The sequence below is a fragment of the Heptranchias perlo genome, unplaced genomic scaffold, assembly GCF_035084215.1.
Source record: "Heptranchias perlo isolate sHepPer1 unplaced genomic scaffold, sHepPer1.hap1 HAP1_SCAFFOLD_269, whole genome shotgun sequence".
In the NCBI taxonomy this organism is placed as follows: Eukaryota; Metazoa; Chordata; class Chondrichthyes; order Hexanchiformes; family Hexanchidae; genus Heptranchias; species Heptranchias perlo.
The window spans coordinates 256,566-400,744 of NW_027139281.1; the positions used below are offsets into that span (position 1 = coordinate 256,566).

Below are 144,179 nucleotides of genomic sequence, written 5' to 3' on the forward strand. Positions count from 1 at the left end.
GAATTAATCCATTTTATCCCTACACTGTGTTATTCCCTCCAATATTCCCTGCTGTCTGTCCTGAATTAATCCATTTTATCCCTACACTGTGTTATTCCCTCCAATAATCCCTGCTGTCTGTCCTGAATTAATCCATTTTATCCCTACACTGTGTTATTCCCTCCAATAATCCCTGCTGTCTGTCCTGAATTAATCCATTTTATCCCTACACTGTGTTATTCCCTCCAATATTCCCTGCTGTCTGTCCTGAATTAATCCATTTTATCCCTACACTGTGTTATTCCCTCCAATAATCCCTGCTGTCTGTCCTGAATTAATCCATTTTATCCCTACACTGTGTTATTCCCTCCAATATTCCCTGCTGTCTGTCCTGAATTAATCCATTTTATCCCTACACTGTGTTATTCCCTCCAATAATCCCTGCTGTCTGTCCTGAATTAATCCATTTTATCCCTACACTGTGTTATTCCCTCCAATATTCCCTGCTGTCTGTCCTGAATTAATCCATTTTATCCCTGCACTGTGTTATTCCCTCCAATATTCCCTGCTGTCTGTCCTGAATTAATCCATTTTATCCCTACACTGTGTTATTCCCTCCAATATTCCCTGCTGTCTGTCCTGAATTAATCCATTTTATCCCTACACTGTGTTATTCCCTCCAATATTCCCTGCTGTCTGTCCTGAATTAATCCATTTTATCCCTGCACTGTGTTATTCCCTCCAATATTCCCTGCTGTCTGTCCTGAATTAATCCATTTTATCCCTGCACTGTGTTATTCCCTCCAATATTCCCTGCTGTCTGTCCTGAATTAATCCATTTTATCCCTACACTGTGTTATTCCCTCCAATATTCCCTGCTGTCTGTCCTGAATTAATCCATTTTATCCCTGCACTGTGTTATTCCCTCCAATATTCCCTGCTGTCTGTCCTGAATTAATCCATTTTATCCCTACACTGTGTTATTCCCTCCAATATTCCCTGCTGTCTGTCCTGAATTAATCCATTTTATCCCTACACTGTGTTATTCCCTCCAATATTCCCTGCTGTCTGTCCTGAATTAATCCATTTTATCCCTACACTGTGTTATTCCCTCCAATATTCCCTCCTCTTTGTCCTTTATTAAAGTCCAGTTTTTTCCCTCGAGTTTGACATCAATCAGGTTTAAAATTGATGCAGAGTTTCAGCCAATGAGGGAGATCCGGGCTCAGCCCCGCCCACTCGGTGCCGCAAGTCCCGCCCCTCACCCACTCCCATTGGTTGGAGGACCAACCGCCCGCTCGGTCCTCCAGCCCCTCTCCGCTCTTCCTATTGGTCCGGAGCTCCCGTCAATCACCCGGGCAGTGTGAGCTGAGCATGCGCGGCGGGCGGGGAGTGAGGCCGAGATCGTGTCGGCAACAGGTGAGAGATGGGCGGGGGGAGCGGGTTAATAAACCCCGGGGGAGGGGGCGGGGGCTTCACAAACCCCGAGTGCGGCCCCGGGCCCGAATATCAAACAGTGAACATTCTCCTCTCTCTCTCTACACTCCGGGGGCTCCGGTTTAGATCAGACCCGAAACTCAACACACGGCCCGCGGCCTCCGAGCATGCGCAGTGTCAGCGTCAAACCTCGTGACTCATCGAATCAGGGAGCGTCTGTAAATGAAGGAGAAATGGTGATCGGTCAGGGAGCGTCTGTAAATGAAGGAGAAATGGTGATCGGTCAGGGAGCGTCTATAAATGAATGAGAACTAGTGATCGGTCAGGGAGCGTCTGTAAATGAAGGAGAAATGGTGATCTCCACATCTTCAGTCATCCAGGGAGCTCCAGCTTTGGATGCCATGTCTTTCCTCCTCGTGGGAATCTGTCTACTCTGTTCCCAAACCAACTTCTCCTTGAAGGCCTCCCATTGTTCAATTATTGTTCTGCCTGCCAATTCTTGATGCCAATTAACCTGGACAAGATCCCTTTTTAACTCATGAAATTCGCCCTCCTCCAGTTAAGAATTTTCATATTTGACTGTCCCCAGTCCTTTTCCAAAACTGTTCTAAACCGAATGAAATTATGATCACTGCTGCCCCACTGAAACATGCTCCACCTGCCCCACTTCATTCTCCACACCGAGCCCACTGCTGTACTCACACTCTCTCACACTCACTCTCTCACACTCACTCTCTCACACTCACTCTCTCACATTCATTCTCTCACATTCACTCTCTCACATTCACTCTCTCACACTCACTCTCTCACCCTTTCACTCATGGTTTCGGGCCACTGAAAGATGATGTGATGGGTTTGGATTTCAGCACAGGGAGGAGGGAGAGTGTGTGGGACGGGGATTTACAGCTTTGAGGAATGAGAGAGGAAATAATGTTCCATAGAAAGTAGAGCTATCTGATCTGAATTTCTATCCTGTACTTACATTGATAACTTTTATAAACTCCTTTAACAGGGGAGGATTTGCAGAGGGAAACTCAAACCAAAGATCACGTCAAGATCTGACAGAGTCACTTGATTCATCAGGACCTGAATATCATCGGCCTTTGAATGTGGAAGGAGAAATGTTTGTCTGTTCTGTCTGTGGGAGAAGATTTCAAACATCAGTGTGAGTGGAAAAGCACCGAGACACGCACACCCGAGTGAGAGTGTTCCAGTGCACTGACTGTGGAAAGAGCTTTAACCAGTTACACAGCCAGAAAAAACACCGCACCATTCACAGTGGGGAGAAACCGTACACGTGTTCTGTGTGTGGACGAGGCTTCAACTGATCGTCCAACCTGGAGAGACACAAGGACACCCGGACCATGGAGAAACCGTGGAAATGTGGGGACTGTGGGAAGGGATTCAATTACCCTTCAGAGCTGGAAACTCATCGACGCCGTCACACTGGGGAGAGGCCGTTCACCTGCTCCGTGTGTGGGAAGGGATTCATTCGGTCATCTCACCTCCTGACACACCAGCGAGTTCACTCTGATGAGAGACCTTTTAAATGTTCTGACTGTGAGAAGAGGTTTAAATGCAAAAGGAATCTGCTGACACACGAACGGACCCACACTGGGGAGAGGCCGTTCACCTGCTCCGTGTGTGGGAAGGGATTCACTCAGTCATCCGCCCTGCTGACACACCAGCGAGTTCACACTGGGGAGAGGCCGTTCACCTGCTCCGTGTGTGGGAAGGGATTCACTCAATCATCCACCCTGCTGACACACCAGCGACTTCACACTGATGAGAGACCTTTTAAATGTTCTGACTGTGAGAAGAGGTTTAAAAGCAAAATTGAACTGCTGAGACACCATCGTGCTCGCACTGGGGAGAGGCCGTTCACCTGCTCCGTGTGTGGGAAGGGATTCGCTCTGTCATCACACTTTCTGTCACACCAGCGAGTTCACACTGGGGAGAGGCCGTTCACCTGCTCAGTGTGTGGGAAGGGATTCACTCAGTCATCGACCCTGCTGACACACCAGCGAGTTCACACTGGGGAGAGGCCGTTCACCTGCTCAGTGTGTGGGAAGGGATTCGCTCAGTCATCGACCCTGCTGACACACCAGCGAGTTCACAATGGGGAGAGGCCGTTCACCTGCTCAGTGTGTGGGAAGAGATTCACTCAGTCATCGACCCTGCTGACACACCAGCGAGTTCACACTGAGTGACCTTTAAATGTTCTGACTGTGGGAAGAGATTTAAAATCAGAAACGAACTGCTGAGACATTGACGCACTCACACTGGGGAGAGACTTTTCACCTGCTCCGTGTGTGGGAAGAGATTCACTCGATCATCCCACCTTCTGAAACATTAACTTGTTGACACTATTGAGTGACCTTTTAATGCAGTGACTGTGAGAAGAGCTTTAAAAGCAGAAATGAACTGCTGACACATCAACGCATGCCCATTGGTTGAGAGACTGTTCACCTGCTCCGTGTGTGGGAAGGGATTCACTCAGTGCTGAGACACCAGCGAGTTCATGAAATGAGCAGGTCCAACGAGCCGGTCTGTAACACAGGCCAATGACTCAGTGCAGCTCGTTACCCAGTCACTGGGCTCCGTTATAGCCTCTCCTGTCAGTAACACACAAAGAGAAATTGTAAATCTGAAACAGAAAGAGATAATGTATAACACTTCATGTCAACCACCAGTTTTCCCCTCTTTCCGGCTTTTAAAACAATCTGTTTCACAGTTTGTCAAACCCGAAACAGCCTCTGGGATTTGCTGATTGAGAATTTCAGTGGAAATTGGGACCGTCATTAATTATCGGAACAAATATCCCCGCTGAGGTTTCAGGATTGTTACTGGTTTATTTATATCAGTGAGTGACCGATTTTAAACTAGTTGAGGGTCTAAACCTCAGGTCAGAGCCTGGGATAGACAAGAGATTCTTCAATGTATCAAGTTAAATTACACTGATTCCACCAACACTGGACATCACATCCCTCAAACATTGTTACCTGTTACTGTATAAAACTGGTGAGGGTGGAAATGGGAAATAACTGAAAAAAACTTCATTGTTTCAATGTTACTTCTGATCATTATTATTATACAAACATTCTACAGCCGGTCCCTTAAAAAGGACCCAATATCAAACCAGTCCCCAGTCCTTGGGCCTGTGCCTATGTTGTGATTTGCACCCGCTTCTGACTGACTTGGTATCAGACGCACTCCCGTCAACAGTAAACGGATGGAGCCGGATCCATAAGAGAAAAATGAGGACCGACCTCCGCGGTTCTCCCAGAGTGCGGGAGGCGGAGTAACAGCAGCAGACAGAGAGATCTCTCTAAACCAGCCGCTGCCGCCGGAGAGAAGCGAGTCCCGTTCCGAGCCGTGTCTGTCAGGCGCCCGCTGACCCTCTCTTCACTGAAGGGGACCGATTCAGCACCAACTCACACACCCACCATTGGATCATTGAATCACCTTCAACACCTGAATTACATCACCACTTAATCCTCTCTTCACGAGGAAATACAAACCTTGTCCACGCAACCTGTCCTCATAATGTAACCATTTTAGCCCCGGTATCATTCTGGTCTTTCTGCGCTGCACCTCCTGCAAGGCCAATATATCCTTCCTGAGGTCTGGTGCCCAGGACTGAATGCCGTACTCTGAATGTGGCCTCAACAGAGTTTATAGAATTGTAACATAAATTCCACCCTTTTGAATTCCAGTTCCCTTGAGATAAAGGCCGACATTCCATTAGCCATTTTAATTATTTTTTGCACCTGTCTGCCAACTCTTCCTGATTTCCCGAAGTATCTCTGCTCACCCACAGTTCCTGGCTTCTCACCATTTTGAAAATACTCTGATTTATCTTGCTTAGGGCCAAAGTGGATGGCCTCACACTTCCCCAGATTGAAACTTTGAACACTCTGGGGCTCTTTTGTTTCGAAAAGAGAAGGCTGAGGGTGACCTGATACAGGACTTTAAGATTATGCAAGGGTTTGATAGGTCAGATGTCGATAAGGTGTTTGTACTTTTGGGAGTGGGGACGTCAAAACTTGGGGCCATGAATATAATAGTCATCAATAAATCCAATCTGGCATTCAAGAGAAACATATTTATCCAGAGAGGCGTTAGAATGTGCAGCTCGCTCCCACAAGGAGTAGTTAAGGCGAATCGCATGGATGCATTTACAGGGAAGCGAGATAAACACATGGAGGAGAAAGGAATATTCGGGTTTGCTCATAGGGTTAGATGAAGAGGGGTTGGAGGAGGCTCGTCTGCAGCATAAACACCGGTATAGTCCAGTTGGGCCGAATTGCCTGTTTCTGTGATGTACATTCGATGTAATTCTCTGTAAGCTCCATCTGACACAGTTTTACCAACTCACTGAATCTATCAATTTCCTTTTATAACTTTATGCTCCCATCTACACTACTCACTGCGCCAAACTTGGTGTCGTCGACAAACCTGGATATACCGCTCTCTATTCCTTTATCTGCCTCATTTATGCAGATCCCTGGGGGACACCACTAATCAAATCCTGTCAATTTGAGTACATACCTATTAACCCTACTCTCTGTCCCCAACTCCAAATCAACTCCCTCCCCATGTCAATGGGTTGCTTTGAATTCCACATGTTCTCATATCTGTTAACAGTCTCTGATGTTAAACCTTATCGAATGCCTCTGGAAGTCAATATACACATAACCCCCATAGACACTCCATTATTTACCACATTAGTTACATCTTCAAAAAGGTCAACTAGTTTCGTTAGACTTGACTAACACTTTACAAATCCATGCTGGCTCTCTCTGATCAATTCAGGATTATCCAAGTGCTCAGTCATTCTTTCCCTAATAACGGATACTGGTAACTTCCCCACAACAGACGTCAGACTAATAGGTCTATAATTTCCTGCTTTATCTCTCCTACCCTTCCTATATAATGGAATGACATTTGAAATTTTTCAATCCATGGAACAATTCCTGAATCAAGAGAGTTTTGAACGATCATGACTGAAGCATGTACAATTTCCTCACCTGTTCCCCTTAGTCCCCTGGGATGGTCACCATCAGGTCCTGGAGATTTGTTTATCTTTAGTCTAATTGTTTTCTCCAATACCATTATTTTACTTACACTGAATCCCCTTGATTTATTTTCAGTTTTCCTCGTGTCTCTGGTACATTATGCTCATGCTTTTCTGTGAGTGTCAAAAAAGGCTGCTATTTCCTGATTTTTCAATTACAATATCACCTCCATTTGTCTTTAAGGGGCCCACATTACTCTTAGTCACCCTTCTTTCTCTTAATGTACATATAAAAACCTTGAAAGTTGTCCTTAATTTCACTCACTAGTTTTTCTCGTTTCCCTCTTTGCACCTTTTACGATTTTTTTTTTAGTTTCAGCACCACAATAAACAACTCTTCACTGTGAAATTTGCTCAATTAGTTCTTCAGTGTCAGAGCGAGAATTGTCCATCCCAAATTTATTTCAAGTAACAAACACAAGCACAAATATTCATTCGTGTATCAAAGCACTGATGGACACAGAAAGATAAACACAGCTTGAAACGCAGTCACTATCGGGATTCACAGGGAAACGGGCAAGCGAAATAGACAAAGATCAAACAGTCTGAACCCACAACAGAATGTGACGTGTAGCTGATAGATATTAATGAGAGGAGGTGGGAAACAGTGCCATGACTTGGCTCCGTGGCTTAGTTGGTTAAAGCGCTTGTTCAGTAAACAAGAGATCCTGGGTTCAACTCCCTTTGTTTAATTCGTGGTGTTTAGTGAATTTTAGACGGAAAAACGCACAGTGCGGTGTTTGTGTTTTGTTCAGGAGCCAACACAGAACTGATCAGGAAGTCTCTTCAAAAATGCCTTTTCATTATACAGACAGCCCTCTCACAGAATGTGTCCGTGACACGTTCTTGTTTCTGGGCTCGTTGAGGTTGGGGGATAATTCTCGATTCGAGGGTCATACCCTGGAGAAGCCCTAATTTAACCCTAGACTTTTGATCTCGATGTGCGGTTCAAACTTTTGCAAAGAGGAAAAATAAATCCCCAAATCACTCCACCTGAATCTCAAGCGCTTTCGGAAGAAGTTCAGTTCAAACAATCAGGACTTTAAAGGCACCTCAATGACCTGCACTTTCATTGAACGAGCTTTGCTTACAATCGCATTCGACCTTGAAACCGCTCTGGGCTTTCATCTCACTGTAGCAGAGTTTGGCCGCTCTGTGTCTGTGAGCATGTCGGTGACGAGGTTAGCTCTGATATTGGTCGCTTTCAATTTTTAAGATCTCGTCAAGTTCAGGGAAAAGAAACCAAGAATCGAATTGTCCCTGTAAGTGATGAATTGAAGGGATTGGTGCTCCAAGCAGATCTGGAAAATGCGCAGTGCGGTCGCTCAGGAATTCCAAATCCACCCTCTCGCCACTCGGCGATCATATTAACTGAGCTTTACTCTGGCCCAGTGTCACCGCGCTGAAATTGAGTATTTCTCCGGCACGTTTCTCTTAACTTCACAGTTGCTGGTTTAAGAGTGAAGACCGGCTCGTAGGATTTTCACTCCTGCAAGTTTCAACCATTCATTTTGTAAAAGTAAACTGACAGTGGACAGCTGTTATATTGGTCACTGCAGCCTCAAGGTTTAGCTCAGTGAATTACTGGTTTCGCAGGTGACCTCTTCACTTGTCTCGATGGTGCTATTGGTTAGATTGATTCGAGCCCTTATTTTATTTTTCCTCAGGATTCATCGCCTCAAAGTTCCAGGGTTTCAATGTGTGTTTTGTCTGCAAGAAAATGTACCGTGATCATTGCCGGCTGAGCAGGGCTGATATTCCACCATTTACCCTGTGGACTAAAAAAAACCTTGTGATCGGAGAGCAGGCACATGAAACTTATAAAGGAATGGAACATTGGCTTCACGGAAATCACAATTCATCTTGACAGACAAGATCCTGAAAGGCGAATTCGCTGTGACATGGAGATTTCTGTAGTGAGCGAGACCAGACTGTTTCTATGTTCAGAGAATAAATGGCGCACGCTTTATGTTGGAAAAGCAAAATGGTGGGGATTTTTGTCATAGCCCGATGCCTTTCGTGTTGTATCAATTGTCCCTCGTTGCGTTACTTTCATCTTGATCGCATAACCAGTTAGGGCGTTCTTGTGATAAATGGCGACAATTGCCTGCTTTGATAAATTTAACAACGGCTGCACCAGATTCCTGGCGTCAAAAACACTGAACTTTTAACCCCACTCTTAAGATACAGTCTGTAAAATAATGAAATTTCATCACATGAAATGCACAAAAATCAAAGATTCCAACCACTCGCTGTGTAAAGAAGTTTTTACTCATGTCACCTTTGCTTCTTTTGCCAATCACCTTAAATCTATGCCCTTTGGTTCATGTCCCTTCCGCCAATGGGAACAGTTTCACTCTATCTACTCTGTCAAGGCCCTTCATGATTTTGAATATGTCTGTCAAATCTCCTCTCAGCCTTCTCAGTTCCAAGGAGAACAATCCCAGCTTCTTCAGTCTATCCACGTAATTTAAGTCCCTCATCCCTGGAATCATTCCAGTAAATCTCCTCTGAACCCTCTCAAGGCCTTCACATCCTTCCAAAAGTGCACTGCCCAGAACGGGACACAATACTTCATTTGTGGCCGAAATAGTGTTTTATGAAGGTTCATCATGACTTCCTTGTTTTCTAATGTATGCCCTCTTCATAAAGCCCAGGACCCCGTCTGCTTTTTAAACCGCTTTCTCAACCTGCCCTGCTACTTTCAAGGATTTCTGCACATATACCCCAAGATCCCTCTGTTCCTCTGACCCTTTCAGAATTGTGCCCTCTAGTTTATATTGCCTCTCCTCGTTTTTCCTACCGAAATGCATCACCTCGCATTTTTCCGTGTTAAACTTCATCTGCCACGTGTCTGTCCATGCCACCGGCGTGTCCATATCCTCTTCAAGTCTATCATATAGAACCATAGAATCATAGAAGTTACAACATGGAAACAGGCCCTTTGGCCCAACATGTCCATGTCGCCCAGTTTATACCACCAAGCCAGTCCCAATTTCCTGCACTTGGCCCATATCCCTCTATACCCATCTTACCCATGTAACTGTCCAAATGCTTTTTAAAAGACAAAATTGTACCCGCCTCGACTACTGCCTCTGGCAGCTCGTTCCAGACACTCACCACCCTTTGAGTGAAAAAATTGCCCCTCTGGACCCTTTTGTATCTCTCCCCTCTCACCTTAAATCTATGCCCCCTCGTTATAGACTCCCCTACCTTTGGGAAAAGATTTTGACTATCGACCTTATCTATGCCCCTCATTATTTTATAGACTTCTATAAGATCACCCCTTAACCTCCTACTCTCCAGGGAAAAAAGTCCCAGTCTGTCTAACCTCTCCCTGTAAGTCAAACCATCAAGTCCCGGTAGCATCCGAGTAAATATTTTCTGCACTCTTTCTAGTTTAATAATATCCTTTCTATAATAGGGTGACCAGAACTGTACACAGTACTCCAAGTGTGGCCTCACCAATGCCCTGTACAACTTCAACAAGACATCCCAACTCCTGCATTCAATGTTCTGACCAATGAAACCAAGCATGCCGAATGCCTTCTTCACCACCCTATCCACCTGTGACTCCACTTTCAAGGAGCTATGAACCTGTACTCCTAGATCTCTTTGTTCTATAACTTTCCCCAACGCCCTACCATTAACGGAGTAGGTCCTGGCCCGATTCGATCTGCCAAAATGCATCACCTCACATTTATCTAAATTAAACTCCATCTGCCATTCATCGGCCCACTGACCCAATTTATCAAGATCCCGTTGCAATCCTAGATAACCTTCTTCACTGTCCACAATGCCACCAATCTTGGTGTCATCTGCAAACTTACTAACCATGCCTCCTAAATTCTCATCCAAATCATTAATATAAATAACAAATAACAGCGGACCCAGCACCGATCCCTGAGGCACACCGCTGGACACAGGCATCCAGTTTGAAAAACAACCCTCTACAACCACCCTCTGTCTTCTGTCGTCAAGCCAATTTTGTATCCAATTCGCTACCTCACCTTGGATCCCATGAGATTTAACCTTATGTCACAACCTACCATGCGGTACCTTGTCAAAGGCTTTGCTGAAGTCCATGTAGACCACGTCCACTGCACAGCCCTCATCTATCTTCTTGGTTACCCCTTCAAAAAACTCAATCAAATTCGTGAGACATGATTTTCCTCTCACAAAACCATGCTGACTGTTCCTGATTAGTCCCTGCCTCTCCAAATGCCTGTAGATCCTGTCCCTCAGAATACCCTCTAACAACTTACCCACTACAGATGTCAGGCTCACCGGTCTGTCGTTCCCAGGCTTTTCCCTGCCGCCCTTCTTAAACAAAGGCACAACATTTGCTACCCTCCAATCTTCAGGCACCTCACCTGTAGTGGTGGATGATTCAAATATCTCTGCTAGGGGACCCGCAATTTCCTCCCTAACCTCCCATAACGTCCTGGGATACATTTCATCAGGTCCCGGAGATTTATCTACCTTGATGCGCGTTAAGACTTCCAGCACCTCCCTCTCTGTAATATGTACACTCCTCAAGACATCACTATTTATTTCCCCAAGTTCCCTAACATCCATGCCTTTCTCAACCGTAAATACCGATGTGAAATATTCATTCAGGATCTCACCCATCTCTTGTGGTTCCGCACATAGATGACCTTGTTGATCCTTAAGAGGCCCTACTCTCTCCCTAGTTACTCTTTTGCCCTTTATGTATTTGTAGAAGCTCTTTGGATTCTCCTTTGCCTTATCTGCCAAAGCAATCTCATGTCCCCTTTTTGCCCTCCTGATTTCTCTCTTAACTCTGCTCCGGCAATCTCTATACTCTTCAAGGGATCCACTTGATCCCAGCTGCCTATGCATGCAATATGCCTCCTTCTTCTTTTTGACAAGGGCCTCAATCTCCCGAGTCATCCAAGGTTCCCTACTTCTACCAGCCTTGCCCTTCACTTTATAAGGAATGTGCTTACCCTGAACCCTGGTTAACACACTTTTGAAAGCCTCCCACTTACCAGACGTCCCTTTGCCTGCCAACAGACTCTCCCAATCAACTTCTGAAGGTTCCAGTCTAATACCATCAAAATTGGCCTTTCCCCAATTTAGAATTTTAACTTTTGGGCCAGACCTATCCTTCTCCATAGCTATCTTAAAACTAATGGAATTATGATCACTGGTCCCAAAGTGATCCCTCACTAACACTTCTGTCACATGCCCTTCCTTATTTCCCAAGAGGAGGTCAAGTTTTGCCCCCTCTCTCGTCGGGCCATCCACATACTGAATGAGAAATTCCTCCTGAATACACTCAACAAATTTCTCTCCATCCAAGCCCCTAATGCTATGGCTGTCCCAGTCAATGTTGGGAAAGTTAAAGTCCCCTACTATTACCACCCTATTTTTCTTGCAGCTGTCTGTAATCTCCTTACATATTTGCTCCTCAATTTCCCGTTGACTATTTGGGGGTCTGTAGTACAATCCTATCAAAGTGATCTCTCCCTTCTTATTTTTCAGTTCTACCCATATAGACTCAATGGGCGAACCCTCGGATATATCCCCTCTCACGACTGCCGTGATGTTCTCCCTAATCAAGAACGCAACTCCCCCTCCTCTCTTACCTCCTGCTCTATCTTTCCTATAGCATCTGTACCCTGGAACATTGAGCTGCCAGTCCTGCCCCACCTCACTGTTCTCTACCCTTCCAAGTTTTGTGTCATCTGCAAATTTTGATATTGTACCCTTTATTCCCAAGTCCAAGTCATTAATATATATCAAGAAAAGTAGTGGTCCCAGCACCGACCCCTATGGAACACCATTGCCCACCTCCCTCCTGTCCGAAAAACAACCATTCACCACAACTCTCTGTTTCCTGTCATTTAGCCAGTGCTGCATCCATATTGCTATTGCACCCTTTATTCCATGGGCTGCAATCTTGATAGCAAGCCTACCACGTGGCACTTTATCAAACGCTTTTTGAAAGTCCATATACACCACGTCAACTGCATTGACCTCATCTACCCTCTCTGTTACCTCATCAAACTACTCTATCAAGTTGGTTAAACACGATTTGCCTTTAACAAATCCGTGCTGGAATTCCCTGAGCAATCCACACTCGTCCAAGTGACTGTTAATTCTGTCCCGGATTATCATTTCCAAAACTTTCCCCATCACCGAGGTTAAACTGACTGGCCTATAGTTGCTGGGTTTATCTTTACACCCTTTTTTTGAACAAGGTTGTAACATTTGCAATTCTCCAGTCTTCCGGCACCATCCCCATATCGAAGGATGTCTGGAAGATTATGGCCAGTACCTGTGCAATTTCCCCCTTTACTTCCCTCAGCATCCTCGGGTGCATCCCATCTGGATCAGGTGACTTATCTATTTTAAGTACAGCAAGCCTTTCTAGTACCTCTTCTTTCTCATTTTTTAGCCCATCCAGTATCTTAACTATATCTTCCTTTATCGAGAATCTGGCAGCATCTTCTTCCTTGGTAAAGAACAATGCGAAGTACTCATTTAGTACCTCAGGCCATGCCCACTGCCTCCATGAGTAGATCTCCTTTATGGTCCCGAATCGTCCCCGCCCCTCCTCTTACTACCCGTTTACTGTTAACATGTCTGTAGAAGACTTTTTGATTCCCTTTTATGTTTTCCGCGATTCTTATACTCTCTCTTTGCCCCTCTTATTTCCTTTTTCACTTCCCCTCTGAACTTTCTATATTCTCTCTGGTTGGCACTTGTGTTATCAACCTGACACCTGTCATAGGCCACTTTTCCCCGCTTCATCTTACTCTCTATCTCTCTTATTATCCAGGGAGCTCTGGCTTTAGTTGCCCTACCTTTCTACCTCGTTGGAATGTACCTTGTCTGTACCCAAATCATCTTTTTAAAAGCCGCCCACTGCTCAATTATAATTTTGCCTGACAATCTTTAATTCCAATTTACCGGGGCCAGATCTGTTCTCATCCCACTGAAATTGACCCTCCTCCAATTGAGTACTTTTACTTTAGAGTGGACAGTGTCCATTTCCATAGCTATTCCATTCCTTATGATACTGATCGCTGCTCCCTAAATGCTCCCCCACTGACACTTGCTCCACTTGGCCCGCCTCATTCCCTTGCACCAAGTCCAGCAATGCCTCCTTCCTCAGTGGGCCAGAAACGTACTGGTCGAGAAAGTTATCCTGAACACATTTCAAAAATTCCTCACGTTCTTTGTGCCTTATATTATTGTTATCCCAGTCTATATTAGGATAGTTGAAATTCCCGGTTATTACTATTTTATGGCTTTTGCACCTCTCTGTAATTTCCCTGCAAATTTGCTCCTCTATATCCGTCCCACTGGCTGTTGGCCCATAGAATACACCAAGTAGTGTAATCGCATCTCTATTGTTCCTTAACTCGAACTCAGTACCCAGGAGAAATTGCCTAGTTCCTGGGAACTTTGTATCAAGCAGAAGTTAGCAGCAAAAAGTGTTCGTGGTGGGACTGAGAAATGCTTTAACAGCCGGCACCCTGTGAAACAGAGCTCCAAGTATCGGTTTAAATAAAGTCCTGAACTGACAGAGCGGTGGGCAGATGAGGATTGAATTAAATCCCAATTCACTGAATCTAAACAAGGTTTAAATAAGTGAACCTGTCAGGAGTGGGATTCCTGAGCTTGTGTGTGAGCTGAAACTGGATCGGTCCCGTTCTGTAAAGACTGAATGGCAGGCGGCTCCCAGACAGGGCTCAGGCCGGGACTGGCAGCTCTCCGCTGGGAACGGCTGGATTGGAGAGCGGGGCTCCTGCGGTGCTGCTGCTGCTTCCGCCTCTTCGAGTCCCTGTGGCGGTCGGTACCGATCTCCCTCCTATGGATCCGGCTCCAGGTGGGCGCTGTGGACCTCGTGGCGCAACGGTAGCGCGTCTGACTCCAGATCAGAAGGATGCGTGTTCGAATCACGTCGGGGTCATTGCATTTTCGCAACGTTTCAGTGTCACTCTGTTTTATCGCGGGGCAGTCTTTCAGGGATGGTCTGTTCACTGTGTGTAAAATAATATTTATCATAGAATGAACACACCACAGAAGGAGGCCATTCAACCCATCAATCCCTTACCTGCCTTTTGTAAGACCAATCCCATTGGTCCCATTCCCCGTCCCTTTCCCCGGGGCCCTGCATTTTCCCCTTCAAGTATTTATCAAATTTCTTTTTGAAAGCCACGATTGAATCTGCTTCCACCGCCCTTTCAGGCAGCACATTCCAGATCATAACCATTCGCTGCGTAAAAAAGATTTTCCTCATGTCGCCTTTGGTTCTTTTGCCAATCACCTCAAATCTGTGTCCTCTGGTTCTCGACACTTCCGCCAATGAGAACAGCTTCTCTTTATTAACTTTATCTGAACCCTTCATGACTTTGAACACTTCTATCAAATCTCCTCTGAACCTTCTCTGCTCTGAGGAGAACAACCCCAGCACGGGGTAAATGCGGTCAATTAGCTCCAATTTATTTATTTGGGCATTAAACAAAATGTGAAAGACTGGCAAGGCGTTGTGTGAACAGAGCTCACTGCTTTAAGACAATAAATCCAATCACTGCGTGGGCGCTGGGTTCAAATCTCACTATTGAGAGAATTTCTGACAATGTTCATTTTGATCTGTTCGCAGAAAACCCGATTGTCGTGCGATGGAGCAGAGGATGTGAAAGAAGCTGAAAGTGGAAGTGCAGATATTAGTTTCATCACAGTGACTGGACACGTTTCCACAGGTTCGGGCCTCTCACCTTAAGATTCTTTCCAGCAGAGTGGGACAGGTGATCAGAGTGACCGGGCTCCAGCGGCGCAATCGGTCAGTGCGCGGTCCTTATCTGACAGAACAGGGTCGGGAAATACCGAGGTTGTTAATTCGAGTCTCACCGAGATCAAACCATCCTTTTGCTTGTGAACATTTCGACCGGAGTTGAAGGTACAAATGGTTTGTTCCAAAATGCATCTTATTTGAATTGCCATGTGGTTCCTCCGGTCTACGCTGTTGCAATAGCAGATGAGATGTTCAGTATTACTTGTTTACAGGAGGGAGGCTGCAGTTTTGGAGACACAAACTATGATTTTGATCCATCGACAAATCGTGGGATTTAACTGGAGCTTTAAACCAGCGCCTTAGACCGCTCAGCCAGGATACTTTCCATCCTACACTTCAGGAGCTAGTTTTACAGGAATAGAATTACTACAAGCAAGAATTCTACCCCTCCAGCACCAATGCTCACACGGCAGCAGGATGCATGTGTCCAGTTAGAAACCTGTCTGAAGGAACATTCAGTCTGACAGAGCCGGAAGTCCAGCAGATTGACTTTCGGTCTGAGCAGATGATGAGTCTCCTCCTTGAGAGTGTTTCGCCAATCCAGCTCAGAGTGGATTAAGAATCATGAATCCGGGTGTGACTGGAGCCACTTGTGTAAGATGAAGTGTCGGGGGCAGTTTCCCGTCCTTGACGGACATTAATGATCCTGTTGCGGATTTGCTGCAAAATTTCACTTCCCAGCTCCCGAAACTAAAATCCAACTCTGGTGGGACTCGAACCCACAACCTTTGAATGTCCCCTCCAACCATTTAAGTAGAAGTCCAACACGCTACCCATTGCGCCACAGAGTCAGTTATGTTATGAAAGGGGGAGCGGGGATCCTGTGCTGTGGTTGAGGCGGTCAGGCTGCTCCTGCTTCCGCCTCTCACATTCCGAGAGCCGGGGCGGCAGTCTGCACCGATCGCCCTCCAATGGATCCGGCTCCAGCCGCTTGTTGTGGGCCTGGTGCAAGAACAGTCGCGTCTGACTCCACATCAGAAGGCTGCGTGTTTTGAACCAGGGAGAAATCACAACATTTTCACTGTGGCTCAGGGCCCTGCCGACTGATTTTAGATCGGGACAGTGTTTTAGTGATGGGATGTTCAGTATTTGTGCAACAATATCAAAAATAATTTTGATACATTAATGAGCTTTTTCCTGTTACTTTCGATTCACACCCTCTCCAGTTTTATGTAGAAACAGTTAACAATGTTTAAGGGATGTGGTGTGCAGTGTTTGTGGAATCAGTGTAATTAAATTTGATACTTTCATCTGTTCCTTCTCCAACCCAGACCCTTATCATTAGATTTGTACCTTCACCCTGTTTAAAATAGGTTACTCAGTGATAGAAATAAATCAGTAACAACCCCGAAACCTCAGCGGGTATATTTGTTCCAATACCTTGTGATGGTCTCGATTTCCATTCAAATTTTCAATCAGCAATTCCCAACGGGTGTTTTGGGTTTGACAAACTAATTTAAGTACTTGACTGGTTCCTGGAAATGATCCAGTGGAGATTTCCTTACCGGTACAGATATAGAAATAAATACATTCCATCATTTCACAAATGACAGTTGTGTAAATAAATATATCGCGATCTGTAAGATGGAAAAGCAGCTCTTCATGTTCATAAACAAACTTCCACATTTTATTTTATTAATCCACTTACGTTTCAATGTAGAACATATATTCAGAGCATCCCTCTAAACTTGAAGAATGGTAAAACAATTGCAGATTTTACAAACCCGTAACACGCTATCGTATAATTAAGATTAAGGCCTACTTTGTGAAAGTTGTATTCTAATTGTCTTTATGATGTTATGAAAAATATTTCTAGATGTACATCCCCAAATTAACGGAGAAACTAAGATGAAAACCAAAAGGATTTTTCAAAAACAATTTGATCGGTTCCCCTTCTCCTTTCTTTAATTGTTACCTTTTGCTAATTGTTCATCTTGATCCGTTTGCTTCATTTTTCCTCAGTCATTTATGGTGAATTTTCTATCTGTTAACGTTCTTAAATATTTGATTTGTTTCCTCTCTCCATATTGACTTGTGATTTGTTGATCTCCATGTAAAAGTCTGAAACAGAAATGTGTTTATATTCAGGCGTGACTCTGAAGTGTGAGACCGAGAGGTGATGCCGGATGTGTGACCGAGAGAACAACTGCTGGAGGCGGAACTGTCCGTAACCTAACATACCCCCTGTGACATTGCTCATGGTGGGTCGGATGACAATGTTTTATATTGACTGAACGGCTATGTATACAACACACAACGGATTTTAATGCTGCTTTAACTCCACAAAGTATAATCACCATAAATGACCAAAGTCTCAGATCAGTTCGAATTGAATTACTGTTGGTGAGGGGAGTTTGTACATTGGAAGGAGTTTATATATTTACAGCTCCAGGTAAACCTGCAAACCTCCCTCACCTGTAGGTGACGTCACCATGAGGTGTCGACCTTTCTTTGCGCTTCTGGTCTTCTGAAGTGTGATTGAACCTGACCAAAAGTTTCCTATAATTAGTGAGGAAGGAAGGTATCAGTGTAAATGGGAGATATAAACGTGGATATTTCACTGGGTACCATGGGAACCAGATACACTGCTCATTCCAGTTATTGGTCCAGCAGGAAACAGAAATCATTCTCTTCAACTGTACTCGCCCGAAGGAAAAGGAAACAGTTCTTTGTTTTAGCTTCTTCTGTTGGTTTACGTTCACTCACCGAGAAAGTGAGAGAGAGCGAGAGACTGAGAGACTGAATTGGCTTTTTCACTTTATAATCAATTATATTTTGTTGCTTAATTCACAAATTGGGTAAATATCACCAAAGGCCCCGACCAAACGGGCACTTTGAGCAGCTCAGCCACGGAGCCAAATCAAACTGCAAATTCACCACCTCCTCTCACTGATACCTGTCAGATACCCGCCACTGTCTGGTGGAGTTTGAGGCCGTTTGGTACATTTCTATATCTCTTGTCTATTTCGCTGTGTTCACCGACACTGTCTGTATCTCTCGCTGTGTTTATCTCTCTGTGTCAATCTGTGGGTTGATTCTGAATGAAAAATGAAATAAAACAAATGAGTCATCGGCTGGGCCAGTGGCGCAATGGATAACGCGTCTGACTACGGATCAGAAGATTGTAGGTTCAACTCCGACCTGGCTCGGATTTATGCAACTTTCCCTCTGACACTGGGGAACTGAGAATCAAATTTCATAATAAAATATTGTTTATGGTGAATCAGCGAAGAATAATTTTCAATCAGTTATGTATAGAATGAAACTGTGACCACAACGTGTTTGCAACAAGCCGCCTTTTAAGTTGATGTCCGGCTCGCTAACATTGCAGCACGAGGTGTGGGCACCGCACTGATAACCTTCAGGTGTATCCGGGCCTTTCAGACACTTCGTGTGACACAAGAGCTTTCCAATCCCCGCCAGCTCCTGGACACCGAGACTTCCGTTCGAAGCAGCATTCACCGCCAGGACCGCTATTCCGCTCCCTTTGCCGGTCTGCATAAAATCCGATGCTAAAATTACAAAGTAGGACGGACAGTATCTGGAAAACAGTTCAACTTTCAGTGTTCAGACTTTGGTGAGAGCTGTGAACAGGACTTTGGGTAAATATAAATTGGGTGTGGATTAGGAGTGCGCTGTTCTGTTATAAACTGTGTGTGTGTATATATGAGTGTGATGTTTATATATGAACTGTGGGTGTGTATATATGAGTGTGATGTTTATATATGAACTGTGGGTGTGTATATATGAGTGTGATGTTTATATATGAACTGTGGGTGTGTATATATGAGTGCGATGTTTATATATGAACTGTGGGTGTGTATATATGAGTGTGATGTTTATATATGAACTGTGGGTGTGTATATATGAGTGTGATGTTTATATATGAACTGTGGGTGTGTATATATCAGTGTGATGTTTATATATGAACTGTGGGTGTGTATATATGAGTGTGATGTTTATATATGAACTGTGGGTGTGTATATATGAGTGCGATGTTTATATATGAACTGTGGGTGTGTATATATCAGTGTGATGTTTATATATGAACTGTGGGTGTGTATATATGAGTGTGAGGTTTATATATGAACTGTGGGTGTGTATATATGAGTGTGATGTTTATATATGAACTGTGGGTGTGTATATATGAGTGTGATGTTTATATATGAACTGTGGGTGTGTATATATGAGTGCGATGTTTATATATGAACTGTGGGTGTGTATATATGAGTGCGATGTTTATATATGAACTGTGGGGTGTATATATGAGTGTGATGTTTATTCATGAAGTGCGGATTGACCGGGAGGGGTAATTCCTCCTGGGGTTTTATTTTCTTCCAACATAATGACACAAAGTTCAATTTGCAGTGGGGCGGTAATCGCTCAGTTGGGAGGGCGTTAGAATAAAGATCTAAAGATCTCGGGTTTCACAAGTTTGAGTTATTTAGTTTCTGCCTCTTTGAATCCCAGAATCATTGAATGGTGACAGCACGGAGGGAGACCGTTCGGCACGTCGAGTCCGTGCTGGCACTCTGCAAGAGCAATCCAGCTTGTCACAACCCCCCGCCCCACTTCCCCAGTTTACCCGTAGCCCTGCATTTTTTCCCTTCAAGTACTTATCCAATTCTCTTTTGAAAGCCACGATTGAATCTGCCTACAGCACTCACTTAGGCAGTGAATTCCAGATCTTAACCACTCGCTGTGCAAAAGCGTTTTTCCTCATGTTGACTTTGATTCTTTTGCAATCTCCATAAATCTTTGTCCTCTGGTTCTTGACCCTTCCGTCCATGGGAGCAGTTTCTCTCGATCCACTCTGTCCAGAATCTTCATGTTTTTAAAAACATCGACGAAATATCCTCTCAACATTCTCTGCTCAGGAGAACAACCCCAGCTTCTCCAGTCTATCCACGTAACTGAAGTCCTTCATTCCTGGAACCTTTCCAATAAATCTGTTCTGCACCTTCTCAAAGGCCAAGAACTGGACACAATACTGCAGTTGTGGCCGAACCAGTGTTTTATAAAGGTTCATCATAACTTCCTTCCTGATGTACTCTATGCCTCTATTTGTAAAGCCCGCGATCCTGTATGCTTCTTTAACCGCTTTCTCAATCTGCCCGGCCATCTTTAAAGATTTGTTCACATGAACCCCCAGATTTCTCGGTTCCTGCAGCTCCTTTCGAATTGTGCCCTTCAGTTTATTTCTCCTCTCCTCGTTCTTCCACCAAAATGTATCGCTTCGCACTTCTTTGCGTTAAATTTCATCTGCCATGTTTCTGCCCATTCCACCAACCTGTCTTTGTCCTGTCACTCTCCTCCTCACTGTTGTTGGACTGGAAAAATACGCTTGTGAACACAGATCCAAAACCTCCAGCCTCCCCTCACCTAACCTGATATATATATAATAAAGAATGATTAGCCACTCCTATCCTCACAAAAATTCGATCGTTAAATCGCACATGTCGCATTTAGGTAGCAGCAAAGCATGATGGGATACTTGACCATTATGGGAGCAGTTCGTAACCCACACTGTAAGAGCTGACAAAGGCAGGTTTGTTGGATTTATGGCCACCCCCTCGCTTATCTCCAGAACACACTAAGGAATGTTTACTCAAGGACATTGTTTATCCTAACTAACTCACTTGGGATGATTAAGGGAGAAGCGGTGGATATCTCCAAGGTCACCCCAGCACAAAAGGGAGCGAGGGATGAGCTGGTCAGGACTTGTGAAGACCCCCGCCCAGTCTCAATGTTTGGGACTTATGTGTTTACTGATAAGGGTCCTCCTCAGGAATGTGAGATGTTTAATGTCATGGGACGACCCAAGGTCGCACCTGACAAGTGAGTGGCAGACTATACCACCCAATGAAACCCACTGTAGTTACATAAACATGTACCCTCACCTTTCACAGCAGGTGGGTGTTGCTTATTGAAAGGTGTAAACATGCTTGTAGTGCTGATGTTCCTTTGAGAGTTAGTCACGAGCTTGAGGAAGCTGCCACTCTCCCTTTGTGCGCAAAGTTTTCTAATAAACTTTAACTTTGTCAGCAGTTCTGTCTCCGTCTGGTTTTGCTCCAAAAATTCGAGTCTAACAGTTGGTGTCAGAAGTGGGATACTGCGCTGCAGGTCGGCTAACGGATCCTGTATTGGAGGGTACGTGGTATAGTGAAACAGGATAGCCCTGTACTCCAGATGGGGGGTGCCCCTGCATAAAGCCCTCGAGGGTGAGGCCGGTAGCCTATGGTAGGGGCTCGGCTCATTATTGGAGACAGGATTGGCAGTGGCACTTGCCGCAGTATTAAAATTATCCACGTAGTAAAATTCCTCACGGAGACCAGGGATTGACGGAATTGACTAGACCTGTAGATATATAAGATATAGTGTAAGTGTTTGTTTGCTTAGAGTATAAGTTTATGCCGCTATTCCGATACAGTATAAGGTTGGATTTTGAGAGTCACGTGGTGATGGACACGGACAAGGGTGGTGGTTTATCTCAAACACCGAGCCTGAGCCTGAATTAAGAGGACCAAGTCCCACGTGACGGCCAGGATCAAGTAGGCGAAGGGAACGACAACCACCACAGGATCGTGATCCGGGGACCAGTGAGTGTGTATAAATTAGACTATAAGGTGATACGTTTGTGCCGATTAAAGTATAAGATTAGAGTAAAATAAATTAAAGTATAAGATAGAGCATAAGGATATCCGTAATGATTGACATGAGTAACGAGGGGAAACCCCTTCCTCCGGACGTCCCGGCTCTGCCCACCAGTGTCTCTGTTGTAAAACGAGTCCAAGAGGCTAATTTAAAATATCAAAGTGCAATGATCAGGAACGGATGGAAGGAAACGAGTCCAGTAGTCGATCAAATAGAGTGGTGGGCGGGACACAAGGCTGCTAAACAAATTAATTATGGTACCGTTCTGCTCGCTAGTTGGGCAGATCAGACAGGATATTTAATCGTGGACAAATGGGGGAGACCGTCTCCTCCACAGGACTTTTTGAGACCTGTACAAGAGGCTAAAGTTCGAGTTTGCAGCCTTTTGGATCTGGAAGTGCCAGCAACGGAGGAGTTAGACGATTTACAGGAATGTGGGGGGAATGGTTAAGGCAATGGAGGCTCTGCAGCACAAAACGCCGCAGCCTGAGTGCCTCCCGAATACAACCGTATCTGCCCTTCGGCACCGGTACAACCTGGAAATGGGGAGCCGAAGTCCATGGCCCCTGTCCGAGTAAATCCAAACCCAGCCGGAGGGGCAGCAAATGGGGAAATGGGAGGCAGGGGCACATTGGGGGGAATCTCAGCCTTTAACACCACAGGAGAGATCCAGCCTGATCCTTCTCATTCCCGACCTGAAGTGATATAATCCCATTGTCGACGTATGGGCAAAGATACAAAGCGCCGCCCGACATTTTAATCTGTCCATAAAGGACATAAAAGATATCATTGAGGTTAAGTGCCTCTCTGCTGTCTTTGGGGCGTTGCCCCCTTGGGATTTGCAAGTCCCAGCCACTATGGTCGAGTATGACACCCAATTTGAAGCTCTAAAGACCTGGGTTCAAGATGGATTGGGTAACGGCACTGCCACCTGGACAGAACTCACGGCCCCACGACAAAACCCTGGGGAAGACCCCAGTGCGGATATTGACCAGGTAATTGAACGGTATGAACATTGGGGACAGACCAACGGCATCCCCGCCAAACACAACGATCCAAGATTTATAGATAGCTTAATTCGGGGACTGGATAAACCAGACCAAACAGCGCTTAGGATGGGGGCCAGTCCACAGGCCACTGAGGCAGGGCTTCGGGAATGGACTAGTCGGCTTTTCGGGTTCTATCTGACAGACACCCACACTCACCGCCAGGGCCACACCCTATCCGTCCTGCCGTGGATCCTGCACCACACTAGCCCAAAAATTAAAACAGAACCGGTAGCAGTAGCCCGAGAGGATCGTGCCTGCTCTAATTGCCAGGAAGCAGGCCATTTATATCGAGACTGCCCCGTGTAAAGGAAACCATGAACCAATTGTGGGCGCCCGGGGCATAGCCAAGCCACGTGTTACGGAAAGGGTGGGGGGAAGGACAGGGGCCCCGGGGGACCACTCAGGGGTCACAAAGACCAACAAAGGGTGGGTTATCCGACCGTGAATTGGAGGGACTGCGAGCTCTCCTCCTCCCATCTTCCCCTCATCAAGAATTGGACACCACGGCCTCCTCCGTCGGAGGACCGGGGGCCACCCGCCCGTGTCTAAACGTACAGTTAGGAGGCCGGCAGTATTGTGCTCTTTTATACACGGGAGCCTCGGTGTCGATAACCGACTCAGATTTTCCTACCGTAAAAAAAATACATATCAGCGGGGTTCGTGGGGAGAGCGTGATCCTTCGCCAGAGCATTCCAATCCCCCTGCAGCTCTGCCCTCCGGGCCAGGCTCTGGGAAGGTCCCAATAACCAGGGTCTGATTTTGGGAATGGACATCTTGCACCAGATAGAGGCGAACCTGCTTCTAAGTGACCACTCACTGCAAATAGGGGGGCCGGGAGGGGGAGGTTTCCCTTTTCAGCAGATTATACCCAACAGTGTGGGGTACAGGTCCTCCGACCGATTGAGCGTGCTTGGGCGGAGGAAGGGCTATGGGGGAAAGTTTGCGCAGCTTACCCTCTCGCATGGGCTACCCACAAGCTAGATTGCGGTAGGGCACAGATGGACCCTGTCAGGGTTCACGGACCCTACCACGAGGCTCACCGACAGTATCCCCTCCGGCCGGAGGCCCAACGTGCCGTTGAGTCAACAGTGGGAGATTTGTTAGAAACCGGGATAGTGATTGAGACCCGTTCCCGGACCAACTCCCCCGTATGGCCTGTACAAAAGCCAGATGGGTCCTGGAGGCTGCCCATAGATTATACGGCCCTGAACAAAGTCACAGACAAACTCCACGCTCTAGTAGCAAACCCCGCTGCCATTTTAAACGGCCTCCACCCAGGCCTGTCCATATTTACGGCACTGGACATCCAAAACGGGTTCTGGACCTGTCCTCTGGACGCTGGGTCCCGGGAATGTTTTGCCTTCACTGTGCGGTCCACTCAATATACCTGGACCCGGCTGCCCCAGGGATTCCACCATTCCCCCATTATTTTTCACGAGAGTCTGGAAAAGGCTCTCCAACAGGCAATGGTGGATGCCCGCATGCAAACCTCCGCCTGTCTCCAGTATGTAGACGACTTTCTCATCAGAAGCCCTTCACCCTCAGATCATTTAGACGCCCTAACATGTGTTTTGGAGACGCTAATCGTCGGAGGTTTTAAACTGAATCCGACTAAGGCCCAGGTGGGGCTCACATGGGTTATCTATCTGGGTCAGATCATCTCCCCAGAAGGGAGGACGTTAACCCACAAGAGGGTCCCAGCACTTTTACAAATGCCTGTCTCCGTCCTGCGGAGTGTAATGGGTTTGTTCAATTACTGCCTCACGTACGTAACTGACTTCACCGAATTGGCAAGTCCCATAAACAACCTCCTAAAGGGAGGGCCCCCGGGAGAGGCGAGACTGGATTGGACACCTGAGGCAGTCGAAGCTTTTGAAATGGTCAAAATCACTTTGGCTAATGCACCTGCCCTGGGTCTCCCGGACCCTGCAAAACCCTCCCATTTGTGGAATTGGGTGGGCAATCGGGCGTATAGTGCGGTGGTGGGACAATTCCGGGACGATCACATCCGGCCGGTGGGGTACTATTCCTGCCCAATACCACCCTCTATGACAGGACAGCCTCCATGTCTGGCCGCCACCGACTGTGCGGCACCGGCTGTAGAAGCAAGGGAGCCCATGGTAGGTCCCGGTAAAGTTATCCGACACACCCGTCACAGCCTCGTTAAACTCCTCACAGGCAGCGTAAAAACAACTTCCAATCAGGGGCGTGCGAGATGGGAGGCGTGTTTGTTCGGTAAGGGGATCCGGATTGAGGTGATAACTGACCCTCGAACGAACCCGGCGTCTTTCCTGATTGATGAAGGGACTGCTCATGATTCACGACTATTTTACGCTACTAGAGTCAGGGACCTCTCCTTACGGAACCCATCGTCCGGGCCTGTTTAGAAATGTCTGTAGACGGGTCCAGCTTTTACCACGAGGGCCGACGGGTCAACGGATGGGCCGTGGTGGGTCCGTCAGGACAGACTCTTGCTCAAGGGGCCTTGGGAACGGAGGAGGGGGGCAACTGGCAGAGATCACCGCGCTCACCAAAGCCCTCCAATTGGCGGAAGGGACAACGGCGAACATATAAACTGACAGCCAGGATGCTTACTCTGTCGTCCATGACTACTCGCGTCTCTGGCAGCGACGAGGCTGTTTGACTACCTTAGGCCACTTAATTAAGCACGGCCCCTGCGATCGCCGAGCTTATTCGGGCAGCGAGTGGTCCCACCTTGGGGGCTGTCATTAAGATTCGGGCCCATCAGACGGAGGAGACCCCGGAAATCAGAGGGATCCGGGCTGCGGACTTGGCCGCTAAGCAGGCTGCCTCCACCCTCCCTGTGACGGCTCCTAATTCTGCAGAGGGGAAGCACAAGGGAAGGGTTCCGAAGCTAGCGAGGTAACAAGGGAGTCCCTCCTAACCGCGTACCTCTCTGAGTCCCCCGAGAATATCCACCTCTGGGTGCAAGAGGGAGCACATCAAGACGCCCAGGGGTTTTGGCGTCATGAGACCCGGTATGCGGTCCCTGGAGCCTTTAGACGAGCCCTGGTACAATCCGACCATGAACCCACACACCTGGGAGGGTACAAATTATACTACCTCATAGCTGACACCTGGTGGTGGCCCGGCCTGGCCAGGGAAATCCACGAGTCCGGGCGCTTCTGTTTGCCCTGTCTCCAAACGGGAATTGCCCCCTCCCTCCCAGTGGCGGGTACAGCCATGTTTTTGTCATCATTGACCTTTTCACTCGCTGGGTGGAGGATTTCCCGACCAGGGGGAATACGGCCGAAGCAGCAGCAAAAATCCTAGCCATGGAGGTCATTCCTCGCTGGGGAGTGCCCGACCAGATAGATTCGGATCAGGGAACTCATTTCACCGGCAAGACAATGAAACAGGCTTTGGCTCTTTTGGGGGTCCGACAGCGGTTCCACATCCCCTGCCATCCTCAATCGTCTGGAATGGGAGAGGGAATGAACCGCACGCTAAAACAATCCATCAGTAAAATCATCCTGCAGACCGGTAAAGGGTGGAACACCGTCCTCCCCGCTAATCTTTGGCGATTACGGGCCACGCCAGCCAAAAGCACCGGCTTTACACCATTCGAACTAATGACTGGACGGGCCATGGTGTTACCCCAAGACGCACCCCCACTGGGCACAGGGGACACCTCCCAGTTCCAAAACACCCTCCAGACATACCTGCGTCTGCTCAGTGAGACCAACCAGGCTAACCATTTCCGGGTCCAGCATTTACAGGAGGCACACTATCTCTCTAGATGTCAGCGTCTCCCTCCTCAAGCTGATTGCTGCAGCATGAACGGATCGGACTGGATTGGAACAGGACGTGTGGAGGGGTTAACAGATGCGTAAGAAATCGTTCAGAATAATGCGAATCAGATCTCTTGTTTTTTTTTCCAGGACCAAGGTCAGAAGATCGAGTCAATTGTTTAGGATGTTCTGTATCTCTCTCTCTGCCTTACAGGTACACGGGCCGGCCCCAGTACTGTCACCGCTACCGGACATATTGACTCTCCAACTATTGGTTACCCAGGCGGGAATATTTCCCTCCTCTTCATCCTCCCCTCTGTTTCTTTCCCCTTTTCCCAGGTCTATCGGACCCCTCTTCGCCTACCCCGGCCCAGCACTGGTCCCTGAATCTGGGGCACTGGCGACTTTGACACTATGAATTGGTCCGTATCAGGGATGATAGGATTGTTGGGACTGCTGGTTTATGGACGGGCAGCTACTGACTCGGAGTTAGAATGGTGCCGGGACGAGTTTGGTACACACACGTGCTATCTGGATGATAGCCGAGGTGGGTATGTGTTCGTTACGCTACTTAATGTGTGCCATCCCCAGTCCGGAGTTTAGCTTCACCCCGGAAATTCCTGTACGAATTGGACATGAGGAGCTGGTGGACATACACCAGGACAACACGACCTTTCTTCAAGTGTCTGAAGACATTAGGAACGACGTATGGAACTACATCAACACGTTTGGATATCCAATACCTCCATTGCCCGAACACCTGAGACAGTTACGAGAGAAGGTTGAACATTCCCAGCAGGTGTATTATACCATGGAACAGGGGAGCAAGGAGTTGAGGAAAGACATAGACGCGATCAAGGTGACCATGTGGTGGGATGTCTTATGGGACTGGGGACGAAATGGACAGATTCACCCATGGATCCGACTAATTTCCCATGTTTTGGTCATGGTGCAGTTTATACTGGTCTTTATTCTGCTATGTGTGGCATGTAAGAAATGTAAACGGGCTGTGGCAAAACATCTGGCTGGACAGGAGGTGAAAACAGCTGGTGTATGCGCCCTTCCCCCACCCGTGCTTCAGACGATTTCAGCCGCTTGTGGGAAAAATCAAGTGTGTGGGTGAGGAGAGCAGCAGGAGATTGAATCGGGAATGGTTTTAATGTAAATGACTAATTCCCCTCTTTTGCTGCAGACCCGGTGCCTCGACGGGCGGCCGCCTGGACAGGACTCATGTCGGATCATATGTGACCAATACAGGATCCCCCTGGAATAGCCAGTGGGCTGGGGAGGGGAGAGGGCGAGTAAATTAGGTTGATTATTAGACAAAACCTCAGTCACTTGCGCTCTTGCTTTTCCCTGAATAATCCAATGTCCAGGTTTGGAGGGGGGACTGTTGGACTGGAAAATAGGCTTGTGAACAGAAATCCAAAACCTCCAGCCCCTCCTCACCTAACCTGATATGTATATATATATATATATATATATTAAAGAATGATTAGCCACTCCTATCCTCACACACACAAGTAGTTAAATCGCACATGTAGCATTGAGGTAGCAGCAAAGCATGATGGGATACTTGACCATTATGGGAGCAGCTTGTAACCCACACTGTAAAAGCTGACAAAGGCAGGTTTGTTGGATTTGTGTCCACCACCTCGCTTATCTCCAGAACACACCAGGGAATGTTTATCCAAGGCCGAAGCCGACATTGTTTATCCTAACTAGCTCACTTCAGATGATTAAGGGAGGAGCGGTGGATATCTCCAAGGTTACCCCAGCTCAAAAGGGAGTCAGATAGGAAGCAGCTGCTCAGGACTTTGTGAAGACCCTTTGTGTAGTTTCAATGTCTGGGACTTGTGTTTATTGATAAGGGTCCTCCTCAGGAATGTGAGATGTTTAAAGTCATGGGACGACCCAAGGTAGCACCTGACAAATGAGTGGCAGACTATACCACCCAATGAAACCCACTGTAGTTACATAGACCTGTACCACATTCTACAGCAGGTGGGTGTTGCTTATTGAAAGGTATAAACATGCTTGTAGTGCTGACGTTCCTTTGAGAGTTAGTCACGAGCTTGAGGAAGCTGCCACTCTCCCTTTGTGCACAAGGTTTTCTAATAAACTTTAACTTGGTCAGCAGTTCCGTCTCCGTCTGGTTTTGATCCAAAAATTCGAGTCTAACAAGGCTGAGGATTGATTTAACTGAGGTGTACAAATTTATGTGTGGCCGAGATAGACTGGATAGGAAGGACCGATTTCCCTGAGCAGAGAGGTCAATAAACAAGGGGCAGGGCATAGATTTAAAGTGATTGGTAGAAGGATTATTGAGGAGCTGAGGAAAACATTTTTCACCCAGAGGGTGGTGAGTGTCTGGAACTCACTGCCTGAAAGGGTGGTAGAGGCAGAAACCCTCAACTCATTTAAAAGGTACCCGGATATGCACCTGAAGTGACGTGACCTACAAGGCTATGGACCAAGTGCTGGAAAGTGGGATTAGGCTGGGTGACTCATTTTCGGCTGGCGCGGACACGATGGGATGAATGGCCTCCTTCTGTGCCTAAATTTTCTATGATTCTATGATTCTAATTAACAGTAAGCAGGGTAGTTCAGGGATCATGAGAACACTACTGAAGATAAATAACTGCTGGGAACCAAGCAATGTGTCCTTGTAAACCACAGATTAGGGAAGTTCCAGCTCCAGTGACAGAGATGGATCACAACAGGGTATAAAAGTGAGGGGATACTGATGTAAGGGGCAGTTGGGACTGGAGACACCGGAGATCAAGCTCAGGGAGTCCGTGGTTCCATCCAGAGGGCTGATCTCGTCCACACGGGGGATTTGCATGTTTAGTCTGGTATGGGAGAGGAAAGAGAATTTACTCATATATTTCTTAATGAGGTATTAAAGTTGCTGACTCTCAGACTTGTTAATTAATAAGACAATGCATTATTTAGAACCTTCCATCCCTAAGTCTCTCTGCTTCTCTACTTTTAAACTTTGTCCATTTAGTTTAAATTTCACCTCATTTTTCTTCCTCTCAAAATGCATCACGTCACATTTCTCTGCATTAAATTTCACCTGGCCCATTTACTAACCCGTGGACGTCACAGTGAAGTCTCTGACACTCCTCTTCACAGTTGCCCCGGTGCCAATTTTGGCGTCATCTCGAAATTTTCACCTTGTGTCCCACATACCCAAGCTCAGATCATTCTCTGTATTATGGTTAGCAATGGTCCCAACACTGACCCTGTGGGACACCACTGTTCACATCCCTCCAGTCTGCCCTTCACACAACTTCCTATACACACTGCCTCATTCCTTTTAATACGGTAAGTACTAATTTTATCAACAAGCCTCCTGTCCGGCATCTTACCAAACACCCTTTCACAATCAATGTCCACAACATCCACTACATTCACTTTATCAGTAGACTTGAGTTATCTCAAATGATCCATGTTGGCTGTTCTTAGTCAATGTGTTTTTCTTACAAATGTTGAAATGTTTGCTCCACCTCATCTGGTTTGATCTGTTTCAAGACGCAACAGAAAGGTCGAGTTGTCTCCAGGAGTTTAAGATAAATTAGGTTTTAAAAATTATGTTTCAGACAATGAGGGACATCTGGGCTTCGACCCGCCCATTCGGTGCCACAACTCCCACCCCTCACACACTCCGATTGGTTGGAGGACCAACTCACCCCTCAGCCGCCCACCCCTCAAGTCAATTTCCGCTCCTCCTATTGGTCCGGAACTCTCCTTAATCACCAGGGCGGGATTAGTGTTGAGACTGACATCCTGAGGTGCAGTTCGAAAATAAATATTAATTGAACCCGCCAGTTGCAACATTTAATAAAACGAAATTAATAAAAGTTACCGAAAAAATATTTTCTGGAGTTCACCAAAGTGGTGGAGCGTCTGCGCTGTGTGTTTGTGCCGATTTAAATGACACGAAGAGCTGGGCTTTCAGTTTATTTTATTATCCTTGGTCCAAACGCGCTCTTCCTGCTTCCAATGTCTTTGTTTTCCGGCCTGATATTAAGATCATCAATGGCGGCTGCATCACCCAGCATGCAGCGCGGTTCAGATTGTGCCCTATCGGAATCAGTGGAGCCCAGTGCGCAGGCGCAGTAGTGACTGTCAGTGTGTCCTGAGCATGCGCGGCCAGTCGAGGCTGCGGGAGGAGCGCGTTCGGTGCAGGTCAGAGGATCGGAGCAAGAGGCTCAATAAACCCCGGGGCCCGGGTCCGGGCTCAGGCCCAGGCTCAGGCTTTACAAACCCCGAGTGCGGCCCCAGACCCGAATATAAAACAGTGAACATTATCCCCCCCTCACTACCCGCCGGGAAATGAAGGGGAAATGGGGATCGGTCAGGGAGCGTCTGTAAATGAAGGGGAAATGGGGATCGGTCAGGGAGCGTCTGTAAATGAAGGAGAAATGGTGATCGGTCAGGGAGCGTCTGTAAATGAAGGAGAAATGGTGATCGGTCAGGGAGCATCTGTAAATGAAGGGGAAATGGGGATCTGTCAGGGAGCGTCTGTAAATGAAGGAGAAATGGAGGTCGGTCAGGGAGCGTCTGTAAATGAAGGAGAAATGGTGATCGGTCAGGGAGCGTCTGTAAATGAAGGAGAAATGGTGATCGGTCAGGGAGCGTCTGTAAATGAAGGAGAAATGGTGATCGGTCAGGGAGCATCTGTAAATGAAGGGGAAATGGGGATCTGTCAGGGAGCGTCTGTAAATGAAGGAGAAATGGTGATCGGTCAGGAAGAGTCTGTAAATGAAGGAGAAATGGTGATCGGTCAGGGAGCGTCTGTAAATGAAGGAGAAATGGTGATCTCTATATCTTCAGTCATCCAGGGAGCTCCAGCTTTGGATGCTGTTCCTTTCCACCTCGTGGGAATCTGTCTACTCTGTACCCAAACCAACTCCTCCTTGAAGGCCTCCCACTGTTCAATTACTGTTCTGCCTGCCAATTTTTGATTCCAATCCACACGGACAAGATCCCTTTTTCACTCACTGGAATTAGCCCTCCTCCAGTTAAGAATTTTCACATTTGACTGTCCCCTGTCCTTTTCCATAACTGTTCTAAACCTAATGAGATTATGATCACTGCTGCCCCACTGAAACATGCTCCACCTGCCCCACTTCATTCTCCACACCGAGCCCACTGCTGTGCTCACACTCACTCACACTCTCACACACTCACTCACATTCACTCTCACATTCCTCTCTCACCCTTTCACTCATGGATTCGGGCCACTGAAAGATGATGCGATGGGTTTGGATTTCAGCACAGGGAGGAGGGAGAGTGTGTGGGACGGGGATTTACAGCTTTGAGGAATGAGAGAGGAAATAATGTTCCATCGAAAGTAGAGTTGTCTGATCTGAATTTCTATCCTGTACTTACATTGATAACTTTTATGAACTCCTTTTACAGGGGAGGATTTGCAGAGGGAAACTCAAACCAAAGATCACATCAAGATCTGACAGAGTCACTCGATTCATCAGGACCTGAATATCATCGGCCTTTGAATGTGGAAGGAGAAATGTTTGTCTGTTCTATCCATGGGAGATGGTTTCAAACATCAGTGTGAGTGGAAAAGCAACGAGACACACACACCCGAGTGAGAGTGTTCCAGTGCACTGACTGTGGAAAGAGCTTTAACCAGTTACACAGCCAGAAAAAACATCACACCATTCACAGTTGGGAGAAACCGTACACGTGTTCTGTGTGTGGACGAGGTTTCAACTGATCGTCCAACCTGGAGAGACACAAGGACACCCGGACCATGGAGAAACCGTGGAAATGCGGGGACTGTGGGAAGGGATTCAATTACCCGTCACAGCTGGAAACTCATCGACGCATTCACACTGGGGAGAGGCCGTTCACCTGCTCCGTGTGTGGGAAGGGATTCAGTCAGTCATCCGGCTTCCTGACACACCAGCGAGTTCACACTGGGGAGAGACCTTTTAAATGTTCTGACTGTGAGAAGAGGTTTGAATGCAAAAGTAACCTGCTGACACACCAACGCACTCACACTGGGGAGAGGCCGTTCACCTGCTCAGTGTGTGGGAAGGGATTCAATCGGTCATCACACCTTCTGTCAAACCAGCGAGTTCACTCTGATGAGAGACCTTTTAAATGTTCTGACTGTGAGAAGAGATTTAAAAGCAAAAGTATTCTGCTGACACACCAACGCACTCACACTGGGGAGAGGCCGTTCACCTGCTCTGCTTGTGGGAAGGGATTCACTTGGGCATCCAACCTGCTGAGACACCAGCGAGTTCACACTGGGGAGAGGCCGTTCACCTGCTCCGTGTGTGGGAAGAGATTCACTCGGTCATCCAGCCTACTGACACACCAGCGAGTTCACTCCGATGAGAGACCTTTTAAATGTTCTGACTGTGAGAAGAGATTTAAAAGCAAAATTCATCTGCTGTCACACCAACGCACCCACACTGGGGAGAGACCGTTCACCTGCTCTGCGTGTGGGAAGGGATTCACTCGGTCATCCACCCTGCTGATGCACCAACGCACCCACACTGGGGAGAGGCCGTTCTCCTGCTCTGTGTGTGGGAAGAGATTCATTCAGTCATCCAACCTGCTGAGACACCAGCGAGTTCACACTGGGGAGAGGCCGTTCTCCTGCTCCGTGTGTAAGGAGAGATTCACTCAGTCATCCCTCCTTCTGTCACACCAGCGAGTTCACACTGAGAGACCTTTAAATGTTCTGACTGTGGGAAGAGATTTAAAATCAGAAACGAACTGCTGAGACATCGATGCACTCACACTGGGGAGAGACTTTTCACCTGCTCCGTGTGTGGGAAGAGATTCACTCGATCATCCCACCTTCTGAAACATTAATACAGTCACTAATGTATCCAATCTGGCATTCAAGAGAAACAGACTTACCCAGAGAGTCGTTAGAATGTTCAACTCGCCACCACAAGGAGTAGTTAAGGTGAATAGAATGGATGCATTTACGGGGAAGCTGGATAAGCACATAGAGGAGAAGGGAATATTAGAGTTTGCTCATTGGGTTAGATGAAGAGGGGTTGGAGGAGGCTCGTCTGCAGCATAAACACCGGTATAGTCTGGTTGGGCAGAATTGCCTGTTTCTGTGATGTACATTCGATGTAATTCTATGTAAGCTCCATCTGACACAGTTTTACCAACTCACTGAATCTATCAATTTCCCTTTGTAACTTTATGCTCCCATCTACACTACTCACTGCGCCTCCTAACTCGATGTCAGCGACAAACGTGAGTGTTCGGCTCTCTATTCCTTCATCTCCGTCATTTATACATATCGGAACAAGCTGATGCTCCAGAACTAATCACATCCGGCCAATTTGAGTACATCCCTTATTATCCCGGGCCTCTGCCTCCCACCTTCTAACCAACTCCCGACCCATTTCAATAGGTTGCCTTAAATTCCACACACTCTAATTTTTGTTGACAGTCTCTTATGTGGTCCCTTATTGGATGCCTTTGGAAGTCAATGTCCATCTAACACCCAGAGACACTCCATTATCGAGCACGTTAGTTACATCTTCAAAAAGTTCAACGAGCTTTGTTAGACTTGACTTCCCCTTTACAAATCCATGCTGGCTCTCTCTGATTACTCCATATTTATCCAAGTGCTCAGTCATTCTTTCCCCAATAACGGATACTGGTAACTTCCCCACAACAGGCGTCAGACTGATAGGCCTAGAATTTCCAACTTTATCTCTCCGACCCATCCGAAATAAGGAGTGACATTGACAATGTTTCAATTAAAGCAACAATTCCTAAATCAAGAGAGTTTTGATCGATCATGAGTAAGCATGTACAAGTTCCTTACCTATTCCTCTTATTCCCCTGGGATGGTAAAATCAGGTCCTGGAGATTTGACAATCTTCAATCTCATTGTTTTCTCCATTGCCATTATTTTATTTACACTGAATCCCCTTGATTTATTTACAGTTTTCCTCGTGTCTCTGCTATGTTCGCCTCATCCTTTTCTATGAAGACCGATCTAAATTAAATATTTAGCAACTCTGCCATTTCCTGATTTTCAATTACAATATCACCTCCATCTGTCTTTAAGGGTCCCACATTACTCTTAGTCACCCTTCTTTCTCTTAATATACCTGTAAATACCTTGATTGTTGTCGTTATTTTCCCTCACAAGTTTTTTCTCCTTTTCCCTTTTTGGACCTCTTCGGTTTTTTCGTTTCAGCACCACAATAAACAAGACTTCGCTGTAAAGTTCAGCTCAATAGTTCTCCAATGTCAGAGCGAGAATTGTCTGAACCCCGAATTTATTTAATGTAACAAACACAATCACACTTAATCATCCGTGTATCAACACACTGATGGATACACAAAGATAAACACAGTGAGAAATGCAGGCAGTATCAGGATGCACAGGTAAACGGACAAGGGAAACAGACAAAGATAAAACGGTCTGTGCCTCGAACAGACAGTAACGTGTCGCTGATCGATATTAGTGAGACGAGGTGGGGAAGAGCTGATGTGAGTTGGTGCTGTGGCTTAGTTGGTTAAAGCATTTGTCTTGTAAACACGTAATCCTGGGTTCAACTCCCAGCAGTGTTTTGTGTCACTTGTTATTTTTACCTAATTTGTGGAATTAAGCGACAAAGTCACACTTTGGAATTGGTATTTGTTGAGGTTTGAGGAGGAAACCGATATCAGAATGACTGTTCAAAAACACCATTTCATCGCACAGACAGACCTCTCATAGAATGTGTCTGTAACACTTTAATTTAAGGACACGTTCTTGTTTCTGGGCTCGTCGGGGTCAGGGGATAATTCACGATTTATGTCATTGAGGAGCGAATGGTTGTCTCCTCGACCTCCGGATAGCAGTGATAAAGTTCGAGGATACACAGAAGCGGACAGGGTGGTCGGGGTCTGGAACTCACTGTCTGAAAGGATGGTCGAGGCAGAAAACCTCAACTCATTCAAAAAGTGCATGGATGTGCATTTGAAGTGCCGTAACCGACAGGGCTACGGACCAAGCCCTGGAAAGTGGGAGTAAGCTGGATAGCTCTTTTTCGGCCGTCACAGACACGATGGGCCGAATGGCTTCATTCTGTGCTGTAGCTTTCTCTGATTCTATGATTCCGTGTGTGGGAAGGGATTCACTCAGTCATCACACGTACTGAGACACCAGGGAGTTCAAAAGTGACTACAAGTGTTCATTCTGACAGTTGGGGTTTGTTTCTCCTGATGTTAATATCCCCTATAACTGGGCTGGAGTTTAATATTCTGGATATCTGTTAAATAAATCAGCTTTGTTTTAATCACCTTGTTGTAGATTTTGGTCTTTCCCACCTGAGTGTTTAGCATCACCTGACTGGAGCTCAGAAAGGACAATCTGGGGGGAGGATCGTCCGGTGGGAACAGAACTTCAGCCTGGACACAGTCCTTCAGGGCCACACTGAGAGGGGCAAACGGCACTTTGGTCTTTCTCGTCTCTCTTCACTGACAGTAAAGTCACCGTGCGGCGTCCAGTCTAAAAATGACTGTGGTAATTATTCTATGTAGATTTAACCTGTTTGTGTGACTGTCCTGAGTCTATCATTTAAGGCAGGCGTTGCCTCATTTAAAATAAACCTGTTCAAAATAAATGGGTTATGAATTGTGATTTCCGTGAAGCCAATGTTCCATTCCTTTATATGATTCATGTGCCTGCTCTCCGACAACAGGGTAAATGGTGGAATATCAGCCCTGCTCAGCCGGCAATGATCACGGTACATTTTCTTGCAGACAAAACACACATTGAAACCCTGGAACTTTGAGGCGATGAATCTTTAGGGAAAATAAAATTAGGGCTCGAACCATCAAACTTTCGCACTAACAGATAGCACCACCGAGACAGGTGAAGAATTCACCCACTGAACCAGTATCTCATTGAGCTGAACTTTTTGATTGCAGTGACCAATAGAACAGCTGTCCACTGTCAGTTTACTTTTCCAAAATGAATGGTTGAAACTTGCAGGAGTGAAAATCCAACGAGCCGGTCTTCACTCTTAAACCAGCAACTGTGAAGTTAAGAGAAACGTGCCGGAGAAATACTCGATTTCAGCGCGGTGTCACTGGGCCAGAGTAAAGCTCAGTTAATATGATCGCCGAGTGGTGAGAGGGTGGATTTGGAATTCCTGAGCGACTGCACTGCGCATTTTCCAGATCTGCTTGGAGCACCAATCCCTTCAATTCATCACTTACAGGGACAATTCGATTCTTGGTTTCTTTTCCCTGAGGCTTCGTGAAATTTTAAAAATTGAAAGCGACCAATATCAGAGCGAACCTCGTCACCGACATGCTCACAGATACAGAGCGGCCACACTCTGCTTCAGTGAGATGAAAACCCAGAGCGGTTTCAAGGTCGAATGCAATTGTAAGCAAAGCTCGATCAATGAAAGTGCAGGTCATTGAGGTGCCTTTAAAGTCCTGATTGTTTGAACTGAATTTCTTCCGAAAGCGCTTCAGATTCAGGTAGAGTGATTTGGGGACTTCCTTTCCCTCTTTGCAAAAGTTTGAACCGCAGATCAAGATCAATAGTCCCGGGCTAAATTAGGGATTCGCCGGGATATGAACCTCGAATCGAGAATTATACCCCGACCTCAATGAGCCCAGAAACAAGAACGTGTCGTCACATTTACGTGTCACGGTCACATTCTAAACTGGTTTGTCCTGTACTGTACATTACTGTCTAAATATTACAGATAAGCAGAGCACTTGAGCTGTCACAGCTGTGACTTTGACTTTTCTCCCTCTCCTCTCGATCTCCCCGGCAACTGCCACTAACCACAATCTTCTCTCACACTTCTCCATCAGGAAGTTCCGAACCTCGGTTTTCAAATGAAATAACGCCCATCTCTCCAATCACCGACAGCCCAGAGAGAGTTTCATAATTTCAGCTCCCACTTTGCCCAAATCCTCCTTAAAGTAGCATGAAAATAATTGTCCTTAAGTCACTAATAATATAATTAAGAACTTTTATTGTCTGGGGTTTTGTTTCAGATTCCACGGCTTTTAAAGATCTGCTGATGTTTAACGAATCGCCTCTTGGTTGGAGGCTTCTGTGTGGGAAAGATCAGGAAGCGATAATTGAGAGACCGAGGATGAAGCTGTTTGATGGGAGCACTGGGGACACAGACCGTGCGCGGCTCCAGTGGAGCAATCGGTCAGCGCGCGTTATTTCGACAATAATTATACACTCGAGAAATGCTGGGGTTGTGAGCTCCAGCGCCATCTAAAGTAGTTGAACCTTCTAAACATTTTGACTGGAGTTCAAGGTACAACCGGTTCCATAACACGTCGACTTCTTCATGTCCCCATGTGGGCACTGAGGCTCCTCTGGCCTCCCGTCTTGCAATAGCAGGTGAGAGTTTATTTGTTTATAGGAGGGAGAGGGGGCGATTGGCGAGAGCTGAAATGGTAAAGCGGCCGGCACGACATCTTTAAATCGAAAGAACCAAACACACAATTCTTCTTTCCGTGAAGCAGGGATTCATCGGTTTGAAGTGTCGTGTAGGGAAAATTCGGGAGGCAAACCTGCTGCCTGGTGTCACGGTGTAACGGGTGAAATTATTCAGCTTTCAATTGTTGATCGGCTGAAATGTCGAGAGGCCTTTCCCAGCTCCCGTGTGGAACAAGTTCAGCTTTTGAGCCATTGGGTAAAGTGTTTTTTTTAATTGCTGCGAACGAATGACAAGAAATTTTGTACAAACAAGAAGAATTGTAAAATCACGAGTTCTCTGTCCATGTTTCTTACATCATGTTCAACAGAAACAAGGATTCTCCTCAACACGTTGCTGAAAATTGTAAAAAGGAATTCTCCCCTTCTTCTCCATCGACAGGGATAATTCAGAGTCCCACCATGAATCTGTATGATGGAAACCAATCCAACAGCGAGCCTGGATAGCTCAGTCGGTAGAGCATCAGACTTTTAAAACAGGTGGTGATCTGAGGATCCAGGGTTCAAGTCCCTGTTCAGGCTAAAAGTTTTAAAACAGCTGGCAAGTTCTGCTTTTCCAGCGGACCAACATCAGCGAAAGGAGCAAGAATTGGCCATTCAGTCCCTCGAGCCTGCTCCGCCATTTGATAACGTCATCGCTGATCTTCGGCCTCAAATCCACTTTCCCGACCTATCCCCATATCCCTTGAGTTCCTTCGTGTCCAAAATTCTATCTACCTCAGTTTTGAATCTATTCAATGGCTCAGCATCCACAGCCCTCTGGGGTGGAGAATTGCAATGGTTCACAACCCTCTCAGTGAAGAAATTATTCCTCATCTCTGTACCAAATGGCCGGCCCCTTATCTTGAGATTATAACCATTAGTTGTGGACTCTCCAGCTCGGGGAAACAGCATCCCAGCATCTACCCTGTCGAGCCCTCTAAGAATTTTACATGTTTCAATGAGAACACCTCATTATTGTAAACTCCAGAGAATATAGGCCCATTCTGCTCAATCTCTCCTCACAGGACAACCCTCTTATCCCAGGAATCAATCTAGTGAACCTTTGTTGCACCCACTCTAAGGCAAGTGTATCGTTCCGCAGGTAAGGAGATCAAAACTGTACACAGTACTCCAGATGTGGTCTCACCAAAGCCCTATATAATTACAGCAAGACTTCATTTTCCTTGTACTCCAACCACCTCGCAATAAAGGCCAACACACCATTTGCTTTCCTAATTGCTTGCTGCATCTGCATGTTAACTTTCTGTGATCCGTGTACAAGGACACACAAATCCCTCTGAACACCAACATTTCATACTCTCTCACCTTTTAAAAGATATTCTGCTTTTCTATTCTTCCTACCAAAGTTAATAACCTCACATTTCCCCACTTTATACTTCATTTGCCAACTTCTAGCCCACTCACTTAACCTGTCTGTATCACTTTGCATCCTCTTTGCGTCCTCCTCACAGCTTACTTTCCCACCCAGTTTTGTATCGTCAGCAAACTTGGATACATTACACTCGGTTCCTCATCTAAGTCATTAATATAGATTGTAAATATCTGAGGCCCAAGCACTGATCTTCACGGCACCCCACTAGTTACAACCTGCCAACCCGAAAATGAACTGTTTATTCCAACTTTCTGTTTTCTCTACGTCATCAAATCCCCAATCCATGTTAATATATTACCCAGAATCCCATGAACCCTAATCTTGTTCAACAAACTTTTGTGTGGCACCTTATCGAATGCCTTTTGAAAATCCAAATATTCTACATCCACTGGTTCTCCCTTATCTACCCTGCTATCAACACCCTCAAAACCTCAAATAGATTTGTCAAACACGATTTCCCTTTCATAAAACCGTGTTGCATGTGCCTAATCATATTATGATTTTCTAAGTGCCCTGTTACCACGTCCCTAGTAATAGATTCTCGCAATTTCCCTCCTACTATTGTCAGGCTAAAGGTTCTGTAGCTCCCTGTTTTCTCTCTCCCTCTTTATTGAATAACGGGGTTACATTTGGTACCTTCCAATCCATGGGGACCTTTCTCGTATCATGGGAACTCTGGAAGATAAAACCAGTGCATCCACTTTCTCTGCAGCCACCTCTTTTTAAACCCAAGGATGTCGGCCATCAGGTCCAAAGAATTTGTCAGCTTTTAGTCCCATTAATTCCTCCAGTACTTTTTCTTTACTAATCTTAATTGCTTTAGGTTCCTGTACATTTCCAGCACCCTGCACATTTGTAGCATGACTTCACTGCTTTTGTGCTCCATCCCCCGAGACATTAAAGCCATTATTCCGTTTGCCTTCCGGATTACCTGCTGCACCTGTATGTTGAATTTTGTCTTTCTTGCACGAGGAAACCCAAATCCCTCCGTACTGCAGCATTTTGTAGTATTTCTCCATTCAAATAAAAAAGCAAAATATTTTTTTCCTCCCAAAGTGAATGACTTCACATTTTCCCACATTATATTCCATCTGCCAATTTTTTGCCCATTCGCTTAACCTGTCAATATCCCTTCGCAGACACGTTGTGTCCTCATTGCAACTTGCTTTTCCACCTATCTTTGTACCATCAGCAAATCTGGCCACAAGACACTTTGTTCCTTCATCCACATCATTGATATACATTGTAAATAATTGAGGCCACAGTACTGATCCCTGCAACACCCCACGAGTGAGATGAAATGCCTATAAATTTCCGCTCCTCCTATTGGTCCGGAACTCTCCTTAATCGCCAGGCGGGATTAATTGTGAGACTGGCGGTCCCGAGGTGCATTTGGAAAATAAAAATTAATTGAACCCTTCAGTTGCAACATTTAATAAAACGAAATTAATAAAAGTCACTGAAAATTTTTTTTCTGGAGTTCACCAAATTCGGGGTGGAGGGGGGGCTTCTATGCTGTGTGTTTGTGCCGGTTTTAATGGCTCGAAGCGCTGGGGTTTCAGTTTATTTTATTATCCTTGGTCCAAACGCGCTCTCCCTGCTTCTGATGTCTTTGTTTTTCGGCCTGATATTAAGATCATCAATGGCGGCTGCATCACCCAGCATGCAGCGCGGTTCAGATTGTGCCCTATCTGAATCTGTGGAGCCCAGCACGCAGGCGCAGTAGTGACTCATTATCGGTCAGTGTGTCCTGAGCATGCGCGGCCAGTCGAGGCTGCGGGAGGAGCGCGTTCGGTGCAGGTCAGAGGATCGGAGCAAGAGGCTCAATAAACCCCGGGGCCCGGGTCCGGGCTCAGGCCCAGGCTCAGGCTTTACAAACCCCGAGTGCGGCCCCAGACCCGAATATAAAACAGTGAACATTATCCCCCCCTCACTACCCGCCGGGAAATGAAGGGGAAATGGGGATCGGTCAGGGAGCGTCTGTAAATGAAGGGGAAATGGGGATCGGTCAGGGAGCGTCTGTAAATGAAGGAGAAATGGTGATCGGTCAGGGAGCGTCTGTAAATGAAGGAGAAATGGTGATCGGTCAGGGAGCGTTTGTAAATGAAGGGGAAATGGGGATCGGTCAGGGAGCGTCTGTAAATGAAGCAGAAATGGTGATCGGTCAGGGAGCATCTGTAATTGAAGGAGAAATGGAGATCGGTCAGGGAGTGTCTGTAAATGAAGGAGAAATGGTGATCGGTCAGGGAGCGTCTGTAAATGAAGGAGAAATGGTGATCAGTCAGGGAGCGTCTGTAATTAAAGGAGAAATGGAGATCGGTCAGGGAGCATCTGTAATTGAAGGAGAAATGGAGATCGGTCAGGGAGTGTGCAGATGAAGGAGAAATGGTGATCGGTCAGGGAGCGTCTGTAAATGAAGGAGAAATGGTGATCGGTCAGGGAGCGTCTGTAAATGAAGGAGAAATAGTGATCAGTCAGGGAGCATCTGTAAATGAAGGAGAAATGGTGATCAGTCAGGGAGCATCTGTAATTGAAGGAGAAATGGCGATCGGTCAGGGAGCGTCTGTAATTGAAGGAGAAATGGCGATCGGTCAGGGAGTGTCTGTAATTGAAGGACTGGTGATCGGTCAGGGAGCGTCTGCAAATGACGGAGAAATGTTTTTGGTCAGGGAGCATCTGTAAATGAAGGCGATATGTGATTGGTCAGGGAGCGTCTACAAATGAAGCAGAAATGATGATCAGTCAGGGAACGTCTTTAAATGAAGGAGAAACGGTAATCGGTCAGGGAATGTCTGTAAATTAAGGAGAAATGGTGATCAGTCAGGAAACTTCTGTAAATGAAGGAGAAATGATGATCGGTCAGTGATCGTCTGTAAATGAAGGAGAAATGGTGATCTCTATATCTTTATTCATCCGAGCTCGAGCTTTGGATGCTGTTCCTTTCCTCCTCGTGGGAATCTGTCTACTCTGTACCCAAACCAACTCCTCCTTGAAGGCCTCCCACTGTTCAATTACTGTTCTGCCTGACAATTTTTGATTCCAATTCACCTGGACAAGATCCCTTTTTAACTCACTGGAATTAGCCCTCCTCCAGTTCAGAATTTTCACATTTGACTGTCCCCTGTCCTTTTCCATAAATATTCTAAACCTAATGAGATTATGATCACTGCTGCCCCACTGAAACATGCTCCACCTGCCCCACTTCATTCTCCACACCGAGCCCACTGCTGTACTCACACTCTCTCACTCACTCTCTCACACTCACTCCCTCCCTCACGTTCACTCTTTCATACTCACTCACATTCACACACATTCACTCTCACATTCACTATCTCACACTCTCTCACTCACTCACATTCACTCACATTCACTCTCACATTCACTCACACACTCACTCACACTCACTCTCTCACATTCACACTCTCACTCTCACTCTCACATTCACACTCTCACATTCACTCACACTCTCTCTCTCACACTCACATTCACTCTCTCACATTCACTCTCTCACATTCACTCTCTCACACTCACTCTCTCACATTCACTCTCTCACACTCACTCTCTCACCCTTTCACTCATGGTTTCGGGCCACTGAAAGATGATGTGATGAGTTTGGATTTCAGCACAGGGAAGAGGGAGATTGTGTGGGACGGGGATTTACAGCTTTGAGGCACAAGAGAGGAAAGAAGGTTTTGTAGAAACTAGAATTGTCTGTTCTGAATTTCTACCCTGTACTTACAGTGATGACTTTTATAAACTCCTTTACAGGGTATTAGATGGGGAGGATTTGCAGAGGGAAACTCAAACCAAACAGCACGCCAAGATCTGACAGAGTCACTCGATTCATCAGGACCTGAATATCATCGGCCTTTGAATGTGGAAGGAGAAATGTTTGTCTGTTCTAACTGTGGGAGAAGATTTCAAACATCAGTGTGAGTGGGAAAGCACCGAGACACACACACCCGAGTGAGAGTGTTCCAGTGCACTGACTGTGGAAAGAGCTTTAACCAGTTACACAGCCTGAAAAAACATCACACCATTCACAGCGGGGAGAAACCGTACACGTGTTCTGTGTGTGCACGAGGCTTCAACTGATCATCAAACCTGGAGAGACACAAGGACACCCGGACCATGGAGAAACCGTGGAAATGTGGGGACTGTGGGAAGGGATTCAATTACCCTTCAGAGCTGGAAATTCATCGACGCACTCACACTGGGGAGAGACCATTCTCCTGCTCTGTGTGTAATAAGAGATTCACTCGGTCATCCCACCTGCTGATACACCAGCGAGTTCACACTGGGGAGAGGCCGTTCTCCTGCTCCGTGTGTGGGAAGAAATTCACTCATTCTTCCACCCTGCTGAGACACCAGCGAGTTCACTCCGATGAGAGACCGTTTAAATGTTCTGACTGTGAGAAGAGGTTTAAAAGCAAAAGGAATCTGCTGACACACCAACGCACTCACACTGGGGAGAGGCCGCTCACCTGCTCCGTGTGAGGGAAGGGATTCACTATTTCATCCAAACTGCTGACACACCAACTTGTTCACACTGGGGAGAGACCTTTTTAATGTTCTGACTGCACGAAGAGCTCTAAATACAGATACAAATTGTGAAGACATCGACACACTCCCGCCAGGGAGAGGCCGTTCACCTGCTCCCTGTGTAAGAAGAGATTTACTCGGTCATCACACCTACTGAGACACCAGTGAGTTCACACTGACAAGAGACCTCTGAAATATTCTGACTGTGAGAAGGGCTTTAAAACAAATGATCTGAAACACCAACACACTGACACTGGGGAGAGACTGTTCACCTGCTCCGTGTGTGGGAAGGGATTCACGAATTCATCCCACCTTCTGAGATATCAACTTGTTCACACTATTGAGTGACCTTTTAATGCAGTAACTTTGAGAACAGCTTTAAAAGCAGAAATGAACTGCTGACACATCAACTCACGCACATTGTGCAGAGACTGTTCACCTGCTCCGTGTGTGGGAAGGGATTCACTCAGTCATCACATGTGCTGAGACACCAGCGAGTTCACAAGTGACTGCAGGGGTTGGATTCTGCAGTTAATCACATCCAGGACTGAACTACGGTGTTTAGAGTCAGGAAGAACAACGTGTAAGGATTAACCCATTAACAGATAGAATTTAGTATAATTATAATCAATAGTAGAAGTAGAACAAAATGTGCTGTGAATCTATGTATCTATAAATGTAAACTGTACTGTGTATTAATATAGAATGAACCATGTAACGTGTATTCAATAAGAAAGTGCTGGTGGGCCGAGAAGGATGCATGATGGTTATTATAGTCAAGTTTGCAGTTAAAACTAAAAGGATGCTGACAACAGTAAAGTGGGAATGAACAGACGTAAGGGAGGAATGTGCTGTAATAGCATAATGTCTAAAAGACATGCAGATAAAGGGACTGAAGGTTCATTAAATCAAGGAGTCACTCAGGCTCAGGCCTCTCCATCTCGAGCCTCCACAAGCCAGTCAGTAGAAGTCTGTTTATACAAACGGTTCTGTGAAGGCTGGCAATGTAAACTCTAAATAAGGTTCTGTTAAGTCTGTAACAACAATGCACGGATGGGACCAGGAGTTATGCTTGGAATGTAACTTCTGAAGGTTGAGAGACATGAATAATGGTCAGGCTGAGAGATGTGGATGTGAGAGTGAACTGCTCATAAACTGAAAAAGGGAATAAGAAGAGACCTCAAAAGCTGAGGAAGGCGCACAAGATTCTGGCAAGGAAGAAGAGAACTTTTCAGTCAACAGATCACAGCAAGAGAGAGAGAGAGACCGCACCGTAGTCACTTGGAGGGATAGAGAGAGAGAGAGAGAGACCGCACTGTAGTCACTTGGAGGGATAGAGAGAGAGAGAGAGAGAGAGACCGCACCGTAGTCACTTGGAGGGATGGAGAGAGAGAGAGAGAGACCGCACCGTAGTCACTTGGAGGGAGAGAGAGAGAGACCGCACCATAGTCACTTGGAGGGAGAGAGAGAGAGAGACAGACCGCACCGTAGTCACTTGGAGGGATAGAGAGAGAGAGAGAGAGACACCGCACCGTAGTCACTTGGAGGGATAGAGAGAGAGAGAGAGAGAGACCGCACCATAGTCACTTGGAGGGATAGAGAGAGAGAGAGAGAGACCGCACTGTAGTCACTTGGAGGGATAGAGAGAGAGAGAGAGAGACCGCACCGTAGTCACTTGGAGGGATGGAGAGAGAGAGAGAGAGACCGCACCGTAGTCACTTGGAGGGATAGAGAGAGAGAGAGAGACCGCACCATAGTCACTTGGAGGGAGAGAGAGAGAGACAGACCGCACCGTAGTCACTTGGAGGGATAGAGAGAGAGAGAGACCGCACCGTAGTCACTTGGAGGGATAGAGAGAGAGAGACCGCACCGTAGTCACTTGGAGGGATAGAGGGAGAGAGAGAGACCGCACCATAGTCACTTGGAGGGAGAGAGAGAGAGACAGACCGCACCGTAGTCACTTGAAGGGATAGAGAGAGAGAGAGAGAGAGAGACCGCACCGTAGTCACTTGGAGGGATAGAGAGAGAGAGAGAGAGACCGCACCATAGTCACTTGGAGGGATAGAGAGAGAGAGAGAGAGACCGCACCGTAGTCACTTGGAGGGACAGAGAGAGAGAGAGAGAGACCGCACCATAGTCACTTGGAGGGATAGAGAGAGAGAGAGAGAGACCGCACCGTAGTCACTTGGAGGGACAGAGAGAGAGAGAGAGAGAGACCGCACCGTAGTCACTTGGAGGGATAGAGAGAGAGAGAGAGAGACCGCACCATAGTCACTTGGAGGGATAGAGAGAGAGAGAGAGAGACCGCACCATAGTCACTTGGAGGGATAGAGAGAGAGAGAGACCGCACCGTAGTCATTTGGAGGGATAGAGAGAGAGAGAGAGATAGACCGCACCGTAGTCACTTGGAGGGATAGAGAGAGAGAGAGAGATAGACCGCACCGTAGTCACTTGGAGGGATAGAGAGAGAGAGAGAGAGACTGCACCGTAGTCACTTGGAGGGATAGAGAGAGAGAGAGAGACCGCACCATAGTCACTTGGAGGGATCGAGAGAGAGAGAGAGACCGCACCGTAGTCACTTGGAGGGATAGAGAGAGAGAGAGAGAGACCGCACTGTAGTCACTTGGAGGGATAGAGAGAGAGAGAGAGACCGCACCATAGTCACTTGGAGGGACAGAGAGAGAGAGAGAGAGAGACCGCAGCGTAGTCACTTGGAGGGATAGAGAGAGAGAGAGAGACCTCACCATAGTCACTTGGAGGGAGAGAGAGAGAGACAGACCGCACCGTAGTCACTTGGAGGGATAGAGAGAGAGAGAGGGAGACCGCACCATAGTCACTTGGAGGGATAGAGAGAGAGAGAGAGAGACCGTACCGTAGTCACTTGGAGGGATAGAGGGAGAGAGAGAGACCGCACCATAGTCACTTGGAGGGAGAGAGAGAGAGACAGACCGCACCGTAGTCACTTGGAGGGATAGAGAGAGAGAGAGAGAGACCGCACCGTAGTCACTTGGAGGGATAGAGAGAGAGAGAGAGAGACCGCACCATAGTCACTTGGAGGGATAGAGAGAGAGAGAGACCGCACCGTAGTCACTTGGAGGGATAGAGAGAGAGAGAGACCGCACCATAGTCACTTGGAGGGATAGAGAGAGAGAGAGAGAGAGACCGCACCGTAGTCACTTGGAGGGACAGAGAGAGAGAGAGAGAGAGACCGCACCGTAGTCACTTGGAGGCATAGAGAGAGAGAGAGAGAGACCGCACCATAGTCACTTGGAGGGATAGAGAGAGAGAGAGAGAGACCGCACCATAGTCACTTGGAGGGATAGAGAGAGAGAGAGAGACCGCACCGTAGTCATTTGGAGGGATAGAGAGAGAGAGAGAGAGAGACCGCACCGTAGTCACTTGGAGGGATAGAGAGAGAGAGAGAGACTGCACCGTAGTCACTTGGAGGGATAGAGAGAGAGAGAGAGAGAGAGACCGCACCACAGTCACTTGGAGGGATAGAGGGAGAGAGAGAGAGAGACCGCACCGTAGTCACTTGGAGGGATAGAGAGAGAGAGAGAGAGACCGCACCGTAGTCACTTGGAGGGATAGAGAGAGAGAGAGAGAGAGACCGCAGCGTAGTCACTTGGAGGGATAGAGAGAGAGAGAGAGAGACCGCACCGTAGTCACTTGGAGGGATAGAGAGAGAGCGAGAGAGACCGCACCGTAGTCACTTGGAGGGATAGAGAGAGAGAGAGAGAGAGACCGCACCGTAGTCACTTGGAGGGATAGAGAGAGAGAGAGAGAAAGACCGCACCGTAGTCACTTGGAGGGATAGAGAGAGAGAGAGAGAGACCGCACCGTAGTCACTTGGAGGGATAGAGAGAGAGAGAGAGAGAGACCGCACCGTAGTCACTTGGAGGGATAGAGAGAGAGAGAGAGACCGCAGCGTAGTCACTTGGAGGGATAGAGAGAGAGAGAGAGAGACCGCACCGTAGTCACTTGGAGGGATAGAGAGAGAGAGAGAGAGACACCGCACCGTAGTCACTTGGAGGGACAGAGAGAGAGAGAGACCACACCGTAGTCACTTGGAGGGATAGAGAGAGAGAGAGAGAGAGACCGCACCGTAGTCACTTGGAGGGATAGAGAGAGAGAGAGAGAGAGACCGCACCGTAGTCACTTGGAGGGATAGAGAGACAGAGAGAGAGAGACCGCACCGTAGTCACTTGGAGGGATAGAGAGAGAGAGAGAGAGAGAGGCCGCACCGTAGTCACTTGGAGGGATAGAGAGAGAGAGAGAGAGACCGCTCCGTTGTCACTTGGAGGGACAGAGAGAGAGAGAGAGACCGCAGCGTAGTCACTTGGAGGAATAGAGAGAGAGAGAGAGAGACCGCACCGTAGTCACTTGGAGGGATAGAGAGAGAGAGAGAGAGAGATACCGCACCGTAGTCACTTGGAGGGATAGAGGGAGAGAGAGAGAGAGAGACCGCACCGTAGTCACTTGGAGGGACAGAGAGAGAGAGAGAGAGACCGCACCGTAGTCACTTGGAGGGATAGAGAGAGAGAGAGAGAGACCGCACCGTAGTCACTTGGAGGGATAGAGAGAGAGACCGCACCGTAGTAACTTGGAGGGATAGAGAGAGAGAGAGAGAGAGACCGCACCGTAGTCACTTGGAGGGATAGAGAGAGAGAGAGAGAGACCGCACTGTAGTCACTTGGAGGGATAGAGAGAGAGAGAGAGAGACCGCACCGTAGTCACTTGGAGGGATGGAGAGAGAGAGAGAGAGACCGCACCGTAGTCACTTGGAGGGAGAGAGAGAGAGACCGCACCATAGTCACTTGGAGGGAGAGAGAGAGAGAGACAGACCGCACCGTAGTCACTTGGAGGGATAGAGAGAGAGAGAGAGAGACACCGCACCGTAGTCACTTGGAGGGATAGAGAGAGAGAGAGAGAGAGACCGCACCATAGTCACTTGGAGGGATAGAGAGAGAGAGAGAGAGACCGCACTGTAGTCACTTGGAGGGATAGAGAGAGAGAGAGAGAGACCGCACCGTAGTCACTTGGAGGGATGGAGAGAGAGAGAGAGAGACCGCACCGTAGTCACTTGGAGGGATAGAGAGAGAGAGAGAGACCGCACCATAGTCACTTGGAGGGAGAGAGAGAGAGACAGACCGCACCGTAGTCACTTGGAGGGATAGAGAGAGAGAGAGACCGCACCGTAGTCACTTGGAGGGATAGAGAGAGAGAGACCGCACCGTAGTCACTTGGAGGGATAGAGGGAGAGAGAGAGACCGCACCATAGTCACTTGGAGGGAGAGAGAGAGAGACAGACCGCACCGTAGTCACTTGAAGGGATAGAGAGAGAGAGAGAGAGAGAGACCGCACCGTAGTCACTTGGAGGGATAGAGAGAGAGAGAGAGAGACCGCACCATAGTCACTTGGAGGGATAGAGAGAGAGAGAGAGAGACCGCACCGTAGTCACTTGGAGGGACAGAGAGAGAGAGAGAGAGACCGCACCATAGTCACTTGGAGGGATAGAGAGAGAGAGAGAGAGACCGCACCGTAGTCACTTGGAGGGACAGAGAGAGAGAGAGAGAGAGACCGCACCGTAGTCACTTGGAGGGATAGAGAGAGAGAGAGAGAGACCGCACCATAGTCACTTGGAGGGATAGAGAGAGAGAGAGAGAGACCGCACCATAGTCACTTGGAGGGATAGAGAGAGAGAGAGACCGCACCGTAGTCATTTGGAGGGATAGAGAGAGAGAGAGAGATAGACCGCACCGTAGTCACTTGGAGGGATAGAGAGAGAGAGAGAGATAGACCGCACCGTAGTCACTTGGAGGGATAGAGAGAGAGAGAGAGAGACTGCACCGTAGTCACTTGGAGGGATAGAGAGAGAGAGAGAGACCGCACCATAGTCACTTGGAGGGATCGAGAGAGAGAGAGAGACCGCACCGTAGTCACTTGGAGGGATAGAGAGAGAGAGAGAGAGACCGCACTGTAGTCACTTGGAGGGATAGAGAGAGAGAGAGAGACCGCACCATAGTCACTTGGAGGGACAGAGAGAGAGAGAGAGAGAGACCGCAGCGTAGTCACTTGGAGGGATAGAGAGAGAGAGAGAGACCTCACCATAGTCACTTGGAGGGAGAGAGAGAGAGACAGACCGCACCGTAGTCACTTGGAGGGATAGAGAGAGAGAGAGGGAGACCGCACCATAGTCACTTGGAGGGATAGAGAGAGAGAGAGAGAGACCGTACCGTAGTCACTTGGAGGGATAGAGGGAGAGAGAGAGACCGCACCATAGTCACTTGGAGGGAGAGAGAGAGAGACAGACCGCACCGTAGTCACTTGGAGGGATAGAGAGAGAGAGAGAGAGACCGCACCGTAGTCACTTGGAGGGATAGAGAGAGAGAGAGAGAGACCGCACCATAGTCACTTGGAGGGATAGAGAGAGAGAGAGACCGCACCGTAGTCACTTGGAGGGATAGAGAGAGAGAGAGACCGCACCATAGTCACTTGGAGGGATAGAGAGAGAGAGAGAGAGAGACCGCACCGTAGTCACTTGGAGGGACAGAGAGAGAGAGAGAGAGAGACCGCACCGTAGTCACTTGGAGGCATAGAGAGAGAGAGAGAGAGACCGCACCATAGTCACTTGGAGGGATAGAGAGAGAGAGAGAGAGACCGCACCATAGTCACTTGGAGGGATAGAGAGAGAGAGAGAGACCGCACCGTAGTCATTTGGAGGGATAGAGAGAGAGAGAGAGAGAGAGACCGCACCGTAGTCACTTGGAGGGATAGAGAGAGAGAGAGAGACTGCACCGTAGTCACTTGGAGGGATAGAGAGAGAGAGAGAGAGAGAGACCGCACCACAGTCACTTGGAGGGATAGAGGGAGAGAGAGAGAGAGACCGCACCGTAGTCACTTGGAGGGATAGAGAGAGAGAGAGAGAGACCGCACCGTAGTCACTTGGAGGGATAGAGAGAGAGAGAGAGAGAGACCGCAGCGTAGTCACTTGGAGGGATAGAGAGAGAGAGAGAGAGACCGCACCGTAGTCACTTGGAGGGATAGAGAGAGAGCGAGAGAGACCGCACCGTAGTCACTTGGAGGGATAGAGAGAGAGAGAGAGAGAGACCGCACCGTAGTCACTTGGAGGGATAGAGAGAGAGAGAGAGAAAGACCGCACCGTAGTCACTTGGAGGGATAGAGAGAGAGAGAGAGAGACCGCACCGTAGTCACTTGGAGGGATAGAGAGAGAGAGAGAGAGAGACCGCACCGTAGTCACTTGGAGGGATAGAGAGAGAGAGAGAGACCGCAGCGTAGTCACTTGGAGGGATAGAGAGAGAGAGAGAGAGACCGCACCGTAGTCACTTGGAGGGATAGAGAGAGAGAGAGAGAGACACCGCACCGTAGTCACTTGGAGGGACAGAGAGAGAGAGAGACCACACCGTAGTCACTTGGAGGGATAGAGAGAGAGAGAGAGAGAGACCGCACCGTAGTCACTTGGAGGGATAGAGAGAGAGAGAGAGAGAGACCGCACCGTAGTCACTTGGAGGGATAGAGAGACAGAGAGAGAGAGACCGCACCGTAGTCACTTGGAGGGGTAGAGAGAGAGAGAGAGAGAGAGGCCGCACCGTAGTCACTTGGAGGGATAGAGAGAGAGAGAGAGAGACCGCTCCGTTGTCACTTGGAGGGACAGAGAGAGAGAGAGAGACCGCAGCGTAGTCACTTGGAGGAATAGAGAGAGAGAGAGAGAGACCGCACCGTAGTCACTTGGAGGGATAGAGAGAGAGAGAGAGAGAGATACCGCACCGTAGTCACTTGGAGGGATAGAGGGAGAGAGAGAGAGAGAGACCGCACCGTAGTCACTTGGAGGGACAGAGAGAGAGAGAGAGAGACCGCACCGTAGTCACTTGGAGGGATAGAGAGAGAGAGAGAGAGACCGCACCGTAGTCACTTGGAGGGATAGAGAGAGAGACCGCACCGTAGTAACTTGGAGGGATAGAGAGAGAGAGAGAGAGAGACCGCACCGTAGTCACTTGGAGGGATAGAGAGAGAGAGAGAGAGACCGCACCGTAGTCACTTGGAGGGATAGAGAGAGAGAGAGAGAGACCGCACCGTAGTCACTTGGAGGGATAGAGAGAGAGAGAGAGAGAGACCGCACCGTAGTCACTTGGAGGGACAGAGAGAGAGAGAGAGAGAGACCGCAGCGTAGTCACTTGGATAGAGAGAGAGAGAGAGAGAGACTGCACCGCAGTCACTTGGAGGGACAGAGAGAGAGAGAGACCGCACCGTAGTCACTTGGAGGGATAGAGAGAGAGAGAGAGAGACCGCACCGTAGTCACTTGGAGGGATAGAGAGAGAGAGAGAGACCGCACCGTAGTCACTTGGAGGGACAGAGAGAGAGAGAGAGAGACCGCACCGTAGTCACTTGGAGGGATAGAGAGAGAGAGAGAGAGACCGCACTGCAGTCACTTGGAGGGATGGAGAGAGAGAGACAGAGACCGCACCGTAGTCACTTGGAGGGATAGAGAGAGAGAGAGAGAGACCGCACCGTAGTCACTTGGAGGGATAGAGGGAGAGAGAGAGAGAGACCGCACCATAGTGACTTGGAGGGACAGAGAGAGAGAGAGAGAGACCGCACCGTAGTCACTTGGAGGGATAGAGAGAGAGAGAGAGAGACCGCACCGTAGTCACTTGGAGGGATAGAGAGAGAGAGAGAGAGAGACCGCACCGTAGTCACTTGGAGGGACAGAGAGAGAGAGAGAGAGAGACCGCAGCGTAGTCACTTGGAGGGATAGAGAGAGAGAGAGAGAGAGACCGCACCGCAGTCACTTGGAGGGACAGAGAGAGAGAGAGACCGCACCGTAGTCACTTGGAGGGACAGAGAGAGAGAGAGACCACACCGTAGTCACTTGGAGGGATAGAGAGAGAGAGAGAGAGAGACCGCACCGTAGTCACTTGGAGGGATAGAGAGAGAGAGAGAGAGAGACCGCACCGTAGTCACTTGGAGGGATAGAGAGACAGAGAGAGAGAGACCGCACCGTAGTCACTTGGAGGGATAGAGAGAGAGAGAGACCGCACCGTAGTCACTTGGAGGGATAGAGAGAGAGAGAGAGAGACCGCTCCGTAGTCACTTGGAGGGACAGAGAGAGAGAGAGAGACCGCAGCGTAGTCACTTGGAGGAATAGAGAGAGAGAGAGAGAGACCGCACCGTAGTCACTTGGATGGATAGAGAGAGAGAGAGAGAGACCGCACCATAGTCACTTGGAGGGATCGAGGGAGAGAGAGAGAGAGAGACCGCACCGTAGTCACTTGGAGGGACAGAGAGAGAGAGAGAGAGACCGCACCGTAGTCACTTGGAGGGATAGAGAGAGAGAGAGAGAGACCGCACCGTAGTCACTTGGAGGGATAGAGAGAGAGACCGCACCGTAGTCACTTGGAGGGATAGAGAGAGAGAGAGAGAGACCGCACCATAGTCACTTGGAGGGATAGAGAGAGAGAGAGACCGCACCGTAGTCACTTGGAGGGACAGAGAGAGAGAGAGAGAGACCGCACCATAGTCACTTGGAGGGATAGAGAGAGAGAGAGAGAGAGACCGCACCGTAGTCACTTGGAGGGACAGAGAGAGAGAGAGAGAGAGACCGCACCGTAATCACTTGGAGGGATAGAGAGAGAGAGAGAGAGACCGCACCATAGTCACTTGGAGGGATAGAGAGAGAGAGAGAGAGACCGCACCATAGTCACTTGGAGGGATAGAGAGAGAGAGAGAGACCGCACCGTTGTCATTTGGAGGGATAGAGAGAGAGAGAGAGAGAGACCGCACCGTAGTCACTTGGAGGGTTAGAGAGAGAGAGAGAGACCGCACCGTAGTCACTTGGAGGGATAGAGAGAGAGAGAGAGAGAGAGACCGCACCACAGTCACTTGGAGGGATAGAGGGAGAGAGAGAGAGAGACCGCACCGTAGTCACTTGGAGGGATAGAGAGAGAGAGAGAGAGACCGCACCGTAGTCACTTGGAGGGATAGAGAGAGAGAGAGAGAGAGACCGCAGCGTAGTCACTTGGAGGGATAGAGAGAGAGAGAGAGAGACCGCACCGTAGTCACTTGGAGGGATAGAGAGAGAGCGAGAGAGACCGCACCGTAGTCACTTGGAGGGATAGAGAGAGAGAGAGAGAGAGACCGCACCGTAGTCACTTGGAGGGATAGAGAGAGAGAGAGAGAAAGACCGCACCGTAGTCACTTGGAGGGATAGAGAGAGAGAGAGAGAGACCGCACCGTAGTCACTTGGAGGGATAGAGAGAGAGAGAGAGAGAGACCGCACCGTAGTCACTTGGAGGGATAGAGAGAGAGAGAGAGACCGCAGCGTAGTCACTTGGAGGGATAGAGAGAGAGAGAGAGAGACCGCACCGTAGTCACTTGGAGGGATAGAGAGAGAGAGAGAGAGACCGCACCGTAGTCACTTGGAGGGATAGAGAGAGAGAGAGAGAGACACCGCACCGTAGTCACTTGGAGGGACAGAGAGAGAGAGAGACCACACCGTAGTCACTTGGAGGGATAGAGAGAGAGAGAGAGAGAGACCGCACCGTAGTCACTTGGAGGGATAGAGAGAGAGAGAGAGAGAGACCGCACCGTAGTCACTTGGAGGGATAGAGAGACAGAGAGAGAGAGACCGCACCGTAGTCACTTGGAGGGATAGAGAGAGAGAGAGAGAGAGAGAGATCGCACCGTAGTCACTTGGAGGGATAGAGAGAGAGAGAGAGAGACCGCTCCGTAGTCACTTGGAGGGACAGAGAGAGAGAGAGAGACCGCAGCGTAGTCACTTGGAGGGATAGAGAGAGAGAGAGAGAGAGAGATCGCACCGTAGTCACTTGGAGGGATAGAGAGAGAGAGAGAGAGACCGCTCCGTAGTCACTTGGAGGGACAGAGAGAGAGAGAGAGAGAGACCGCACCGTAGTCACTTGGAGGGACAGAGAGAGAGAGAGAGAGAGACCGCAGCGTAGTCACTTGGAGGGATAGAGAGAGAGAGAGAGAGAGACCGCACCGCAGTCACTTGGAGGGACAGAGAGAGAGAGAGACCGCACCGTAGTCACTTGGAGGGACAGAGAGAGAGAGAGACCACACCGTAGTCACTTGGAGGGATAGAGAGAGAGAGAGAGAGAGACCGCACCGTAGTCACTTGGAGGGATAGAGAGAGAGAGAGAGAGAGACCGCACCGTAGTCACTTGGAGGGATAGAGAGACAGAGAGAGACCGCACCGTAGTCACTTGGAGGGATAGAGAGAGAGAGAGAGAGACCGCTCCGTAGTCACTTGGAGGGACAGAGAGAGAGAGAGAGACTGCAGCGTAGTCACTTGGAGGAATAGAGAGAGAGAGAGAGAGACCGCACCGTAGTCACTTGGACGGATAGAGAGAGAGAGAGAGAGACCGCACCGTAGTCACTTGGAGGGATAGAGGGAGAGAGAGAGAGAGAGACCGCACCGTAGTCACTTGGAGGGACAGAGAGAGAGAGAGAGAGACCGCACCGTAGTCACTTGGAGGGATAGAGAGAGAGAGAGAGAGACCGCACCGTAGTCACTTGGAGGGATAGAGAGAGAGACCGCACCGTAGTCACTTGGACGGATAGAGAGAGAGAGAGAGAGAGACCGCACCGTAGTCACTTGGAGGGAGAGAGAGAGAGAGAGACCGCACCGTAGTCACTTGGAGGGATAGAGAGAGAGAGAGAGAGACCGCACCGTAGTCACTTGGAGGGATAGAGAGAGAGAGAGAGAGAGACCGCACCGTAGTCACTTGGAGGGACAGAGAGAGAGAGAGAGAGAGACCGCAGCGTAGTCACTTGGAGGGATAGAGAGAGAGAGAGAGAGAGACCGCACCGCAGTCACTTGGAGGGACAGAGAGAGAGAGAGACCGCATCGTAGTCACTTGGAGGGATAGAGAGAGAGAGAGAGAGACCGCACCGTAGTCACTTGGAGGGATAGAGAGAGAGAGAGAGACCGCACCGTAGTCACTTGGAGGGACAGAGAGAGAGAGAGAGAGACCGCACCGTAGTCACTTGGAGGGATAGAGAGAGAGAGAGAGAGACCGCACTGTAGTCACTTGGAGGGATAGAGAGAGAGAGACAGAGACCGCACCGTAGTCACTTGCAGGGATAGAGAGAGAGAGAGAGAGACCGCACCGTAGTCACTTGGAGGGATAGAGAGAGAGAGAGAGAGAGACCACACCGTAGTCACTTGGAGGGATAGAGGGAGAGAGAGAGAGAGACCGCACCGTAGTCACTTGGAGGGACAGAGAGAGAGAGAGAGAGAGAGACCGCACCATAGTCACTTGGAGGGATAGAGAGAGAGAGAGAGAGACCGCACCGTAGTCACTTGGAGGGATAGAGAGAGAGAGAGAGAGAGACCGCACCGTAGTCACTTGGAGGGACAGAGAGAGAGAGAGAGAGAGACCGCAGCGTAGTCACTTGGAGGGATAGAGAGAGAGAGAGAGAGACCGCACCGCAGTCACTTGGAGGGACAGAGAGAGAGAGAGACCGCACCGTAGTCACTTGGAGGGATAGAGAGAGAGAGAGAGAGACCGCACCGTAGTCACTTGGAGGGATAGAGAGAGAGAGAGAGAGAGAGACCGCACCATAGTCACTTGGAGGGACAGAGAGAGAGAGAGAGAGACCGCACCGTAGTCACTTGGAGGGATAGAGAGAGAGAGAGAGAGACCGCACTGTAGTCACTTGGAGGGATAGAGAGAGAGAGACAGAGACCGCACCGTAGTGACTTGGAGGGATAGAGAGAGAGAGACAGAGACCGCACCGTAGTCACTTGGAGGGATAGAGAGAGAGAGAGAGAGAGAGAGAGAGAGACCGCACCGTAGTCACTTGGAGGGATAGAGAGAGAGAGAGAGAGAGACCGCACCGTAGTCACTTGGAGGGATAGAGAGAGAGAGAGAGAGAGACCGCACTGTAGTCACTTGGAGGGATAGAGAGAGAGAGAGAGAGAGACCGCACTGTAGTCACTTGGAGGGATAGAGATAGAGAGAGAGAGACCGCACCGTAGTCACTTGGAGGGATAGAGAGAGAGAGAGAGAGACCGCACCGTAGTCACTTGGAGGGATAGAGAGAGAGAGAGAGAGAGACCGCACCGTAGTCACTTGGAGGGACAGAGAGAGAGAGAGAGAGAGACCGCAGCGTAGTCACTTGGAGGGATAGAGAGAGAGAGAGAGAGAGACCGCACCGCAGTCACTTGGAGGGACAGAGAGAGAGAGAGACCGCATCGTAGTCACTTGGAGGGATAGAGAGAGAGAGAGAGAGACCGCACCGTAGTCACTTGGAGGGATAGAGAGAGAGAGAGAGACCGCACCGTAGTCACTTGGAGGGACAGAGAGAGAGAGAGAGAGACCGCACCGTAGTCACTTGGAGGGATAGAGAGAGAGAGAGAGAGACCGCACTGTAGTCACTTGGAGGGATAGAGAGAGAGAGACAGAGACCGCACCGTAGTCACTTGCAGGGATAGAGAGAGAGAGAGAGAGACCGCACCGTAGTCACTTGGAGGGATAGAGAGAGAGAGAGAGAGAGACCACACCGTAGTCACTTGGAGGGATAGAGGGAGAGAGAGAGAGAGACCGCACCGTAGTCACTTGGAGGGACAGAGAGAGAGAGAGAGAGAGAGAGACCGCACCATAGTCACTTGGAGGGATAGAGAGAGAGAGAGAGAGACCGCACCGTAGTCACTTGGAGGGATAGAGAGAGAGAGAGAGAGAGACCGCACCGTAGTCACTTGGAGGGACAGAGAGAGAGAGAGAGAGAGACCGCAGCGTAGTCACTTGGAGGGATAGAGAGAGAGAGAGAGAGACCGCACCGCAGTCACTTGGAGGGACAGAGAGAGAGAGAGACCGCACCGTAGTCACTTGGAGGGATAGAGAGAGAGAGAGAGAGACCGCACCGTAGTCACTTGGAGGGATAGAGAGAGAGAGAGAGAGAGAGACCGCACCATAGTCACTTGGAGGGACAGAGAGAGAGAGAGAGAGACCGCACCGTAGTCACTTGGAGGGATAGAGAGAGAGAGAGAGAGACCGCACTGTAGTCACTTGGAGGGATAGAGAGAGAGAGACAGAGACCGCACCGTAGTGACTTGGAGGGATAGAGAGAGAGAGACAGAGACCGCACCGTAGTCACTTGGAGGGATAGAGAGAGAGAGAGAGAGAGAGAGAGAGAGACCGCACCGTAGTCACTTGGAGGGATAGAGAGAGAGAGAGAGAGAGACCGCACCGTAGTCACTTGGAGGGATAGAGAGAGAGAGAGAGAGAGACCGCACTGTAGTCACTTGGAGGGATAGAGAGAGAGAGAGAGAGAGACCGCACTGTAGTCACTTGGAGGGATAGAGATAGAGAGAGGGAGACCGCACCGTAGTCACTTGGAGGGATAGAGAGAGAGAGAGAGAGACCGCACTGTAGTCACTTGGAGGGATAGAGAGAGAGAGAGAGAGAGACCGCACTGTAGTCACTTGGAGGGATAGACAGAGAGAGAGAGAGACCGCACTGTAGTCACTTGGAGGGATAGAGAGAGAGAGAGAGAGACCGCACCGTAGTCACTTGGAGGGACAGAGAGAGAGAGAGAGAGACCGCACCGTAGTCACTTGGAGGGATAGAGAGAGAGAGAGAGAGAGACCGCACCGTAGTCACTTGGAGGGATAGAGAGAGAGAGAGAGAGAGAGACCGCACCGTAGTCACTTGGAGGGATAGAGAGAGAGAGACCGCACCGTAGTCACTTGGAGGGATAGAGAGAGAGAGAGAGAGAGACCGCACCGTAGTCACTTGGAGGGATAGAGAGAGAGAGAGAGACCGCACCGTAGTCACTTGGAGGGACAGAGAGAGAGAGAGAGAGAGACCACACCGTAGTCACTTGGAGGGATAGAGGGAGAGAGAGAGAGAGACCGCACCGTAGTCACTTGGAGGGACAGAGAGAGAGAGAGAGAGAGAGACCGCACCGTAGTCACTTGGAGGGATAGAGAGAGAGAGAGAGAGACCGCACCGTAGTCACTTGGAGGGATAGAGAGAGAGAGAGAGAGAGACCGCACCGTAGTCACTTGGAGGGACAGAGAGAGAGAGAGAGAGAGACCGCAGCGTAGTCACTTGGAGGGATAGAGAGAGAGAGAGAGAGACCGCACCGCAGTCACTTGGAGGGACAGAGAGAGAGAGAGACCGCACCGTAGTCACTTGGAGGGATAGAGAGAGAGAGAGAGAGACCGCACCGTAGTCACTTGGAGGGATAGAGAGAGAGAGAGAGAGAGAGACCGCACCATAGTCACTTGGAGGGACAGAGAGAGAGAGAGAGAGACCGCACCGTAGTCACTTGGAGGGATAGAGAGAGAGAGAGAGAGACCGCACTGTAGTCACTTGGAGGGATAGAGAGAGAGAGACAGAGACCGCACCGTAGTCACTTGGAGGGATAGAGAGAGAGAGACAGAGACCGCACCGTAGTCACTTGGAGGGATAGAGAGAGAGAGAGAGAGAGACCGCACCGTAGTCACTTGGAGGGATAGAGAGAGAGAGAGAGAGAGACCGCACCGTAGTCACTTGGAGGGATAGAGAGAGAGAGAGAGAGAGACCGCACTGTAGTCACTTGGAGGGATAGAGAGAGAGAGAGAGAGAGACCGCACTGTAGTCACTTGGAGGGATAGAGATAGAGAGAGGGAGACCGCACCGTAGTCACTTGGAGGGATAGAGAGAGAGAGAGAGAGACCGCACTGTAGTCACTTGGAGGGATAGAGAGAGAGAGAGAGAGAGACCGCACTGTAGTCACTTGGAGGGATGGAGAGAGAGAGAGAGAGACCGCACCGTAGTCACTTGGAGGGATAGAGAGAGAGAGAGAGAGACCGCACCGTAGTCACTTGGAGGGACAGAGAGAGAGAGAGAGAGACCGCACCGTAGTCACTTGGAGGGATAGAGAGAGAGAGAGAGAGAGACCGCACCGTAGTCACTTGGAGGGATAGAGAGAGAGAGAGAGAGAGAGACCGCACCGTAGTCACTTGGAGGGATAGAGAGAGAGAGACCGCACCGTAGTCACTTGGAGGGATAGAGAGAGAGAGAGAGAGAGACCGCACCGTAGTCACTTGGAGGGATAGAGAGAGAGAGAGAGACCGCACCGTAGTCACTTGGAGGGACAGAGAGAGAGAGAGAGAGAGACACCGCACCGTAGTCACTTGGAGGGACAGAGAGAGAGAGAGAGAGAGACCGCACCGTCGTCACTTGGAGGGACACTCCCGAGGTTTCAAGGAACACTGACTATTTCTCTTTGTTAAGTATCACCTTTTTGCACTAATTGTGATGTGATTAATAAATCGGTTTTGCCTTTAACCGTAATACCAGTACCAGTGGTGATCTTGTTGTTGTCAGGAACCAGTCCTTCGATTGGATTAGATTATAATCCTGAAAATAGTGGTTTAAATCCTACAATTGGCGACCAGGAAGGGACTATTTCTGACAACAGCTAAAACCTGGTGGGGGATAGTTACAGAATATAAATTGATTATTTCTCCATTAAAATGCAGTGAGTGGGGGATAGTGACATAATATAAATTGATTATTTCTCCATTAAAATGCAGTGAGTGGGGGATAGTGACATAATATAAATTGATTATTTCTCCAGTAAAATGCAGTGAGTGGGGGATAGTTACATAATATAAATTGATTATTTCTCCAGTAAAATGCAGTGAGTGGAGGATAGTTACATAATATAAATTGATTATTTCTCCAGTAAAATGCAGTGAGTGGAGGATAGTTACATAATATAAATTGATTATTTCTCCAGTAAAATGCAGTGAGTGGAGGATAGTTACATAATATAAATTGATTATTTCTCCAGTAAAATGCAGTGAGTGGGAGATAGTTACATAATATAAATTGATTATTTCTCCAGTAAAATGCAGTGAGTGGGGGATAGTTACATAATATAAATTGATTATTTCTCCAGTAAAATGCAGAGTGGGCGATAGTTACACAATATAAATTGATTATTTTTCCAGTAAAATGCAGTGAGTGGGCGATAGTTACATAATATAAATTGATTATTTTTCCAGTAAAATGCAGTGAGCGGAGTGCACACCCACCACGGGTGGTCTCATAAAATGAGGACAATCAGTTCTTTCCTTGGTTCGAGTTTTATGCAATCTGGGGGTTTTGTTCAGTGGTCGAGCGCATGTTTCGCATGTGTTGAGGTCCTGGGTTCAACTCCCAGCATCTTCCTAATTAATTTTCCACCAGAATTACCCACGGAAAGTTGAATGACGTTTTTTGAGCTCAGCGAGTTCCAACTTCTGAGGCTCCACAAGCATTAAATTGTCCCGGAGCGGGACTTCATCTCTCGGTCCCCTCAACAGCTCAACTCAAAGCAGCCGCCGACTGAGGGGAATGTGTGACGGTGCAATATCGAGCGAGCAGTCCCAGCTCTTGTTCCTGTTTGACGCTCTGTCATTCTTCCATCTCACTTTATGATTCAGAGGTTGGATTTCAGCCTTGTCACTGACCATTAGCGATTGGGTTTTTTTTATTTCCGCAGATTTTTTTTGGAAAGTTCAAAGTAAAGAGGAGCAGAAACCCCGTGAACTGAAGCAGAGGTTGAACATTGTGAACACGCGGGACCGCTGGGCATCTCGATGTCCTGGAGAGACGGAGCAGAAAGCTCACGGCTTCACTTCGAAAGTGTCTGCTTGTTTATTTCTCAGGTATTTTTTGACCCGTGAGGATGTCGCTCAGTGGAAGAGCGCATGCTTTGCATGTATGAGGTCCCGGGTTCAATCCCCGGCATCTCCAAACAAGTTACATTTCAAATTTTGGATTCAACTGTGAGAATATCATCTGAGATTCGCCTCACATTTACACACAAGGAGAGACAAGAGTTTCTTCACCTCGCGAAAAACCGAACGCTCCGCACAGAATATAATTCAATGGGAGAGCGCCCACGGTGTTTGAATGGCTCCCATCTCAAGGTTGAACAGCTTGCCCAGTGAAAGATTATTTCCAGTTTCACAGATTGGGGGGAAGCAGCGGACCGGCGTTCCGACCACAAAGAGGGAAGAATAGTCTGGATGTTGGGAGCTTCTTTTCCCACAGAGTACTGAGCATCTGGAATGCATTCCCGGCTCGTGTGGTGGGTGCTGACACTCTCTGGTGCGGTGGGTGCCGACTCCCTCTGGTGCGGTGGGTGCCGACCCTCTCTGGTGCGGTGAGTGCTGACTCTCTCTGGTGCGGTGGGTGCTGACTCTCTCCGGTGCGGTGAGTGCTGACTCTCTCTGGTGCGGTGGGTGCTGACTCTCTCTGGTGCGGTGGGTGCTGACCCTCTCTGGTGCGGTGGGTGCTGACCCTCTCTGGTGCGGTGGGTGCTGACTCTGACTCTCTCCGGTGCGGTGGGTGCTGACTCTCTCTGGTGCGGTGGGTGCTGACCCTCTCTGGTGCGGTGGGTGCTGACCCTCTCTGGTGCGGTGGGTGCTGACCCTCTCTGGTGCGGTGGGTGCTGACTCTCTCTGGTGCGGTGGGTGCTGACTCTCTCTGGTGCGGTGGGCGCTGACTCTCTCTGGTGCGGTGGGTGCTGACTCTCTCTGGTGCGGTGGGCGCTGACTCTCTCTGGTGTGGTGGGCGCTGACCCTCTCTGGTGCGGTGGGTGCTGACTCTCTCTGGTGCGGTGGGTGCTGACTCTCTCTGGTGCGGTGGGCGCTGACCCTCTCTGGTGCGGTGGGCGCTGACCCTCTCTGGTGCGGTGGGCGCTGACCCTCTCTGGTGCGGTGGGCGCTGACTCTCTCTGGTGCGGTGGGCGCTGACTCTCTCTGGTGCGGTGGGCGCTGACTCTCTCTGGTGCGGTGGGCGCTGACTCTCTCTGGTGTGGTGGGTGCTGACTCTCTCTGGTGGGGTCGGTGCCGACCCTCTCTGGTGCGGTGGGCGCCGACTCTCTCTGGTGCGGTGGGCGCTGACTCTCTCTGGTGTGGTGGGTGCTGACTCTCTCTGGTGGGGTCGGTGCCGACCCTCTCTGGTGCGGTGGGCGCCGACTCTCTCTGGTGGGGTGGGCGCTGACCCTCTCTGGTGGGGTGGATGCTGACCCTCTCTGGTGCGGTGGGTGCTGACTCTCTCTGGTGCGGTGGGTGCTGACTCTCTCTGGTGCGGTGGGCGCTGACTCTCTCTGGTGGGGTCGGTGCCGACCCTCTCTGGTGCGGTGGGCGCTGACTCTCTCTGGTGGGGTCGGTGCCGACCCTCTCTGGTGCGGTGGGCGCTGACCCTCTCTGGTGCGGTGGGTGCTGACCCTCTCTGGTGCGGTGGGTGCTGACTCTCTCTCCACCTTTTTTCTGTTTTTTTCTGGTTTGTAACCGCTCCCAGGAGATTCCATGTTCCCGGCGGGTGGGGCTGGTGGTGTGTGTTGGAAGTGTCCAGTCACGATGCTCCAGGCATGTGGGGCAGGATTGATGAACGAGCTGGTCTTTTCCTGCCCGTCATGTCCGTCTGTTACCCCAGATCGTCAAGGTGTTTTTAGTGAAGTGATCTTTAAACACAAAACCCTCACCTGTGCCCAGTCCTGCGTCCGTCTATAGTGAAATGAGACTCAATGCTGTCTGGGCCTCACCTTGTCCTCCTCCTTTTACATTATTATATTGTCCGCACACAGTGATATGTTTGGTTAAGATGAAAATACAAATTATCCGTTCTGGGCTCCTCCAGTCTCTCTGTGTTTCTCTCTCCTGCTAAACTGACTGACTGTCAGATAATAGTAACTGGTGTCGTCTCCATCCCGTTCTCAACACCCAGACACGACTAGTGACTGAATAAATTCAACGCTCACAGACAGTCCAGTGTCAGACAGTTACAGACGGTTTCTCTCCACCTTTCCTTACAGGACTGGCGAATGATGAATGCCCCGTCAGACCGGTTGATATACAGTAAAAGGGACAGTGACCGTCTCACCAATAGCACCGGAGGTCTGTTCACAGACACAGAATCAGTCTTTCCCTTTCTATCAGTGTGTCTATATTACGCTCAGTAACAGTATCCCGCCTCCTTGTACAGCACTAGGGAGAGAGAAAGACAGACAGACAGAGAGAGACACACAGACAAACAGACACAGTATCAGTCTCACACTTCCCATCAGTGTGTCCGGTTCACACTCAGTAACAATATTCCACCTTCATGTACAGCGCTAGAGAGAGATAAAAACAGACAGGCACAGTATCAGAATTACACTTCCTATCAGTGTCTCTGTATCACTCTCAGTAACAGTCTCCCACCTTCATATGCTGTTCAAAAGAGTGAGAGAAACTGACCTGTAATGTCCCGTTTTCACCCAGGAACAAATTGGAAAATATTCCATTCCAATTTCTATTCCAAGGTGGAGTGACAGAAGATGCAGTCTCATCTCTCACTGATATTATTTCAGAGACAGACACATTATTAATCCCACTCTCAGGGACAGTGTCACACATTTAACCCTGTCTTGCATGTTGTCCCCTCTGCAATCTTGCAGCTCAGGGCCGCTCTGTATTACTCTCAATGACCGAGAGTTTCACTCCGATTGAAATAAACTGGGACTGTTGCTGCCTGATATTAATCCTACACGGTCCCAGCAAATCCACCGACTCCCACTTTCCTCCCCCGTTTCTCCAGGATTGGTTTGAGGAATCCTCCCTCCAGTTTCGGAGTCAAACGTGACTTTATCAGTAAGGGAGCCAAGAATGAACAGAACCCATTGGCTCATTCCACAGCCGCTCACTTTATCTCTGAAAGACTCTTTACCATCAAAAGAGCCCGAGAGAAACAGCAGGGATGGAAACCTCGAGTTTAATAGTTGGAGATTGTAAAGTCAGTCTGGATTCCAGCGTTAGGCACTGGTGGAATCCCATCTGTTTCCCATTCTGGTGCCTGTTCCTGCACTGCCTGTGGAGCCCATTCCCTCTGACCTTTCCCCCAGACCCACTTCCTTTGCTCAGACAGGCGGGAATGGAGAGATCACGGCCCCCGGGGGAAGGGAGCAAAGAGCAGCCTCGTTACAGCAGCTCATCGCTCCGGGACCGTGTCCGCAGATGGGCTCAGAGATCGGCATTGAGTCCGGGGGAAGGGCAGGGGGAGTCCGGGGGCTGTTTGTAAGAGGCGGAGTGGATCAGGAACTGGTCCCGGAACATGGAGTGAGAGGGGGGAAGGGAGAGGTCATTCTCGGGCTGTGTGTGGACAGGGTGTGTCCAGGGGAAGGGAGAGAGAATGGGAAGAACCTGCTATTAAAACCATTGCTGCTTTCACTCCCCAAACCAGGAGTGAATGGTCCTGGTTTAGTTCCAGTCTCACCCTGTTTATTGTTATTGGACAGTGAAGAGTGGAAACAGAGCCGGACAGTAAGGAAGTGGGGAGTTATACAAAGAGCATCTATTGCAGGCACCAGGTGAGAAGTGTGAAGGACACAATTTAAACAGCGGCTGTTTGGTTTCGGTTGAACGGTTAGTCCCATGGGAGAGGGGATGAGAAACCTGACCTGGACAAAGGTCCCTGCCCCATCGGGTGGTCCCATTCATGGATCAGTGCAGGGGTTGGGTTGTGTCTGGATGTCACTAAATTGTTGTAAAACAGCCCAACACACCTGGTGTGCAGAAGCTGAGTGCTGCAGTGGAGTCAGACACTGACACTGTTTGTATCACTGGTTTTCATTTGTGGATATTCAAAATGATCATTAGCAGAGATATTAAACTGATCACTTTTCCATTTTCAACCTCACCGTTTCTTGAGTTACAACAGATCATTTTCTTTCCACAGGCGAATCCTTGAATGATCCAGAATGAATGTGATGTTTCCTCCACCCGAGGCACAAGGAGGAGTGCAGCCAGCTCCTTCTCACACACAGGAGGTACATTATCACCCACAGAGCACAGAGACACAGACAGGTCATCAGTTCCACAGTCTCAGACAGTAGAAGTAGTCAGTCCCACACTGATCCCAAGTTCCAGAGACACAATTTCAATCCAACATTCAAACAGAGCGGGTGAGGCAGACACTGTTCCATTTGCCCCGAACTCTGTCCCGCTGACAGGCACCGCTGGGAGTTGAACCCAGAATCTCCTGTTTACGAGACAGGTGCTTTAACCAACTAAGCCACGGAGCCAATTCATGGGAGCGTTTCCCACCTCCTCTCATTGATATCTATCAGCTCCACGTCACATTCTGTTGGTGATTCAGACTGTTTTATCTTTGTTTATTTCGCTTGCCCGTTTCCCTGTGAATCCCGATACTGACTGCATTTCAAGCTGTGTTTATCTTTCTGTGTCCATCAGTGCTTTGATACACGAATGAATATTTGTGCTTCTGTTTGTTACTTTAAATAAATTCGGGATGGACAATTCTCGCTCTGACACTGAAGAACTAATTGAGCAAATTTCACAGTGAAGTGTTGTTTATTTTGGTGCTGAAACTAAAAAAATCGTAAAAGGTGCAAAGAGGGAAAACGAGAAAAACTTGTGAGTGAAATTAAGGACAACTTTCAAGGTTTTCACACGTACATTAAGAGAAAGAAGGGTGACTAAGAATAACGTGGGCCCTTAAAGACAGATGGAGGTGATATTGTAATTGAAAATCAGGAAATGGCAGAGTTGCTGATACTCACAGAAAAGCATGAGGACAATATACCAGAGACACGAGGAAAACTGAAAATAAATCAAGGGGATTCAGTGTAAGTAAAATAATGGTATTGGAGAAAACAATTAGACTAAAGATAAACAAATCTCCAGGGCCTGATGTTTACCATTCCAGGGGACTAAGGGGAATAGGTGAGGAAATTGTACATGCTTTTGTCATGATCGTTCAAAACTCTCTTGATTCAGGAATTGTTCCATGGATTGAAAAAATTGCCAATGTCATTCCGTTTTATATGAAGGGTAGGAGAGATAAAACAGGAAATTATAGACCTATTAGTCTGACGTCTGTTGTGGGGAAGTTACCAGAATCTGTTATTGGGGAAGGAATGACTGAGCACTTGGATAAACATGAATTGATCAGAGAGAGTCAGCATGGATTTGTAAAGTGTAAGTCAAGTCTAACGAAACTAGTTGAACTTTTTGAAGATGTAACTAACGTGGTAAATGATGGAGTGTCTCTGGGGGTTATGTGTATATTGACTTCCAGAGGCATTCGATAAGGTTTAACATCAGAGACTGTGAACAGAAATGAGAGCACGTGGAATTTATAGCAACCCATTGACATGGGGAGGGAGTTGGTTTGGAGGTAGGAGACAGAGAGTAGGGTTAATGGGTATGTACTCAAATTGACAGGATTTGATTAGTGGTGTCCCCCAGGGATCTGTATAAATGAGGCAGATAAAGGAATAGAGAGCGGTATATCCAGGTTTGTTGACGACACCAAGTTAGGAGGCGCAGTGAGCAGTGTAGATGGGAGCATAAAGTTATAAAGGGAAATTGATAGATTCAGTGAGTTGGTAAAACTGTGTCAGATGGAGCTTACATAGAATTACATAGAATGTACATCACAGAAACAGGCAATTCGGCCCAACTAGACTATACCGGTGTTTATGCTGCAGACGAGCCTCCTCCAACCCCTCTTCATCTAACCCTATGAGCAAACCCGAATATTCCTTTCTCCTCCATGTGTTTATCCAGCTTCACCGTAAATGCATCCATGCGATTCGCATTAACTACTCCTTGTGGTGGCGAGCTGCACATTCTAACGCCTTTCTGGATAAATATGTTTCTCTTGAATGCCAGATTGGATTGATTGATGACTATTATATTCATGGCCCTAAGTTCTGACGTCCCCACTCCCAAAAGTACAAACACCTTATCGACATCTGACCTATCAAACCCTTGCATAATCTTAAAGTCCCATATCAGGACTTCTATTTTCGATACAAAAGAGCCCCAGACTGTACAAAGTTTCAATCTGGGGAAGTGTGAGACCATCCACTTTGGCCCTAAGCAAGATAAATCAGAGTATTTTCAAAATGGTGAGAAGCCAGGAACTGTGGGTGAGCAGAGATACTTCGGGAAATCACGAAGAGTTGGCAGACAGGTGCAAAAAATAATTAAAATGGCTAATGGAATATCGGCCTTTATCTCAAGGGAACTGGAATTCAAAAGGGTGGAAGTTATGTTAGAATTCTATAAACTCTGCTAAGGCCACATTTAGAGTACGGCATTCAGTCCTGGGCACCAGACCTCAGGAAGGATATATTGGCCTTGCAGGAGGTGCAGCGCAGAAAGACCAGAATGATACCGGGGCTAAAATGGTTACATTATGAGGGCAAGTTGCGTGGACAAGGTTTGTATTTCCTCGTGTATCGAGGATTAAGTGGTGATGTAATTCAGGTGTTGAAGGTGATTCAATGATCCAATGGTGGGTGTGTGAGTTGGTGCTGAATCGGTCCCCTTCAGTGAAGAGAGGGTCAGCGGGCGCCTGACAGACACGGCTCGGAACGGGACTCGCTTCTCTCCGGCAGCAGCGGCTGGTTTAGAGAGATCTCTCTGTCTGCTGCTGTTACTCCGCCTCCCGCACTCTGGGAGAACCGCGGAGCTCGGTCCTCATTTTTCTCTTATGGATCCGGCTCCATCCGTTTACTGTTGACGGGAGTGCGTCTGATACCAAGTCAGTCAGAAGCGGGTGCAAATCACAACATAGGCACAGGCCCAAGGACTGGGGACTGGTTTGATATTGGGTCCTTTTTAAGGGACCGGCTGTAGAATGTTTGTACAATAATAATGATCAGAATTAACTTTGATACAATGAAGTTTTTTGCAGTTATTTCCCATTTCCACCCTCACCAGTTTTATACAGTAACAGGTAACAATGTTTGAGGGATGTGATGTCCAGTGTTGGTGGAATCAGTGTAATTTAACTTGATACATTGAAGAATCTCTTGTCTATCCCAGGCTCTTACCTTAGGTTTAGACCCTCACCTAGTTTAAAATTGGTCACTCACTGATATAAATAAACCAGTAACAATCCCGAAACCTCAGCGGGTATTTTTGTTCCGATACTTAATGACGGTCCCAATTTCCACTGAAATTCTCAATCAGCAAATCCCAGAGGCTGTTTCGGGTTTGACAAACTGTGAAACAGATTGTTTTAAAAGCCGGAAAGAGGGAAAAACTGGTGGTTGATATGAAGTGTTATACATTATCTCTTTCTGTTTCAGATTTACAATTTCTCTTTGTGTGTTACTGACAGGAGAGGCTATAACGGAGCCCAGTGACTGGGTCACGAGCTGCACTGAGTCATTGGCCTGTGTTACAGACCGGCTCGTTGGACCTGCTCATTTCGTGAACTCACTGGTGTCTCAGCACGTGTGATGACTGAGTGAATCCCTTCCCACACACGGAGCAGGTGAACAGTCTCTCAACCAATGGGCATGCGTTGATGTGTCAGCAGTTCATTTCTACTTTTAAGCTCTTCTCACAGTCACTGCATGAAAAGGTCACTCAATAGTGTCAACAAGTTAATGTTTCAGAAGGTGGGATGATCGAGTGAATCTCTTCCCACACACGGAGCAGGTGAACAGTCTCTCCCCAGTGTGAGTGCGTCGATGTCTCAGCAGTTCGTTTCTGATTTTAAATCTCTTCCCACAGTCAGAACATTTAAAGGTCACTCAGTGTGAACTCGGTGGTGTTTCAGCAGGGTGGATGACTGAGTGAATCCCTTCCCACACACGGAGCAGGAGAACGGCCTCTCCCCAGTGTGAGTGCGTTGGTGTTTCAGCAGTTCAATTTTGCTTTTAAAGCTCTTCTCACAGTCAGAACATTTAAAAGGTCTCTCATCAGTGTGAACTCGCTGGTGTGTCAGCAGGTTGGATGACTGAGTAAATCCCTTCCCACACATGGAGCAGGAGAACGGCCTCTCCCCATTGTGAACTCGCTGGTGTGTCAGCAAGGTGGATGAATGAGCGAATCCCTTCCCACACACTGAGCAAGTGAACGGCTTCTTCCCAGTGTGAACTCGCTGGTGTGACAGAAAGTGTGATGACTGAGTGAATCCCTTCCCACACACGGAGCAGGTGAACGGCCTCTCCCCAGTGTGAATGCGTTGGTGTTTCAGCAGTTCAATTTTGCTTTTAAAGCTCTTCTCACAGTCAGAACATTTAAAAGGTCTCTCATCGGTGTGAACTCGCTGGTGTGTCAGCAGGTTGGATGACTGAGTAAATCCCTTCCCACACATGGAGCAGGAGAACGGCCTCTCCCCATTGTGAACTCGCTGGTGTGTCAGCAAGGTGGATGAATGAGCGAATCCCTTCCCACACACTGAGCAAGTGAACGGCCTCTTCCCAGTGTGAACTCGCTGGTGTGACAGAAAGTTTGATGACCGAGTGAATCCCTTCCCACACACGGAGCAGGTGAACGGCCTCTCCGCAGTGTGAGTGCGTTGGTGTTTCAGCAGTTCAATTTTGCTTTTAAAGCTCTTCTCACAGTCAGAACATTTAAAAGGTCTCTCATCAGTGTGAACTCGCTGGTGTGTCAGCAGGTTGGATGACTGAGCGAATCCCTTCCCACACACGGAGCAGGTGAATGGCCTCTCCCCAGTGTGGGTACGTTGGTGTTCCAGCAGATTCCTTTTGCAGTTAAACCTCTTCTCACAGTCAGAACATTTAAAAGGTCTCTCCCCAGTGTGAACTCGCTGGTGTGTCAGGAGGCCGGATGACTCAGCGAATCCCTTCCCACACACGGAGCAGGTGAACGGCCTCTCCCCAGTGTGACGGCGTCGATGAGTATCCAGCTCTGAAGGGTAATTGAATCCCTTCCCACAGTCCCCACATTTCCACGGTTTCTCCGTGGTCCGGGTGTCCTTGTGTCTCTCCAGGTTGGACGATCAGTTGAAGCCTCGTCCACACACAGAACACGTGTACGGTTTCTCCCCACTGTGAATGGTGTGATGTTTTTTCTGGCTGTGTAACTGGTTAAAGCTCTTTCCACAGTCAGTGCACTGGAACACTCTCACTCGGTCTGTGTCTCGGTGCTTTCCCACTCACACTGATGTTTGAAATCTTCTCCCACAGATAGAACAGACAAACATTTCTCCTTCCACATTCAAAGGCCGATGATATTCAGGTCCTGATGAATCGAGAGACTCTGTCAGATCTTGGCGTGATCTTTGGTTTGAGTTTCCCTCTGTAAATCCTCCCCTGTAAAAGGAGTTTATAAAAGTTATCACTGAAAGTACAGGATAGAAATTCAGATCAGATAGCTCTACTTTCTATGGAACATTATTTCCTCTCTCATTCCTCAAAGCTGAAAATCCCCATCCCACACACTCTCCCTCCTCCCTGTGCTGAAATCCAAACCCATCGCATCATCTTTCAGTGGCCCGAAACCATGAGTGAAAGGGTGAGAGTGTGAGAGAGGGAGTGTGAGAATGAGTGTGAGAGAGTGAGTGTGAGTACAGCAGTGCGCTCGGTGTGGAGAATGAAGTGGTAAACAATTTTACAACACCAAGTTATAGTCCAGCAATTTTATTTTAAATTCACAAGCTTTCGGAGGCTTCCTCCTTCCTCAGGTAAATGTTTCCCTGAGGAAGGAGGAAGCCTCCGAAAGCTTGTGAATTTAAAATAAAATTGCTGGACTATAACTTGGTGTTGTAAAATTGTTTACAATTGTCAACCCCAGTCCATCACCGGCATCTCCACATCGAGAATGAAGTGGGGCAGGTGGAGCATATTTCATTGGGGCATCAGTGATCATAATCTCATTAGGTTTAGAATATTTATGGAAAAGGACAGGGGACAGTCAAATGTGAAAATTCTTAACTGGAGGAGGGCTAATTCCAGTGAGTTAAAAAGGGATCTTGTCCGTGTGGATTGGAATCAAAAATTGGCAGGCAGAACAGTTATTGAACAAGGAGGAGTTGGTTTGGGTACAGAGTAGACAGATTCTCACGAGGAGGAAAGCAACGGCATCCAAAGCTCGAGCTCCCTGGATGACTGAAGATATAGAGATCACCATTTCTCCTCCATTGACAGACGCTCCCTGACCGATCACCATTTCTCCTTCATTTACAGACGCTCCCTGACCGATCACCAATTCTCCTTCATTTACAGACGCTCCCTGACCGATCACCATTTCTCCTTCATTTGCAGACGCTCCCTGACCGATCACTATTTCTCCTTCATTTGCAGACGCTCCCTGACCGATCACCATTTCTCCTTCATTTACAGACGCTCCCTGACCGATCACCATTTCTCCTTCATTTACAGACGCTCCCTGATTCGATGAGTCACGAGGTTTGACGCTGACAGTGCGCATGCTCGGAGGCCGCGGGCCGTGTGTTGAGTTTCGGGTCTGATCTAAACCGGAGCCCCCGGAGTGTAGAGAGAGAGAGGAGAATGTTCACTGTTTGATATTCGGGCCCGGGGCCGCACTCGGGGTTTGTGAAGCCCCCGCCCCCGCCCCCTCCCCCGGGGTTTATTAACCCGCTCCCCCCGCCCATCTCTCACCTGTTGCCGACACGATCTCGGCCTCACTCCCCGCCCGCCGCGCATGCTCAGCTCACACTGCCCGGGTGATTGACGGGAGCTCCGGACCAATAGGAAGAGCGGAGAGGGGCTGGAGGACCGAGCGGGCGGTTGGTCCTCCAACCAATGGGAGTGGGTGAGGGGCGGGACTTGCGGCACCGAGTGGGCGGGGCTGAGCCCGGATCTCCCTCATTGGCTGAAACTCTGCATCAATTTTAAACCTGATTGATGTCAAACTCGAGGGAAAAAACTGGACTTTAATAAAGGACAAAGAGGAGGGAATATTGGAGGGAATAACACAGTGTAGGGATAAAATGGATTAATTCAGGACAGACAGCAGGGAATATTGGAGGGAATAACACAGTGTAGGGATAAAATGGATTAATTCAGGACAGACAGCAGGGAATATTGGAGGGAATAACACAGTGTAGGGATAAAATGGATTAATTCAGGACAGACAGCAGGGAATATTGGAGGGAATAACACAGTGTAGGGATAAAATGGATTAATTCAGGACAGACAGCAGGGAATATTGGAGGGAATAACACAGTGTAGGGATAAAATGGATTAATTCAGGACAGACAGCAGGGAATATTGGAGGGAATAACACAGTGTAGGGATAAAATGGATTAATTCAGGACAGACAGCAGGGATTATTGGAGGGAATAACACAGTGTAGGGATAAAATGGATTAATTCAGGACAGACAGCAGGGAATATTGGAGGGAATAACACAGTGTAGGGATAAAATGGATTAATTCAGGACAGACAGCAGGGAATATTGGAGGGAATAACACAGTGTAGGGATAAAATGGATTAATTCAGGACAGACAGCAGGGATTATTGGAGGGAATAACACAGTGTAGGGATAAAATGGATTAATTCAGGACAGACAGCAGGGAATATTGGAGGAAATAACACAGTGTAGGGATAAAATGGATTAATTCACGACAGACAGCAGGGAATATTGGAGGGAATAACACAGTGTAGGGATAAAATGGATTAATTCAGGACAGACAGCAGGGATTATTGGAGGGAATAACACAGTGTAGGGATAAAATGGATTAATTCAGGACAGACAGCAGGGATTATTGGAGGGAATAACACAGTGTAGGGATAAAATGGATTAATTCAGGACAGACAGCAGGGAATATTGGAGGGAATAACACAGTGTAGGGATAAAATGGATTAATTCAGGACAGACAGCAGGGAATATTGGAGGGAATAACACAGTGTAGGGATAAAATGGATTAATTCAGGACAGACAGCAGGGATTATTGGAGGGAATAACACAGTGTAGGGATAAAATGGATTAATTCAGGACAGACAGCAGGGAATATTGGAGGGAATAACACAGTGTAGGGATAAAATGGATTAATTCAGGACAGACAGCAGGGAATATTGGAGGGAATAACACAGTGTAGGGATAAAATGGATTAATTCAGGACAGACAGCAGGGATTATTGGAGGGAATAACACAGTGTAGGGATAAAATGGATTAATTCAGGACAGACAGCAGGGAATATTGGAGGAAATAACACAGTGTAGGGATAAAATGGATTAATTCACGACAGACAGCAGGGAATATTGGAGGGAATAACACAGTGTAGGGATAAAATGGATTAATTCAGGACAGACAGCAGGGATTATTGGAGGGAATAACACAGTGTAGGGATAAAATGGATTAATTCAGGACAGACAGCAGGGATTATTGGAGGAAATAACACAGTGTAGGGATAAAATGGATTAATTCAGGACAGACAGCAGGGAATATTGGAGGGAATAACACAGTTTAGGGATAAAATGGATTAATTCAGGACAGACAGCAGGGATTATTGGAGGCAATAACACAGTGTAGGGATAAAATGGATTAATTCAGGACAGACAGCAGGGATTATTGGAGGAAATAACACAGTGTAGGGATAAAATGGATTAATTCAGGACAGACAGCAGGGATTATTGGAGGGAATAACACAGTGTAGGGATAAAATGGATTAATTCAGGACAGACAGCAGGGATTATTGGAGGAAATAACACAGTGTAGGGATAAAATGGATTAATTCAGGACAGACAGCAGGGATTATTGGAGGAAATAACACAGTGTAGGGATAAAATGGATTAATTCAGGACAGACAGCAGGGATTATTGGAGGAAATAACACAGTGTAGGGATAAAATGGATTAATTCAGGACAGACAGCAGGGATTATTGGAGGAAATAACACAGTGTAGGGATAAAATGGATTAATTCAGGACAGACAGCAGGGATTATTGGAGGGAATAACACAGTGTAGGGATAAAATGGATTAATTCAGGACAGACAGCAGGGATTATTGGAGGAAATAACACAGTGTAGGGATAAAATGGATTAATTCAGGACAGACAGCAGGGAATATTGGAGGAAATAACACAGTGTAGGGATAAAATGGATTAATTCAGGACAGACAGCAGGGATTATTGGAGGAAATAACACAGTGTAGGGATAAAATGGATTAATTCAGGACAGACAGCAGGGAATATTGGGGGAAATAACACAGTGTAGGGATAAAATGGATTAATTCAGGACAGACAGGGATTATTGGAGGAAATAACACAGTGTAGGGATAAAATGGATTAATTCAGGACAGACAGCAGGGAATATTGGGGGAAATAACACAGTGTAGGGATAAAATGGATTAATTCAGGACAGACAGCAGGGAATATTGGAGGAAATAACACAGTGTAGGGATAAAATGGATTAATTCAGGACAGACAGCAGGGAATATTGGAGGGAATAACACAGTGTAGGGATAAAATGGATTAATTCAGGACAGACAGCAGGGATTATTGGAGGGAATAACACAGTTTAGGGATAAAATGGATTAATTCAGGACAGACAGCAGGGAATATTGGAGGGAATAACACAGTGTCGGGATAAAATGGATTAATTCAGGACAGACAGCAGGGAATATTGGAGGGAATAACACAGTGTAGGGATAAAATGGATTAATTCAGGACAGACAGCAGGGATTATTGGAGGAAATAACACAGTGTAGGGATAAAATGGATTAATTCAGGACAGACAGCAGGGATTATTGGAGGGAATAACACAGTGTAGGGATAAAATGGATTAATTCAGGACAGACAGCAGGGATTATTGGAGGAAATAACACAGTGTAGGGATAAAATGGATTAATTCAGGACAGACAGCAGGGATTATTGGAGGGAATAACACAGTGTAGGGATAAAATGGATTAATTCAGGACAGACAGCAGGGATTATTGGAGGGAATAACACAGTGTAGGGATAAAATGGATTAATTCAGGACAGACAGCAGGGATTATTGGAGGAAATAACACAGTGTAGGGATAAAATGGATTAATTCAGGACAGACAGCAGGGAATATTGGAGGAAATAACACAGTGTAGGGATAAAATGGATTAATTCAGGACAGACAGCAGGGAATATTGGAGGAAATAACACAGTGTAGGGATAAAATGGATTAATTCAGGACAGACAGCAGGGAATATTGGAGGAAATAACACAGTGTAGGGATAAAATGGATTAATTCAGGACAGACAGCAGGGAATATTGGAGGAAATAACACAGTGTAGGGATAAAATGGATTAATTCAGGACAGACAGCAGGGATTATTGGAGGAAATAACACAGTGTAGGGATAAAATGGATTAATTCAGGACAGACAGCAGGGAATATTGGAGGAAATAACACAGTGTAGGGATAAAATGGATTAATTCAGGACAGACAGCAGGGAATATTGGAGGAAATAACACAGTGTAGGGATAAAATGGATTAATTCAGGACAGACAGCAGGGAATATTGGAGGAAATAACACAGTGTAGGGATAAAATGGATTAATTCAGGACAGACAGCAGGGATTATTGGAGGAAATAACACAGTGTAGGGATAAAATGGATTAATTCAGGACAGACAGCAGGGAATATTGGAGGAAATAACACAGTGTAGGGATAAAATGGATTAATTCAGGACAGACAGCAGGGAATATTGGAGGAAATAACACAGTGTAGGGATAAAATGGATTAATTCAGGACAGACAGCAGGGATTATTGGAGGAAATAACACAGTGTAGGGATAAAATGGATTAATTCAGGACAGACAGCAGGGAATATTGGGGGAAATAACACAGTGTAGGGATAAAATGGATTAATTCAGGACAGACAGGGATTATTGGAGGAAATAACACAGTGTAGGGATAAAATAGATTAATTCAGGACAGACAGCAGGGAATATTGGGGGAAATAACACAGTGTAGGGATAAAATGGATTAATTCAGGACAGATAGCAGGGAATATTGGAGGAAATAACACAGTGTAGGGATAAAATGGATTAATTCAGGACAGACAGCAGGGAATATTGGAGGGAATAACACAGTGTAGGGATAAAATGGATTAATTCAGGACAGACAGCAGGGATTATTGGAGGGAATAACACAGTGTAGGGATAAAATGGATTAATTCAGGACAGACAGCAGGGATTATTGGAGGGAATAACACAGTGTAGGGATAAAATGGATTAATTCAGGACAGACAGCAGGGATTATTGGAGGGAATAACACAGTGTAGGGATAAAATGGATTAATTCAGGACAGACAGCAGGGATTATTGGAGGAAATAACACAGTGTAGGGATAAAATGGATTAATTCAGGACAGCAGGGAATATTGGAGGAAATAACACAGTGCAGGGATAAAATGGATTAATTCAGGACAGACAGCAGGGAATATTGGAGGGAATAACACAGTGTAGGGATAAAATGGATTAATTCAGGACAGACAGCAGGGATTATTGGAGGAAATAACACAGTGTAGGGATAAAATGGATTAATTCAGGACAGACAGCAGGGAATATTGGAGGAAATAACACAGTGTAGGGATAAAATGGATTAATTCAGGACAGACAGCAGGGAATATTGGAGGAAATAACACAGTGTAGGGATAAAATGGATTAATTCAGGACAGACAGCAGGGATTATTGGAGGAAATAACACAGTGTAGGGATAAAATGGATTAATTCAGGACAGACAGCAGGGAATATTGGAGGGAATAACACAGTGTAGGGATAAAATGGATTAATTCAGGACAGACAGCAGGGAATATTGGAGGAAATAACACAGTGTAGGGATAAAATGGATTAATTCAGGACAGACAGCAGGGATTATTGGAGGAAATAACACAGTGTAGGGATAAAATGGATTAATTCAGGACAGACAGCAGGGAATATTGGAAGAAATAACACAGTGTAGGGATAAAATGGATTAATTCAGGACAGACAGCAGGGATTATTGGAGGGAATAACACAGTGTCGGGATAAAATGGATTAATTCAGGACAGACAGCAGGGATTATTGGAGGGAATAACACAGTGTAGGGATAAAATGGATTAATTCAGGACAGACAGCAGGGATTATTGGAGGGAATAACACAGTGTGGGGATAAAATGCATTAATTCAGGACAGACAGCAGGGATTATTGGAGGGAATAACACAGTGTAGGGATAAAATGGATTAATTCAGGACAGACAGCAGGGAATATTGGAGGAAATAACACAGTGTAGGGATAAAATGGATTAATTCAGGACAGACAGCAGGGATTATTGGAGGAAATAACACAGTGTAGGGATAAAATGGATTAATTCAGGACAGACAGAAGGGATTATTGGAGGGAATAACACAGTGCAGGGATAAAATGGATTAATTCAGGACAGACAGCAGGGAATATTGGAGGGAATAACACAGTGTAGGGATAAAATGGATTAATTCAGGACAGACAGCAGGGATTATTGGAGGAAATAACACAGTGTAGGGATAAAATGGATTAATTCAGGACAGACAGCAGGGATTATTGGAGGAAATAACACAGTGTAGGGATAAAATGGATTAATTCAGGACAGACAGCAGGGATTATTGGAGGGAATAACACAGTGTAGGGATAAAATGGATTAATTCAGGACAGACAGCAGGGAATATTGGAGGAAATAACACAGTGTAGGGATAAAATGGATTAATTCAGGACAGACAGCAGGGATTATTGGAGGGAATAACACAGTGTAGGGATAAAATGGATTAATTCAGGACAGACAGCAGGGAATATTGGAGGAAATAACACAGTGTAGGGATAAAATGGATTAATTCAGGACAGACAGCAGGGATTATTGGAGGGAATAACACAGTGTAGGGATAAAATGGATTAATTCAGGACAGACAGCAGGGATTATTGGAGGGAATAATACAGTGTAGGGATAAAATGGATTAATTCAGGACAGACAGCAGGGATTATTGGAGGGAATAACACAGTGTAGGGATAAAATGGATTAATTCAGGACAGACAGCAGGGATTATTGGAGGAAATAACACAGTGTAGGGATAAAATGGATTAATTCAGGACAGACAGCAGGGATTATTGGAGGAAATAACACAGTGTAGGGATAAAATGGATTAATTCAGGACAGACAGCAGGGATTATTGGAGGAAATAACACAGTGTAGGGATAAAATGGATTAATTCAGGACAGACAGCAGGGATTATTGGAGGAAATAACACAGTGTAGGGATAAAATGGATTAATTCAGGACAGACAGCAGGGAATATTGGAGGGAATAACACAGTGTAGGGATAAAATGGATTAATTCAGGACAGACAGCAGGGAATATTGGAGGGAATAAAACATTGTAGGGATAAAATGGATTAATTCAGGACAGACAGCAGGGATTATTGGAGGGAATAACACAGTGTAGGGATAAAATGGATTAATTCAGGACAGACAGCAGGGATTATTGGAGGGAATAACACAGTGTAGGGATAAAATTGATTAATTCAGGACAGACAGCAGGGATTATTGGAGGAAATAACACAGTGTGGGGATAAAATGGATTAATTCAGGACAGACAGGGGGGATTATTGGAGGAAATAACACAGTGTGGGGATAAAATGGATTAATTCAGGACAGACAGCAGGGATTATTGGAGGGAATAACACAGTGTAGGGATAAAATGGATTAATTCAGGACAGACAGCAGGGAATATTGGAGGGAATAACACAGTGTAGGGATAAAATGGATTAATTCAGGACAGACAGCAGGGATTATTGGAGGGAATAACACAGTGTAGGGATAAAATGGATTAATTCAGGACTGACAGCAGGGATTATTGGAGGAAATAACACAGTGTAGGGATAAAATGGATTAATTCAGGACAGACAGCAGGGATTATTGGAGGAAATAACACAGTGTAGGGATAAAATGGATTAATTCAGGACAGACAGCAGGGAATATTGGAGGGAATAACACAGTGCAGGGATAAAATGGATTAATTCAGGACAGAGAGCAGGGATTATTGGAGGGAATAACACAGTGTAGGGATAAAATGGATTAATTCAGGACTGACAGCAGGGATTATTGGAGGAAATAACACAATGTAGGGATAAAATGGATTAATTCAGGACAGACAGCAGGGATTATTGGAGGAAATAACACAGTGTCGGGATAAAATGGATTAATTCAGGACTGACAGCAGGGATTATTGGAGGAAATAACACAGTGTAGTGATAAAATGGATTAATTCAGGACTGACAGCAGGGATTATTGGAGGAAATAACACAGTGTAGGGATAAAATGGATTAATTCAGGACTGACAGCAGGGATTATTGGAGGAAATAACACAGTGTAGGGATAAAATGGATTAATTCAGGACTGACAGCAGGGATTATTGGAGGAAATAACACAGTGTAGGGATAAAATGGATTAATTCAGGACTGACAGCAGGGATTATTGGAGGAAATAACACAGTGTAGGGATAAAATGGATTAATTCAGGACAGACAGCAGGGATTATTGGAGGAAATAACACAGTGTAGGGATAAAATGGATTAATTCAGGACAGACAGCAGGGATTATTGGAGGGAATAACACAGTGTAGGGATAAAATGGATTAATTCAGGACAGACAGCAGGGATTTTTGGAGGAAATAACACAGTGTAGGGATAAAATGGATTAATTCAGGACAGACAGCAGGGATTATTGGAGGAAATAACACAGTGTAGGGATAAAATGGATTAATTCAGGACAGACAGCAGGGAATATTGGAGGAAATAACACAGTGTAGGGATAAAATGGATTAATTCAGGACAGACAGCAGGGAATATTGGAGGAAATAAGACAGTGTAGGGATAAAATGGATTAATTCAGGACAGACAGCAGGGATTATTGGAGGAAATAACACAGTGTAGGGATAAAATGGATTAATTCAGGACAGACAGCAGGGAATATTGGAGGGAATAACACAGTGTAGGGATAAAATGGATTAATTCAGGACAGACAGCAGGGAATATTGGAGGAAATAACACAGTGTAGGGATAAAATGGATTAATTCAGGACAGACAGCAGGGAATATTGGAGGAAATAACACAGTGTAGGGATAAAATGGATTAATTCAGGACAGACAGCAGGGAATATTGGAGGAAATAACACAGTGTAGGGATAAAATGGATTAATTCAGGACAGACAGCAGGGATTATTGGAGGGAATAACACAGTGTAGGGATAAAATGGATTAATTCAGGACAGACAGCAGGGAATATTGGAGGAAATAACACAGTGTAGGGATAAAATGGATTAATTCAGGACAGACAGCAGGGAATATTGGAGGAAATAACACAGTGTAGGGATAAAATGGATTAATTCAGGACAGACAGCAGGGAATATTGGAGGAAATAACACAGTGTAGGGATAAAATCATTGAATCTTAGAAGTTACAACATGGAAACAGGCCCTTCGGCCCAACATGTCCATGTCGCCCAGTTTATACCACTAAGCTAGTCCCAATTGCCTGCACTTGGCCCATATCCCTCTATACCCATCTTACCCATGTAATTGTCCAAATGCTTTTTAAAAGACAAAATTGTACCCGCCTGTACTACTGCCTCTGGCAGCTCGTTCCAGACACTCACCACCCTTTGAGTAAAAAATTGCCCCTCTGGACCCTTTTGTATCACTCCCCTCTCACCTTAAATCGATGTCCCCTCGTTATAGACTCCCCTACCTTTGGGAAAAGATTTTGACTATCTACCTTATCTATGCCCCTCATTATTTTGTAGACTTCTATAAGATCACCCCTTCACCTCCTACTCTCCAGGGAAAAAAGTCCCAGTCTATCTAACCTCTCCCTATCAGTCAAACCATCAAGTCCCAGTAGCATCCTGGTAAATCTTTTCTGCACTCTTTCTAGTTTAATAATATCCTTTCTATAATAGGGTGACCAGAACTGTACACAGTATACCAAGTGTGGCCTTACTAATGTCTTGTACAACTTCAACAAGACATCCCAACTCCTGTATTCAATGTTCTGACCAATGAAACCAAGCATGCCGAATGCCTTCTTCACCACCCTATCCACCTGTGACTCCACTTTCAAGGAGCTATGAACCTGTACTCCTAGATCTCTTTGTTCTTTCACTCTCCCCAACGCCCTACCATTAACGGAGTAGGTCCTGGCCCGATTCGATCTACCAAAATGCATCACCTCACATTTATCTAAATTAAACTTCATCTGCCATTCATCGGCCCACTGGCCCAATTTATCAAGATCCCGTTGCAATCCTAGATAACCTTCTTCACTGTCCACAATGCCACCAATCTTGGTGTTATCTGCAAACTTACTCACCATGCCTCCTAAATTCTCATCCAAATCATTAATATAAATAACAAATAACGGCGGACCCAGCACTGGATTAATTCAGGACAGACAGCAGGGATTATTGGAGGAATTAACACAGTGTAGGGATAAAATGGATAATTCAGGACAGACAGGAGGGATTATTGGAGGAAATAACACAGTGTAGGGATAAAATGGATTAATTCGGGACAGACAGGAGGGATTATTGGAGGAATTAACACAGTGTAGGGATAAAATGGATAATTCAGGACAGACAGGAGGGATTATTGGAGGAATTAACACAGTGTAGGGATAAAATGGATAATTCAGGACAGACAGGAGGGATTATTGGAGGAAATAACACCGTGTAGTCATAAAATGGATGAATTCAGAACAGACAGCAGGGAATATTGGAGGAAATAACACAGTGTAGGGATAAAATGGATTAATTCAGGACAGACAGCAGGGATTATTGGAGGAATTAACACAGTGTAGGGATAAAATGGATAATTCAGGACAGACAGGAGGGATTATTGGAGGAAATAACACCGTGTAGTCATAAAATGGATGAATTCAGAACAGACAGCAGGGAATATTGGAGGAAATAACACAGTGTTGTGATAAAATGGATTAATTCAGGACAAACAGCAGGGATTATTGGAGGAAATAACACAGTGTAGGGATAAAATGGATTAATTCAGGACAAACAGCAGGGATTATTGGAGGAAATAACACAGTGTAGTGATAAAATGGATTAATTCAGGACAGACAGCAGGGATTATTGGAGGAAATAACACAGTGTAGGGATAAAATGGATTAATTCAGGACAGACAGCAGGGAATATTGGAGGAAATAACACAGTGTAGGGATAAAATGGATTAATTCAGGACAGACAGCAGGGATTATTGGAGGGAATAACACAGTGTAGGGATAAAATGGATTAATTCAGGACAGACAGCAGGGAATATTGGAGGAAATAACACAGTGTAGGGATAAAATGGATTAATTCAGGACAGACAGCAGGGAATATTGGAGGAAATAACACAGTGTAGGGATAAAATGGATTAATTCAGGACAGACAGCAGGGAATATTGGAGGGAATAACACAGTGTAGGGATAAAATGGATTAATTCAGGACAGACAGCAGGGAATATTGGAGGAAATAACACAGTGTAGGGATAAAATCATTGAATCTTAGAAGTTACAACATGGAAACAGGCCCTTCGGCCCAACATGTCCATGTCGCCCAGTTTATACCACTAAGCTAGTCCCAATTGCCTGCACTTGGCCCATATCCCTCTATACCCATCTTACCCATGTAATTGTCCAAATGCTTTTTAAAAGACAAAATTGTACCCGCCTGTACTACTGCCTCTGGCAGCTCGTTCCAGACACTCACCACCCTTTGAGTAAAAAATTGCCCCTCTGGACCCTTTTGTATCACTCCCCTCTCACCTTAAATCGATGTCCCCTCGTTATAGACTCCCCTACCTTTGGGAAAAGATTTTGACTATCTACCTTATCTATGCCCCTCATTATTTTGTAGACTTCTATAAGATCACCCCTTCACCTCCTACTCTCCAGGGAAAAAAGTCCCAGTCTATCTAACCTCTCCCTATCAGTCAAACCATCAAGTCCCAGTAGCATCCTGGTAAATCTTTTCTGCACTCTTTCTAGTTTAATAATATCCTTTCTATAATAGGGTGACCAGAACTGTACACAGTATACCAAGTGTGGCCTTACTAATGTCTTGTACAACTTCAACAAGACATCCCAACTCCTGTATTCAATGTTCTGACCAATGAAACCAAGCATGCCGAATGCCTTCTTCACCACCCTATCCACCTGTGACTCCACTTTCAAGGAGCTATGAACCTGTACTCCTAGATCTCTTTGTTCTTTCACTCTCCCCAACGCCCTACCATTAACGGAGTAGGTCCTGGCCCGATTCGATCTACCAAAATGCATCACCTCACATTTATCTAAATTAAACTTCATCTGCCATTCATCGGCCCACTGGCCCAATTTATCAAGATCCCGTTGCAATCCTAGATAACCTTCTTCACTGTCCACAATGCCACCAATCTTGGTGTTATCTGCAAACTTACTCACCATGCCTCCTAAATTCTCATCCAAATCATTAATATAAATAACAAATAACGGCGGACCCAGCACTGGATTAATTCAGGACAGACAGCAGGGATTATTGGAGGAATTAACACAGTGTAGGGATAAAATGGATTAATTCGGGACAGACAGGAGGGATTATTGGAGGAATTAACACAGTGTAGGGATAAAATGGATTAATTCAGGACAGACAGGAGGGATTATTGGAGGAATTAACACAGTGTAGGGATAAAATGGATAATTCAGGACAGACAGGAGGGATTATTGGAGGAAATAACACCGTGTAGTCATAAAATGGATGAATTCAGAACAGACAGCAGGGAATATTGGAGGAAATAACACAGTGTAGGGATAAAATGGATTAATTCAGGACAGACAGCAGGGATTATTGGAGGAATTAACACAGTGTAGGGATAAAATGGATAATTCAGGACAGACAGGAGGGATTATTGGAGGAAATAACACCGTGTAGTCATAAAATGGATGAATTCAGAACAGACAGCAGGGAATATTGGAGGAAATAACACAGTGTTGTGATAAAATGGATTAATTCAGGACAAACAGCAGGGATTATTGGAGGAAATAACACAGTGTAGGGATAAAATGGATAATTCAGGACAGACAGGAGGGATTATTGGAGGAATTAACACAGTGTAGGGATAAAATGGATAATTCAGGACAGACAGGAGGGATTATTGGAGGAAATAACACCGTGTAGTCATAAAATGGATGAATTCAGAACAGACAGCAGGGAATATTGGAGGAAATAACACAGTGTAGGGATAAAATGGATTAATTCAGGACAGACAGCAGGGATTATTGGAGGAATTAACACAGTGTAGGGATAAAATGGATAATTCAGGACAGACAGGAGGGATTATTGGAGGAAATAACACCGTGTAGTCATAAAATGGATGAATTCAGAACAGACAGCAGGGAATATTGGAGGAAATAACACAGTGTTGTGATAAAATGGATTAATTCAGGACAAACAGCAGGGATTATTGGAGGAAATAACACAGTGTAGGGATAAAATGGATTAATTCAGGACAAACAGCAGGGATTATTGGAGGAAATAACACAGTGTAGTGATAAAATGGATTAATTCAGGACAGACAGCAGGGATTATTGGAGGAAATAACACAGTGTAGGGATAAAATGGATTAATTCAGGACAGACAGCAGGGAATATTGGAGGAAATAACACAGTGTAGGGATAAAATGGATTAATTCAGGACAGACAGCAGGGAATATTGGAGGAAATAACACAGTGTAGGGATAAAATGGATTAATTCAGGACAGACAGCAGGGATTATTGGAGGAAATAACACAGTGTAGGGATAAAATGGATTAATTCAGGACAGACAGCAGGGATTATTGGAGGAAATAACACAGTGTAGGGATAAAATGGATTAATTCAGGACAGACAGCAGGGAATATTGGAGGAAATAACACAGTGTAGGGATAAAATGGATTAATTCAGGACAGACAGCAGGGAATATTGGAGGAAATAACACAGTGTAGGGATAAAATCATTGAATCTTAGAAGTTACAACATGGAAACAGGCCCTTCGGCCCAACATGTCCATGTCGCCCAGTTTATACCACTAAGCTAGTCCCAATTGCCTGCACTTGGCCCATATCCCTCTATACCCATCTTACCCATGTAATTGTCCAAATGCTTTTTAAAAGACAAAATTGTACCCGCCTCTACTACTGCCTCTGGCAGCTCGTTCCAGACACTCACCACCCTTTGAGTAAAAAATTGCCCCTCTGGACCCTTTTGTATCTCTCCCCTCTCACCTTAAATCGATGTCCCCTCGTTATAGACTCCCCTACCTTTGGGAAAAGATTTTGACTATCTACCTTATCTATGCCCCTCATTATTTTGTAGACTTCTATAAGATCACCCCTTCACCTCCTACTCTCCAGGGAAAAAAGTCCCAGTCTATCTAACCTCTCCCTATCAGTCAAACCATCAAGTCCCAGTAGCATCCTGGTAAATCTTTTCTGCACTCTTTCTAGTTTAATAATATCCTTTCTATAATAGGGTGACCAGAACTGTACACAGTATACCAAGTGTGGCCTTACTAATGTCTTGTACAACTTCAACAAGACATCCCAACTCCTGTATTCAATGTTCTGACCAATGAAACCAAGCATGCCGAATGCCTTCTTCACCACCCTATCCACCTGTGACTCCACTTTCAAGGAGCTATGAACCTGTACTCCTAGATCTCTTTGTTCTTTCACTCTCCCCAACGCCCTACCATTAACGGAGTAGGTCCTGGCCCGATTCGATCTACCAAAATGCATCACCTCACATTTATCTAAATTAAACTCCATCTGCCATTCATCGGCCCACTGGCCCAATTTATCAAGATCCCGTTGCAATCCTAGATAACCTTCTTCACTGTCCACAATGCCACCAATCTTGGTGTTATCTGCAAACTTACTAACCATGCCTCCTAAATTCTCATCCAAATCATTAATATAAATAACAAATAACGGCGGACCCAGCACTGGATTAATTCAGGACAGACAGCAGGGATTATTGGAGGAATTAACACAGTGTAGGGATAAAATGGATAATTCAGGACAGACAGGAGGGATTATTGGAGGAAATAACACAGTGTAGTCATAAAATGGATGAATTCAGAACAGACAGCAGGGAATATTGGAGGAAATAACACAGTGTTGTGATAAAATGGATTAATTCAGGACAAACAGCAGGGATTATTGGAGGAAATAACACAGTGTAGGGATAAAATGGATTAATTCAGGACAAACAGCAGGGATTATTGGAGGAAATAACACAGTGTAGTGATAAAATGGATTAATTCAGGACAGACAGCAGGGATTATTGGAGGAAATAACACAGTGTAGGGATAAAATGGATTAATTCAGGACAGACAGCAGGGATTATTGGAGGAAATAACACGGTGTGGGGATAAAATGCAATGGATGTTGTGAAGATGGATTGTTAAAAAGTGTTTGTTAAGATGCCGGACAGGAGGCTTTTTGATCAGATTAAAGCTCACGGTATTACAGGGAGTGGGTCAGTGTGGATGGGAAGTTTGATAAAGGGCAGAGTATTGGTTAATGGATGTTTTTCAGACTGTGGGGATGTAAACAGTGGTGTCCCCCAGGGGCAGTGTTGGGACCATTGCTCTTCTCAATATCGAGCAATGACCTGGGCTTGGGTACAAGGGCATAAGATCAACATTTCCTGACAACACCAAGATAGGGAGCATTAAGAACTGTGAAGAGGAATGTTAGCAACTTCAGTGTGACATTGGAACATTCGGAACAGGAGGAGGCCATTCAGCCCCTCGATCCTGTTCCACCATTCAGTGAGATTGGTGTCAGTGACTGTGGGGTTGGTTTGTATCAAACAGGAGGAAATTGGTGTCAGTGACTGTGGTTTTTTTTATCAAAGTGGAGGTGATTGATGTCAGTGACTGGGTTCAGGAATTGGAATTAGCCATTTAGCCCCACAATCCTGCTCCGCCATTCAATTGGATGAGGACTAATCTGTACCACAACTCCATTTACTCGCCTTTGCTCCATATCATCTTCAGCTGCTTCACCAATGACCTTCCCTTCATCATAAGGTCAGAAATGGGGATGTTCGCTGATGATTGCACAGTGTTCAGTTCCATTCGCAACCCCTCAGATAATGAAGCAGTCCGTGCCCGCATGCAGCAAGACCTGGACAACATCCAGGCTTGGACTGATAAGTGGCAAGTAACATTCGGACGAGATAAGTGCCTGGCAATGACCATCTCCAACAAGAGAGAGTCTAACCACCTCCCCTTGACATTCAACGGCATTACCATCGCTGAATCCACCACCATCAACATCCTGCGGGTCACCATTGACCAGAGACTTAACTGGATCAGCCATATAAATACTATGGCTCCAAGAGCAGGTCAGAGGCTGGGTATTCTGCGGCGAGTAACTCACCTCCTGAATCCCCAAAACCTTTCCACATCGACAAGGCACAAGTCAGGAGTGTGATGGAATACTCTCCACTTGCTTGGATGAGTGCAGCTCCAACAACACTCAAGAAGCTCAACACCATCCAGGACAAAGCAGCCCGATTGATTGGCACCCCATCCACCACCCTAAACATTCACTCCCTTCACCACCGGTGCACAGTGGCTGCAGTGTGTACCATCCACAGGATGCACTGCAGCAACTCGCCAAGGCTTCTTCGACAGCACCTCCCAAACCCGCGACCTCGACCACCCAGAAGGACAAGATCAGCAGGCGCATGGGAACAACACCACCTGCACGTTCCTCTCCAATTCACACACCATCCCGACTTGGAAATATATCGCCGTTCCTTCATCGTCGCTGGGTCAAAATCCTGGAACTCCCTTCCTAACAGCACTGTGGGAGAACCTTCACCACACTGACTGCAGCGGTTCAAGAAGGCGGCTCACCACCACCTTCTCAAGGGCAATTAGGGATGGGCAATAAATGCTGGCCTCGCCAGCGACGCCCACATCTCATGAACGAATTTTTAAAAAATCCCTTGCAACCCTCACACAACAAAAACCTTTCAATCTCAATGATGAAAATTTCAGTCGAGCCCCAGCATCCACAGCCTTCCAGGGAAGTGAGTTTGTAATTTCCACAACACATTGTGTCAAAAATTGCAACCTTATTTTGCGCATAAATGACCCAGCTCTAATTTTAATGTTATCAAGAAGGTGGCAGATGGAGTATAATGTGGGGAAATGTGAAATTATTCACTTTGGTAGGAAGAATAGAAAAGCAGAATATTATTTAAAAGATGAGAGATTAAGAATTATTGTTGTTCAGAGGGATTTGGATGTCCTTGTACACGGATCACATAAAGTTAACATGCAGATCCAGCAAGCAATTAGGAAAGCAAATAGTATGTTGGCCTTTATTGCAAGGGGTTTGGAGAACAAGAGTAAGGAAGTCTTGCTGCAATTATATCAGGCTTTGGTGAGGCCACACCTGGAGTACTATGTACAGTTTTGGTCTCCTCACCTGAGGAAGGATATACTTGATTAGAGGGGGTGCAACGAAGGTTCACTGGATTGATTCCTGGGATGAGAGGTTTGTTGCATGAGGAGAGAGTGAGCAGAATGGCCCGACATTGTCTGAAGTTTAGAAGAATGAGAGGTGATCTCATTGAAACGTCAAAAATTCTTGGAGGGCTTGACAGCGTAGATGCTGAGATGCTGTTTCCCCTGGCTGAAGAGTCTAGAACTAGGGGGCATAGTCTCAGGATGAGGGGTCGGCCATTTAGGACTGAAATGAGGAAATATTTCTTCACTCAGAGGGTTGTCAATCTTTGGAATTCTCTGCCCCAGAGGGCTGTGGATGCTCAGTTGTTAAGTATTTTCAAGAATGAGATCGAGAGATTTTTGGACACCGAGGGAATCAAGGAATCGGGCAGGAAAGTAGAGTTAAGGTAGAAGATCAGCCAAGTTCTTACTGAATGGCAGAGCAGGCTCGAGGGGCCGTATGGCCCACTCCTGCTCCTATTTCTTATGCCCTCTTGTTCTGGATTCCCCTCCAGAAGAAATCATTTCTCTGTATTTACCTTATTGAATCCCTTTATTATTTTAAACACCTCGATGAGATCACATCTCAATGTTCTAAACTCATGGGAATAAAAACCAAGTTTATGCCACCTCTCCTCATAATTTAACCCTTTTAACCCCGGCATCATTCTGGTGAATCTGCACTGTACCTTTTCTAAGGCCGATTTATCTCTCCCTCGGTTCGGTGCCCAGTTCTCCAGGTGGGGTCTGACCAAGGTTCATTACAACTGAAGCATCACTTCTGTATTCCAACCCCACTCGAGATAAAGGTCAACATTCAATTAGACTTGTTGATTATTGTCAAGATTTGTGAGGTATTTGCAAAGGATTCGAGGGGATCTTAGAGTTGGGATTTTTCTTTATTCTGTCCACTCAAGGAGTTTGATAACAGACTTACTCCTTTGAATTTAGTGCTGGATTATTGGGCCGTGATGTGTTTACTTGTTTGTATTTTGTTAAATACATTTGCTGAGTGTATTTAAATTGAAGACGAGATTCCCAGGCCTGATGCTCTATTCACACATCGAAGGTGAGAGAGATGCTGTGGGACACACGATAAGTCCAGCAGCTGAAAGTGAATCACAGACTGGGTTTTGTGTTTAGTGATCCCGGGTACATTACTGATACCTTCCCTGGATCCCAAGGCTGGGAGAGGCACTCGGGAAGGACCGGGGAGCTGGGACTTGGCCATGAGAGTAATTGAAGGTATGAGAACTGAAATAATCTACAGTGAGAAAGGAGAAAAGGCAGAATAATCGGTAATGAGGATATCAATTAGTCTCTTATCTTGAATTCATCAAGTAATTGACCCATTCTGTTTGAAACAAAGTTGATTTATTTGACATCGATCCAGAATATTGAATTTCAGCCCAGTTATAGCGGTTATTAACATCAGCAGAAACAAATCCCAACTTCCAGAATGAGGTTCTGCTGCTGAAACCCTCATCCGTGCCTTTGTTTACCTCCAGACTCGACTATTCCAATGCTCTCCAGGCCCGGCCTTCCACTTTACACCCTCCGTAAACTTGAACCCACAATCTCCAGATCAATAATCAGTCCCATTATTCATTGTGTCACTGGCCCAGGCTGTGGAGAACACGGAGCAGCTCCCACTCCCACAGCACTGCGGTATGAGCAGGTACCGAGTCAGCCTCAGTCATGAGCACTGGAATCCACGAGTCCGGGTGTGTCAAAGGTGCACGGTGAACAATCACCAAAGTGAAACATTTTTCCGCTTCCCTTCGATACCTCAGCTGCTCGAGCGACAAGACTGTCGTGGAAAATAAGACAAAGTCATCCTTCCGTCATTTGTTCAATTCCTGCTCGAAGGAGAACGTGTGATTTTGCAATAAGCAGCAATTAGTTCAAGGTCGCTCTCTTAACTTTACAGGCACCTCACAGATTAACATGTTGCCATGAAGGCACAGGACGCCTCTTTTCCTTTCTCAAACCTGAAAACTTTCTGTGTCTGCCCAAACAAGGCTGCTCTGCCTCTGCTCACCAGCAGGGAGCGCTTTTGAGCAGCAACACTTCAAAACACTCAGCTCTCGCTTTCAGGCAAAAGAAGTCTTCGATCAGCACCGGACTCCACGAGTCTGAACGTGTCAACAGGCGCACGGTGAACAATCACCAAAGACAACACTGTTTATCACTTCCCTTCGATAGCTCAGCTGGTAGAGCGGAGGACTGTAGTGAATAAAACAAAATAAAGTCATCCTTAGGTCGCTGGTTCAATTCCGGCTCGAAGGAGTGAGTGTGATTTTGGAATAAGCAGCAATTACCTCAAGGTCACTCTCTGAACTTTACAGGCAGCTCACAGATTAACATGTTGCCACTCAGGCACAGGACACAACTTTTCCTTTTCAAAAGCTCAAAGCTTTCTGTGTCTGCCCGAGCACGGCTGTTTCACTCGAGCATTTCCCTCTGCTCACCAGCAGGGAGTGCCTTTGAGCAGCAACACTTCAAATCGCCCTCAATTTCAGGCAAAATGGTCTTCGATCAGTCAGTCAGTCAGGGCTCTCGCTGCTCCTCGAGCTCGGGCGGCTGTTGCTTTCCGGTGACCTCGTCTTCCTTCCGAAGGCTCGGGCTCTTCTCAGCATCACTTCATGATTACTGTGGCTTCCCGTTCTGCTGTTCCTCACTTGCTGATGCTCGATACCGCCGATTGGAGCAAAGTATTTAATATATTCAGGGAGCGGCAACCCAAGGCAAGATTTCTCTGCTGGTCTTGGAGCAGCTTGAAGGCGAGTGTGAGGCAGGAACTGTGAGGGGCGATTTACAAACAGCAAACGAGGAATTAGCTCAACTGGTGGAGCGCTCACTTGGCCTGTGAGAAGTAGCGGGATCGTTGATTATATTCTCCACTCACCGTTTGTCTTGGTGCAATTATACAGAAACAAGAGTGTTGTCAGTGAGTCCATCGCCCATGGACTTCCTAAACTTCACTGTGTGTTTGGGTACAGAGAGATCAAGGGGCAGCAAATCTTTTGATATGCTGCAGTTAGCAAAAGTTCTTGATTTTGCTATGCAGCAAAGATGGAAAGATGAGGTGAGAGATGGAAAAAAAGCTTCGTAATCCTTGATGCCTTCTCTGAAGATTGAATTCAAGACCTTCAGATTATGACACTGACGCACTGCTTGCTGCACTGAGAAGGCACTTACCAGGTATGGAGCCAGGCAGCACCACCAAGTAGGACAGCTTGCAAGGTATTGAAGGCCATAAAATTTTGCATTAAAAAATCCAAGCCAGGTAGGAATCGAACCTAATGCGTTATCCATTGCACCACTGGCCCAGATTATAACGCATTAGTAGCAGTGGGAGGCAGTGGGCATGGCGGAGGTACTAAATAAATACATTGCATCTGTCTTTCCCAAGGAAGAAGACGCTGCCAGAGTGTCAATGAAGGAAGATGTTGTCGAGATACTGGATTGGCTAAAAATTCATAAAGAGGAGGTACTGGAAAGGCTGGCTGTACTTAAAGTAGATACGTCATCTGGTCCGGATGGGATGCATCCTCGGTTGCTGAGGGAAGTAACGGTGGAAATTGCAGAGGGACTGGCAAAAAACCTCCAAACATCCTTAGATATGGGGGTGATGCCAGAGGACTGGAGAATTGCAAATGTTATACCCCTGTTCAAGAAAGGGTGAAAGAAAAAATCCAGCAACTCCTGACCAGTCAGTTTAACCTCAGTAGTGGAGAAAGTTCTCGCAACGATAATCCGGGACAGAATTAGCAGTCACTTGGACAAGGATTAGGGAAAGCCAGCACGGATTTGTTAAAGGCAAATCGTGTTTCATTAAATTGATCCAGTTTTTTGATGAGGTAACAGAGAGCAGATGAGGGCAATGCAGTTAATGTGGTGTGTATGGACTTCGAAAAGGTGTCAGATAAAGTGCCGCATAATAGGTTTGTCATCAAGATTGAAGCCCATGGAATAAAAGGGGCAGTAGCAGCATGGATACAGAATTGGCTGAATAACAGGAAACAGAGTGTAGTGGTGAACGGTTGTTTTTCGGAATGGAGGGAGGTGTACAGTGGTGTTCCCCAGGGGTCGGTGCTGGGACCACTGCTTTCCTTGATATACATTAATGACTTGGACTTGGGGATACAGGGCACAATTTCCAAATTCTTGCTGCCAAAATGCTCCACTTCACTGTCATCTGCATTAAAATTCATCGGCCAATTATACACCCATTTTGCAAGTTTATTGATGTATTTTGTATTTGGTCGCAATCTTCATCAATATTATCCAAACTCCACCCCACCCCGCCAATCTGGTGTCATCTGTAAATTTTGAAATTGTACTTCCGATTCCCGAGTCCAATTCATTGATGTGAATTGTGAACAGTGGTCCCAGAACCAATCCTTGTGGAGCCCCACTTTCCACCTTATACAGTGTGAGTCGCTACAATTAACCCCACTCTCTGTTTTAGAGCAGTCGTCAAGAGAAACTTCTTTACATAGGGAGTAGGCAGTCTGTGGAATTCACTTCCACGGTTAGTGTTTGGGGCACACAGTTCTGTAATGACAAGTGGTCCTCATGTTTTTATCCAAGACAGGCCTCAGCCCAGTCATTTACTCTAAATGTTGGTGCAATAGTTCAAGCTCAGAGGTGCCAGGTATCGGGAGCAGCAGTAGCTGTAAATAAAATCTAAATGTAAGTAAATACCAATACAGTTCATCTTCATCTATTTCTAGTTTAATAACGTTTGCTGAATGTGGCCCAGGCCAAGTGCCAGGATATCGGGTCAGGTTCACCATCGGAAATGAGTTTGACATCCCTGAGATAGACAATGTGAACCGGATTACCCTCATCCACTAACCCAGCAACTTCTTCAAAAAACTCAAGCAAGTTTGTAAGACACCATTTTCTTTCCCAGAAGCCGTGTTGAGTATCTCTAATGGCTCCTTCTCTTTCCCCGTGATCATAAACAGCATCTCTTAGGATCCCTTCAAGCATCTTCCCTCTGATCGAGGTCACACTGATGGGCCTGTCATTCCCCGGCTCTGATTTGTCCCCTTTAATGAAAATGGGAACTACATGAGCTCCCTTCCAATCTCAGGGGACAATCCCTGACTCTATTGAGCTGTTGAAGATACAGGCAAGGGGCTCACAGAGCACCCGTCCCATCTCTTTAAACACCCGGGGGTGGATATCATCTGGACCTGGAGCACAATGCATCTTGAGAGTTCATATTTTATCCAAAGTGACATCCCATTCTATTTTAATATTTATGATGTTATTGTTGACAGCACATCCCACAGCTGGAATCTGAGCCTCATCCACAGGAGTGTAGACTGATGAGAAATAGTCATTCAACAGCTCTGCCATAGCCCGGGAATCTGTCCTGAACTGTCTTTCAGTGGCCCGAAAGCATCTTTAATGGTCTTCTGACTCCTGACGTAGCTGGAAAGACATTTGCTATTATTCTCAGAATTGGGCACCATCTTCTTTTCCAAAGATCTCTGAGCTTCTCTAATGGCTGCTTTTGTCTCCCTCGATTGTGGGTGATATTTGACCCAATTCTCCTGTAAACTGAATTCATCCTGATCCGATCTGGGTTAAATGTAAGACAGTTCGGGGAGTCAGGAATCATTCACCGCTAGACCCACACTGAGCGGTAAAACCCCAGACGGTTCCTTAGTAAGGATTCCTCTGGTACCTCAGCATATCTTTGTCAGCTTTCTTACAGTCCACTCCTGGAGGCCCCACTCCCTGAGCCTGCAACCTTCAGCAGGGTCAGAGGTGGAGTTCCGCAGTGGGAGTGATCCCAGAGTAACTGTCGGGATCGCTCCCACCCTGTGGATGGTCCGGATCGTGTATTTTTAGTGATCCTGGTGTCTAACACGCACACATCAATAAAACCGGGAATTCTGGAAACACACTGCAGGTCCTTCTTTATCTGGAGATCAAATGACTGTTGTATAATTGTACCAGCAGTTAACAGGCTCCTGTGAACTCCTCCCTCTGCTATTTTAATGCAGACTTTAACCCATTTATTTTAAATGGGTTTATTTTAAATGAGTTAACGCCTGCCTTAAATGGTAGACTCAGGACTGTCACACAAACAGGTTAAATCTTCATAGAATAATTACCACGGTCATTTTTAGACTGGACGCTGCACGGTGACTTTTCTGTGAGTGAAGAGAGACGAGAAAGACCAAAGTGCCGTTTGCCCCTCTCAGTGTGGCCCTGAAGGACTGTGTCCAGGCTGAAGTTCTGTTCCCACCGGACGATCCTCCCCCCAGATTGTCCTTTCTGAGCTCCAGTCAGGTGATGCTAAACACTCAGGTGGGAAAGACCAAAATCTACAACAAGGTGTTTGAAACAAAGCTGATTTATTTCATAAATATCCAGAATATTAAATTCCAGCCCAGTTATAGGGGTTATTAACATCAGGAGAAACAAACCCCAACTGTCAGTCCTGGATGGGATTAACAGCAGAATCCAACCCCTGCAGTCATATGTGAACTCGCTGGAGTCTCAGCACATGTGATGACTGAGTGAATCCCTTCCCACACACGGAGCAGGTGAACAGTCTCTCCCCAATGGGCATGCGTTGATGTGTCAGCAGTTCATTTCTGCTTCGAAAGCTCTTCTCACAGTCACTGAGTTAAAATGTCACTCAATAGTGTGAACAAGTTGATGTTTCAGAAGGTGGGGTGAATTAGTGAATCTCTTCCCACACACGGAGCAGGTGAACAGTCTCTCCCCAGTGTGAACTCGCTGGTGTTTCAGCAGGGCGGATGACTGAGTGAATCCTTTACCGCACACAGAGCAGATGAATGGCCTCTCCCCAGTGTGAACTCGCTGGTGTGTCAGCAGGGCGGATGACTGAGTGAATCCCTTCCCACACACGGAGCAGGTGAACGGCCTCTCCCCAGTGTGGGTGCGTTGGTGTGTCAGCAGAATACCTTTGCTTTTAAACCTCTTCTCACAGTCAGAACATTTAAAAGGTCTCTCCCCAGTGTGAACTCGCTGGTGTGTCAACAGGTCGGATGACTGAGTGAATCCCTTCCCACACAAGGAGCAGGTGAACGGCCTCTCCCCAGTGTGAGTGCGTTGGTGTTTCAGCAGAATAGTTTTGCTTTTAAACCTCTTCTCACAGTCAGAACATTTAAAAGGTCTCTCATCAGAGTGAACTCGCTGGTGTTTCAGCAGGTTGGATGACTGAGTGAATCCCTTCCCACACAAGGAGCAGGTGAACGGCCTCTCCCCAGTGTGACTGTGTCGATGAATTTCCAGGCTGGAGGGGGAATTGAATCCCTTCCCACAGTCCCCACATTTCCACGGTTTCTCCGTGGTCCGGGTGTCCTTGTGTCTCTCCAGGTTGGACGATCAGTTGAAGCCTCGTCCGCACACAGAACACGTGTACGGTTTCTCCCCGCTGTGAATGGTGCGATGTTTTTTCGGGCTGTGTAACTGGTTAAAGCTCTTTCCACAGTCAGTGCACTGGAACACTCTCACTCGGGTGTGTGTGTCTCGGTGCTTTCCCACTCACACTGATGTTTGAAATCTTCTCCCACAGATAGAACAGACAAACATTTCTCCTTCCACATTCAAAGGCCGTTGATATTCAGGTCCTGATGAATCGAGTGACTCTGTCAGATCTTGACATGATCTTTGGTTTGAGTTTCCTGTCTGCAAATCCTCCCCTTCTAGTACCCTGTAAAAGGAGTTTATAAAAGTTATCACTGTAAGTACAGGATAGAAATTTATATCAGATAACTCTACTTTCTATGGAACTTTCTTTCCTCTCTTATTCCTCAAAGCTGTAAATCCCCATCCCATACAGTCTCCCTCCTCCGTGTGCTGAAATCCAAACCCATCGCATCATCTTTCAGTGGTCCTAAACCATGAGTGAAAGGGTGAGAGAGTGAATGTGAGAGTGAGCGCGAGAGAGCGAATGTGAGAGAGCGCGAGAGAGCGAATGCGAGAGAGCACGAGAGAGCGAATGTGAGAGAGCGCGAGAGAGTGAATGTGAGAGAGCGAATGTGAGAGAGCACGAGAGAGTGAATGTGAGAGAGCGAACGTGAGAGAGTGAATGTGGGAGAGCGCGAGAGAGTGAATGAGAGAGAGCGCGAGAGAGGGAATGTGAGAGAGCGCGAGGGAGCGAATGTGAGAGAGCGCGAGGGAGCGAATGTGAGAGAGCGCGAGAGAGCGAATGTGAGAGAGAGCGAGAGAGCGAATGTGAGAGCGCGAGAGAGCGAATGTGAGAGAGCGCGAGAGAGTGAATGTGAGTGCAGCAGTGGGCTCGGTGTGGAGAATGAAGTGGGGCAGGTGGAGCATCTTTCAGTGGGGCAGCAGTGATCATAATCTCATTCGGTTTAGAATAGTTATGGAAAAGGACAGGGGACAGTCAAATGTGAAAATTCTTAACTGGAGGAGGGATAATTCCAGTGAGTTAAAAAGGGATCTTGTCCAGGTGGATTGGAATCAAAAATTGGCAGGCAGAACAGTAATTGAACAGTGGGAGGCCTTCAAGGAGGAGTGGGTTTGGGTACAGAGTAGACAGATTTCCACGAGGAGGAAAGGAACAGCATCCAAAGCTGGAGCTCCCTGGATGACTGAAGATAGAGAGATCACCATTTCTCCTTCATTTGCAGACTCTCCCTGACTGATCACCATTTCTCCTTCATTTACAGACTCTCCCTGACCGATCACCATTTCTCCTTCATTTAAAGACGCTCCCTGACCGATCACCATTTCTCCTTCATTCACAGACTCTCCCTGACCGATCACCATTTCTCCTTCATTTACAGACGCTCCCTGACCGATCACCATTTCTCCTTCATTTGCAGACTCTCCCTGACCGATAACCATTTCTCCTTCATTTACAGACTCTCCCTGACCGATCACCATTTCTCCTTCATTTGCAGACTCTCCCTGACCGATAACCATTTCTCATTCATTTACAAACGATCCCTGACCAATCACCATTTCTCCTTCATTTGCAGACTCTCCCTGACCGATCACCATTTCTCATTCATTTACAAACGATCCCTGACCAATCACCATTTCTCCTTCATTTGCAGACTCTCCCTGACCAATCACCATTTCTCCTTCATTCACAGACTCTCCCTGACCGATCACCATTTCTCCTTCATTTACAGACTCTCACTGACTGATCACCATTTCTCCTTCATTTACAGACTCTCCCTGACCGATCACCATTTCTCCTTCATTTACAGACTCTCCCTGACCGATCACCATTTCTCCTTCATTTACAGACTCTCCCTGACCAATCACCATTTCTCATTCATTTATCGATGCAGAATGATACCAGGACTTCAAGGCTGAAGTTACGAGGAGAGATTACACAAATTGGGGTTGTATTCTCTCGAGTTTCGAAGGTTAAGGGGTGATCTGATCGAAGTTTATAAGATATTAAGGGGAACAGATAGGGTGGATAGAGAGAAACTATTTCCGCTGGTTGGGGATTCGAGGAGTAGGGGGCACAGTCTAAAAATTAGAGCCAGACCTTTCAGGAGTGAGATTAGAAAACATTTCTACACACAAAGGGTGGTAGAAGTTTGGAACTCTCTTCCGCAAACGGCAATTGATACTAGCTCAATTGCTAATTTTAAATCTGAGATAGATAGCTTTTTAGCAACCAAAGGTATTAAGGGATATGGGCCAAAGGCGGGTATATGGAGTTAGATCACAGATCGGACATGATCTTATCAAATGGCGGAGCAGGCACGAGGGGCTGAATGGTCGACTCCTGTCCCGATCCTCCAATGTTCTCCGATGTTCCCTGACCGATCACCGTTTCTACATCATTTACAGACGCTCCCTGACCGATCACCGTTTCTACATCATTTACAGACGCTCCCTGACCGATCACCGTTTCTACATCATTTACAGACGCTCCCTGACCGATCACCGTTTCTACATCATTTACAGACGCTCCCTGACCGATCACCGTTTCTACATCATTTACAGACGCTCCCTGACCGAACACCATTTTTCCTTCATTTACAGACGCTCCCTGATTCGATGAGTCACGAGGTTTGACGCTGACACTGCGCATGCTCGGAGGCCGCGGGCCGTGTGTTGAGTTTCGGGTCTGATCTAAACCGGAGCCCCCGGAGTGTAGAGAGAGAGAGGAGAATGTTCACTGTTTGATATTCGGGCCCGGGGCCGCACTCGGGGTTTGTGAAGCCCCCGCCCCCTCCCCCGGGGTTTATTAACCCGCTCCCCCCGCCCATCTCTCACCTGTTGCCGACACGATCTCGGCCTCACTCCCCGCCCGCCGCGCATGCTCAGCTCACACTGCCCGGGTGATTGACGGGAGCTCCGGACCAATAGGAAGAGCGGAGAGGGGCTGGAGGACCGAGCGGGCGGTTGGTCCTCCAACCAATGGGAGTGGGTGAGGGGCGGGACTTGCGGCACCGAGTGGGCGGGGCTGAGCCCGGATCTCCCTCATTGGCTGAAACTCTGCATCAATTTTAAACCTGATTGATGTCAAACTCGAGGGAAAAAACTGGACTTTAATAAAGGACAAAGAGGAGGGAATATTGGAGGGAATAACACAGTGTAGGGATAAAATGGATTAATTCAGGACAGACAGCAGGGATTATTGGAGGAAATAACACAGTGTAGGGATAAAATGGATTAATTCAGGACAGACAGCAGGGATTATTGGAGGAAATAACACAGTGTAGGGATAAAATGGATTAATTCAGGACAGACAGCAGGGATTATTGGAGGAAATAACACAGTGTAGGGATAAAATGGATTAATTCAGGACAGACAGCAGGGATTATTGGAGGAAATAACACAGTGTAGGGATAAAATGGATTAATTCAGGACAGACAGCAGGGATTATTGGAGGAAATAACACAGTGTAGGGATAAAATGGATTAATTCAGGACAGACAGCAGGGATTATTGGAGGAAATAACACAGTGTAGGGATAAAATGGATTAATTCAGGACAGACAGCAGGGATTATTGGAGGAAATAACACAGTGTAGGGATAAAATGGATTAATTCAGGACAGACAGCAGGGATTATTGGAGGGAATAACACAGTGTAGGGATAAAATGGATTAATTCAGGACAGACAGCAGGGATTATTGGAGGGAATAACACAGTGTAGGGATAAAATGGATTAATTCAGGACAGACAGCAGGGATTATTGGAGGGAATAACACAGTGTAGGGATAAAATGGATTAATTCAGGACAGACAGCAGGGATTATTGGAGGGAATAACACAGTGTAGGGATAAAATGGATTAATTCAGGACAGACAGCAGGGAATATTGGAGGGAATAACACAGTGTAGGGATAAAATGGATTAATTCAGGACAGACAGCAGGGAATATTGGAGGGAATAACACAGTGTAGGGATAAAATGGATTAATTCAGGACAGACAGCAGGGATTATTGGAGGAAATAACACAGTGTAGGGATAAAATGGATTAATTCAGGACAGACAGCAGGGAATATTGGAGGAAATAACACAGTGTCGGGATAAAATGGATTAATTCAGGACAGACAGCAGGGAATATTGGAGGGAATAACACAGTGTAGGGATAAAATGGATTAATTCAGGACAGACAGCAGGGAATATTGGAGGGAATAACACAGTGTAGGGATAAAATGGATTAATTCAGGACAGACAGCAGGGATTATTGGAGGGAATAACACAGTGTAGGGATAAAATGGATTAATTCAGGACAGACAGCAGGGAATATTGGAGGGAATAACACAGTGTAGGGATAAAATGGATTAATTCAGGACAGACAGCAGGGATTATTGGAGGAAATAACACAGTGCAGGGATAAAATGGATTAATTCAGGACAGACAGCAGGGAATATTGGAGGGAATAACACAGTGCAGGGATAAAATGGATTAATTCAGGACAGACAGCAGGGAATATTGGAGGGAATAACACAGTGTAGGGATAAAATGGATTAATTCAGGACAGACAGCAGGGATTATTGGAGGAAATAACACAGTGTAGGGATAAAATGGATTAATTCAGGACAGACAGCAGGGAATATTGGAGGAAATAACACAGTGTCGGGATAAAATGGATTAATTCAGGACAGACAGCAGGGAATATTGGAGGGAATAACACAGTGTAGGGATAAAATGGATTAATTCAGGACAGACAGCAGGGAATATTGGAGGGAATAACACAGTGTAGGGATAAAATGGATTAATTCAGGACAGACAGCAGGGATTATTGGAGGGAATAACACAGTGTAGGGATAAAATGGATTAATTCAGGACAGACAGCAGGGATTATTGGAGGGAATAACACAGTGTAGGGATAAAAAGGATTAATTCAGGACAGACAGCAGGGATTATTGGAGGGAATAACACAGTGTAGGGATAAAATGGATTAATTCAGGACAGACAGCAGGGATTATTGGAGGGAATAACACAGTGTAGGGATAAAATGGATTAATTCAGGACAGACAGCAGGGATTATTGGAGGGAATAACACAGTGTAGGGATAAAATGGATTAATTCAGGACAGACAGCAGGGATTATTGGAGGGAATAACACAGTGTAGGGATAAAATGGATTAATTCAGGACAGACAGCAGGGATTATTGGAGGGAATAACACAGTGTAGGGATAAAATGGATTAATTCAGGACAGACAGCAGGGAATATTGGAGGGAATAACACAGTGTAGGGATAAAATGGATTAATTCAGGACAGACAGCAGGGAATATTGGAGGGAATAACACAGTGTAGGGATAAAATGGATTAATTCAGGACAGACAGCAGGGAATATTGGAGGGAATAACACAGTGTAGGGATAAAATGGATTAATTCAGGACAGACAGCAGGGATTATTGGAGGAAATAACACAGTGTGGTGATAAAATGGATTAATTCAGGACAGACAGCAGGGAATATTGGAGGGAATAACACAGTGTAGGGATAAAATGGATTAATTCAGGACAGACAGCAGGGAATATTGGAGGGAATAACACAGTGTAGGGATAAAATGGATTAATTCAGGACAGACAGCAGGGAATATTGGAGGGAATAACACAGTGTAGGGATAAAATGGATTAATTCAGGACAGACAGCAGGGATTATTGGAGGGAATAACACAGTGTAGGGATAAAATGGATTAATTCAGGACAGACAGCAGGGAATATTGGAGGGAATAACACAGTGTAGGGATAAAATGGATTAATTCAGGACAGACAGCAGGGAATATTGGAGGGAATAACACAGTGTAGGGATAAAATGGATTAATTCAGGACAGACAGCAGGGATTATTGGAGGGAATAACACAGTGTAGGGATAAAATGGATTAATTCAGGACAGACAGCAGGGAATATTGGAGGGAATAACACAGTGTAGGGATAAAATGGATTAATTCAGGACAGACAGCAGGGAATATTGGAGGGAATAACACAGTGTAGGGATAAAATGGATTAATTCAGGACAGACAGCAGGGAATATTGGAGGGAATAACACAGTGTAGGGATAAAATGGATTAATTCAGGACAGACAGCAGGGAATATTGGAGGGAATAACACAGTGTAGGGATAAAATGGATTAATTCAGGACAGACAGCAGGGAATATTGGAGGGAATAACACAGTGTAGGGATAAAATGGATTAATTCAGGACAGACAGCAGGGAATATTGGAGGAAATAACACAGTGTAGGGATAAAATGGATTAATTCAGGACAGACAGCAGGGAATATTGGAGGGAATAACACAGTGTAGGGATAAAATGGATTAATTCAGGACAGACAGCAGGGATTATTGGAGGAAATAACACAGTGTAGGGATAAAATGGATTAATTCAGGACAGACAGCAGGGATTATTGGAGGAAATAACACAGTGTAGGGATAAAATGGATTAATTCAGGACAGACAGCAGGGATTATTGGAGGAAATAACACAGTGTAGGGATAAAATGGATTAATTCAGGACAGACAGCAGGGATTATTGGAGGAAATAACACAGTGTAGGGATAAAATGGATTAATTCAGGACAGACAGCAGGGATTATTGGAGGAAATAACACAGTGTGGTGATAAAATGGATTAATTCAGGACAGACAGCAGGGAATATTGGAGGGAATAACACAGTGTAGGGATAAAATGGATTAATTCAGGACAGACAGCAGGGATTATTGGAGGGAATAACACAGTGTAGGGATAAAATGGATTAATTCAGGACAGACAGCAGGGAATATTGGAGGGAATAACACAGTGTAGGGATAAAATGGATTAATTCAGGACAGACAGCAGGGAATATTGGAGGGAATAACACAGTGTAGGGATAAAATGGATTAATTCAGGACAGACAGCAGGGATTATTGGAGGGAATAACACAGTGTAGGGATAAAATGGATTAATTCAGGACAGACAGCAGGGAATATTGGAGGGAATAACACAGTGTAGGGATAAAATGGATTAATTCAGGACAGACAGCAGGGATTATTGGAGGGAATAACACAGTGCAGGGATAAAATGGATTAATTCAGGACAGACAGCAGGGAATATTGGAGGAAATAACACAGTGTAGGGATAAAATGGATTAATTCAGGACAGACAGCAGGGAATATTGGAGGGAATAACACAGTGTAGGGATAAAATGGATTAATTCAGGACAGACAGCAGGGAATATTGGAGGGAATAACACAGTGTAGGGATAAAATGGATTAATTCAGGACAGACAGCAGGGATTATTGGAGGGAATAACACAGTGTCGGGATAAAATGGATTAATTCAGGACAGACAGCAGGGAATATTGGAGGGAATAACACAGTGTAGGGATAAAATGGATTAATTCAGGACAGACAGCAGGGATTATTGGAGGGAATAACACAGTGCAGGGATAAAATGGATTAATTCAGGACAGACAGCAGGGAATATTGGAGGGAATAACACAGTGTAGGGATAAAATGGATTAATTCAGGACAGACAGCAGGGAATATTGGAGGAAATAACACAGTGTAGGGATAAAATGGATTAATTCAGGACAGACAGCAGGGAATATTGGAGGAAATAACACAGTGTAGGGATAAAATGGATTAATTCAGGACAGACAGCAGGGATTATTGGAGGAAATAACACAGTGTAGGGATAAAATGGATTAATTCAGGACAGACAGCAGGGATTATTGGAGGAAATAACACAGTGTAGGGATAAAATGGATTAATTCAGGACAGACAGCAGGGAATATTGCAGGGAATAACACAGTGTAGGGATAAAATGGATTAATTCAGGACAGACAGCAGGGAATATTGGAGGAAATAACACAGTGTAGGGATAAAATGGATTAATTCAGGACAGACAGCAGGGATTATTGGAGGAAATAACACAGTGTAGGGATAAAATGGATTAATTCAGGACAGACAGCAGGGATTATTGGAGGGAATAACACAGTGTAGGGATAAAATGGATTAATTCAGGACAGACAGCAGGGATTATTGGAGGAAATAACACAGTGTAGGGATAAAATGGATTAATTCAGGACAGACAGCAGGGATTATTGGAGGAAATAACACAGTGTATGGATAAAATGGATTAATTCAGGACAGACAGCAGGGATTATTGGAGGGAATAACACAGTGTAGGGATAAAATGGATTAATTCAGCACAGACAGCAGGGATTATTGGAGGGAATAACACAGTGTAGGGATAAAATGGATTAATTCAGCACAGACAGCAGGGAATATTGGAGGGAATAACACAGTGTAGGGATAAAATGGATTAATTCAGGACAGACAGCAGGGAATATTGGAGGAAATAACACAGTGTAGGGATAAAATGGATTAATTCAGGACAGACAGCAGGGATTATTGGAGGAAATAACACAGTGTAGGGATAAAATGGATTAATTCAGGACAGACAGCAGGGAATATTGGAGGAAATAACACAGTGTAGGGATAAAATGGATTAATTCAGGACAGACAGCAGGGATTATTGGAGGAAATAACACAGTGTAGGGATAAAATGGATTAATTCAGGACAGACAGCAGGGAATATTGGAGGAAATAACACAGTGTAGGGATAAAATGGATTAATTCAGGACAGACAGCAGGGATTATTGGAGGAAATAACACAGTGTATGGATAAAATGGATTAATTCAGCACAGACAGCAGGGAATATTGGAGGGAATAACACAGTGTAGGGATAAAATGGATTAATTCAGGACAGACAGCAGGGAATATTGGAGGAAATAACACAGTGTAGGGATAAAATGGATTAATTCAGGACAGACAGCAGGGATTATTGGAGGAAATAACACAGTGTAGGGATAAAATGGATTAATTCAGGACAGACAGCAGGGAATATTGGAGGAAATAACACAGTGTAGGGATAAAATGGATTAATTCAGGACAGACAGCAGGGATTATTGGAGGTAATAACACAGTGTAGGGATAAAATGGATTAATTCAGGACAGACAGCAGGGATTATTGGAGGAAATAACACAGTGTAGGGATAAAATGGATTAATTCAGGACAGACAGCAGGGAATATTGGAGGAAATAACACAGTGTAGGGATAAAATGGATTAATTCAGGACAGACAGCAGGGATTATTGGAGGAAATAACACAGTGTAGGGATAAAATGGATTAATTCAGGACAGACAGCAGGGAATATTGGAGGAAATAACACAGTGTAGGGATAAAATGGATTAATTCAGGACAGACAGCAGGGATTATTGGAGGAAATAACACAGTGTATGGATAAAATGGATTAATTCAGCACAGACAGCAGGGAATATTGGAGGGAATAACACAGTGTAGGGATAAAATGGATTAATTCAGGACAGACAGCAGGGAATATTGGAGGAAATAACACAGTGTAGGGATAAAATGGATTAATTCAGGACAGACAGCAGGGATTATTGGAGGAAATAACACAGTGTAGGGATAAAATGGATTAATTCAGGACAGACAGCAGGGAATATTGGAGGAAATAACACAGTGTAGGGATAAAATGGATTAATTCAGGACAGACAGCAGGGATTATTGGAGGGAATAACACAGTGTAGGGATAAAATGGATTAATTCAGGACAGACAGCAGGGATTATTGGAGGAAATAACACAGTGTAGGAATAAAATGGATTAATTCAGGACAGACAGCAGGGAATATTGGAGGAAATAACACAGTGTAGGGATAAAATGGATTAATTCAGGACAGACAGCAGGGAATATTGGAGGAAATAACACAGTGTAGGGATAAAATGGATTAATTCAGGACAGACAGCAGGGATTATTGGAGGTAATAACACAGTGTAGGGATAAAATGGATTAATTCAGGACAGACAGCAGGGATTATTGGAGGAAATAACACAGTGTAGGGATAAAATGGATTAATTCAGGACAGAGAACAGGGAATATTGGAGGAAATAACACAGTGTAGGGATAAAATGGATTAATTCAGGACAGACAGCAGGGATTATTGGAGGAAATAACACAGTGTAGGGATAAAATGGATTAATTCAGGACAGACAGCAGGGATTATTGGAGGTAATAACACAGTGTAGGGATAAAATGGATTAATTCAGGACAGACAGCAGGGATTATTGGAGGAAATAACACAGTGTCGGGATAAAATGGATTAATTCAGGACAGACAGCAGGGAATATTGGAGGAAATAACACAGTGTAGGGATGAAATGGATTAATTCAGGACAGACAGCAGGGATTATTGGAGGAAATAACACAGTGTCGGGATAAAATGGATAATTCAGGACAGACAGCAGGGAATATTGGAGGAAATAACACAGTGTAGGGATAAAATGGATTAATTCAGGACAGACAGCAGGGATTATTGGAGGAAATAACACAGTGTAGGGATAAAATGGATTAATTCAGGACAGACAGCAGGGATTATTGGAGGAAATAACACAGTGTAGGGATAAAATGGATTAATTCAGGACAGACAGCAGGGATTATTGGAGGAAATAACACAGTGTGGTGATAAAATGCAATGGATGTTGTGAAGATGGATTGTTAAAAAGTGTTTGATAAGATGCCGGACAGGAGGCTTGTTGATCAGATTAAAGCTCACAGTATTACAGGGAGTGGGTCAGTGTGGATGGGAAGTTTGATAAAGGGCAGAGTATTGGTTAATGGATGTTTTTCAGACTGTGGGGTTGTGAACAGTGGTGTCCCCCAGGGGCAGTGTTGGGACCATTGCTCTTCTCAACACAGAGCAATGACCTGGGATTGGGTGCAAGGGCATAAAATCAACATTTCCTGACAACACCAAGATAGGGAGCATTAAGAACAGTGAAGAGGAATGTTAGCAACTTCCGTGTGACATCGCAACATTAGGAACAGGAGTAGGCCATTCAGCCCCTCGATCCTGTTCCACCATTCAGTGCGATTGGTGTCAGTGAGAATGGGGTTGGTTTATATCAGGCAGAATGAGATTGGTATCAGTGACGGTGGGATTGTTTTTTATCAGACAGGAGGAAATTGATGTCAGTGACTGTGGGGTTGGTTTTTTCAGACAGGAGGAGATTGGTGTCAGTGACTGGTGTTTTTTTTATCAAAGTGGAGGAGATTGGTGTCAGTGACTGGGTTCAGGAATTGGAAATAGTCATTTAGCCCCACAATCCTGCTCCGCCATTCAATTAGATCAGGACTAATCTGTACCACATCTCCATTTACTCGCCTTTGCTCCATATCATCTTCAGCTGCTTCATCAATGACCTTCCCTCCATCATAAGGTCAGAAATGGGGATGTTCGCTGATGATTGTTCAGTGTTCAGTTCCATTCGCAACCCCTCAGATAATGATGCAGTCCGTGCCCGCATGCAGCAAGACCTGGACAACATCCAGCCTTGGACTGATAAGTGGCAAGTAACATTCGGGCCAGACAAGTGCCTGGCAATGACCATCTCCAACAAGAGAGAGTCTAACCACCTCCCCTTGACATTCAAAGGCATTACCATCGCCAAATCCCCCACCATCAACATCCTGGTGGTCCTCATTGACCAGAAACTTAACTGGATCAGCCATATAAATACTGTGGCTTCAATCGCAGGTCAGAGGCTGGGTATTCTGCGGCAAGTAACTCACCTCCTGACTCCCCAAAGCCTTTCCACATCAACAAGGCACAAGTCAGGAGTGTGATGGAATACTCTCCACTTGCCTGGATGAGTGCAGCTCCAACAACACTCAAGAAGCTCGACACCATCCAGGACAAAGCAGCCCGTTTGATTGGCACCCCATCCACCACCCTAAACATTCACTCCCTTCACCACCGGTGCACAGTGGCTGCAGTGTGTACTATCCACAGGATGCACTGCAGCAACTCACCAAGATTTCTTCGACACATATCCCAAACTCGTGATCTCTACCATCTAGAAGGACAAGATCAGCAGGCATATGGGAACAACACCACCTCTCCAATTCACACACCATCCCGACTTGGAAATATATCGCCATTCCTTCATCGTCGCTGGGTCAAAATCCTGGAACTCCCTTCCTAACAGCACTGTGGGAGAACCTTCACCACACGGACTGCACCAGTTTAAGAAGGCGGCTCACCACCAGCTTCTCAAGGGCAATTAGGGATGGGCAATAAATGCTGGCCTCGCCAGCGACGCCCACATCCCATGAACGAATTTTAAAAAAATCCCTTGCAACCCTCACACAACAAAAACCTTTCAATCTCAATGATGAAAATTTCAGTCGAGCCCCAGCATCCACAGCCTTCCAGGGAAGTGAGTTTGTAATTTCCACAACACTTTGTGTCAAAAATTGCTACCTTATTTTGCGCATAAATGACCCAGCTCTAATTTTAATGTTATCAAGAAGGTGGCAGATGGAGTATAATGTGGGGAAATGTGAAATTATTCACTTTGGTAGGAAGAATAGAAAAGCAGAATATTATTTAAAAGATGAGAGATTAAGAATTATTGGTGTTCAGAGGGATTTGGATGTCCTTGTACACGGATCACATAAAGTTAACATGCAGATCCAGCAAGCAATTAGGAAAGCAAATAGTACGTTGGCCTTTATTGCAAGGGGTTTGGAGAATAAGAGTAAGGAAGTCTTGCTGCAATTATATCGGGCTTTGGTGAGACCACACCTGGAGTACTATGTACAGTTTTGGTCTCCTCACCTGAGGAAGGATATACTTGATTAGAGGGGGTGCAATGAAGGTTCACTAGATTGATTCCTGGGATGAGAGGTTTGTTGCATGTGGAGAGATTGGGCCGAATGTCCTGATATTGTCTGAAGTTTAGAAGAATGAGAGGTGATCTCATTGAAACGTCAAAAATTCTTCGAGGGCTTGATAGGGTAGAGGCTGTTTCCCCTTGCTGGAGAGTCCAGAACTAGGGGGCATAGTCTCAGGATAAGAGTTCGGCCATTTAGGACTGAAATTAGGAAATATTTCTTCACTCAGAGGGTTGTCAATCTTTGGAATTCTCTACCCCAGAGGGCTGTGGATGCTCAGTCATTGAGTATATTCAAGAATGAGATTGAGAGATTTTTGGACACCAAGTGAATCAAGGAATCGGGCAGGAAAGTGGAGTTAAGGTAGAAGATCAGCCATGTTCTTACTGAATGGCAGAGCAGCCTCGAGGGGCCGTATGGCCCACTCCTGCTCCGATTTCTTATTCCCTCTTGTTCTGGATTCCACTCCAGAAGAAATCATTTCTCTGAATCTACCTTATTGAATCCCTTTATTATTTTAAACACCTCGATGAGATCACATCTCAATGTTCTAAACTCATGGGAATAAAAACCAAGTTTATGCCACCTATCCTCATAATTTAACCCTTTTAACCCCGGCATCATTCTGGTGAATCTGCACTGTACCTTTTCTAAGGCCGATTTATCTCTCCCTCGGTTCAGTGCCCAGTTCTCCAGGTGGGGTCTGACCAAGGTTCATTACAACTGAAGCATCACTTCTGTATTCCAACCCCACTCGAGATAAAGGTCAACATTCAATTAGACTTGTTGATTATTGTCAAGATTTGTGAGGTATTTGCAAAGGATTCGAGGGGATCTTAGAGTTGGGATTTTTCTTTATTCTGTCCACTCAAGGAGTTTGATAACAGACTTACTCCTTTGAATTTAGTGCTGGATTATTGGGCCGTGATGTGTTTACTTGTTTGTATTTTGTTAAATACATTTGCTGAGTGTATTTAAATTGAAGACGAGATTCCCAGGCCTGATGCTCTATTCACACATCGAAGGTGAGAGAGATGCTGTGGGACACACGATAAGTCCAGTAGCTGAAAGTGATTCACAGACTGGGTTTTGTGTTTAGTGATCCCGGGTACATTACTGATACCTTCCCTGGATCCCAAGGCTGGGAGAGGCACTCGGGAAGGACCAGGGAGCTGGGACTTGGCCATGAGAGTAATTGAAGGTATGAGAACTGAAATAATCTGCAGTGAGAAAGGAGAAAAGGCAAAATAATCGGTAATGAGGACATCAATTAGTCTCTTATCTTGAATTCATCAAGTAATTGACCCATTCTGTTTGAAACAAAGTTGATTTATTTGACATAGATCCAGAATATTGAATTTCAGCCCAGTTATAGCGGTTATTAACATCAGCAGAAACAAATCCCAACTTCCAGAATGATGTTCTGCTGCTGAAACCCTCATCCATGCCTTTGTTTACCTCCAGACCCGACTATTCCAATGCTCTCCAGGCCCGGCCTTCCACTTTACCCCCTCCGTAAACTTGAACCCACAATCTCCAGATCAATAATCAGTCCCATTATTCATTGTGTCACTGGCCCAGGCTGTGGAGAACACGGAGCAGCTCCCACTCCCACAGCACTGCGGTATGAGCAGGTACCGAGTCAGCCTCAGTCATGAGCACTGGAATCCACGAGTCCGGGTGTGTCAAAGGTGCACGGTGAACAATCACCAAAGTGAAACATTTATGCCGCTTCCCTTCGATACCTCAGCTGGTCGAGCGACAAGACTGTCGTGGAAAATAAGACAAAGTCATCCTTCCGTCATTTGTTCAATTCCTGCTCGAAGGAGAACGCGTGATTTTGCAATAAGCAGCAATTAGTTCAAGGTCGCTCTCTGAACTTTACAGGCACCTCACAGATTAACATGTTGCCATGAAGGCACAGGACGCCTCTTTTCCTTTCTCAAACCTGAAAACTTTCTGTGTCTGCCCAAACAAGGCTGCTCTGCCTCTGCTCACCAGCAGGGAGCGCTTTTGAGCAGCAATACTTCAAAACACTCAGCTCTCGCTTTCAGGCAAAAGAAGTCTTCGATCAGCACCGGACTCCACGAGTCTGAACGTGTCAACAGGCGCACGGTGAACAATCACCAAAGACAGCACTGTTTATCACTTCCCTTCGATAGCTCAGCTGGTAGAGCGGAGGACTGTAGTGAATAAAACAAAATAAAGTCATCCTTAGGTCGCTGGTTCAATTCCGGCTCGAAGGAGTGAGTGTGATTTTGGAATAAGCAGCAATTACCTCAAGGTCACTCTCTGAACTTCACAGGCAGCTCACAGATTAACATGTTGCCACTCAGGCACAGGACACCTCTTCTCCTTTCCAAAACCGAAAAGCTTTCTGTGTCTGCCCGAGCACGGCTGTTTCACTCGAGCATTTCCCTCTGCTCACCAGCAGGGAGTGCCTTTGAGCAGCAACACTTCAAATCGCCCTCAATTTCAGGCAAAATGGTCTTCGATCAGTCAGTCAGTCAGGGCTCTCGCTGCTCCTCGAGCTCGGGCGGCTGTTGCTTTCCGGTGACCTCGTCTTCCTTCCGCAGGCTCGGGCTCTTCTCAGCATCACTCATGATGACTGCGGCTTCCCGTTCTGCTGTTCCTCACTTGCTGATGCTCGATACCGCCGATTGGAGCAAAGTATTTAATATATTCAGGGAGCGGCAACCCAAGGCAAGATTTCTCTGCTGGTCTTGGAGCAGCTTGAAGGCGAGTGTGAGGCAGGAACTGTGAGGGGCGATTTACAAACAGCAAACGAGGAATTAGCTCAACTGGTGGAGCGCTCACTTGGCCTGTGAGAAGTAGCGGGATCGTTGATTATATTCTCCACTCACCGTTTGTCTTGGTGCAATTATACAGAAACAAGAGTGTTGTCAGTGAGTCCATCGCCCATGGACTTCCTAAACTTCACTGTGTGTTTGGATACAGAGAGATCAAGGGGCAGCAAATCTTTTGATATGCTGCAGTAAGCAAAAGTTCTTGATTTTGCTGTGCAGCAAAGATGGAAAGATGAGGTGAGAGATGGAAAAAAAGCTTCGTAATCCTTGATGCCTTCTCTGAAGATTGAATTCAAGCCCTTCAGATTATGACACTGATGCACTGCTTGCTGCACTGAGAAGGCACTTACCAGGTATGGAGCCAGGCAGCACCACCAAGTAGGACAGCTTGCAAAGTATTGAAGGCCATAAAATTTTGCATTAAAAAATCCGAGCCAGGTAGGAATCGAACCTAATGCGTTATCCATTGCACCACTGGCCCAGATTATAACGAATTAGTAGCAGTGGGAAGCAGTGAGCATGGCGGAGGTACTAAATAAATACATTGCATCTGTCTTTCCCAAGGAAGAAGACGCTGCCAGAGTGTCAGTAAAGGAAGATGTTGTAGAGATACTGGATTGGCTAAAAATTTATAAAGAGGAGGTCCTGGAAAGGCTGGCTGTACTTAAAGTTGATACGTCATCTGGTCCGGATGGGATGCATCCTCGGTTGCTGAGGGAAGTAACGGTGGAAATTGCAGAGGTACTGGCAAAAAACCTCCAAACATCCTTAGATATGGGGGAGATGCCAGAGGACTGGAGAATTGCAAATGTTACACCCCTGTTCAAGAAAGGGTGAAAGAAAAAATCCAGCAACTACTGACCAGTCAGTTTAATCTCGGTCGTGGAAAAAGTTCCAGCAACGATAATCCGGGACAGAATTAGCAGTCAATTGGACAAGGATTAGGGAAAGCCAGCACGGATTTGATAAAGGCAAATCGTGTTTAATTAAATTGATACAGTTTTTTGATGAGGTAACAGAGAGTAGATGAGGGCAATGCAGTTAATGTGGTGTGTATGGACTTCGAAAAGGCGTCAGATAAAGTGCCGCAAAATGTGTTTGTCATCAAGATTGAAGCCCATGGAATAAAAGGGGCAGTAGCAGCATGGATACAGAATTGGCTGAATAACAGGAAACAGAGTGTAGTGGTGAACGGTTGTTTTTCGGAATGGAGGGAGGTGTACAGTGGTGTTCCCCAGGGGTCGGTGCTGGGACCACTGCTTTCCTTGATATACATTAATGACTTGGACTTGGGGATACAGGGCACAATTTCCAAATTCTTGCTACCAAAATGCTCCACTTCACTGTCATCTGCATTAAAATTCATTGGCCAATTATACACCCAATTTGCAAGTTTATTGATGTATTTTGTATTTGGTCGCAATCTTCATCAATATTATCCAAACTCCACCCCACCCCGCCAATCTGGTGTCATCTGTAAATTTTGAAATTGTACTTCCGATTCCCGAGTCCAATTCGTTGATGTGAATTGTGAACAGTGGTCCCAGAACCAATCCTTGTGGAGCCCCACTTTCCACCTTATACAGTGTGAGTCGCTACAATTAACCCCACTCTCTGTTTTAGAGCAGTAGTCAAGAGAAACTTCTTTGCATAGGGAGTAGGCAGTCTGTGGAATTCACTTCCACGGTTAGTGTTTGGGGCACACAGTTCTGTAATGACAAGTGGTCCTCATGTTTTTATCCAAGACAGGCCTCAGCCCAGTCATTTACTCTAAATGTTGGTGCAATAGTTCAAGCTCAGAGGTGCCAGGTATCGGGAGCAGCAGTCGCTGTAAATAAAATCTAAATGTAAGTAAATACCAATACAGTTCATCTTCATCTATTTCTAGTTTAATAACTTTTGCTGAATGTGGCCCAGGCCAAGTGCCAGGATATCGGGTCAGGTTCACCATAGGAAATGAGTTTGACATCCCTGAGATAGACAATGTGAACCGGATTACCCTCATCCACTAACCCAGCAACTTCTTCAAAAAACTCAAGCAAGTTTGTCAGACACCATTTTCTTTCCCAGAAGCCGTGTTGAGTATCTCTGATGGCTCCCTCTCTTTCCCCGTGATCATAAACAGCATCTCTTAGGATCCCTTCAAGCATCTTCCCTCTGATCGAGGTTACACTGATGGGCCTGTCATTCCCCGGCTCTGATTTGTCCCCTTTAATGAAAATGGGAACTACGTGAGCTCCCTTCCAATCTCAGGGGACAATCCCTGACTCTATTGAGCTGTTGAAGATACAGGCAAGGGGCTCACAGAGCACCCGTCCCATCTCTTTAAACACCCGGGGGTGGATATCATCTGGACCTGGAGCACAATGCATCTTGAGAGTTCATATTTTATCCAAAGTGACATCCCATTCTATTTTAATATTTATGATGTTATTGTTGACAGCACATCCCACAGCTGGAATCTGAGCATCATCCACAGGAGTGTAGACTGATGAGAAATAGTCATTCAACAGCTCTGCCATAGCCCGGGAATCTGTCCTGAACTGTCTTTCAGTGGCCCTAAAGCATCTTTAATGGTCTTCTGACTCCTGACGGAGCTGGAAAGACATTTGCTATTATTCTCAGAATTGGGCACCATCTTCTTTTCCAAAGATCTCTGAGCTTCTCTCATGGCTGCTTTTGTCTCCCTCGATTGTGGGTGATATTTGACCCAATTCTCCTGTAAACTGAATTCATCCTGATGCGATCTGGGTTAAATGTAAGACAGTTCGGGGAGTCAGAAATCATTCACCGCTAGACCCACACTGAGAGGTAAAGCCCCAGATGGTTCCTTAGTAAGGATTCCTCTGGTACCTCAGCATATCTTTGTCAGCTATCTTACAGTCCACTCCTGGAGGCCCCACTCCCTGAGCCTACAACCTTCAGCAGGGTCAGAGGTGGAGTTCCGCAGTGGGAGTGATCCCAGAGTAACTGTCGGGATCGCTCCCACCCTGTGGATGGTCCGGATCGTGCATTTTTAGTGATCCTGGTGTCTAACACGCACACATCAATAAAACCGGGAATTCTGGAACACACTGCAGGTCCTTCTTTATCTGGAGATCAAATGACTGTTGTATAATTGTACCAGCAGTTAACAGGCTCCTGTGAACTCCTCCCTCTGCTATTTTAATGCAGACTTTAACCGATTTATTTTAAATGGGTTTATTTTAAATGAGTTAACGCCTGCCTTAAATGGTAGACTCAGGACTGTCACACAAACAGGTTAAATCTTCATAGAATAATTACCACAGTCATTTTTAGACTGGACGCCGCACGGTGACTTTGCTGTCAGTGAAGAGAGACGAGAAAGACCAAAGTGCCGTTTGCCCCTCTCAGTGTGGCCCTGAAGGACTGTGTCCAGGCTGAAGTTCTGTTCCCACCGGACGATCCTCCCCCCAGATTGTCCTTTCTGAGCTCCAGTCAGGTGATGCTAAACACTCAGGTGGGAAAGACCAAAATCTACAACAAGGTGTTTGAAACAAAGCCAATTTATTTAACAGATATCCAGAATATTAAACTCCAGCCCAGTTATAGGGGTTATTAACATCAGGAGAAACAAACCCCAACTGTCAGAATGAACATGGTTCAGTCCTGGATGTGATTAACAGCAGAATCCAACCCCTGCAGTCATATGTGAACTCACTGGAGTCTCAGCACATGTGATGACTGAGCGAATCCCTTTCCACACACAGAGCAGGTGAACGGCCTCTCCCCAGTGTGACTGTGTCGATGAATTTCCAGGCTGGAGGGGGAATTGAATCCCTTCCCACAGTCCCCACATTTCCACGGTTTCTCCATGGTCCGGGTGTCCTTGTGTCTCTCCAGGTTGGACGATCAGTTGAAGCCTCGTCCACACACAGAACACGTGTACGGTTTCTCCCCGCTGTGAATGGTGCAATGTTTTTTCTGGCTGTGTAACTGGTTAAAGCTCTTTCCACAGTCAGTGCACTGGAACACTCTCACTCGGGTGTGTGTGTCTCGGTGCTTTCCCACTCACACTGATGTTTGAAATCTTCTCCCACAGAAAGAACAGACAAACATTTCTCCTTCCACATTCAAAGGTCGATGATATTCAGGTCCTGATGAATCGAGTGACTCTGTCAGATCTTGACGTGATCTTTGGTTTGAGTTTCCTGTCTGCAAATCCTCCCCTTCTAGTACCCTGTAAAAGGAGTTTATAAAAGTTATCACTGTAAGTACAGGATAGAAATTCAGATCAGATAACTCTACTTTTTATGGAACTTTCTTTCCTCTCTTATTCCTCAAAGCTGTAAATCCCCATCCCATACAGTCTCCCTCCTCCGTGTGCTGAAATCCAAACCCATCGCATCATCCTTCAGTGGTCCTAAACCATGAGTGAAAGGGTGAGAGAGCGAATGCGAGAGAGCGAATGCGAGAGAGCGAATGCGAGAGAGCGCGAGAGAGCGAATGCGAGAGAGCGCGAGAGAGCGAATGCGAGAGAGCGCGAGAGAGCGAATGCGAGAGAGCGCGAGAGAGCGAATGCGAGAGAGCGCGAGAGAGCGAATGCGAGAGAGCGCGAATGCGAGAGAGCGCGAGAGAGCGAATGTGAGAGAGCGCGAGAGAGAGCGCGAGAGAGTGAATGTGAGAGAGCGCGAGAGAGCGAATGCGAGAGAGCACGAGAGAGTGAATGTGAGAGAGCGCGAGAGAGTGAATGTGGGAGAGCGCGAGAGAGTGAATGTGGGAGAGCGCGAGAGTGAATGTGGGAGAGCGCGAGAGAGTGAATGTGAGAGAGCGCGAGAGAGTGAATGTGAGAGAGCGCGAGAGAGTGAATGTGAGAGAGCGCGAGAGAGTGAATGTGAGAGAGCGCGAGAGAGTGAATGTGAGAGAGCGCGAGAGAGTGAATGTGAGAGAGCGCGAGAGAGTGAATGTGAGAGAGCGCGAGAGAGTGAATGTGAGAGAGCGCGAGAGAGTGAATGTGAGAGAGCGCGAGAGAGTGAATGTGAGAGAGCGCGAGAGAGTGAATGTGAGAGAGCGCGAGAGAGTGAATGTGAGAGAGCGCGAGAGAGTGAATGTGAGAGAGCGCGAGAGAGTGAATGTGAGAGAGCGCGAGAGAGCGAATGTGAGAGAGCGCGAGAGAGTGAATGTGAGTACAGCAGTGGGCTCGGTGTGGAGAATGAAGTGGGGCAGGTGGAGCATCTTTCAGTGGGGCAGCAGTGATCATAATCTCATTCGGTTTAGAATAGTTATGGAAAAGGACAGGGGACAGTCAAATGTGAAAATTCTGAACTGGAAGAGGGCTAATTCCAGTGAGTTAAAAAGGGATCTTGTCCGTGTGGATTGGAATGAAAAATTGGCAGGCAGAACAAGAATTGAACAGTGGGAGGCCTTCAAGGAGGAGTTGGTTTGTGTACAGAGTAGACAGATTCCCACGAGGAGGAAAGGAACAGCATCCAAAGCTCGAGCTCCCTGGATGACTGAAGAGATAGAGATCACCATTTCTCCTTCATTTACAGACTCTCCCTGACCGATCACCAATTCTCCTTCATTGACAGACTCTCCGTGACCGATCACCATTTCTCCTTCATTTACAGACTCTCCCTGACCGATCACCATTTCTCCTTCATTTACAGACGCTCCCTGACCGATCACCATTTCTCCTTCATTGACAGACTCTCCCTGACCGATCACCATTTCTCCTTCATTGACAGACTCTCCCTGACCGATCACTATTTCTCCTTCATTCACAGACGCTCCCTGACCGATCACCATTTCTCCTTCATTTACAGACGCTCCCTGATCAATCACCATTTCTCCTTCATTGACAGACGCTCCCTGACCGATCACCATTTCTCCTTCATTTACAGACTCTCCCTGACCGATCACCATTTCTCCTTCATTTACAGACTCTCCCTGACCAATCACCATTTCTCATTCATTTATCGATGCAGAATGATACCAGGACTTCAAGGCTGAAGTTACGAGGAGAGATTACACAAATTGGGGTTGTATTCTCTCGAGTTTCGAAGGTTCAGGGGTGATCTGATCGAAGTTTATAAGATATTAAGGGGAACAGATAGGGTGGATAGAGAGAAACTATTTCCACTGGTTGGGGATTTTAGGAGTCGGGGGCACAGTCTAAATATTAGAGCCAGACCTTTCAGGAGTGAGATTAGAAAACATTTCTACACACAAAGGGCGGGAGAAGTTTGGAACTCTCTTCCGCAAACGGCAATTGATACTAGCTCAATTGCTAAATTTAAATCTGAGACAGATAGCTTTTTAGCAAACAAAGGTATTAAGGGATATGGGCCAAAGGCGGGTATATGGAGATAGATCACAGATCGGCCATGATCTTATCAAATGGCGGAGCAGGCACGAGGGGCTGAATGGTCGACTCCTGTCCCGATGCTCCGATGTTCCCTGACCGATCAACATTCCGCCTTCATTTACAGACGCTCCCTGACCGATCACCATTTCTCCTTCATTTACAGACGCTCCCTGACCGATCACCATTTCTCCTTCATTTACAGACGCTCCCTGACCGATCCCCATTTCTCCTTCATTTACAGACGCTCCCTGATTCGATGAGTCACGAGGTTTGACGCTGACACTGCGCATGCTCGGAGGCCGCGGGCCGTGTGTTGAGTTTCGGGTCTGATCTAAACCGGAGCCCCCGGAGTGTAGAGAGAGAGAGGAGAATGTTCACTGTTTGATATTCGGGCCCGGGGCCGCACTCGGGGTTTGTGAAGCCCCCGCCCCCTCCCCCGGGGTTTATTAACCCGCTCCCCCCGCCCATCTCTCACCTGTTGCCGACACGATCTCGGCCTCACTCCCCGCCCGCCGCGCATGCTCAGCTCACACTGCCCGGGTGATTGACGGGAGCTCCGGACCAATAGGAAGAGCGGAGAGGGGCTGGAGGACCGAGCGGGCGGTTGGTCCTCCAACCAATGGGAGTGGGTGAGGGGCGGGACTTGCGGCACCGAGTGGGCGGGGCTGAGCCCGGATCTCCCTCATTGGCTGAAACTCTGCATCAATTTTAAACCTGATTGATGTCAAACTCGAGGGAAAAACTGGACTTTAATAAAGGACAAAGAGGAGGGAATATTGGAGGGAATAACACAGTGTAGGGATAAAATGGATTAATTCAGGACAGACAGCAGGGAATATTGGAGGGAATAACAGAGTGTAGGGATAAAATGGATTAATTCAGGACAGACAGCAGGGATTATTGGAGGGAATAACACAGTGTAGGGATAAAATGGATTAATTCAGGACAGACAGCAGGGAATATTGGAGGGAATAACACAGTGTAGGGATAAAATGGATTAATTCAGGACAGACAGCAGGGATTATTGGAGGGAATAACACAGTGTAGGGATAAAATGGATTAATTCAGGACAGACAGCAGGGATTATTGGAGGGAATAACACAGTGTAGGGATAAAATGGATTAATTCAGGACAGACAGCAGGGAATATTGGAGGGAATAACAGAGTGTAGGGATAAAATGGATTAATTCAGGACAGACAGCAGGGAATATTGGACGGAATAACACAGTGTAGGGATAAAATGGATTAATTCAGGACAGACAGCAGGGAATATTGGAGGGAATAACACAGTGTAGGGATAAAATGGATTAATTCAGGACAGACAGCAGGGAATATTGGAGGGAATAACAGAGTGTAGGGATAAAATGGATTAATTCAGGACAGACAGCAGGGATTATTGGAGGGAATAACACAGTGTAGGGATAAAATGGATTAATTCAGGACAGACAGCAGGGATTATTGGAGGGAATAACACAGTGTAGGGATAAAATGGATTAATTCAGGACAGACAGCAGGGAATATTGGAGGGAATAACACAGTGTAGGGATAAAATGGATTAATTCAGGACAGACAGCAGGGATTATTGGAGGGAATAACACAGTGTAGGGATAAAATGGATTAATTCAGGACAGACAGCAGGGAATATTGGAGGGAATAACACAGTGTAGGGATAAAATGGATTAATTCAGGACAGACAGCAGGGATTATTGGAGGAAATAACACAGTGTAGGGATAAAATGGATTAATTCAGGACAGACAGCAGGGAATATTGGAGGAAATAACACAGTGTAGGGATAAAATGGATTAATTCAGGACAGACAGCAGGGAATATTGGAGGAAATAACACAGTGTAGGGATAAAATGGATTAATTCAGGACAGACAGCAGGGAATATTGGAGGAAATAACACAGTGTAGGGATAAAATGGATTAATTCAGGACAGACAGCAGGGAATATTGGAGGAAATAACACAGTGTGGGGATAAAATGGATTAATTCAGGACAGACAGCAGGGAATATTGGAGGGAATAACACAGTGTAGGGATAAAATGGATTAATTCAGGACAGACAGCAGGGATTATTGGAGGGAATAACACAGTGTAGGGATAAAATGGATTAATTCAGGACAGACAGCAGGGAATATTGGAGGAAATAACAGAGTGTAGGGATAAAATGGATTAATTCAGGACAGACAGCAGGGAATATTGGAGGGAATAACACAGTGTAGGGATAAAATGGATTAATTCAGGACAGACAGCAGGGAATATTGGAGGAAATAACACAGTGTAGGGATAAAATGGATTAATTCAGGACAGACAGCAGGGAATATTGGAGGGAATAACACAGTGTAGGGATAAAATGGATTAATTCAGGACAGACAGCAGGGATTATTGGAGGGAATGACACAGTGTAGGGATAAAATGGATTAATTCAGGACAGACAGCAGGGAATATTGGAGGGAATAACACAGTGTAGGGATAAAATGGATTAATTCAGGACAGACAGCAGGGAATATTGGAGGGAATAACACAGTGTAGGGATAAAATGGATTAATTCAGGACAGACAGCAGGGATTATTGGAGGAAATAACACAGTGTAGGGATAAAATGGATTAATTCAGGACAGACAGCAGGGATTATTGGAGGGAATAACACAGTGTAGGGATAAAATGGATTAATTCAGGACAGACAGCAGGGATTATTGGAGGGAATAACACAGTGTAGGGATAAAATGGATTAATTCAGGACAGACAGCAGGGAATATTGGAGGGAATAACACAGTGTAGGGATAAAATGGATTAATTCAGGACAGACAGCAGGGAATATTGGAGGAAATAACACAGTGTAGGGATAAAATGGATTAATTCAGGACAGACAGCAGGGATTATTGGAGGGAATAACACAGTGTAGGGATAAAATGGATTAATTCAGGACAGACAGCAGGGATTATTGGAGGGAATAACACAGTGTAGGGATAAAATGGATTAATTCAGGACAGACAGCAGGGAATATTGGAGGGAATAACACAGTGTAGGGATAAAATGGATTAATTCAGGACAGACAGCAGGGATTATTGGAGGAAATAACACAGTGTAGGGATAAAATGGATGAATTCAGGACAGACAGCAGGGATTATTGGAGGGAATAACACAGTGTAGGGATAAAATGGATTAATTCAGGACAGACAGCAGGGATTATTGGAGGAAATAACACAGTGTAGGGATAAAATGGATTAATTCAGGGCAGACAGCAGGGAATATTGGAGGAAATAACACAGTGTGGGGATAAAATGGATTAATTCAGGACAGACAGCAGGGATTATTGGAGGAAATAACACAGTGTCGGGATAAAATGGATTAATTCAGGACAGACAGCAGGGAATATTGGAGGAAATAACACAGTGTGGGGATAAAATGGATTAATTCAGGACAGACAGCAGGGATTATTGGAGGAAATAACACAGTGTCGGGATCAAATGGATTAATTCAGGACAGACAGCAGGGAATATTGGAGGAAATAACACAGTGTAGGGATAAAATGGATTAATTCAGGACAGACAGCAGGGAATATTGGAGGAAATAACACAGTGTAGGGATAAAATGGATTAATTCAGGACAGACAGCAGGGAATATTGGAGGAAATAACACAGTGTAGGGATAAAATGGATTAATTCAGGACAGACAGCAGGGATTATTGGAGGAAATAACACAGTGTAGGGATAAAATGGATTAATTCAGGACCGACAGCAGGGATTATTGGAGGGAATAACACAGTGTAGGGATAAAATGGATAAATTCAGGACAGACAGCAGGGAATATTGGAGGAAATAACACAGTGTAGGGATAAAATGGATTAATTCAGGACAGACAGCAGGGAATATTGGAGGAAATAACACAGTGTAGGGATAAAATGGATTAATTCAGGACAGACAGCAGGGAATATTGGAGGAAATAACACAGTGTAGGGATAAAATGGATTAATTCAGGACAGACAGCAGGGATTATTGGAGGAAATAACACAGTGTATGGATAAAATGGATTAATTCAGGGCAGACAGCAGGGATTATTGTAGGAAATAACACAGTGTCGGGATAAAATGGATTAATTCAGGACAGACAGCAGGGAATATTGGAGGAAATAACACAGTGTAGGGATAAAATGGATTAATTCAGGACAGACAGCAGGGATTATTGAAGGAAATAACACAGTGTGGGGATAAAATGGATTAATTCAGGACAGACAGCAGGGATTATTGGAGGAAATAACACAGTGTAGGGATAAAATGGATTAATTCAGGACAGACAGCAGGGAATATTGGAGGGAATAACACAGTGTAGGGATAAAATGGATTAATTCAGGACAGACAGCAGGGAATATTGGAGGGAATAACACAGTGTAGGGATAAAATGGATTAATTCAGGACAGACAGCAGGGATTATTGGAGGAAATAACACAGTGTAGGGATAAAATGGATTAATTCAGGACAGACAGCAGGGAATATTGGAGGAAATAACACAGTGTAGGGATAAAATGGATTAATTCAGGACAGACAGCAGGGATTATTGGAGGGAATAACACAGTGTAGGGATAAAATGGATTAATTCAGGACAGACAGCAGGGAATATTGGAGGAAATAACACAGTGTAGGGATAAAATGGATTAATTCAGGACAGACAGCAGGGAATATTGGAAGGAATAACACAGTGTAGGGATAAAATGGATTAATTCAGGACAGACAGCAGGGAATATTGGAGGAAATAACACAGTGTAGGGATAAAATGGATTAATTCAGGACAGACAGCAGGGAATATTGGAGGGAATAACACAGTGTAGGGATAAAATGGATTAATTCAGGACAGACAGCAGGGAATATTGGAGGAAATAACACAGTGTAGGGATAAAATGGATTAATTCAGGACAGACAGCAGGGATTATTGGAGGGAATAACACAGTGTAGGGATAAAATGGATTAATTCAGGACAGACAGCAGGGAATATTGGAGGAAATAACACAGTGTAGGGATAAAATGGATTAATTCAGGACAGACAGCAGGGAATATTGGAGGAAATAACACAGTGTAGGGATAAAATGGATTAATTCAGGACAGACAGCAGGGAATATTGGAGGAAATAACACAGTGTAGGGATAAAATGGATTAATTCAGGACAGACAGCAGGGATTATTGGAGGGAATAACACAGTGTAGGGATAAAATGGATTAATTCAGGACAGACAGCAGGGAATATTGGAGGGAATAACACAGTGTAGGGATAAAATGGATTAATTCAGGACAGACAGCAGGGAATATTGGAGGGAATAACACAGTGTAGGGATAAAATGGATTAATTCAGGACAGACAGCAGGGATTATTGGAGGGAATAACACAGTGTAGGGATAAAATGGATTAATTCAGGACAGACAGCAGGGATTATTGGAGGAAATAACACAGTGTAGGGATAAAATGGATTAATTCAGGACAGACAGCAGGGATTATTGGAGGGAATAACACAGTGTAGGGATAAAATGGATTAATTCAGGACAGACAGCAGGGATTATTGGAGGGAATAACACAGTGTAGGGATAAAATGGATTAATTCAGGACAGACAGCAGGGAATATTGGAGGGAATAACACAGTGTAGGGATAAAATGGATTAATTCAGGACAGACAGCAGGGAATATTGGAGGAAATAACACAGTGTAGGGATAAAAAGGATTAATTCAGGACAGACAGCAGGGATTATTGGAGGAAATAACACAGTGTAGGGATAAAATGGATTAATTCAGGACAGACAGCAGGGAATATTGGAGGAAATAACACAGTGTAGGGATAAAATGGATTAATTCAGGACAGACAGCAGGGAATATTGGAGGAAATAACACAGTGTAGGGATAAAATGGATTAATTCAGGACAGACAGCAGGGAATATTGGAGGAAATAACACAGTGTAGGGATAAAATGGATTAATTCAGGACAGACAGCAGGGATTATTGGAGGGAATAACACAGTGTAGGGATAAAATGGATTAATTCAGGACAGACAGCAGGGATTATTGGAGGGAATAACACAGTGTAGGGATAAAATGGATTAATTCAGGACAGACAGCAGGGAATATTGGAGGGAATAACACAGTGTAGGGATAAAATGGATTAATTCAGGACAGACAGCAGGGATTATTGGAGGAAATAACACAGTGTAGGGATAAAATGGATGAATTCAGGACAGACAGCAGGGATTATTGGAGGGAATAACACAGTGTAGGGATAAAATGGATTAATTCAGGACAGACAGCAGGGATTATTGGAGGAAATAACACAGTGTAGGGATAAAATGGATTAATTCAGGGCAGACAGCAGGGAATATTGGAGGAAATAACACAGTGTGGGGATAAAATGGATTAATTCAGGACAGACAGCAGGGATTATTGGAGGAAATAACACAGTGTCGGGATCAAATGGATTAATTCAGGACAGACAGCAGGGAATATTGGAGGAAATAACACAGTGTAGGGATAAAATGGATTAATTCAGGACCGACAGCAGGGAATATTGGAGGAAATAACACAGTGTAGGGATAAAATGGATTAATTCAGGACAGACAGCAGGGAATATTGGAGGAAATAACACAGTGTAGGGATAAAATGGATTAATTCAGGACAGACAGCAGGGATTATTGGAGGAAATAACACAGTGTATGGATAAAATGGATTAATTCAGGGCAGACAGCAGGGATTATTGGAGGAAATAACACAGTGTCGGGATAAAATGGATTAATTCAGGACAGACAGCAGGGAATATTGGAGGAAATAACACAGTGTAGGGATAAAATGGATAATTCAGGACAGACAGCAGGGATTATTGGAGGAAATAACACAGTGTCGGGATAAAATGGATTAATTCAGGACAGACAGCAGGGAATATTGGAGGACATAACACAGTGTCGGGATAAAATGGATTAATTCAGGACAGACAGCAGGGATTATTGGAGGAAATAACACAGTGTAGGGATAAAATGGATTAATTCAGGACAGACAGCAGGGAATATTGGAGGAAATAACACAGTGTAGGGATAAAATGGATAATTCAGGACAGACAGCAGGGATTATTGGAGGGAATAACACAGTGTAGGGATAAAATGGATTAATTCAGGACAGACAGCAGGGAATATTGGAGGAAATAACACAGTGTAGGGATAAAATGGATAATTCAGGACAGACAGCAGGGATTATTGGAGGAAATAACACAGTGGAGGGATAAAATGGATTAATTCAGGACAGACAGCAGGGATTATTGAAGGAAATAACACAGTGTGGGGATAAAATGGATTAATTCAGGACAGACAGCAGGGATTATTGGAGGAAATAACACAGTGTAGGGATAAAATGGATTAATTCAGGACAGACAGCAGGGAATATTGGAGGAAATAACACAGTGTAGGGATAAAATGGATAATTCAGGACAGACAGCAGGGATTATTGGAGGAAATAACACAGTGTAGGGATAAAATGGATTAATTCAGGACAGACAGCAGGGATTATTGGAGGAAATAACACAGTGTAGGGATAAAATGGATTAATTCAGGACAGACAGCAGGGATTATTGGAGGGAATAACACAGTGTAGGGATAAAATGGATTAATTCAGGACAGACAGCAGGGATTATTGGAGGGAATAACACAGTGTAGGGATAAAATGGATTAATTCAGGACAGACAGCAGGGAATATTGGAGGGAATAACACAGTGTAGGGATAAAATGGATTAATTCAGGACAGACAGCAGGGAATATTGGAGGGAATAACACAGTGTAGGGATAAAATGGATTAATTCGAGACAGACAGCAGGGAATATTGGAGGGAATAACACAGTGTAGGGATAAAATGGATTAATTCAGGACAGACAGCAGGGAATATTGGAGGAAATAACACAGTGTAGGGATAAAATGGATTAATTCAGGACAGACAGCAGGGAATATTGGAGGAAATAACACAGTGTAGGGATAAAATGGATTAATTCAGGACAGACAGCAGGGATTATTGGAGGGAATAACACAGTGTAGGGATAAAATGGATTAATTCAGGACAGACAGCAGGGATTATTGGAGGGAATAACACAGTGTAGGGATAAAATGGATTAATTCAGGACAGACAGCAGGGAATATTGGAGGGAATAACACAGTGTAGGGATAAAATGGATTAATTCAGGACAGACAGCAGGGATTATTGGAGGAAATAACACAGTGTAGGGATAAAATGGATGAATTCAGGACAGACAGCAGGGATTATTGGAGGGAATAACACAGTGTAGGGATAAAATGGATTAATTCAGGACAGACAGCAGGGATTATTGGAGGAAATAACACAGTGTAGGGATAAAATGGATTAATTCAGGGCAGACAGCAGGGAATATTGGAGGAAATAACACAGTGTGGGGATAAAATGGATTAATTCAGGACAGACAGCAGGGATTATTGGAGGAAATAACACAGTGTCGGGATCAAATGGATTAATTCAGGACAGACAGCAGGGAATATTGGAGGAAATAACACAGTGTAGGGATAAAATGGATTAATTCAGGACAGACAGCAGGGATTATTGGAGGAAATAACACAGTGTAGGGATAAAATGGATTAATTCAGGACCGACAGCAGGGAATATTGGAGGAAATAACACAGTGTAGGGATAAAATGGATTAATTCAGGACAGACAGCAGGGAATATTGGAGGAAATAACACAGTGTAGGGATAAAATGGATTAATTCAGGACAGACAGCAGGGATTATTGGAGGAAATAACACAGTGTATGGATAAAATGGATTAATTCAGGGCAGACAGCAGGGATTATTGGAGGAAATAACACAGTGTCGGGATAAAATGGATTAATTCAGGACAGACAGCAGGGAATATTGGAGGAAATAACACAGTGTAGGGATAAAATGGATAATTCAGGACAGACAGCAGGGATTATTGGAGGAAATAACACAGTGTCGGGATAAAATGGATTAATTCAGGACAGACAGCAGGGAATATTGGAGGACATAACACAGTGTCGGGATAAAATGGATTAATTCAGGACAGACAGCAGGGATTATTGGAGGAAATAACACAGTGTAGGGATAAAATGGATAATTCAGGACAGACAGCAGGGATTATTGGAGGAAATAACACAGTGTCGGGATAAAATGGATTAATTCAGGACAGACAGCAGGGAATATTGGAGGACATAACACAGTGTCGGGATAAAATGGATTAATTCAGGACAGACAGCAGGGATTATTGGAGGAAATAACACAGTGTAGGGATAAAATGGATTAATTCAGGACAGACAGCAGGGAATATTGGAGGAAATAACACAGTGTAGGGATAAAATGGATAATTCAGGACAGACAGCAGGGATTATTGGAGGGAATAACACAGTGTAGGGATAAAATGGATTAATTCAGGACAGACAGCAGGGAATATTGGAGGAAATAACACAGTGTAGGGATAAAATGGATAATTCAGGACAGACAGCAGGGATTATTGGAGGAAATAACACAGTGGAGGGATAAAATGGATTAATTCAGGACAGACAGCAGGGATTATTGAAGGAAATAACACAGTGTGGGGATAAAATGGATTAATTCAGGACAGACAGCAGGGATTATTGGAGGAAATAACACAGTGTAGGGATAAAATGGATTAATTCAGGACAGACAGCAGGGAATATTGGAGGAAATAACACAGTGTAGGGATAAAATGGATAATTCAGGACAGACAGCAGGGATTATTGGAGGAAATAACACAGTGTAGGGATAAAATGGATTAATTCAGGACAGACAGCAGGGATTATTGGAGGAAATAACACAGTGTAGGGATAAAATGGATTAATTCAGGACAGACAGCAGGGATTATTGGAGGAAATAACACAGTGTAGGGATAAAATGGATTAATTCAGGACAGACAGCAGGGAATATTGGAGGGAATAACACAGTGTCGGGATAAAATGGATTAATTCAGGACAGACAGCAGGGAATATTGGAGGAAATAACACAGTGTAGGGATAAAATGGATTAATTCAGGACAGACAGCAGGGAATATTGGAGGAAGTAACACAGTGTAGGGATAAAATGGATAATTCAGGACAGACAGCAGGGATTATTGGAGGAAATAACACAGTGTAGGGATAAAATGGATTAATTCAGGACAGACATCAGGGAATATTGGAGGAAATCACACAGTGTAGGGATAAAATGGATAATTCAGGACAGACAGCAGGGATTATTGGAGGAAATAACACAGTGGAGGGATAAAATGGATTAATTCAGGACAGACAGCAGGGATTATTGGAGGAAATAACACAGTGTAGGGATAAAATGGATTAATTCAGGACAGACAGCAGGGAATATTGGAGGAAATAACACAGTGTAGGGATAAAACGGATTAATTCAGGACAGACAGCAGGGATTATTGGAGGAAATAACACAGTGTAGGGATAAAATGGATTAATTCAGGACAGACAGCAGGGAATATTGGAGGAAATAACACAGTGTAGTGATAAAATGGATTAATTCAGGACAGACAGCAGGGAATATTGGAGGAAATAACACAGTGTAGGGATAAAATGGATTAATTCAGGACAGACAGCAGGGATTATTGGAGGAAATAACACAGTGTCGTGATAAAATGGATTAATTCAGGACAGACAGCAGGGATTATTGGAGGAAATAACACAGTGTAGGGATAAAATGGATTAATTCAGGAGAGACAGCAAGGATTATTGGAGGAACTAACACAGTGTAGGGATAAAATGGATAATTCAGGACAGACATCAGGGATTATTGGAGGAAATAACACAGTGTAGGGTTAAAATGGATTAATTCAGGACAGAGCAGGGATTATTGGAGGAAATAGCACAGGTGTGGGGAGCTGGACTTGGCCATGAGAGTAATTGAAGGTATGGGAACTGAAATAATCTACAGTGAGAAAGGAGAAAAGGCAAAATAATCGGTAATTAGGACATCAATTAGTCTCTTGTGTTGAATTCATCAAGTAATTGACCCATTCTGTTTGAAAGAAAGTTGATTTATTTGACAGAGATCCAGAATATTGAATTTCAGCCCAGTTATAGCGGTTATTAACATCAGCAGAAACAAATCCCAACTTCCAGAATGAGGTTCTGCTGCTGAAACCCTCATCCGTGCCTTTGTTTACCTCCAGACTCGACTATTCCAATGCTCTCCAGGCCCGGCCTTCCACTTTACACCCTCCGTAAACTTAAACCCACAATCTCCAGATCAATAATCAGTCCCATTATTCATTGTGTCACTGGCCCAGGCTGTGGAGAACACGGAGCAGCTCCCACTCCCACAGCACTGCGGTATGAGCAGGTACCGAGTCAGCCTCAGTCATGAGCACTGGAATCCACGAGTCCGGGTGTGTCAAAGGTGCACGGTGAACAATCACCAAAGTGAAACATTTTTGCCGCTTCCCTTCGATACCTCAGCTGGTCGAGCGACAAGACTGTCGTGGAAAATAAGACAAAGTCATCCTTCCGTCATTTGTTCAATTCCTGCTCGAAGGAGAACGTGTGATTTTGCAATAAGCAGCAATTAGTTCAAGGTCGCTCTCTGAACTTTACAGGCACCTCACAGATTAACATGTTGCCATGAAGGCACAGGACGTCTCTTTTCCTTTCTCAAACCTGAAAACTTTCTGTGTCTGCCCAAACAAGGCTGCTCTGCCTCTGCTCACCAGCAGGGAGCGCTTTTGAGCAGCAATACTTCAAAACACTCAGCTCTCGCTTTCAGGCAAAAGAAGTCTTCGATCAGCACCGGACTCCACGAGTCTGAACGTGTCAACAGGCGCACGGTGAACAATCACCAAAGACAGCACTGTTTATCACTTCCCTTCGATAGCTCAGCTGGTAGAGCGGAAGACTGTAGTGAATAAAACAAAATAAAGTCATCCTTAGGTCGCTGGTTCAATTCCGGCTCGAAGGAGTGAGTGTGATTTTGGAATAAGCAGCAATTACCTCAAGGTCACTCTCTGAACTTCACAGGCAGCTCACAGATTAACATGTTGCCACTCAGGCACAAGACACCTCTTCTCCTTTCCAAAACCGAAAAGCTTTCTGTGTCTGCCCGAGCACGGCTGTTTCACTCGAGCATTTCCCTCTGCTCACCAGCAGGGAGTGCCTTTGAGCAGCAACACTTCAAATCGCCCTCAATTTCAGGCAAAATGGTCTTCGATCAGTCAGTCAGTCAGGGCTCTCGCTGCTCCTCGAGCTCGGGCGGCTGTTGCTTTCCGGTGACCTCGTCTTCCTTCCGAAGGCTCGGGCTCTTCTCAGCATCACTTCATGATTACTGTGGCTTCCCGTTCTGCTGTTCCTCACTTGCTGATGCTCGATACCGCCGATTGGAGCAAAGTATTTAATATATTCAGGGAGCGGCAACCCAAGGCAAGATTTCTCTGCTGGTCTCGGAGCAGCTTGAAGGCGAGTGTGAGGCAGGAAGTGTGAGGGGCGATTTACAAACAGCAAACGAGGAATTAGCTCAACTGGTGGAGCGCTCACTTGGCCAGTGAGAAGTAGCGGGATCGTTGATTATATTCTCCACTCACCGTTTGTCTTGGGGCAATTATACAGAAACAAGAGTGTTGTCAGTGAGTCCATCGCCCATGGACTTCCGAAACTTCACTGTGTGTTTGAGTACAGAGAGATCAAGGGGCAGCAAATCTTTTGATGTGCTGCAGTTAGCAAAAGTTCTTGATTTTGCTATGCAGCAAAGAAGGAAAGATGAGGTGAGAGATGGAAAAAAAGCTTCGTAAGCCTTGATACCTTCTCTGAAGATTGAATTCAGGACCTTCAGATTATGACACTGATGCACTGCTTGCTGCACTGAGAAGGCACTTACCAGGTATGGAGCCAGGCAGCACCACCAAGTAGGACAGCTTGCAAGGTATCGAAGGCCATAAAATTTTGCATTAAAAAATCCAAGCCAGGTCGGAATCGAACCTAATGCGTTATCCATTGCACCACTGGCCCAGATTATAACGAATTAGTAGCAGTGGGAGGCAGTGGGCATGGCGGAGGTACTAAATAAATACATTGCATCTGTCTTTCCCAAGGAAGAAGACGCTGCCAGAGTGTCAGTAAAGGAAGATGTTGTAGAGACACTGGATTGGCTAAAAATTTATAAAGAGGAGGTACTGGAAAGGCTGGCTGTACTTAAAGTAGATACGTCATCTGGTCCGGATGGGATGCATCCGAGGTTGCTGAGGGAAGTAACGGTGGAAATTGCAGAGGTACTGGCAAAAAACCTCCAAACATCCTTAGATATGGGGGTGATGCCAGAGGACTGGAGAATTGCAAATGTTACACCCCTGTTCAAGAAAGGGTGAAAGAAAAAATCCAGCAACTACTGACCAGTCAGTTTAACCTCGGTAGTGGAGAAAGTTCTCGCAACGATAATCCGGGACAGAATTTGCAGTCAATTGGACAAGGATTAGGGAAAGCCAGCACGGATTTGATAAAGGCAAATCGTGTTTAATTAAATTGATACAGTTTTTTGATGAGGTAACAGAGAGTAGATGAGGGCAATGCAGTTAATGTGGTGTGTATGGACTTGGAAAAGGCGTCAGATAAAGTGCCGCATAATGGGTTTGTCATCAAGATTGAAGCCCATGGAATAAAAGGGGCAGTAGCAGCATGGATACAGAATTGGCTGAATAACAGGAAACAGAGTGTAGTGGTGAACGGTTGTTTTTCGGAATGGAGGGAGGTGTACAGTGGTGTTCCCCAGGGGTCGGTGCTGGGACCACTGCTTTCCTTGATATACATTAATGACTTGGACTTGGGGATACAGGGCACAATTTCCAAATTCTTGCTACCAAAATGCTCCACTTCACTGTCATCTGCATTAAAATTCATCGGCCAATTATACACCCATTTTGCAAGTTTATTAATATATTTTGTATTTGGTCGCAATCTTCATCAATATTATCCAAACTCCACCCCACCCCGCCAATCTGGTGTCATCTGTAAATTTTGAAATTGTACTTCCGATTCCCGAGTCCAATTCGTTGATGTGAATTGTGAACAGTGGTCCCAGAACCAATCCTTGTGGAGCCCCACTTTCCACCTTATACAGTGTGAGTCGCTACAATTAACCCCACTCTCTGTTTTAGAGCAGTCGTCAAGAGAAACTTCTTTACATAGGGAGTAGGCAGTCTGTGGAATTCACTTCCACGGTTAGTGTTTGGGGCACACAGTTCTGTAATGACAAGTGGTCCTCATGTTTTTATCCAAGACAGGCCTCAGCCCAGTCATTTACTCTAAATGTTGGTGCAATAGTTCAAGCTCAGAGGTGCCAGGTATCGGGAGCAGCAGTAGCTGTAAATAAAATCTAAATGTAAGTAAATACCAATACAGTTCATCTTCATCTATTTCTAGTTTAATAACGTTTGCTGAATGTGGCCCAGGCCAAGTGCCAGGATATCGGGTCAGGTTCACCATAGGAAATGAGTTTGACATCCCTGAGATAGACAATGTGAACCGGATTACCCTCATCCACTAACCCAGCAACTTCTTCAAAAAACTCAAGCAAGTTTGTAAGACACCATTTTCTTTCCCAGAAGCCGTGTTGAGTATCTCTAATGGCCCCTTCTCTTTCCCCGTGATCATAAACAGCATCTCTTAGGATCCCTTCAAGCATCTTCCCTCTGATCGAGGTCACACTGATGGGCCTGTCATTCCCCGGCTCTGATTTGTCCCCTTTAATGAAAATGGGAACTACATGAGCTCCCTTCCAATCTCAGGGGACAATCCCTGACTCTATTGAGCTGTTGAAGATACAGGCAAGGGGCTCACAGAGCACCCGTCCCATCTCTTTAAACACCCGGGGGTGGATATCATCTGGACCTGGAGCACAATGCATTTTGAGAGTTCATATTTTATCCAAAGTGACATCCCATTCTATTTTAATATTTATGATGTTATTGTTGACAGCACATCCCACAGCTGGAATCTGAGCCTCATCCACAGGAGTGTAGACTGATGAGAAATAGTCATTCAACAGCTCTGCCATAGCCCGGGAATCTGTCCTGAACTGTCTTTCAGTGGCCCGAAAGCATCTTTAATGGTCTTCTGACTCCTGACGTAGCTGGAAAGACATTTGCTATTATTCTCAGAATTGGGCACCATCTTCTTTTCCAAAGATCTCTGAGCTTCTCTCATGGCTGCTTTTGTCTCCCTCGATTGTGGGTGATATTTGACCCAATTCTCCTGTAAACTGAATTCATCCTGATCCGATCTGGGTTAAATGTAAGACAGTTCGGGGAGTCAGGAATCATTCACCGCTAGACCCACACTGAGCGGTAAAACCCCAGACGGTTCCTTAGTAAGGATTCCTCTGGTACCTCAGCATATCTTTGTCAGCTTTCTTACAGTCCACTCCTGGAGGCCCCACTCCCTGAGCCTACAACCTTCAGCAGGGTCAGAGGTGGAGTTCCGCAGTGGGAGTGATCCCAGAGTAACTGTCGGGATCGCTCCCACCCTGTGGATGGTCCGGATCGTGTATTTTTAGTGATCCTGGTGTCTAACACGCACACATCAATAAAACCGGGAATTCTGGAAACACACTGCAGGTCCTTCTTTATCTGGAGATCAAATGACTGTTGTATAATTGTACCAGCAGTTAACAGGCTCCTGGGAACTCCTCCCTCTGCTATTTTAATGCAGACTTTAACCCATTTATTTTAAATGGGTTTATTTTAAATGAGTTAACGCCTGCCTTAAATGGTAGACTCAGGACTGTCACACAAACAGGTTAAATCTTCATAGAATAATTACCACGGTCATTTTTAGACTGGACGCTGCACGGTGACTTTGCTGTCAGTGAAGAGAGACGAGAAAGACCAAAGTGCCGTTTGCCCCTCTCAGTGTGGCCCTGAAGGACTGTGTCCAGGCTGAAGTTCTGTTCCCACCGGACGATCCTCCCCCCAGATTGTCCTTTCTGAGCTCCAGTCAGGTGATGCTAAACACTCAGGTGGGAAAGACCAAAATCTACAACAAGGTGTTTGAAACAAAGCTGATTTATTTCATAAATATCCAGAATATTAAACTCCAGCCCAGTTATAGGGGTTATTAACATCAGGAGAAACAAACCCCAACTGTCAGTCCTGGATGGGATTAACAGCAGAATCCAACCCCTGCAGTCATATGTGAACTCGCTGGAGTCTCAGCACATGTGATGACTGAGTGAATCCCTTCCCACACACGGAGCAGGTGAACAGTCTCTCCCCAATGGGCATGCGTTGATGTGTCAGCAGTTCATTTCTGCTTCGAAAGCTCTTCTCACAGTCACTGAGTTAAAATGTCACTCAATAGTGTGAACAAGTTGATGTTTCAGAAGGTGGGGTGAATTAGTGAATCCCTTCCCACACACGGAGCAGGTGAACAGTCTCTCCCCAGTGTGAACTCGCTGGTGTTTCAGCAGGGCGGATGACTGAGTGAATCCCTTCCCACACACGGAGCAGGTGAACGGCCTCTCCCCAGTGTGAACTCGCTGGTGTGTCAGCAGGGCGGATGACTGAGTGAATCCCTTCCCACACACGGAGCAGGTGAACGGCCTCTCCCCAGTGTGGGTGCGTTGGTGTGTCAGCAGAATACCTTTGCTTTTAAACCTCTTCTCACAGTCAGAACATTTAAAAGGTCTCTCCCCAGTGTGAACTCGCTGGTGTGTCAGCAGGTCGGATGACTGAGTGAATCCCTTCCCACACAAGGAGCAGGTGAACGGCCTCTCCCCAGTGTGAGTGCGTTGGTGTTTCAGCAGAATAGTTTTGCTTTTAAACCTCTTCTCACAGTCAGAACATTTAAAAGGTCTCTCATCAGAGTGAACTCGCTGGTGTTTCAGCAGGTTGGATGACTGAGTGAATCCCTTCCCACACACGGAGCAGGTGAACGGCCTCTCCCCAGTGTGACTGTGTCGATGAATTTCCAGGCTGGAGGGGGAATTGAATCCCTTCCCACAGTCCCCACATTTCCACGGTTTCTCCGTGGTCCGGGTGTCCTTGTGTCTCTCCAGGTTGGACGATCAGTTGAAGCCTCGTCCACACACAGAACACGTGTACGGTTTCTCCCCGCTGTGAATGGTGCGATGTTTTTTCGGGCTGTGTAACTGGTTAAAGCTCTTTCCACAGTCAGTGCACTGGAACACTCTCACTCGGGTGTGTGTGTCTCAGTGCTTTCCCACTCACACTGATGTTTGAAATCTTCTCCCACAGATAGAACAGACAAACATTTCTCCTTCCACATTCAAAGGCCGTTGATATTCAGGTCCTGATGAATCGAGTGACTCTGTCAGATCTTGACATGATCTTTGGTTTGAGTTTCCTGTCTGCAAATCCTCCCCTTCTAGTACCCTGTAAAAGGAGTTTATAAAAGTTATCACTGTAAGTACAGGATAGAAATTTATATCAGATAACTCTACTTTCTATGGAACTTTCTTTCCTCTCTTATTCCTCAAAGCTGTAAATCCCCATCCCATACAGTCTCCCTCCTCCGTGTGCTGAAATCCACACCCATCGCATCATCTTTCAGTGGTCCTAAACCATGAGTGAAAGGGTGAGAGAGTGAATGTGAGAGTGAGCGCGAGAGAGCGAATGTGAGAGAGCGCGAGAGAGCGAATGCGAGAGAGCGAATGTGAGAGAGCGCGAGAGAGTGAATGTGAGAGAGCGAATGTGAGAGAGCACGAGAGAGTGAATGTGAGAGAGCGAACGTGAGAGAGTGAATGTGGGAGAGCGCGAGAGAGTGAATGTGAGAGAGCGCGAGAGAGGGAATGTGGGAGAGCGCGAGAGAGTGAATGTGAGAGAGCGCGAGAGAGTGATTGTGAGAGAGCGCGAGAGAGCGATTGTGAGAGAGCGCGAGAGAGCGAATGTGAGAGCGCGAGAGAGCGAATGTGAGAGAGCGCGAGGGAGCGAATGTGAGAGAGCGCGAGGGAGCGAATGTGAGAGAGCGCGAGGGAGCGAATGTGAGAGAGCGCGAGGTAGCGAATGTGAGAGCGCGAGAGAGCGAATGTGAGAGCGCGAGAGAGCGAATGTGAGAGAGCGCGAGAGAGCGAATGTGAGAGAGCGCGAGAGAGTGAATGTGAGTACAGCAGTGGGCTCGGTGTGGAGAATGAAGTGGGGCAGGTGGAGCATCTTTCAGTGGGGCAGCAGTGATCATAATCTCATTCGGTTTAGAATAGTTATGGAAAAGGACAGGGGACAGTCAAATGTGAAAATTCTTAACTGGAGGAGGGATAATTCCAGTGAGTTAAAAAGGGATCTTGTCCAGGTGGATTGGAATCAAAAATTGGCAGGCAGAACAGTAATTGAACAGTGGGAGGCCTTCAAGGAGGAGTGGGTTTGGGTACAGAGTAGACAGATTTCCACGAGGAGGAAAGGAACAGCATCCAAAGCTGGAGCTCCCTGGATGACTGAAGATAGAGAGATCACCATTTCTCCTTCATTTGCAGACTCTCCCTGACTGATCACCATTTCTCCTTCATTTACAGACTCTCCCTGACCGATCACCATTTCTCCTTCATTTAAAGACGCTCCCTGACCGATCACCATTTCTCCTTCATTCACAGACTCTCCCTGACCGATCACCATTTCTCCTTCATTTACAGACGCTCCCTGACCGATCACCATTTCTCCTTCATTTGCAGACTCTCCCTGACCGATAACCATTTCTCCTTCATTGACAGACTCTCCCTGACCGATCACCATTTCTCCTTCATTTGCAGACTCTCCCTGACCGATCACCATTTCTCCTTCATTTGCAGACTCTCCCTGACCAATCACCATTTCTCCTTCATTTGCAGACTCTCCCTGACCAATAACCATTTCTCCTTCATTTACAGACGATCCCTGACTGATCACCATTTCTCCTTCATTCACAGACTCTCACTGACCGATCACCATTTCTCCTTCATTTACAGACGATCCCTGACCAATCACCATTTCTCCTTCATTGACAGACTCTCACTGACCGATCACCATTTCTCCTTCATTTACAGACTCTCCCTGACCGATCACCATTTCTCATTCATTTATCGATGCAGAATGATACCAGGACTTCAAGGCTGAAGTTACGAGGAGAGATTGCACAAATTGGGGTTGTATTCTCTCGAGTTTCGAAGGTTCAGGGGTGATCTGATCGAAGTTTATAAGATATTAAGGGGAACAGATAGGGTGGATAGAGAGAAACTATTTCCACTGGTTGGGGATTCTAGGAGTAGGGGGCACAGTCTAAAAATTAGAGCCAGACCTTTCAGGAGTGAGATTAGAAAACATTTCTACACACAAAGGGTGGTAGAAGTTTGGAACTCTCTTCCGCAAACGGCAATTGATACGAGCTCAATTGCTAATTTTAAATGTGAGATAGATAGCTTTTTAGCAACCAAAGGTATTAAGGGATATGGGCCAAAGGCAGGTATATGGAGTTAGATCATAGATCGGACATGATCTTATCAAATGGCGGAGCAGGCACGAGGGGCTGAATGGTCGACTCCTGTCCCGATCCTCCAATGTTCTCCGATGTTCCCTGACCGATCACCGTTTCTACATCATTTACAGACGCTCCCTGACCGATCACCGTTTCTACATCATTTACAGACGCTCCCTGACCGATCACCGTTTCTACATCATTTACAGACGCTCCCTGACCGATCACCGTTTCTACATCATTTACAGACGCTCCCTGACCGATCACCATTTCTCCTTCATTTACAGACGCTCCCTGATTCGATGAGTCACGAGGTTTGACGCTGACACTGCGCATGCTCGGAGGCCGCGGGCCGTGTGTTGAGTTTCGGGTCTGATCTAAACCGGAGCCCCCGGAGTGTAGAGAGAGAGAGGAGAATGTTCACTGTTTGATATTCGGGCCCGGGGCCGCACTCGGGGTTTGTGAAGCCCCCGCCCCCTCCCCCGGGGTTTATTAACCCGCTCCCCCCGCCCATCTCTCACCTGTTGCCGACACGATCTCGGCCTCACTCCCCGCCCGCCGCGCATGCTCAGCTCACACTGCCCGGGTGATTGACAGGAGCTCCGGACCAATAGGAAGAGCGGAGAGGGGCTGGAGGACCGAGCGGGCGGTTGGTCCTCCAACCAATGGGAGTGGGTGAGGGGCGGGACTTGCGGCACCGAGTGGGCGGGGCTGCGCCCGGATCTCCCTCATTGGCTGAAACTCTGCATCAATTTTAAACCTGATTGATGTCAAACTCGAGGGAAAAAACTGGACTTTAATAAAGGACAAAAAGGAGGGAATATTGGAGGGAATAACACAGTGTAGGGATAAAATGGATTAATTCAGGACAGACAGCAGGGAATATTGGAGGGAATAACACAGTGTAGGGATAAAATGGATTAATTCAGGACAGACAGCAGGGAATATTGGAGGGAATAACACAGTGTAGGGATAAAATGGATTAATTCAGGACAGACAGCAGGGAATATTGGAGGGAATAACACAGTGTAGGGATAAAATGGATTAATTCAGGACAGACAGCAGGGATTATTGGAGGGAATAACACAGTGTAGGGATAAAATGGATTAATTCAGGACAGACAGCAGGGAATATTGGAGGGAATAACACAGTGTAGGGATAAAATGGATTAATTCAGGACAGACAGCAGGGAATATTGGAGGGAATAACACAGTGTAGGGATAAAATGGATTAATTCAGGACAGACAGCAGGGAATATTGGAGGGAATAACACAGTGTGGGGATAAAATGGATTAATTCAGGACAGACAGCAGGGAATATTGGAGGAAATAACACAGTGTAGGGATAAAATGGATTAATTCAGGACAGACAGCAGGGAATATTGGAGGGAATAACACAGTGTAGGGATAAAATGGATTAATTCAGGACAGACAGCAGGGAATATTGGAGGGAATAACACAGTGTAGGGATAAAATGGATTAATTCAGGACAGACAGCAGGGAATATTGGAGGAAATAACACAGTGTAGGGATAAAATGGATTAATTCAGGACAGACAGCAGGGAATATTGGAGGGAATAACACAGTGTAGGGATAAAATGGATTAATTCAGGACAGACAGCAGGGAATATTGGAGGGAATAACACAGTGTAGGGATAAAATGGATTAATTCAGGACAGACAGCAGGGAATATTGGAGGAAATAACACAGTGTAGGGATAAAATGGATTAATTCAGGACAGACAGCAGGGAATATTGGAGGGAATAACACAGTGTAGGGATAAAATGGATTAATTCAGGACAGACAGCAGGGATTATTGGAGGGAATAACACAGTGTAGGGATAAAATGGATTAATTCAGGACAGACAGCAGGGATTATTGGAGGGAATAACACAGTGTAAGGATAAAATGGATTAATTCAGGACAGACAGCAGGGAATATTGGAGGGAATAACACAGTGTAGGGATAAAATGGATTAATTCAGGACAGACAGCAGGGATTATTGGAGGGAATAACACAGTGTAGGGATAAAATGGATTAATTCAGGACAGACAGCAGGGAATATTGGAGGGAATAACACAGTGTAGGGATAAAATGGATTAATTCAGGACAGACAGCAGGGAATATTGGAGGGAATAACACAGTGTCGGGATAAAATTGATTAATTCAGGACAGACAGCAGGGAATATTGGAGGGAATAACACAGTGTAGGGATAAAATGGATTAATTCAGGACAGACAGCAGGGAATATTGGAGGGAATAACACAGTGTAGGGATAAAATGGATTAATTCAGGACAGACAGCAGGGAATATTGGAGGGAATAACACAGTGTAGGGATAAAATGGATTAATTCAGGACAGACAGCAGGGAATATTGGAGGGAATAACACAGTGTAGGGATAAAATGGATTAATTCAGGACAGACAGCAGGGAATATTGGAGGGAATAACACAGTGTCGGGATAAAATGGATTAATTCAGGACAGACAGCAGGGAATATTGGAGGAAATAACACAGTGTAGGGATAAAATGGATTAATTCAGGACAGACAGCAGGGATTATTGGAGGGAATAACACAGTGTAGGGATAAAATGGATTAATTCAGGACAGACAGCAGGGAATATTGGAGGGAATAACACAGTGTGGGGATAAAATGGATTAATTCAGGACAGACAGCAGGGAATATTGGAGGGAATAACACAGTGTAGGGATAAAATGGATTAATTCAGGACAGACAGCAGGGATTATTGGAGGAAATAACACAGTGTAGGGATAAAATGGATTAATTCAGGACAGACAGCAGGGATTATTGGAGGGAATAACACAGTGTAGGGATAAAATGGATTAATTCAGGACAGACAGCAGGGATTATTGGAGGGAATAACACAGTGTGGGGATAAAATGGATTAATTCAGGACAGACAGGAGGGAATATTGGAGGAAATAACACAGTGTTGGGTAAAATGGATTAATTCAGGACAGACAGCAGGGATTATTGGAGGGAATAACACAGTGTAGGATAAAATGGATTAATTCAGGACAGACAGCAGGGAATATTGGAGGGAATAACACAGTGTAGGGATAAAATGGATTAATTCAGGACAGACAGCAGGGAATATTGGAGGGAATAACACAGTGTAGGGATAAAATGGATTAATTCAGGACAGACAGCAGGGATTATTGGAGGAAATAACACAGTGTAGGGATAAAATGGATTAATTCAGGACAGACAGGAGGGAATATTGGAGGAAATAACACAGTGTAGGGATAAAATGGATTAATTCAGGACAGACAGCAGGGAATATTGGAGGAAATAACACAGTGTAGGATAAAATGGATTAATTCAGGACAGACAGCAGGGATTATTGGAGGAAATAACACAGTGTAGGGATAAAATGGATTAATTCAGGACAGACAGCAGGGATTATTGGAGGGAATAACACAGTGTAGGGATAAAATGGATTAATTCAGGACAGACAGCAGGGAATATTGGAGGAAATAACACAGTGTAGGGATAAAATGGATTAATTCAGGACAGACAGCAGGGATTATTGGAGGGAATAACACAGTGTGGGGATAAAATGGATTAATTCAGGACAGACAGGAGGGAATATTGGAGGAAATAACACAGTGTTGGGATAAAATGGATTAATTCAGGACAGACAGCAGGGATTATTGGAGGAAATAACACAGTGTAGGGATAAAATGGATTAATTCAGGACAGACAGCAGGGATTATTGGAGGGAATAACACAGTGTGGGGATAAAATGGATTAATTCAGGACAGACAGCAGGGAATATTGGAGGGAATAACACAGTGTAGGGATAAAATGGATTAATTCAGGACAGACAGCAGGGATTATTGGAGGAAATAACACAGTGTAGGGATAAAATGGATTAATTCAGGACAGACCGCAGGGAATATTGGAGGGAATAACACAGTGTAGGGATAAAATGGATTAATTCAGGACAGACAGCAGGGAATATTGGAGGGAATAACACAGTGTGGGGATAAAATGGATTAATTCAGGACAGACAGCAGGGATTATTGGAGGAAATAACACAGTGTAGGGATAAAATGGATTAATTCAGGACAGACAGCAGGGATTATTGGAGGAAATAACACAGTGTAGGGATAAAATGGATTAATTCAGGACAGACAGCGGGGATTATTGGAGGAAATAACACAGTGTAGGGATAAAATGGATTAATTCAGGACAGACAGCAGGGATTATTGGAGGAAATAACACAGTGTAGGGATAAAATGGATTAATTCAGGACAGACAGCAGGGATTATTGGAGGAAATAACACAGTGTAGGGATAAAATGGATTAATTCAGGACAGACAGCAGGGATTATTGGAGGAAATAACACAGTGTAGGGATAAAATGGATTAATTCAGGACAGACAGCAGGGATTATTGGAGGGAATAACACAGTGTAGGGATAAAATGGATTAATTCAGGACAGACAGCAGGGAATATTGGAGGGAATAACACAGTGTAGGGATAAAATGGATTAATTCAGGACAGACAGCAGGGAATATTGGAGGGAATAACACAGTGTAGGGATAAAATGGATTAATTCAGGACAGACAGCAGGGAATATTGGAGGGAATAACACAGTGTAGGGATAAAATGGATTAATTCACGACAGACAGCAGGGATTATTGGAGGGAATAACACAGTGTAGGGATAAAATGGATTAATTCAGGACAGACAGCAGGGATTATTGGAGGAAATAACACAGTGTAGGGATAAAATGGATTAATTCAGGACAGACAGCAGGGAATATTGGAGGGAATAACACAGTGTAGGGATAAAATGGATTAATTCAGGACAGACAGCAGGGAATATTGGAGGAAATAACACAGTGTAGGGATAAAATGGATTAATTCAGGACAGACAGCAGGGATTATTGGAGGAAATAACACAGTGTAGGGATAAAATGGATTAATTCAGGACAGACAGCAGGGAATATTGGAGGGAATAACACAGTGTAGGGATAAAATGGATTAATTCAGGACAGACAGCAGGGATTATTGGAGGAAATAACACAGTGTAGGGATAAAATGGATTAATTCAGGACAGACAGCAGGGATTATTGGAGGAAATAACACAGTGTAGGGATAAAATGGATTAATTCAGGACAGACAGCAGGGATTATTGGAGGGAATAACACAGTGTAGGGATAAAATGGATTAATTCAGGACAGACAGCAGGGATTATTGGAGGAAATAACACAGTGTAGGGATAAAATGGATTAATTCAGGACAGACAGCAGGGAATATTGGAGGAAATAACACAGTGTAGGGATAAAATGGATTAATTCAGGACAGACAGCAGGGATTATTGGAGGAAATAACACAGTGTAGGGATAAAATGGATTAATTCAGGACAGACAGCAGGGATTATTGGAGGAAATAACACAGTGTAGGGATAAAATGGATTAATTCAGGACAGACAGCAGGGATTATTGGAGGGAATAACACAGTGTAGGGATAAAATGGATTAATTCAGGACAGACAGCAGGGATTATTGGAGGGAATAACACAGTGTAGGGATAAAATGGATTAATTCAGGACAGACAGCAGGGATTATTGGAGGAAATAACACAGTGTAGGGATAAAATGGATTAATTCAGGACAGACAGCAGGGATTATTGGAGGGAATAACACAGTGTAGGGATAAAATGGATTAATTCAGGACAGACAGCAGGGATTATTGGAGGGAATAACACAGTGTAGGGATAAAATGGATTAATTCAGGACAGACAGCAGGGATTATTGGAGGAAATAACACAGTGTAGGGATAAAATGGATTAATTCAGGACAGACAGCAGGGATTATTGGAGGGAATAACACAGTGTAGGGATAAAATGGATTAATTCAGGACAGACAGCAGGGAATATTGGAGGGAATAACACAGTGTAGGGATAAAATGGATTAATTCAGGACAGACAGCAGGGATTATTGGAGGAAATAAC

General features: G+C 45.9%; 1 long non-coding RNA gene and 9 other non-coding genes across 10 annotated transcripts; 7 read left to right on the forward strand and 3 right to left on the reverse strand.

Annotated features, from left to right (window-relative positions):
• The first annotated feature begins 14,366 nt into the window (after positions 1-14,366).
• trnaw-cca (transfer RNA tryptophan (anticodon CCA)) lies at positions 14,367-14,438 on the forward strand. The gene has a single exon. It is a non-coding gene; the product is annotated as a tRNA-Trp (tRNA).
• Positions 14,439-16,021: 1,583 nt separating this feature from the next.
• trnar-ucu (transfer RNA arginine (anticodon UCU)) lies at positions 16,022-16,114 on the reverse strand. Its single transcript has 2 exons — positions 16,078-16,114; positions 16,022-16,057 (listed from the first exon to the last, which is right to left on the reverse strand). It is a non-coding gene; the product is annotated as a tRNA-Arg (tRNA).
• Positions 16,115-18,399: 2,285 nt separating this feature from the next.
• On the forward strand, positions 18,400-18,472 carry trnar-acg (transfer RNA arginine (anticodon ACG)). The gene has a single exon. It is a non-coding gene; the product is annotated as a tRNA-Arg (tRNA).
• Positions 18,473-38,697: 20,225 nt separating this feature from the next.
• On the forward strand, positions 38,698-38,782 carry trnak-uuu (transfer RNA lysine (anticodon UUU)). Its single transcript is given in 2 exon segments — positions 38,698-38,734; positions 38,747-38,782. It is a non-coding gene; the product is annotated as a tRNA-Lys (tRNA).
• A 23,095-nt stretch (positions 38,783-61,877) lies between these two features.
• Positions 61,878-61,949, forward strand: trnaa-ugc (transfer RNA alanine (anticodon UGC)). The gene has a single exon. It is a non-coding gene; the product is annotated as a tRNA-Ala (tRNA).
• A 4,241-nt stretch (positions 61,950-66,190) lies between these two features.
• On the reverse strand, positions 66,191-66,264 carry trnat-cgu (transfer RNA threonine (anticodon CGU)). Its single transcript has one exon. It is a non-coding gene; the product is annotated as a tRNA-Thr (tRNA).
• Positions 66,265-91,628: 25,364 nt separating this feature from the next.
• Positions 91,629-91,722, forward strand: trnay-gua (transfer RNA tyrosine (anticodon GUA)). The gene is made up of 2 exons: positions 91,629-91,665; positions 91,687-91,722. It is a non-coding gene; the product is annotated as a tRNA-Tyr (tRNA).
• Positions 91,723-111,760: 20,038 nt separating this feature from the next.
• trnay-gua (transfer RNA tyrosine (anticodon GUA)) lies at positions 111,761-111,854 on the forward strand. Its single transcript has 2 exons — positions 111,761-111,797; positions 111,819-111,854. It is a non-coding gene; the product is annotated as a tRNA-Tyr (tRNA).
• A 4,072-nt stretch (positions 111,855-115,926) lies between these two features.
• LOC137310664 (uncharacterized) lies at positions 115,927-119,275 on the reverse strand. Its single transcript, XR_010960141.1, has 2 exons — positions 119,219-119,275; positions 115,927-116,616 (listed from the first exon to the last, which is right to left on the reverse strand). It is a non-coding gene; the product is annotated as an uncharacterized lncRNA (long non-coding RNA).
• An 11,343-nt stretch (positions 119,276-130,618) lies between these two features.
• trnay-gua (transfer RNA tyrosine (anticodon GUA)) lies at positions 130,619-130,712 on the forward strand. Its single transcript has 2 exons — positions 130,619-130,655; positions 130,677-130,712. It is a non-coding gene; the product is annotated as a tRNA-Tyr (tRNA).
• The last annotated feature ends 13,467 nt before the right edge of the window (positions 130,713-144,179 follow it).